General features: G+C 33.7%; 8 protein-coding genes across 10 annotated transcripts; 3 read left to right on the top strand and 5 right to left on the bottom strand.

Moving 5' to 3' along the window:
- Positions 1-36,930: 36,930 nt before the first annotated feature.
- LOC112127474 lies at positions 36,931-38,010 on the bottom strand. Its single transcript, XM_024228531.1, has one exon. It carries the CDS (start codon positions 38,008-38,010, stop codon positions 36,931-36,933), a length of 1,080 nt encoding a protein of 359 aa, XP_024084299.1.
- A 37,361-nt stretch (positions 38,011-75,371) lies between these two features.
- LOC106663925 (aldehyde dehydrogenase, dimeric NADP-preferring-like) lies at positions 75,372-81,337 on the bottom strand. Its single transcript, XM_014389175.2, has 11 exons — positions 81,173-81,337; positions 78,875-79,018; positions 78,693-78,788; positions 78,397-78,618; positions 78,167-78,330; positions 77,866-78,096; positions 77,539-77,736; positions 77,363-77,478; positions 76,470-76,605; positions 76,254-76,410; positions 75,372-75,533 (listed from the first exon to the last, which is right to left on the bottom strand). Exons 1-11 carry the CDS (start codon positions 81,188-81,190, stop codon positions 75,507-75,509), a joined length of 1,509 nt encoding a protein of 502 aa, XP_014244661.1. The 5' UTR covers positions 81,191-81,337; the 3' UTR covers positions 75,372-75,506.
- A 3,453-nt stretch (positions 81,338-84,790) lies between these two features.
- LOC106663889 (pyrimidine-nucleoside phosphorylase-like) lies at positions 84,791-88,672 on the bottom strand. Of its 2 annotated transcripts, XM_014389109.2 has the most exons (8): positions 88,496-88,659; positions 86,534-86,614; positions 86,363-86,481; positions 86,084-86,303; positions 85,893-86,011; positions 85,668-85,830; positions 85,379-85,597; positions 84,791-85,323 (listed from the first exon to the last, which is right to left on the bottom strand). In XM_014389109.2, exons 1-8 carry the CDS (start codon positions 88,611-88,613, stop codon positions 85,055-85,057), a joined length of 1,308 nt encoding a protein of 435 aa, XP_014244595.1. In that variant the 5' UTR covers positions 88,614-88,659; the 3' UTR covers positions 84,791-85,054. The 2 variants fall into 2 exon arrangements, with proteins under 2 accessions (XP_014244595.1, XP_024084297.1); XM_024228529.1 differs by lacking the exon at positions 86,534-86,614 and having other exon boundaries at positions 88,496-88,672.
- A 252-nt stretch (positions 88,673-88,924) lies between these two features.
- LOC106663887 (mediator of RNA polymerase II transcription subunit 17) lies at positions 88,925-100,381 on the top strand. Of its 2 annotated transcripts, XM_014389108.2 has the most exons (11): positions 88,925-89,012; positions 90,975-91,170; positions 95,891-96,067; positions 96,128-96,263; positions 96,321-96,681; positions 96,739-96,944; positions 97,010-97,269; positions 97,346-97,522; positions 99,298-99,430; positions 99,502-99,650; positions 99,717-100,381. In XM_014389108.2, the coding sequence occupies exons 2-11, from the start codon at positions 91,082-91,084 to the stop codon at positions 99,925-99,927; spliced, it is 1,899 nt and encodes a 632-aa protein (XP_014244594.1). In that variant the 5' UTR covers positions 88,925-89,012; positions 90,975-91,081; the 3' UTR covers positions 99,928-100,381. The 2 variants fall into 2 exon arrangements, with proteins under 2 accessions (XP_014244594.1, XP_014244593.1); XM_014389107.2 differs by lacking the exon at positions 88,925-89,012 and having other exon boundaries at positions 90,817-91,170.
- A 2,425-nt stretch (positions 100,382-102,806) lies between these two features.
- Positions 102,807-104,956, bottom strand: LOC106663879. Its single transcript, XM_014389091.2, has 2 exons — positions 104,534-104,956; positions 102,807-104,226 (listed from the first exon to the last, which is right to left on the bottom strand). The coding sequence occupies exons 1-2, from the start codon at positions 104,554-104,556 to the stop codon at positions 103,023-103,025; spliced, it is 1,227 nt and encodes a 408-aa protein (XP_014244577.1). The 5' UTR covers positions 104,557-104,956; the 3' UTR covers positions 102,807-103,022.
- Positions 104,957-105,753: 797 nt separating this feature from the next.
- Positions 105,754-117,788, bottom strand: LOC106663880 (dual specificity mitogen-activated protein kinase kinase dSOR1). Its single transcript, XM_014389093.2, has 8 exons — positions 117,227-117,788; positions 110,477-110,708; positions 110,308-110,420; positions 110,137-110,248; positions 109,902-110,078; positions 109,649-109,835; positions 106,513-106,682; positions 105,754-106,442 (listed from the first exon to the last, which is right to left on the bottom strand). Exons 1-8 carry the CDS (start codon positions 117,328-117,330, stop codon positions 106,329-106,331), a joined length of 1,209 nt encoding a protein of 402 aa, XP_014244579.1. The 5' UTR covers positions 117,331-117,788; the 3' UTR covers positions 105,754-106,328.
- A 2,056-nt stretch (positions 117,789-119,844) lies between these two features.
- On the top strand, positions 119,845-121,985 carry LOC106663881 (60S ribosomal protein L17). Its single transcript, XM_014389094.2, has 5 exons — positions 119,845-119,953; positions 121,205-121,287; positions 121,363-121,497; positions 121,557-121,752; positions 121,809-121,985. The coding sequence occupies exons 2-5, from the start codon at positions 121,207-121,209 to the stop codon at positions 121,952-121,954; spliced, it is 558 nt and encodes a 185-aa protein (XP_014244580.1). The 5' UTR covers positions 119,845-119,953; positions 121,205-121,206; the 3' UTR covers positions 121,955-121,985.
- Positions 121,986-127,640: 5,655 nt separating this feature from the next.
- On the top strand, positions 127,641-137,020 carry LOC106663927 (A disintegrin and metalloproteinase with thrombospondin motifs 10). Its single transcript, XM_014389177.2, has 22 exons — positions 127,641-127,832; positions 127,890-128,257; positions 130,604-130,751; positions 130,811-131,106; positions 131,164-131,253; positions 131,337-131,458; positions 131,513-131,647; positions 131,705-131,851; positions 132,042-132,186; positions 132,248-132,340; positions 132,399-132,608; positions 132,670-132,781; positions 134,056-134,180; positions 134,245-134,365; positions 134,431-134,557; positions 134,613-134,733; positions 134,795-134,938; positions 134,996-135,114; positions 135,172-135,277; positions 135,339-135,449; positions 136,186-136,214; positions 136,280-137,020. Exons 1-22 carry the CDS (start codon positions 127,748-127,750, stop codon positions 137,001-137,003), a joined length of 3,678 nt encoding a protein of 1,225 aa, XP_014244663.1. The 5' UTR covers positions 127,641-127,747; the 3' UTR covers positions 137,004-137,020.
- The last annotated feature ends 7,159 nt before the right edge of the window (positions 137,021-144,179 follow it).

The raw sequence follows: 144,179 nt of genomic DNA, 5'->3' as shown, positions 1-144,179 counted from the left end.
TCTCTCTGTATCTATCTATCTATCTCTATTTATGTACCTATCTCTATGTATCCATCTATCTATCTAACTCACTCTTCCTCTAACTCTTTCTTTCTCTGTCTCTCTCGTTATCCCTCTCTTTCTCTGCTTTCCTAACTCCGTCATTAACTATGCATTCATGTATCCACCCCTTTTATTATTGTTTTATCTTTTATATTGCAATCTATTTACCCTTAACCCGATACATACATTATACATACGTGTGTGCTGTATAACAAATTCCAAAATAAATATTGTGTTAATAATTTATATTGCATAACACATCTTTACTATGATATCTATGCACATAAAGGAACAACATAAAAATTAAAAAATTAAGTCCAATTGTTAACAGAAAACAAAATATTATTCGAAAACAGAAGGATCCATCCAAGTGATTGATGCTGGGACCGAGTACAAATTTTTATCACGTACCAAATACACAGACGTAGCGCATAAGGGGACGTTTTTCGTTAAGAGAATCCCAGTGCATACCAATAATTAAATAATTCAAGTTGGAAAGGCTTGCAAACTCATGTTAATTCGGTTGAAAACTGCCTGGCTGGAGTGCCCTTTGCCCACGTACGACAAAATAAAATGGTCGGTTCATTAGCGTCCGATTTCATTAGTAATTAAAAAATTAACGAACCAGCTTTTTCATCATTTTTAAATTTACATACAATTTTTTGTTACATGAACTTTCGAAGATGTATTTGTCAAGGTATTTTTACCTTTAAGATTGAATTAAGTCCAATTGTAGGATTGAGGAAATTATATGATTTAAAGTTCAAGAGGGACTTCGTTGTAAATTAATTCGACAATATATTTAACTATCTCAAATTAATATGTTTGAATTTGTGAACATCAATTAAAGAAATTAAAATTTAGGAATTAATTATTTAGTAAAATTAATATTAAGTAATTAAAACTGTTATAATTACAAACAAATTTTCTTTATCAAAACTTTTTATTCAAAAGACAGTTGATGTCTCCGCAGAAACCGATGATTTCAAACATAATACGCAACTTCTTATCGGAGGTCAACGAAGATACAGGTGGAGCCGCCTAAATAGAAAAGACTTACGGAATATCAAGGAAAACGAGAAAAGCGGCTCTACTGTACTAGAATTAATGAGTCATTCGGTTTAAAGATAACAGCAACCGGCCATGAATGGAACGAGCAATGAAGGAAAATGTTTGCAAAGATGATGAAGCTCATTCGTGTCTAGCCTTCTGAAAAGATATAAAACTCCACTTTAGACTGTTAAGGCCGTTTTAGGGCTCCATTTCAAATTGCTGTGGAAAAGGTGAATCCCTTAATTTTATATTTAATAAATCTTGACCTGTCCTCGTCCATATGAAAACAGCTTGTACTGAAGAGATTTTTCGTACTATTTTAAGATTAGCAAAACCAAGTTAATCACGTGGAGTTTTTCATTTTTTGTAACATTTATATAATTGAATATTAAACTTTTGTAATGGCTTTGTACATTTCATTTTATTTATGATTCAGTATTCTTAATCAAGTTGTTGCCATGGTGGCAATAATTTTTTTTAAATTTGAAGTACATTACAACTACCTTCAAGCAAGTGTTAATAAGCAAGGTAATATATAAAAAAATTAAAGACGAGAGTGGGGAAAACAACCATTGGTACTACTGCAATGTTACTGAAATATTGTCTGTTTAATTGATACTTCTGTCATTCTCACTTTCACTATCATCACTATCACTTCTTGGGAGATCTTGCGGCCATTGTCTTCTGTCATCGAGTCAGCGAGGTTCGAGGGGATTCGTCGGGATGCGAGTTTTTGATGTGATGATTTACGATAGTTTGGAGGTTTTTATGAAATTTACAATAACGGGAACGTATTTCAACTTGAACGAAAGGTATACGTAAGTCTGTATGTGTAGTTAGGTTCCATACATAAAATAGAACATCTATTATTTTTCGTAGTATTGAGGACTGGGCCGTTTGAATACGGAGGATGTTAGAATGTTTAGCTCCCCTTTCAGTTTGTAAGTCCATACCAGCTAACTATGGTGTCGTAAAGCATCCTTTTATTTTTGAAAGGTAAATTAGAACGTTTGTCAATCGTACAAGCTCTATATCGTGTCAAACTTCCTGACGTTTCAGTCGTGTGTGAGGATGTACAATCCGAGGTACCGCACCTTGTCCGCAGTTGGTCGGGGAATATTATTTAAGAAAACCTGGGGGGGGAGGCTTTTTACGGAGAGTGGAGGTAATGTGGGTGGATTTGTCTGTGTTAACATTTATCCTTTTCGTTTTACACCAAGCCTCTACTAGTATGAGGTGTTGGAGGTTTCGAGTGGAAATGACAAGGTCGGAGTTGCTAGAGAGAATTGCTGTATCGTCTGCAAATATGAATGTGGTGGTTTCGGGAAGTAATGGATATCAGTTGTAGACCCTGGTATAGTGTGGGGGCCAGAACGCTAACCCGAGGAACACCAGCATGGATGAGGAAATATACAGAGAAAGAATGACCTTCGATTACTCGGAAGAATCAGGCAGTGAGGTGACTGTGCAGTATGAGATAGGTGGACGGAAGGATGCCCTTGAGCATAACAGCAGGATGCCTACTCGATCAAAAGCTCACCTTACGTCAAGAAGGGCTCAGAACAGTACTGTCCCATCTCAAGGGAGGAGGAATAATGTCTACCACGCTATGGCACTGTTCGACAGTTAAGTATTGTTGCGAAAATAAAATTGATTGTCTGGGATTATGTTTTGATAATTTTGAATCGGAAGAATTCTTTTCAATAAGAGTTTTTCTAAAATTTTACCCAAAGTGGGTAGTAGACATATTGGCCTGTATGAAATATACATTGTGGTATCTTTTTTGGCTTAGGGTAGATTCCAATATACGAGTGCTTCAAATCGTGGCAACAAACAAACCTAAATGTCAAAAAAATGTCTTTTGCTACTAAAAATAGTTATTTTTCAATTGTATCTGTCCTATCAATAATTATCATGGTTGCAGCTTTTCACTAAATAAACACCCGATAGTATATCATTTTGTGTACAACAACTGATGCATTACTGATTTAACAAAAGAAATAGTAATATGATTAAATAAATAAAAAAGTTAGAGTAGTTCATTTTTATCAAACTGAATGAGAAACTTATCAATTATAAAAGAATAAACAAGAATAGCAATAAATAATTGGCAGTTGTTTTAAATTAAACATATTTAAATGATGAGGGTTTAATATTATCTTTTTTGATTTCCTTTCTGAAGAATAAATTCCAGGATGAGAGATAGAGCAGATAATGATTTAGAGAGAATTATAGCGACCTCAGGACCGAAAATAAGGGGTTAACAGAAGAACAGTTACAACAACAAGGTGGAAGGAGGTTAAACGTTTTTCATCAGATTTGACGGTTCCATAAAGTCGTCGTGGGGAGTGCACGAAAGTCGGTAATATGACGACTTAAGGGAAGATTTCCGATCTATTACCCTTGGATAGCTGTAGGCCGGAGGCGGGGACGTTATATTCTCCCCTCTAGGACCCAGGAATTTCAACCATGACAATTCGAGTGATGTCGGAATGGAGGGACTGTTGTTACATCTCACTAAACCTTCCTCGACAATCTCATTCCGACTGGAATTCTCAATTCACTTTTTACAGAATTTGACCGAATTGCAGCCACCCCTCTGTAGTTAAAGCCGTTGTTTACAATTGTTAATTTAAAACCGTAATAACAGTTGGGAGGAGTGTTTTTTAGACGGTATTACATTTTCGCTTTTCAAATAATTTGAATAAAATCACACTGGCTACAAAAATCTACAAACATATCTTTCAAGAACTTGTATAACTCAGCACATCATGTCGGCTGCCAAAAAAATATGATAAACAAAACAAAAAGTATCCATATGCATTGATTAACATCGGTTCATCTTGCGCAATATTATTAACTCCATTATATTTCGCGGTCCGATTGATTAAATAACTGCTTTCAATTAATTAATTTTTATGTAAGTTATTGGTTGAAATGAAAAAGTCAGTGTCACGAGTGGGATTCGAACCCACGATCTTCGGCTAAATACGCCGCTGCTCTACCACTTGAGCTATCGTGACTTCGATCCACTCGGACACCAACTCCCCATCTGAACCTACCAGTCGAATTTTCCCTCCTTTTTGCCATTTTTCAATATTATTAACAATAAAATTTTATATTTTAACGAAACCTTTCATAAACGACTGCATTTGTTTTTTAGTTTGTTTTTCTAAAAGCTGGAAATCTACATCGGTCATCGCCAGCCCTTTCTTTCTTTTTCTTCTTTTCTTATCTTTTTCGCGTTCTAAACCTTCTTATTTATTTTATTTTCCTCCCCAGTTATGCTGTTTTAACATATTTTTATAACACACATGAAAAATGGCAAAAAGGAGGGAAAATTCAAAAGGTGGAGTTGGTGTCCGAGTGGATCGAAGTCACGATAGCTCAAGTGGTAGAGCAGCGGCGTATCTGGCCGAAGATCGTGGGTTCGAATCTCGCTCGTGACACTGGACTTTTTTTATCTCAACTAAAAACCTTAATTAATTGTAATATATTAATTGGTCAAGCGGACCACGAAATTAGTGAATTTAATATTTTTATAACGGTAACCAACTCTCTCTTTTATTTATCCTTCTGCTAGACTCCCTGGATCTCAAGGCCTCATCAACAAAATAACACAATAACACAAAAATGATTTCTAGTGTGTGTTGTCTAGTTTATGCACTCTACCCCGGAATACTCAATAATCTTCGGGGTAATTGGCGATATGCCCTCCATTCAAGCTAATAAATTACATTCACACACTGGACTTCGCTCACCCTACACCGAGATTACTCGATATTCCTCCTTTATTCATACTAACAAATTACATTCACACTACCCTAGATTATTCGATATCCTCTGGGTAGTTGAGGATAAACCCTGCTACTTACACAATTACATAAACTTTAAAAAATTATTACAATTAACGTTTATTTAGAAATCGTGAGATGCGGTCTGGTGTGATGTAGGTTTCAGAAAAACATTTTCTTTATCGTGCCAACGTTTCGATCTTTATTGAGATCATCTTCAGGGCCTGGGATTTACAAACATTGTTTACATATAACAATTACATTTGGGATGTGGAAAAGTGAATTTATACAATGCAAAATATATTTTTTGTATATTCAATCAAATTACTTTAACAATTACAAAACTACAAGTTTATTAACAATTACAAAAACTAAATTACATACACATATACCACATATTCCTTGAGGATGCTACCATGCTCATTAAACCATGGATGACTCTACCAAACAAATTAAATGCATTCCTATTCATAAACAGCACTGATGAGTTTTTTTTAAACTAACTGTGAGTTACTAGCACGAAAATGTTTTAATATTTCAAAAAACTTTTTTCTGGCCCGAGGATAGACACCATCAAACCAAGGTATTTTTATTGTTTTTAATAAAATTAGAATGAAATGGAAATAGGGCTGGCAATTTTAGGCTCTTTTAAATAGATTGAGAAGGGGTTTAATTTTACCGCTACAAGGTTCTGTTTAATTGGAAACAGTTTTAATTTGGGTGAAAAGGTTAATTTGATTGGAAGTGCTATACATAAGACAAACTTTTTTTCCCTCCCTATGCTTTGAATAGCATCAATATTGGCACACAAATACAGGCCTCTGTGAAAGTTCATCAAATAAATTACGTACAATCCAATATTTTTTAACGTATAATTAATTTTGTCTTTAAAGACGATAATATATTTTTTTCTAAAGCATCTAATTATTTTATACAATTTATATTATGAAAGAATCCTTAAAAACGAAATTCGCTGGTTATTTATTTTGGCAGATCTGAATAATCACGGACAACATTTAACTTTAAATCATGACGTTGGATTAGTGTAGTGCTAAGGAAGAGAGACAGGGAAATGAGAACAGCCCCGACAAGTGCACTACAAACTCTGATAAAACCTACCTCGACTGGAAACATTTATTCAAGGAGAGGCTAGGAAAAGCTCATTTAGGCTCCAAAACCAATCAAATTGGATCGGAACTAAACAACTCGGGCACACAGCCATAAGTAAGAAAATCACACACCCATTCTTACAAATGGAGACGGACTATTTGATCCGGGAAACATTCTTTACACATCCTAAAAAGTCTCACAGGACTTTAAAGGAGAGGAAGAACGCAGGTGAGCATCAGATACAATGATTATAGCATACAGATGGGGCGAAAACAAACGGAGGATCGGACATTTTCTGTACAAGCCCAAAACACGAGCAATCAAACTCATTAGGGAAGTACACTTCGGTCTTTCAAGCAGAAATACATGCCATCAACGCTTGTGTCCTGGAAAATCTTAAAAGTGGTTACACTGAGAAAAAAATCCTGATAAGATCTGATAGCCAAGCAGCCATTAACGCGTAAGCATGTAAAAAAATCGCATCAAAATTAGTCAGTGAATACATCCAAAACCTAGGGAGATACAACAACCTGATGATATCCTGGGTGCCATGGCACAGAGGAATTTTGGTTAACGAGAAAGCAGACACACTGGCCAGAGGAGGATCTGCAAGGACACATAGCTCAGAAACTAAACTTTGGATAGCAAACACAAATATAGAATCGTCCATCGCAGAATGGATCCAAACAAAACAAAAAGAGAAGTGGATAATCCGTAGCGGCGCAAGACACAATAAACTTATGACGAAATAACCTTCACCAAGACTGGCAAACTCACTACTGCAATGAAAGGGCTATACTCAGAGGAATGATAGGACTACTAACCTATCATTTGCATCTGAGAAAACATGTACACAACATTGGTATATACAACGATGATCCCAACTGCATATTATACAATGAGGAGCAGAAAACCCGTATCACCTTCGAATGCGAAGCAACTGCTCAATGCAGATTTATTTATTTATTTACGGGCAATAGCCTATATTATTACGATACGTACATGAAATACAAAGAATATTTAAAACATGAAAAACATTAAAATATTAAACATTGACAATAATAAAATAATGCCCTACAGTATAATTTTGATACCAATGTTTGAATAAAAAAACAATATTTGAGATTTTTGGCCGTATTATATCGTGCATGAAAAAAATACAAGAAAATTTACTTTTAATAACCTCTCCCCTTCTGAAGAATAGTTTCAAAGGAAGAAAAATAAAGATCATTAAGTAAAAGTATGCAAAGTAGTTTAACTTTAATTTAAGGCATTAAAAAAATTGCGGTTTTGCCAGGTCGATGTATATAAAAGAAGTTTTGGTAAAAGCTCTTTCAAACCAAATTTCCAGAGGCACCAAATGATTCGAATACAGGGAATCACCAACATCAAAAGTTCTTTGATCTAAACCATCCAATCCTATCTTTTTTGTGTGTGTGTAATTTTTATATTTAGGCCTAGTAGTGTTTGTAAGTTAAACAACATGCAAAATGGCTAATATTAGGCTATGGTTCATCAAACTAACAAAACAAGCTAACCATAATTATGCAGTGTGCAGTTGGCAAATGTATTCACTGCAATGGCAATGACTACTATTCAACCTAACATACGAAAAAAATCTAGAAAATAAAATTGTAGCAGTGTCAGTCAATGATCTGACACCTCCAAAAAGAAGGATTGAGTATATGCATTGAACTAGGCACTTAGGAAGGTACAATCAGCCAGAAGGCCTGGAGAGCACAAACCCCGCTTCCTAGCATCTTCATTACCATACCATACTAGAAAAGAAACTAAAGAAGAGAGAGAAAAAGAAGGAAATAGAAAGTGAGAGAAAGAGAATGTTAAACGTTTCGCTGCAGTGTGAAGTTGTAGCGCGGACGCGGTGGCGTTACTCTGGTTTTAAATTATTTAAGGAGTCACTGAAGCTAAACTTCAAATATTTACAAAAGCGGCAACATGTGAATGAGATCTTGTTCATTCTAAACACGTACGTAGTCCTCCGAGAGGCTTAAACTCACAAGTAGTTCTTAATTCAAGTGTAGGAACAATGCTTTAAATTTGAAAAGTTTTATTTAATGTTAAAGTCCAATCTTTTGTTTAGCCGATATCATTAAATCAGTTTTAACATAGATTTGCCATTTCCTTGCATACAATTTTGTCTTTCTTTGAAATTTTTACAAATCTCATTTATAGAATATTTTAATATAATATGTAATTTATGCTTAAATTTTAATTAGACAGTGACTAAATTAGATTGATCAAATCTACATTACTATATTGTACATAAAAGGTGAAATTTCGCTACTTTTTTTTTTTTTTGTAATAAAAAGTTTACTTCAGCCGAGAAATTTAACAGCCAATACCCATAAAAGTTTTATAAATGTTTTTACTATTATTAATTAAATTTTTCCAGGATTGTGATGTTTGTTTATGCATAAGTAGATAAAACAAAAAACTTTAATTTGTAGGGAAAAATGTTGGCATGCTTTTATTACTTCGTAGGGTTCTACATTTCGTCTCATTCTGTAGGAATGGCCGAAATATAAAAGTGCCATGTCCAGCCAGTTAAGCTTGGGTGGTAGCACGTCCTTGCAACAAATTTTGCCCCGTCAAATCAAGCATAAAAAGGAATTATTGGTCAATTTATACTGTGATAAGCTGCTTTTCTTGAAGTTTTGAACTGTTCCGATCTAACGAAGCAGAATGAAAATGACTCACCAGAAATTAAAAACAATTCAATTTGCAAGAAAACCGCTAAGATACTTTCATTAATATATCAATGAAAAATCTTACATATGGTAACTAGATCGATCTGGTGATATTAACTTAGTGGCAAGAGAGGATGTAGTTCATTTTCTGGCTATGTATGATTTCAGTTTAACTATTTTTTTCAATATTTTAAATAAATAAATGCAATATTGTAAAGTAATCGTCTTTTTTCATAATAATACTTCGATTTCTTTAGTTTTATTTTGTATTATTTTTATTAATTATTATGATTTGTAGATTTATTTACCAACTTATGCAGATAATGTCCTCCTGCTTGTTATCAGGGATGTGGCCAAATAAAATATTTTCAATTTTACATCTTCGCCTAGCTTTCGGAACTTTATTGTACCTTTTTCAGGCTTGTACAAGAGGATATGTTATATAATTTAATTTTGCCAAATTGAACATCAAATATAAATAAGAACATGAAACACATTTTTGCACTTGATTATTTTTTGTCAAAAGTATGTAAACTCAAATTCTTTTATTTTCATGTTAACACTGCAAAAAAAATCACTTTTTCTTCACATTTTCAACTATGAAATGACTAGACTAGTTTTATATAATATCACAGACAGTAAAAATAAAAATACACTTAAAAACAACAATGACTAGAATGAGGGATCCAGAAAATGGCGAGTCTCAATAGCTCAAGTGGTAGAACAGCGGCGTATCAAGCCGAAGGTCGTGGGTTCGAATCCCGCTCGTGACACTGACTTTTTTATCTCAACTTAAAACCTTAATTAATTGTATGATATTATTTGGTCAAGCGGACCACGAAAAATAGTGAACTTAATGAATTAAAACGAAGTATACTTCACTAAAGCTCTCCGTGGCCATTTCAATTGTCGCTGAGAATCAAATAGATTACACGACATTTGAAAAATGGCAAAAAGGAGGGAAAATTCAAAAGGTGTGATTGAGATGGGAAGTTGGTGCCTGAGGGGATCGAAGTCACGATAGCTCAAGTGATAGAGCAGCGGCGTATCAAGCCGAAGGTCGTGAGTTCGAATCCCGCTCGTGACACTGACTTTTTTATCTCAACTTAAAACCTTAATTAATTGTATGATATTATTTGGTCAAGCGGACCACGAAAAATAGTGAACTTAATGAATTAAAACGAAGTATACTTCACTAAAGCTCTCCGTGGCCATTTCAATTGTCGCCGAGAATCAAATAGATTACACGACATTTGAAAAATGGCAAAAAGGAGGGAAAATTCAAAAGGTGTGATTGAGATGGGAAGTTGGTGCCTGACTTCCCATCTCAACCCCCACCTTTTGAATTTTCCTTCCTTTTTGCCATTTTTCAAATGTGTAATCTATTTGATTCTCGGCGACAAATTACACCGAGTATCCGAGTGGATCGAAGTCACGATAGCTCAAGTGGTAGAGCAGCGGCGTATTTAGCCGAAGGTCGTGGGTTCGAATTCCGCTCGTGACACTGACTTTTTTATCTCAACTTAAAACCTTAATTAATTGTATAAATTACAATCCAAATAGATAGTGAATACATAAGAATATAAATACAATAAAATAAATAATCCTATTTATTATATACATTTTACTAAAAACAATTAAGTTTTCATGTATAGTCATCATTTAAAAGTTTTCAGTGTTAACAAGAAAATAAACGAATTTGAGTTTACATACTTCTGACAAAACATCAGTAAGTACAGTAGTGTGACATGTTCTTATATATATTTGATGTTAAATTGACCAAAATTAAAATGTATAGCATATCCTTTTGTAGAAGTTCCGAAAGGGAAGATTTAAAATTAAAAATATTTTTTGACCACATCCCTGATAACAACCAAGAGGTCATTAATTATTATCATTATATAAAAATTATGTATCACTCTCTGGCTGGCGGATATCCAAGCCGTATTTTTTAAAGCGAATTTTAGTTTTAACTGTTTTTATTACGATTCCATTAAAAAAAAATAGTTTTTATATTATTTTAATTTTATTTTAGTACCTGATCACGTCCTTTGTTTTTTTAAACTACCACTTTTTTGAAATATATATTTATAGAAATCACCCTTTTATTACAAACTACAAGCTATTTTTTTTATTAATATTCAAATATATGCATTATGTAATGTGATACGATATTTATCATTTGCTGCATCAAATATCCCATGGGGAGCTCGCAACCATTGTTGATGTCCCAGCTTTCTTAATAGTTATTTATGAACTATTCATAAAGAGGTCATCTCCAATTCAATCGCCTTACTGGGTTGTAGTGATGAATGTTGGGCATGAATCAGGTTAATGTGTTTGGATGTGAGGATAGTTTTTCATTGAATGTGGAAAATTTTGGTGGGGATTTATTAACAAATGGTATTTTGAGGTCGTTGTGGAAGTTGATATTGAAGACAGTAGAAAGCATGGTTCTAAGGATTTTGGATTGGAAGGATTGAATCGGTTCTACTATGGTAGGTTTAGCGATGCCCCACAGTTCTAGTCCGTATATCAAAATCGGTTTCAGTAATGTTTTGTAGAGTGTTAGTTTGTTTTTTGTCGACACATTAGATTTCTGCTAGTAAAATAAATCAGTAGCCATAGATATTGCAAAATAAATTTATGTAGTACCAAGATGTAATACCTTCTTATGAGCCGTCAAAAATTATTTATTCCACGTAGGAAATTTCACAACAAAGCATATTTTCCAAGAGAACTCAGTGTGACATTAAGGATGAGTTGGTTGAGGACTAACACATCATGGTAAGTCGACATTTTAATAATGGCACAAAGTTATTGCGGTCTTAAACTTTATGGTGAATAACACATGAGCTGCTTTTCCATTATTTAACTTTTCATGCCCTTATTATCAAAAGTGTAAACGCAAATCTCTACCTTATGTTAGGGATTTATCTCTAAGAAATTGTGTGTTGTTTTGTTTCTTTTTTTACATTACCTCTCATTTTTCATAAAAGTTTACTTTTGATTGTTTTTAACTAATTTGATTAAAAATGTGTTGTGTGATTCGTTTGATTAGTTTTCTGAATTTGAGAATTTATTGGGTATGTGGTCCTTGAATTAATACACTGCATTATACATTTGCCAAGCTTTCGGCTATTTGGCTTTCCTCAGTGCACTACAACGTAAAAATGAAAATTTTGCAACTTCCTACAACAATTGATGTGATTTTATAACATATAGATAATATTTACATTAAACATAGTTATCAATAAAAATAACAATGTAAGATACATTGACAATCAAAGATTTAATTTTTTAAACACTTCTCTACACCTTTTAAATGTGAATAGCCAGGTTATGTTCGTATTTTTTATCTATCAAGATTACTACCAACCTAAACCCCAAACAGCAAAAGAATCTCAAATTAAATCAACTCTACTTAATATGATACAAATGTGTTTACATCTATACAATGTAATAATAATAAAGTGGGAAATTTATGAGCCGACAACAGCTGAGGTCATCGCCGGCCCTCTGCATGTTTTCCTTCTTTTTCTCTTCTTTCGCGCGTATTTTGTTTTAACTGCAGCCATTTGAGTGTCTCGATCTGGTTACTGACTCTCTGATTTCAAATATATACTACGTTGATATCCTACAATCCTAGTCTTTCGTTTGTACCTCAGGTTGTCAAATACAGAATAGAAACAAAACATATAATACGTATATATATGTACATCACCATAAACATAGAAGTCTGGTCACATTCACTCCCCCAGAGTACTCGATATTTTTCGGGGCGGGGTTAAAGCAACCCCTTCCTTTCACGCTAATAAATTACATTCATTCCAGTAAATTAACGCAAACGCAACACTCGATAGGAACATAGAAGTCTGGTCACATTCACTCCTCCAGAGTACTCGATATTACTCGGGGCGGGGTTAAAGCAACCCCTTCCTTTCACGCTAATAAATTACATTCATTCCAGTAAATTAACGCAAACGCAACACACGATAGAAACATAGAAGTCTGGTCACATTCACTCCTCCAGAGTACTCGATATTACTCGGGGCGGGGTTGAACCCTCTCCACTCTCGCTAATAACTTACTTTTACCCTCTAGACGTCACATACTCCCCCAGAGTACTTGATATTCCTCGGGGCGGGGTTAAATCACCCCTTCCTTTCATGCTAATAAATTACATTCTTTTCGATAAATTAACATAAAGTTAAACATAGACACAACACAAACACATAAAACTATATACATTTAAAAATCCCTATAGCCCTGAGGTAGCACAACAGCGATCTGTGCCCGCTGCGGTGCCCCAAGACTACGGACAGTTCCGATGATATGCCAAAATATTGTCTGTATACATCAAGCCTTCGACAATTGAAAAGGTGCTCGACTGTTATTCAATATTTGCGTAACGGGCACCTCGCGGTCCCTTTCCGGCCAGAAGGTGCCCGTGCGTTATTCTTGTATGACCTATGCATAGTCTTGTCAATATGGCCTTTTCCCGTTTCGAACCGTTCTCCCTGGACCAGAGACCGACTTCTTTCTTAACCTGGCACGGTTTAACAGGGTTATTTCTATTTCTGCGAGCCCAGCGGTATTCCTACAATGTGATAAATATAGTCACTTATTTCGTGGTCCGCTTGACCAATTAATATATTACAATATATTACAAACAATTTTATCTCAACTAAAAACCTTAATTAATTGTAATAATAAATAATAATTAAATTCACTAATTTCGTGGTCCGCTTGACCAATTAATATATTACAATTAATTAAGGTTTTTAGTTGAGATAAAAAAGTCAATGGCACTAGCGGGATTCGAACCCACTATCTTCAGCTAGATACGCCGCTGCTCTACCACTTGAGATATCGTGACCTCGATCCACTCGGACACTAACTTCCCATCTCAACCCCACCTTTTGAATTTTNCGCTGCTCTACCACTTGATCGTCACTTCGATCCACTCGATCACTAACTCCCATCTCAACCCCCACCTTTTGAATTTTCCTTCCTTTTTGCCATTTTTCAAATGAGTACTCTATTTGATTCTCGGCGACAAATTACACCGAGTTTCCGAGTGGATCTAAGTCACGATAGCTCAAGTGGTAGAGCAGCGGCGCATCAAGCCGAAGATCGTGGGTTCGAATCCCGCTCGTGCCATTGACTTTTTTATCTCAACTAAAAACCTTAATTAATTAAATAATAATAATAAATAAATACAAACAAATTAACAATAACCTAAGTAAATAATTTATATACACAATTTTTTTAACAATATATAAAATAGCGATTGAATATGTAATATTTTAACAACCACAAAAGGCTTTAATTATTATAATACTTTACTGTAAATTGTACTTAGTTTATTTCAATCAGTCTTTAAATTGCAATTCTTTTGCATAAACTTAGACTCTTTCACAATCTTCGACCAATTATGCTTCCATATTAAAATCAAAACTATGTTTCATCTCACACGCATGTTTTAATAAACTTGTACTTGTTCTATGGTTGTTACAATCAATCATTATATTTCATACAATATACGATGTTTATATCTTTTGTTATTTATGTTTTAATTTAGTAAAAACCCTTTTTTCTATTTTGTCCTTAAGTTTAAAAACTATTTTTACATTGTTAATTTTACTTTCTTACTTTTACACCAGAGTTACACATGTCGAAAGAGAGACGAAACGTTCCCCAAGGTTTAAAAAAACAGAGGCGTTATTTCTAATTGCCGCCGTTAGAAGTTATAAAGACAAATTGCCAATTTTGCATTACCACATCCTATCTTTTAACTTTTTCATTAATAGTGTTTAAGACGAACCGAGGGATGAAATAGGGAATGTTGGTCTGGGCAGAGGGGCAGGTCACTACATGGGAGTCCAATCAAGATGTATTGCTTCTAAATTAACTCCCCTTTCCACGAGTAGTTTGAAATTGCTACCCGTAAAACCTATCCTGTATATTTTCTCAAGTGTGGAAATGCGTCTCCTTTTGCTTGTTACGTTTTATCACCAATATATAAAATTAGTTTTATTTAATTATTACATATATGAAAAATCAGTTTCTAAGCAGAATACTAGAAACGCTTAGACGAACGGCAGATAATTTTTAAGCACTAACAAAAGTGTAACTATAGTCTTTATCCTTCAATTAAACCCATCTTATTTTGTATATTACCAACTCCATGGTTCATATCTTCTCTATTGATAGGTTGAAAAATTCCAAGTTCTCCGTGGTTGAAAAGCTTTATTCAATTTAGTAAATTGCATGGATATTTCGGGCTCCTGGCCCATCATCAGTAACTAAACATAGAGAAATCTCATGGTAATTGAAACATATATTTTATTTTAGTCCCTTATTGGTATACCACATGGAAATAAGATTCTTTATGTGTGTGTGTGTGTGTGTATATATATATATACAGGGTGAATTGCTACTCGTGCTACAAACTTCTCCAGTAGATTCTTCACCCTAAAATGAACAAAAAAGTTCATATTGTCCATGGTCCGATTCTCAACCATNACCCCCTTTATTTGTTGAGGGGAATGTCGTCAAAATTGTTTTAAAACTGTAATAGAAGCATATATTTTATTTTAGTCACCTCATTGGTATACCAAATAGTAATGAGATTATATATATACATATACCTTCAGTCGCTATCCGCCCTTCTCCGAGTAGAATAAATACTAATTACCTAAAATAGGTGGAACCCACTAGGGTTCAATTACAGTTTTAAAACCATGTTGACTACATTCCCCTCAACATATAAAGGGGTGGAAAAATAATATATATGTATCATTGGCATAGTCCGGGTGTAAATACTTTAGTTTAAAAAAATTGGAAATTATTGATGGGTGTGTCTTCAGATTGGGATTTATACCATGAGATTTCTCTATGTTTAGTTGCTGATGATAAGCCCGAAACGCAATGTAATTCACTAAATTGAATAAAGTTTTTTAGCCACGGAGAACTTGAAATTTTTCAACTTATCAATAACTTATCGATAAAAAGTTTTTAAAAAATACGACAAATATCTATAATATTTATTAAAAAAATTCATTTTCGTGTTTCTTAAATAGTAACCACACTTCCGGCCAGATAAGTTGACACTTTTACCAATCATTATTTGGAGATCTGCGGTCTGGTGTGACAGGTTTTAGAAAAAAATTTTCTTTATCATGCCAACGTTTCGATCATTACTGAGATCATCTTCAGGGCCTGGGATCTAAAACAAACATTGTTTAAATTTTACGAATACATGTAGGATGTGAAACAAAAATTATACAATGCTAGAAAATTTTAAATTAAAAAATAAATAAATAAATAAAAAATAAAACCTTACGACCTCCAAATAATCAATGGCTCAGGGACACGAAACACCACACATTTTATCAATAGATTTAAAACAAGGCAGAAATATAATTGTCAAAAAAATAAATGTAATATTTCTTAAAACTTTACAAAAAACAAAAATCTAGTATATAATAAAAAAACTTTTAACAAAATTTCGTATGATTTAAAAATTAAATACGCTTTATCATGCTTTATGATTCAGTAAGGGAATTGTAGAGTATTCATACAAATAAACTTTTAAAAAATATATTGAATCACAAGTGGTTTATTGACTAGAATCAGGAGAAGAAACTGTATTGACAATATTAATTATCTGAACAATCTAATAACGAAACGTTAAAGAACTATTATAAGCTATTAAATAAAGAAATATATTCATTAATTTAAATTTAACAACTAATTATTTGTAGATCGTGAGGTGCGGTCTGGTGTGACGTAAGTTTTAGAAAAATATTTTCTTTATCGTGCCAATGTTTCGATCTTCATTGAGATCATCTTCATGTCCTGGGCTTTACGAACATAGGTCAAATTTAACAAATACGTATAGGATGTGAAAAAAATGAATTTATACAATGCTAGAAAATTTAAAAAAAATTAATTTATACAATGCTAGAAAATTTTAGATTTAAAAAATGGAATGAATTTAATATTCTGTATTTGCAATATTTTCTAGCATTGTATAAATTCATTTTTTTCTAAAGTTTTCCAGCAGTTTATAAATCCCAGGCCCTGAAGATGATCTCAATAAAGGTCGAAACGTTGGCATGACAAAGAAAACGTTTTTCTAAATCCTACGTCACACCAGACCGTACCTCACTATCTCCTAATAATCATTAACTAACGGCCACTAAACACCACACATTTAACAGCTAAATCTAATGTTTGTAATTATTGTGGGGACAATCACAAAAGGAGTGAAAAAAATAAATGAGGTTAACAATCCAATCCGGTAAACATATAACGAGATGTTATTATTACTTACATAAAAAAGAAAATTTTACAAAATATTAGTGCACAATTCTCTACAACTCAATACTAGGTGTTGCTGAATACAATAAAAAGGAGTAACTAAGAAGTAATTTGTAGTTGCGAGTTTCGACTTTTCCGATCGATTGGTCTGTCTATTCTCGCTGTTTTCGCCTGTCAGACGCGTTTCCCTTTTCTTTAGTGGTAGGTCTATAATATTTACAAAGTTAGACAGAATTTAATTTTACGTTTATAACAATTCTAATTGCAATAATGGTCCTCTGCGTGAAATTATTTGAATTGCGACTTTAAACAAGCACGAATCACGGTACAAATAATAAATTGTGATAACAGTAAAGCACATTGTTAAATAAAATATATAAGTAAACAAACAAACGAGTCAAACAAGGATTAACGTTTGTACAAGGATTTAATAATGATTTCGTGCACAAGGACTTTTGTAAGAACGAGAATTCTATTCAAATTAAGCTCAATTTGTTGAAGCAGTTAAACTGCCTAAAGCCTCATTATTTTCAAATTACGCTCGGGATTTCAAGTCATTTAGACAACGTTAATATATTGTTATAATTTTCTATTAAATTTTGAACAATTTATATTATAATATGAGAAAACGAATAAATATTTTTGCAAAACCTATCATTCAATTTTATGTGAAATGTATTTTATAATTATCTAGTATATAATTATAACAAAAAATAACTATATAATTAATATGTTTATAATTTTATTGTTCATTGACATTTTATTATACAATGTGTGTTTTGCGAGGTTTATTTAACCTGGAAAGAAAAACCTCTTTTTTTTTATTTACCCAAAAGTTTTGTTTACAGTAATATGAAGGCGGACAAATATGAAGGGTTAGGTAACAAAATAACCACGGGTTGTCATGGAAAAAATACGACTTTTTTTCATCTCAGCAATAAGAAAAATTCTTTTATAAAAAATTAAGCATTTTGTAATAAATAATAAACTATATTTAAAAATGAATGAGGATGTTGTAATTTATTCTTATGCGATTAATTTTTATCAAATTGACCGATATATACGTATTAGTCGGATAAAATAAAATAGAAAATACATCCAAAAACAAAAAATTGTTAATCCTCATTTTTAATAACGGATTTATTTAAGAATAATAAACATGAAGATTAGTCATTTTAAAAACAAACACCTTTTCTCGTTTTTTCTCCACTTTAATCCATTTGTATTCCCTTTAACCATGTAAATACATCATCTTGAATCAGAAGTTCGCAGTTATTATGAGAATGAGTCATCGAAGTCACCGGTAAGTGGATATCGCAAGGCAATTGACTATTCTCAGAGGTCTCGCGGGCATTAGCCCGATTTCGAGAAGCTGGAAGTGCCAATAAGAAGCCTGGCAGTTGATCTCAGCGCATTATGACTCTGGGAGGACAGAAGTAATATTGCTGCAAAACTGAACCCTTCCATTACGCCCGCCAGATCCTACATGCAGTACAAGGCATTTTGGCAAGGAGTTTCTGTCTATATAGTGATAGCAGAAGAAACTGGAGCTCACAGACTGAAACGCGACTCTTCAGTAAACATAACAGCATTCCAATTGTTATCTCTTCTAGGCGGTCTTTACACCATATTTTCCTAAGTTGTTGGTGGCGTTTCAGTCTGTGACTTCTAGTTTCTTCTGCTATCACTATATAGACAGAAACCCCTTGCCAAAACGTCTTGTAATTCATTTAGTATCTGGAAAGAGTTCCCCGTCTTGCAATAATGACGATATTTCTGTCCTCCATTAGCGTCGTAATGCGCTGAGGCCCACAACCAAGCCACCTTTGGGCACTTCCAGTGTTCAGGAATCGGGCCAAAGCCCGGGAAATCACACGCTTGAGAAACGCTAACTGCATCTGCGATATCCACTCGCCGTTTGTCGTGATGACTCTCATGACTCATTCGCACAATAATGTTGCGAACGTCTGTTTCAAGATGATGTCTTTCCATGGTTAAAGAGAATACAACTGGATTAAAATGGAGAAAAGATGAGAAAAGGTGTTTGTTTATAAAATTGGTAATCTTCATGTGTACTATTCTTAAGTAAATGCATTATTAAAACTGAGGATTAACAATTTTTTTTTTGTTTATTTTCCATTTTGCTTTATCAACTAATAAGAATATATGCATTAATTTAATTAAAATTAATTCAATTAATTAAGGTTTTTTTGTTGAGATAAAAAAGTCAGTGTCACGAACGGGATTCGAACCCACGACCTTCGGCTAGATACGCCGCTACTCCACCACTTGAGCTATCGTGACCTCGATCCACTCGGACGCTAACTTCCCATCTCAACCCCACCTTTTGAATTTTCCCATTTTTCAAATATCGTGTAATCTATTTGCTTCTCGGCGACAAACGAAATGGCCACGGAGAGCTTTAGTGAAGTGTACTTCATTTTAACTTTTTAAATTCACTAGTTTTCGTGGTCCGCTTGACCAATTAATATATTTCAATTAATTAAGGTTTTTAGTTGAGATGAAAAAAAGTTAATGGCACCAGAGGAATTCGAACCCACGACCTTCGGCTAGATACGCCGCTACTCCACCACTTGAGCTATCGTGACCTCAGGTGGTAGAGCAGCGGCGTATCTAGCCGAAGGTCGTGGGTTCGAATCCCTCTCGTGCCATTAACTTTTTTTCATCTCAACTAAAAACCTTAATTAATTGTAAAGTATTAATTGGTCAAGCGGACCACGAAATTAGTGAATTTAACAAATCTTGTGGGGTTGAGATGGGAAGTTGGTGTCCGAGTGGATCGAAGTCATGATAGCTCAAGTGGTAGAGCAGCGGCGTATCTAGCCGAAGATCTTGAGATCGAATCCCGCTCGTGACACTGACTTTTTTATCTCAACTAAAAACCTTAATTAATTGAAAAAGATTAATTGGTCAAGCGGACCACGAAAACTAGTGAATTAAAATTAATAGAATGAGAATTAATTACAAATATCCCTATTCATTTTGTCGCAATTTATATACATGTATTTTTATCGTTACATTAATTATAACATATCTGTTTTAATGTCAACCAAATTAAACGAGATCAAAATTTTGAGAGTGTTAATAAAAATGATTCACTCATGATGGTTTAAAAGAAAATTCATCAAACACACCGGAAAATCGTTTAATGACAAACTAACATTTAACTATCTATTTACTACCTGATGTTGCTTTTAATACGTTATTAATATCAATATAATATTATTATTTTTATACAGCAAGCACAAAGATTTTCTGGTGTTTCAATCATAATTAAAATGAATTCCAGATCTCGTTTAATTCAATTTACGTTAAAATAAGTTTATTATAATTAATATAACGATAAAAATACATATAGTTTGAAATATACAGTGAAATGCTAGTGACAGGTTTTGTTGTTTTTGAGTGTAAAAACTGTTCTTCATAAAAACATTGCAGAATTTTTCATACACCTCTGAAATTAAATAATCCACCTTCAATATAAAAACATTGCTTTTCGTTTTGTATTTACATAATACTGTGCAAAATACGTAGGTGGTCTACAAAAACGAACTCCCAAAACATGGGTCGTTTTACCAGAAAGCCCAAAATCAACCAGAATACATAAAAATCCTATATAAAATCGTCAATCGCAACACAAATTTTGTAAAACAAATACTCTTGTTTTGTTGCGCTTTTCTGCCAGGTGAAATGCAGGAGAGACAATAAATTAGACCAAATTTTCAGTGACCCATCCGGTGAGAGATGTAGTGCGCGGAGGGAGAAGAAGGGACTCGCGAACACATCCCATTTCCCATACAATTCCTTCTATAAATTGAATTGCCGCACCGCATAACCGGCAGTGAATCCATTTGGGCCGATTATATTCCGACATGGATTCCCGTTTAAATTACGCCCCTGGCCTAGGATTGTTTAGACGCTAACGGTTATAAATTTGCATAACTATAAAAATGCTTTATCCCTGTAAATAGTTTACTTTCTGAATGAAATTTATCAATTAAGTTCGGCTTATATTATTGTTACAAACCTTAACTGGTATATTGTGGCAAAGTTTGTCTTCTTTTGCGTGAACAACTTTTATGAACAGTTTAAGCAAAAACTGATTGATTGAATTGCAAAAAGTGATTAAAATACACACGCTTTGAGCCCAAAACCGGCTTATGTGCCCGGCGTGTGGAAAAAGGTTTCTCGATGTGTTCCAACTAATTGAAGGGTGCTTTTCCTTGGCTCTGTATAGAAATCGCGTAGGAAAGCCACCCTATATGAGAATTGTTCTTGGAGCACGGCAGTGAGAATGTGGTATTCCCCAGTTGCGATTCTTGGAGAAAACAGGGTGGTTTTATTGTATACAGTACTGATATTGTTGTGTACCCTACTGTGTTTTGATAGTAAATGTATTTATTAGAGTGAATGTCTAGAATGAGTTGGTCGATGGCGGAATATGGAGGATCCCCCATCAACCCCATTAGGTTAGTTATATACCGAGTGAAAAGGTTGATGGAGGACTATCCAGAACACTACCATCCTAACTGGGTAAATGATATGTAAATAAAAAAGAACTCCGAAACCAATCAAATTGGATAAGAACTAAACAATTCAGGCATACAACCATAATTAACAAAATCAAACACACATTATTAGAAATGGGGACTGATAATATGATCCCGGAAACATTCTTCACAACTTCCTATAAAGTCTCAACGGACTACAAAGAAGAGAAAGAACGCAGGAGAGCATCATATACAATGATATAGTAAACAGATGGCTCCAAAACAAACGAACGAACCGGATCAGGCGTTTTCTGAACAAGCCCAAAACACAAGCAATCAAACTCATTAGGGAAGTACACCTCGGTCTTTCAAGCAGAAATACATGCCATCAACGCTTGTGCCCTGGAAAATTTTAAAAGAGGTTTCACCGGCAAAAACAGCTCATAAGCATTAGCATGTAAAAGAATCACATCAAAATTAGTCAGTGAATGTATCCAAAATCTCCAAAACCTGGGGAAACACAACAACCTGATGATATCTTGGGAGCGAGGGCATAGGGGAATTTTGGGTAAAGACAAAGCAGACAGTCTGGCCAGAAGAGGAGAGGAGGATCTGCAAGACCATGCGTAGACCCTGAACCTACATTTGGGATAACAAAAACAAATATAGGATCCTATATTGCAGAACGGATCCAAACAAAACAAAAGGAGAAGTGGATAAACTCTAGCAGTACTAGACATAGTAAACTAATGGTGAAACAACCCTCACCAAGACTGGCAAAAGCATTGCTGCAATTGGAGAGGGCCAAACTCAGAGGAGTGGTAGGACTCCTAATCGGTCACTGGCATCTGAGAAAACATCTACATAACATGGGTATATACAACGATGATCCCATTTGCAGATTATGTAATGAGAAGGAGGAAACAGCCGCTCATATCATCTTCGAATGCGAAGCAACAGCACGATGGAGATTTAACCTAACGGAAAAAACTTAGGGAATCAAATTGCAGCAGCGACAGTCAGTGACCTGATACTTCTAAGGAGAAGGATTGAGTCTACTGCACTGTACTAAGGAACTAAGAAGGTACAATAAGCCAGAAGGCTGCAGTGCCTGGAGACGCAAACCCCTCTTCCTAGTATCATTTTTTACCATATCATACTGAGTAAATAGTATGTAAAAAAAAGAATTTATTGTATTTAAGAGTGTGTGTGTGAGTGAGTTGGAATTTAGAGAATTTAGGAACCGATTCAAAGAGAAAAATTGTTTATATTCTGTTTGTAGCATAGTAATCATTAGGTAATGCGTATTGACTCATTGTTCGCAAAATAATTTTTAAATGTATTTATTATATTTGTAATATTTGTTAATGTAAAGTATTTTCAAGCAAAAGAGTCTAGAAACTAGACGGAGATTATCACTTTTTTATGAGCTTACTGCCATATCTCCATGAAACTAAAATTTTGTGATTTTTAATGGATGTAAATGATAAAGAATAGAATACTTTATTACCTATCAATTTCTCTTTAAATTTTATTTTACCTATTTTCAGTAATTTTTGGATTTAAAAAAATTAGATCGAGCACTTTTGCTATTAACGTTATCGTATTGTAATAGTCTGCTAGTCTTGAAGTAAAACTTTCTCTAGAAAACTGCAGTTTTTTTGGTTTTTGATCGAAGTAGAATCGTTTTTTTAATGTAAATAAATGTGTTTCGGTTCATTCCGAAATTTCAAAAGTGGTGGTCCTCATCATTTAATGTGCAAATTCACCAAACTCTTTTTTTTCGTAAATACTATTTACCCACAATGTCCGTTTTCTCTGTCGTTGGGTGTCTTTGGAACGAAGGTGATTCTAAAGCAACCAGTCCAAATTTGTAATAACTGCAATAAATAGATAGAAATAGATAAAAAGATAGATAGATAGATAGAGATAGATATAGGGAAAGAGAGAAAGAGAGGGAGAAAAGCAGTGAATGAATAAAATAGATAGCAAAAGAGAAAAACCAACCAAAGAGAAAGAATGAAAAAAAATCATAATAGTATATTGAATGAGAAAAGAGAAAATGAGAGGTAGAAGGAATAGAGAAATACATTTTAAAAAATATAGAAAAGTGTGCTTAAGTGAGAGGCACAGATAAAACCTGGAAACAGACTACGTAAAACTTAAAAAAAAGAATAAAAAGAGAAATCGAATGAAGCAGCATATTGATGGTGAAAGATATTTTGAAAGTGTGAGCGAGATCAGCTGATTGACAGAATTAAAGGAAAGGTAGAGATTGAGACATCCAGACGGAGGGAGATTGAGAGGGAAACAACGTACGAGTAAGATATAAACAGCTAGACAGGGAAAGTGAGCGGGAAACCGACAGATAAATAGGGAGAGAAAAAAACAGTCAGACAGAAATATATAGATCATATTTTTATAAATTTCCAATTTAGTTCAAAATGAACAATGATAAAAACTGTCTGACCTGTTACACCAAAAAAATTATTTATTATTATTTTTAAAAACACGAGAACTTATTTACCAACTGCGTAAAGAAGCTTGTGATGATATTCCCAGCAAATACGCTGCGAGACGGTGAAATTCGTCTAAGCTACCCTTAGCTACAGACTTCATTGTGTTTTCCACACATTGAGACTTACACAGCGTGCAAAGCCCTTATTTTCCAAGTCAATGTGTCAAGCTGCGTTACAAGACCTATCAACATAATTTTACGAACCAACGAAAGTCTGCGTGAGTCAGTTCTGCCTAGTTATCCTTCTGGAAATTGCATGATGCGAACACTTGCCTATTCCACTTGTTCAACGTATAATAATTAAACCGAGTCATGCACATTTTAACTGTTTAAACTCCATTTGGGACTTCGAGCGTATTATGATAAAACTGTAAACTCCCAGAGTATTAGGTATTTTCCCAGGAGAATGTAAAATAATATGCATTCTTTACCAACGTTTGATGTTGCAAAAGCCGATATGGATTTCATAGCAAGAAAGTTTTACTCCCAAAATATAACCATATATAAACATGAGTTGTTTAAGAAGAAACTTTTACACGTTTCATTTTTTGTCTTTAACTTTCACCAAAATAGTGTCTTTTTTTATTTTTTTTTCTTCAATAGTGTTATAGACGTTATGTGTGAATTGGTAATACATTGACGTTGGAAGTAGATACAGAAGGCAGAGAACAGACAGGCACACTGGAAAATATTAAATAATCAAACAGACAAGAGTGTGAGAGATAAACATATGCAGATATAAGCGAAAGAATCAAACAGACTGCCTGAGAAGGAGATAAATAGAGAGAGACAAACGACCAAGAATATCAAAACAGCCCAATGCACAAGAGAGAGGGGGGAGGGAGGAAGAGAGAAAGAAAGAGAGGGGTAAAAAAATCGAAACGGACGAGATAGTGCCAAAGACGTGCAGAGAAAAACGAAATAACCAAACCGAATGTTTGAGAATGAGAGAGAGAAAGAGAGAAACATTCAGACGGACAGAAAAACCAAAAAATCCAAACGGTCGGAAGATATGCAGAGAAACATGGAACAACCAAGCCGACTGCTTAAGAATGAAAAAGAGAGAGAGAGAGAGAGAGAAACATACAGACAGAAAGAAAAAACAATGAATTCAAACAAACGAGAGAAATACAGAGGCATGTAGAGAAAAGTGAAACAACCAAACCGATTACTTGAGAAGGAGAGAGAGAGAGAGAGTGACAGGCAGACGGACATTCCACCAACAAACAATAAAAAACCGAAAATTTAAATAGAGAAACACCAATACAGATTGTTAGAGTTAATAGAGTAAGAGTTAATAAATAACAAATAAATAAAGAAAAGAGAAACTTCTAAACCAATAACTTGACAAGAGGAAAAGGCATCGATTTTTCTAAAACCTATTTCTTCTATCTTCATAATTTTAAATTATTCGCAAATGATTTTTATCAACAATTTAATAAAATTGAATTGATAGCTATAAGTAATTAAGAAGCTACAGTCTAAAATGTATTCTCCAGTTCAAACAAAAACCTGTCAAATAATACAGAGTATGTATAGTATAACCTTTTAATCATCTCAAAGATTAAGAAACGTAATTCTAATTATTTCAATTAATTAAGGTTTTTAGTTGAGATAAAAAACTCAGTGTCACGAGCGGGATTCGAACCCACGACCTTCGGCTAGATACGCCGCTACTCTACCACTTGAGCAATCGTGACTTCGATCCACTCGGATACTCGGTGTAATTTGTCGGCGAGAATCAAATAGATTACACATTTGAAACCTGGCAAAAGGAAGGAAAATTCAAAAGGTGGGGGTTGAGATAGGAAGTTGGAGTCCAAGGGGATCGAAGTGACGATAGCTCAAGTGGTAGAGTAGCGGCGTATCTAGCCGAAGGTCGTGGGTTCGAATCCCGCTCGTGCCATTGACATTTTATCTCAACTAAAAATCTTAATTAATTGAAAGATATTAATTGGTCAAGCGGACCACGAAAATTAGTGAATTCTAATTATGCGACAATTATAGTCATAAGACAGAGGAAAGGTCAGATAATTTCAAGGGATGTGGTGGGAATCGAACCCAAGTCCAGCGGATCGACGAACCAGGGGAGCATGACGGACGGCCTTTCTTCACCATCTCTGTTCTGTTAAACAGACACCACTCTCTGTTAAAATTTGGTTATTATTGGCTTGAGAAAGACGAAGAAAAATAAGTTGTTACCGATTTTATCTCAAAACATTTTAAAAAGTGAAAGCAAACAAATTATAATTTACCAGGTATTATTTCAAATCGAATTTAAAATTACTTAATTATATAGCATAATTTTTATAAACTTACATAGAAAAAATGTTCCTTGCATAAATAGAAATACTTTGGCGATAAAACGCTGTGCCCTTAAACAATGTGAAGGAGTTGAGATTTATATATAAGGAAAAGTCTCAAGAGAAATATCAGAACAGGAACGTCACTGGTGACAAATAATGTAAATTAAATTTATCCCAGTGTCCCTTAACAAAACTGTCGAGAGTATTCCGATAAAATAACTGTCTCGAAGATTTGCACCAGATTCAAACCGAATAACTAAAGACAAAGCATTATCAAAATCGGTTCGATACATTGCGTAGACCCTTATGCGTGGATTGTTCAATAAACTTAAATTGTAACAGTGTAAACGACCTGTATTTAAAAAAAAGTAAAGCCTCTTTTATGTTTAAAAATTGTACTATTTTAAAAATCAATTGAACAATATAATTAGCAATAAACGGCAAATATCAAGGTCAAAGAATAAGAGCAGTACATAAGAGGAAAGAAACACTGATAAGTCTTTGTCAATTTCATTATGTAAACATGCAAAAGTAATGTTCGGGCGTAACATCAATTCACATTTTAAAACCGGTTATATTAAGTTAAGCTTATTCTTTGTCAATATAATTTCTTGTGATGCGGTGGGCCAAATAATCCGCACTTTGTACACCAGGAGGGCCGGTCTTCTCTGAAGTATTACCAATTCAAAGCAGATAACCCAATAACAGTTTTTCTCATTTCAAACGAGTGAAGAAATTGTGAAATAATGAAGTAAAGATATAACTCATATTTTCTTATAAACTTTTTGATCGATATCGAGAAATCGACTACTTTTAAAACGCACCCTTAGAAGACATTTCGATTGTTTTTGTAGTCCAAACTAACTTTCTTCTGTTCAAATAGGAAAAACATCTTGAAAAAAATTCGAATTAACTACTACTTAAATTAAGAAATAATGAAGTGTTTTAGAAAAAGACCTTGTTCATTTTTTTGCCGACGTTTCGACCTTTATTCGAATCATCTTAAGGGCATAATGTGTGGTGGTATTCTTGTGGTAATATTGTTTTGGTGTAAAATGTTGTGAATGAAGAGATATGAAATATGAAATTGTTAATAAATAATGAAGTAAGGATATAACTCCTATAAACTTTTTGATCGATATCGAGAAATCGACTACTTTTAAAAAGCACCCCTACACATTTGGATTTTTTTTTTTTTTAATCTAAACAAACTTTCGTCTGTTCAAATAGAGAAAAAGACGTGAAAAAATCGAATTATCTACTACTTAAATTAAGAAATAATGAAGTGTTTTCGAAAAACACCTTGTTCATTCTTTTGCCGACGTTTCGACCTTTATTCGGATCATCTTCAGAGCATAAGGTGTGGTGCTATTCTTGTGATAATATTGCTTTGGTGTAAAATGTTGTAAATGACAAAATATGAAATTGTTAAAAAATAATGAATAATCAACCATTGTTTAGGTTTAGCGAACATAATAAATTACGGAAATGTAGAAAAACAACGGTATAAATTCGACCTTTTTCGTTTTAAGCATATTTGATTTTTCCTTATAATCTGTGTTCAATTATTTGCACATGTTAAATAAAGAATGATATCTTGCCTGTGTTTACACATATCCTGATTTATTATAAAACACTTGTAATATCCAAATCTCCCAAAGCTGTTAAACATTTTAGAGAAAAGTTTTTATTTTTTTCCTTTAAATAAAGCTTTTAGGTTCAAATTGTTTTTGTACATTCATATGACAATCACGCGCCGTGTCCGGCCAATATGTTGAGCGAGATGGGCTCAGCAGGGTAACAATTTTCGCCGTCACTACCACATGTGACATGACAAAAAGCGGATCTATTTCGATTTTTCAAGCGAATTTGATTTATTTCACTACTTTTTTTTATCTATATAGATATATACAGATTTAATCGGTCGTGTGTTAAAGCCATTTGGCTTACTCCATAATCAATAAAGAAATGTCTGTTATTTTATTTTTCTTGGCTTGTTTTAGAAAAATATTTGCATAAAAACTTCGACTTGAGCCTTGAAATTACATCCATGCACCGGATATTATTCTCACTGTCCCTGAAGGGTCTATACTACATTCGCACTACTAAATTACAATTGCTTGGTACATTGATAAAATAAAACCAATTTCAAATTAGCCCTTTTCATTGAAGACAATAAATACTGGCATACAACCGATATCTCTTCCATTCGTGCCATTCTTGATATTCTTTAGGTATCAAGGAGACTGCCCGGGACTGAGGAATTCGATTAGCTGCTCTTTCCCAATGCCAAACATACGTCATGTGGAATTTCAGAGTCTTTCTTTGCATACTCAATTCTTTCCGTTTCGTTATGTGCTTTACAGTGAAAATTTACTAACTCTACTGGCACCTAGGGGGTTTAACCCGGGTGATTCTGGTGTGACTTAGTAAGTTTGACCTTGCTGGACCAAGCGTCTGCAGTCCAGAAATCGGTAACTCTTTTTACTTTAAATCATTGTCGGTCAAGCGTGTTCCATTATTTTTTAATACATTGGCAGCTGTTCTTTTTATATCCGCTGGACGTATATAGTGAATGGTTTTTACTGCCTATTCTGCTTCTTTGCTTCTGCTTTATGCGCCAGGGAACACACACCAAGAAGACCTGTTCCTACTTACATCTATCCCCCCAGTTGGTCATTATGTTTCTAATTAATGTTTCATTACATGGCTTTTTTCTGAGCTCTTTGACACATCAAAGTAGATTGGTCTGGCTCCACCGACGTCCTAAAATAATGTTTTTTAAATTAAAATATGCAAAACTAAACTAATCTTGTATTAATCTAAGTAAACTATGAAAAACCTGAAACATTATTTGTACAAATGTGTTGTGATTAGTGCCCGTTAATTGATATTTATTAAGAAATCGTGAGATGCGGTCTGGTGTGATGTAGGTTTCAGAAAAACATTTTCTTTAACATGCCAACGTTTCGATCTTTATTGAGATCATCTTCAGAGCTCAAAGTGTTTGTCTTCTGTATAATTGTGTCATTTTTGCGTGTCGTGTCGAGAGTGCCCATTTTGGATGCTCGTGGTGATTTCTATGTTTAAAATGTTTCGTTTGAAATTTATTGTTACTTTATGTATGTCGTTAATTCTGGTGTTTGTCTGTGTTAGTGTGGCATTTGTAAAGTTAAAATTGTTTTTGATGTGAGTAGGAAATACCCTGTGTTGTCTGCATTTCAGCGAAAAGTTCTCTGATTGAGAGCCGATGCGAGTTTCTTCTCATTGGGCACTCTCGACACGACACGCAAGAATGACACAATTACACAGAAGACAAACACTTTGAGCCCTGAAGATGATCTCAATAAAGATCGAAACGTTGACACGATAAAGAAAATGTTTTTCTGAAACCTACATCACACCAGACTGCATCTCACGATTTCTAAATAATTATTTGTACACTAAATTGAAAAAAATATTAACTTCATTTCTGTTAAAAGTTAAAAAACTATATTAGAGCAAATTCCCTAAACTTGAGAAATTCTCAAAATAAAAATTTAATTCACGCAATCAAGCTCAAAATTTTAAAAATAGGCAGTTTTACAGAGAAGGCAAATAACTCAAGCATATAAAATGGGTATTTTTCCACAGGTGTCCGGTCTTAAGTGATTGCGAATCAGCCCGTCTCAAGCTGCATGCTTCATCTACAAGTGAACTCACCAAATCTAAAAGTTCGAGAAACGGTGCTATTTTTATTATTGGAATTTTTTAGCGGTTTAACAGTTTCGATTTTACGTACAGGCTATGATTTCTCATATTCATACATTTTGTTTTACTACAACTACGTACTTTATTAAATTTTGCTGGCAAAAGATAAAAAATTACAGAAAAGTCAAATTTGAATTTTGTACAACAGTGTTACCATTAAAGCTCGTATTTTAGCCTTAAGCGCTGTATTTGATGTAAAGTTTCCTTTAGCCAAATGGGCACATCAGTAGTTAGTGAAATGGAGTTGGGAACAGGCCGGTTTTGAAAGGGCAAACCCAGAACGGATTGCTCCGAGGCATTAGAGGGGGTGGTTTGGGATAACGGGATTACGATAGATTAGCCTCTGCCAATTCTGCCTTCAGAACGAATCAAAATCTTTAGACCGTAGCTTTCAAAAATAATTATCAAGCCTGTCAACAAAACATAATAGGCTATCGATGTCTGTCGATTTGTGTCATTTTGAAATGGTATTCACATCGGTTACGTTTGTATTTTTTTTATTTGCTTAGATATCTCGTTTTGCGTATCTTTTGTGTACATTGAGTGTATTTATTAGCGTAAATGTAGTGTAAGAGCTTAGATGGTGGAATATTGAGTATTCCATTATCCTCAATTCGATTAGTTAGCTATAGACCGCAAAGCTAATAAAGTGAATGATATGTAAATAAGAAAAAATAAATTTACGAGTGAAAGAGTGTTTTGTTCTGTTGAGAGCTGAAATAACCTAGCTGTTGACACTCCTTGATTTCGGTGGTGGAACGGATAATTCCGATGTCTCACCCCGGTCTGCCAAAACCCGATGTTGATCATAATCGAATTTATTCTAAAATGCATAAAAGCAGATATTGTTGGCAAGGTGGGAGAATCGTAGGTTCGATTTTGTACACGTCTGAACACAACGGTGCAGATTTAAGCTTATGTAATTCGACAATCGGTAAAATAATAATATTTTTCAGATATTGTACGTACAACTGTAATAAGAAATAATCACAAATTGATTATGATTAACGTGATATCTTGTTGATATAACTTGTGTGTCGATATTTTATCTATAAGTCTCGTAGATTTTAATTTTAACTACGTTTTTCTTCTATTTTCCGTTATTCGTCGATATTTCAAATTAAATACATTATAGTTATTTAGAAATCGTGAGATGCGGTCTGGTGTGATGTAGGTTTCAGAAAAACATTTTCTTTATCGTGCCAACGTTTCGATCTTTAAATTCACTAATTTAGTGGCNTATAAGATGTGTGTGTATGTGAATAAGGGGAGAACAAAGATAATTTGTCAGAATGATAGTTGCTTTAGATAAGAACAAGTTGACGGATCTAAACTACTTTGAACTTCCAAGTAACTAATTGCCCTGCTAAAGCATCAGATAAGATACAATCTCTTGAAAATGGGACAAGTAAATTCAAATATTCGTTGGAAATAAGCTTCGCATTTTTGTTCTAACATTAAAAACAATTAATGCGGTGACAATGAAACAGAATTTATGATTAAATGGAATACAGAAGTACTTATATGAAGAATTTTAATATTACAAACCGACCCAGTATCGACCAAAAGACCCCCATGACGGCAACCCCAATTAAACCTAGAAAAGATTCCAGTTTGGACAAGTTCAATTTACACAAGAAAATATCAGTAATTACTGCACAAATTACTAGAAATGATAATCGATCGTGGTCCCAAGGCTATTTGCTAACATGTTATTTCCTTGTTTCATATTTATTTTCAAATAATTCTAGTGTAGAAAAATCATTGTTGTAGAAGCTTACTATATTAAGTTTGTTTTTAAGCGGATATAATTTATATTAGATTTAGGAAAAAAGATGTTTTGAGTTAATATCAAGGATTGATAAAGTGAAATAGATTGTTCAATTAATTATAACCGTCGGTACGAGGGAGGCCAATACTTGATAAAGACCCCACTATTTCATCCGAGTTAACAATGAATAATTTAAAAGATTCAAGAGTGTGTATCTTTAAGCTGAAAATTCACTTGCCGGGCGGCTTTTCCTCCTTTCTCCGATTACTGCTTGTTTCCTTCTGATAACTCGCTGCCGTTATTACTAACAGAATACTAATGACAGCAATTACTATAAATTACACTTCTCCGAGTCGAATAGCTAGAGAGCATAATAAAACATTGAGTTCGGAAACAACAACAACCAGGATAGACCGCGACAGATAACAGGTTTATGAGTACGCTCGCCAAGCCACAAACCGGTGGAACAAGGCTTTAGGGTCTCGGGACGGTCAACCAACAGGCCGGTAATCCGTAGCACTGTTGCCTCCACTAAAGATACTCGTGCCACTAGCTTTTTCATTTCAACCAAAACCTTACATAAAAAGATTAATTAATTGAAAGAAGTAATGTGGTCAATAGACCACTAAATATAACAGATTTAATAAGTTTAACTTCACTATCAGCTCCCCGTGGCCACTTCAAATGTCGCCGAGATTCGAATCTTGATTACACGACATTTGAAAAATGGCAAAAAGGAGGGAAAATTCGAAAGGTTGTAGGTTGGAATGGGAAGTTGGTTTCCCAATGGATTGAACTCACGATAGCTCAAGTGGTAGAGCAGCGGCGAATCAAGCCGAAGGTTGTGGGTTCGAATCACGCTCGTGACACTGACGTTTTTATCTCAACCATGACCTTACATAAAAAGGATAATTAATTGAAACAAAAACTTGGTGAGTTGACCACTAAAATTTCTTAAATTCTTTCTCTTTACAAACGTTCGTTTCCTCGGCGAAATTGCTCTCACAGGAGTTATTCTACAATATCTTAAAGAGGAAAGCAGTAGCACAATTTTCTTTTCCCAATAAACGCAAAAGATCGCGATCTTATTGAGTGGATTGGTAAATTCAAATGAAATCTTTTATAGCACCAAACGCAGCTTTTCAAACTTCAGCAGATATGCGATAGCTACAGCCCCATAGGGATCCGATTCCGCTAGAAAAGGTGATAACAGTAATAATTGTCATTATTGCCGATGTAACGGAGCTGATGAACCATATGGATGGAACTTTGTTAACGATTGGAATAAATAAAAAAAGATTTAATTTTCACCTTTTTCTATATCTAACTAATCGAAATATTCTGAAGAGGACGTGAGTAGCTTTTTTACTGTAAGGTAAAAAATCAACAAACCACACCTTTTTCTATATCTAACTAATCGAAATATTCTGAAGAGGACGTGAGTAGCTTTTTTACTGTAAGGTAAAAAATCAACAAACCACAACAAGAATGAAACAGAAAAAAAGAACTAAAACTGGGAGAAACTATCCCCTGCTTAAGGCGTCAAAGACCAACCATTCCGCAACATCGTTAAGTTGTGCTGGTTGCCTAACCTTATTTAAAAGGTATAGTTTTAAATCCATTTAATTTCGTGGTCCGATTGACTAAATAACTTCTTTCAATTAATTAATCTTTAAAGTATTGGTTGAAATGAAAAAGCTGAAGTTGGTGACCGAGTGAATCGAAGTCACAATAGCTCAAGTGGTAGAGCAGCGGCGTATTTAGCCGAAGGTCGTGGGTTCGAATCCCGCTCGTGGCGCTAACTTTTTCATTTCAAACAAAACCTTACATTAAAGATTAATTAATTGAAAGAAGTTATTTGGCCAATCGACCACTAAATATAATTTAATAAGTAAAACGAAGTATAACTTCACTAACAGCTCCCCATGGCCACTTCAAATGTCGCCGAGAATCGAACCCTGATTACAAGATATTTGAAAAATGGCAAAAAGGAGTGAACATTCGAAAGGTTGTAGGTTGGGATGGGGAGGTAGTGTTTGAGTAGATCCGAGTACAGACAGAAGAAACACAGTGCAGATACTGCCAGGAAGAAGAGGAGACTGCACAACACATTTTATGTTTCTATGAAGGTAGGTGCAGGTTCTTGCAGCTAGGACCAGAAAAACCAAAAGCAAGATCCTACATCAAGGAACCACTGGCAAAGCTGTGGAGGCTGGTTAATAGCCTGAAGCTGGACAGTGAGTTATAACTAGCAGAGGAGCACACTAGATTTACTTAGGTCGAGGTGCAGTAGGCCTTGTGGCCGCCTCTCATATCTCTATCCCCTATCCATAATAGCTCAAGTGGTGGAGCAGCGGCGTATTTAGCGGAAGGTCGTGGGTCCGAATCCCGCTCGTGGCGCTAACTTTTTCATTTCAATCAAAACCTTACATAAAAAGATTAATTAATTTAAAGAAGTAATTTGGTCAATATAACACTAAATATAATGGATTTAATAACTAAAGATACTATTAAAGTGTGTACCTTCACATCAGCGGAACCGACTCAGTAGTTTTTGCGATTATATAATGAAGCGAAATTATGTTTCTATTAAGTGTTAGCGCCTCCGAACCGTAACTCAAAAGTCCACTAAATTCTCTTCGATCGAGACTTCAGGTGGCCCTAAACCGATGTAGATCATCATGGATGATATAGCATGGCACACTGAGGACTAGGACTATGTAACGGACATCGTTGGCCAAAGCAACTGCCCGGGCGAAATCTTCTAGACGTAAAACCATGCTTTTAAGAAGGATAGAATAGATTAATTTTCTACTCAAATTACTCAAATTGTTATCAAAGATAATAATTTTTAAAATATTAATTCACTCGACAAATTGGCTCTGGAAAGGATGAAATTGAACTGGTTTTATTTATTTTTAATTTCAATTAATTATTCTTTTTATCTAAGGTCTTGGTCGAGATCAAAAAGTTAGCGTCACGAGTGCAATTTATTTTTAATATAAAGAGTGTAAAAAGATTAGTAACATTTTATTAAAGGTAAATACAAGCGTCTTTTTTCTTTTTAGTGTATAATTAGAAGGTTGTAAAAACGAAGTTATATACAACAAATTTCTCATAAGATAATTTCAAAAGTTGAATTTTACCTGAAATCAAATAAAACAAAATAAGATATCAGTGAGAAATGAAGTTTTTCCGGAGAGACAAATTGTTCAACTTAAATCAAATATTGACTCGTTAGAGATATTTTAAGAAGAGAACAAACTGAATCTCTTGCTCGATGTATTTCATTACTGTTTTTTCCCAATGAAAGATTTGTTGTTCTTGTTTTAGAAATTAAGTCCACAAGAGCTCAATGCTGGGTTGTTAAAATCATTAAAAGAGCTTTTCTCCTTCACTCTCATCTTTCGCCTCTAAATCTGGAAATTTAATAATAATACGTATTGATCGTAGCAAACGAGATGCATTCCAATAAGGCACACTTTTCATGTCGGGAGGCGAGTTAGTAACTCCTTCAATCTGATGATGAGCGTTTAATGCTCGAAATCCAGATAGTTGTAAACTCAGTGAGTAGGACCATCATTTACAAAAGTCATTTATTCCCTTCATCGGCCTATTTTGAGCAGATAACAAGAAAATGATAAAGGTCCTCAATTTCATTTTACTAGGATTCGGGACATTGTTCTTTAACGGTTAAACTAAAATTTCAATTTTAATTCGTCAATCTTTATTTTGTTGATCCATCTGTTTTTCATATGTATCGAAGTTTAAAATTTTCATTGGGTATGGCCAATTTTGTAGTATTTACTTTCCTAGTATTTTTATTATAAATAATTGCATTCAAATTTATTAGAAATTATTATGTTTTTTACTGATGGAAAATTTAATTAAAGGATTTTGAAAATAACAAAATAAAAGTTTTAATTCCATAATTTTGTTTATTGGGCACAATAATTTTATTAAACAATTATTACCGTGCACAATGTCCTCTGTTAGCTAAAACCCCTGTGCACGGTCGTCACTAATTTCATTAGGAATTTCACTCCATAGATGTTGCAACGCTTTTTTTTTTTTTTTTTTTTTTTTGGAACATTCAGCAAGCGTACGGACCTATGAAGTATCAAATTCCATTTTTTAGCATGACTAGAAATTCATAAAGCAATAAATAAATAACAAGTAACGAGAGCAATTAACGAGAGCAATAAAGATTGATCGACACAATAAGTACTAAGAATAAAAAATTTCGGTGCGAAAACAACAACAGCAAAGGATAACAACAACATGAATAAATAAAGGTGCAGACATAACAAATTACATTTTGACAAAACTAACAATTTGAAGACATAAACTAATAAATTAATAACAAGTAACAGATGCAATGATTAACTATCAACTAACTACAATAAATACTGCAGAATAAATACAGATCAAACGCTCGGGAAGCTAATAGCCGTCCTACGAGAAGGGGGTCTCTGCCGGCCGCAGAAAGCCATCCCCGGGGAGGCTCTCGTCCACGGTTTTACACAATTTAAAAGGCTACTGTTCGTCATAAAACGGGTGTTTCAGGAGGATGTGGATAAAAACCATTTACAAAATATGACGCATTGTCCTATGGAAAAGTCCACATCCCGGGGACTAAATGCCCAGCGCGTTTAGAGAGCCCGACCCGAAGACAGCCCCGCCTCCGGGCTGAAACCCAAGGGGATTGAACCGACCTCTACCTTAACGATTTCACGTTTACACGTTGATGCCACTATTTTGTAAGAAGGAATATATGACCTGGTATACGTCCACTCTGTTAAGAGCAAGTAGGCTCTCCCAGCTGATGGTTTGTTGATTTCTTTTATGTTGTACAGATTTTCAAGGAAGTATGTTCTGGTAGACTCGTATTCTGGACACTCTAAAATCAAATGCTTGATAGTTTCTGGTTGATCACAGGTGGGACAGTTTGGGGACGCTCTACGATTTATTTTGTGCAAATAAGCCCCGCAAATGTAGTGGTTGGTGCGTATCCGAGTCATTGAAGGATAAAATTTTTTTCATCCGAATTTGGATGTTGCAAACCATGGGATGGAGCGCAATTCTGGGTGTAGCGATTTGTAAAAGTTTCCCGCTGTTCCGCTGTTGTACCAGTTGCGCCACTCCACTAGCCGTTTGTTTAAAGTACGTTTCGCATCTGTCTTTGGCAGTTTTATGTCCTGGTATTGTCCGGCTGTTGTCGCTCGTTTGGCTAACTGATCTACTTTGTCATTACCCTTTATGCCACAGTGTCCGCGACACCAACAGAAAGCTGTTTGTATGTGGCGATGCCGTAAGGTACAAACGATATTGACAATGCGTGTCACTAGATAGTCGCACTTTGAGTTGGGGTGGAAACGTTCTAATTGCTTGATGGAGCTCATGCTGTCTGATACAACAGCGAAGCGTGTGCCCTTAAGTGTCGCAATGTACTCCAGAGCGCAGACAAGAGCGTACATTTCGGCAGTGAAAATGGATGCCTGACTGGGAAGGGAAAACATTTTTTCCACCTTGGCTGAGGGGTCGTATATAGCGCAGCCTACTTGTCCTTCTAGTAATGATCCATCGGTGAATATTAATTGGGAGCCTGGTACCGCCGTAGTAATATCTGCCATGAAAAGTTCGTTCACTATTTGTGGGGGATACTCGGAGTAGTCCCTTAAATAAATAGTTGTTAGTGAAGTGGTGGCCCTGGGGTAGTCTAGTTTTAACGTAGGGGAAATGTTACTTTTGTGAACTGAGTGTATGTCTGGGGTCACAGCCAGGAAAGCGCTTACAATAGGGGGAGAATTATTCTTTAACCAGTGCTTCTCAGTCAGAAATGCCTCTGTTAGAGCTGCGATTTTTGCCAATAGAAAACTACCTGAGTGGTGTAGGTTGATTATTTTGTTCACAGCTAGCTTGGAGAGTCTCACGGGGAGGGGGGGCTCGCAAACTTCCGCTGATAGTGCAGTTATTGGGGTACTGGGTAAGGCGCCAATTATGCGTCGCAGACACTTGTTGCTAAATGTCACTAACTTTTTAAGTTCCGTCCTTGAGGCTTGTCCATAGAGTATAAGACCGAAATCAAGCAGAGACCTTATAATAGACTTGTAAAACATAAGACCAATGTGGGGGTCTACGCCCCACTTTCCCCCTGGGGTTCTCGATAGATCCTTTGGCTCCTCTTATCACTATAGACAGAAACTCCTTGCCAAAACGTGTTGTACTTCATTTAGAAAGGGTTCCCGTCTTACAGCAGTAACAATATTTTTGTTCTCCCTTAACGTCGTAATGCGCTGAGGTCCACTACCAAGCCACCTATTGGCACTTCCCGTTTCTCGGAATCGGGCCAAAGCCCGGGAGACCACGCTCTGAGGTCCGCCAACTGCCTCTGCGATATCCACTCAATGACTCCTTTTCACAATAACATAGCGAACTTCTGGTTCAAGATAACGTCTTTCCATGGTTCAAGAGAATACAACTGTATTACAATGGAGAAAAGACGAGAAAAAGTGTTTGTTTATAGAATGACTAATCTTCATGTTTACTATTCTTTAGTAAATCCTTATTAAAACATGAGGATTAACTTTTTTTCTATTTTGTTTTATCCATCTAACAAGAAAATATCGAGTAATTTAATTAAAATTAATAACATAAGAATAAATTACCTATTCATTTTTGAGCAGTTCGTATACGATATTTTATATGTATTATGGTTAAGTCAATGCAGATAGAAAATTATAATCATTACAAAATTCCTTACAGAAACGGAAAAGCGCATAGTAACATTTTGATTTATAATAAAAAGTAATTAACTGTAACAATTTTGTATGGTAGGCAACAATTGCTTGTTTTTGGTTGGATTAGTAAAGAAATTATTTTTAGTCCTTTTAGTTATATGAGCAAGGTTAAAATTATCAATGCAAAGGAGCAGATCAGCCAGGCTGAGTTATAAATATAAGTGTCAGTCATCTGCATACAGATGGAATAAAAGAGACGTAAAAGTAAAATAGGTACCAATAATGTAGATGAAAAATAAAAGAGCGCCTAATATGTATAATTGTGGATTAAAATATTTGGAGTTGAAAATGACTCTTTTTTTATCTATGATTTGATAGTTTTAATGATTTTTTAAATTAAATTTATTTATTAAAACTGGTCTTATTAGACCAACCATTAATTTTACAATAATATTATAGAATAAATAAATGTTTGCATTCTTATAAACTCATTGGTACAATAAGATTTACATTTCACTATTCACTATTCACTTTTAACGACACAAGTTCATATGGCTTTGTTCTTTTTAATCTTCCGACCATGTTTCGGTTATGTAAGAGTTTGGTCGCTTCCACATTCTCGTGCTGGCTGAGGCGAGCCTGGTTTGTGGCGGCAAATCTTTGTATTTCCGTCGTGACTTCAGTGATCTTAAGATCCCTATGTAAGTCCTTATTCCTTATGTACCAAGGTGCATTGACCATGTTACGTAAGATTTTATTTTGGAGTGTTTGTATGATTTTGATATTGCTGTGTTTGGTACAACCCCATAGTTGAATACCATATGTCCACATAGGCTTTATGACTTGTTTATATAATAATATTTTATTTTGTATAGCAAGATTGGAGCCACGTCCTATCAACCAGTATAGTTGTCTATACCTTAAACCTATTTCTGTCCTTTTTTTCTTCACGTGTTCTTTCCATCTCAGCTTGGCATCTAAGGTCATTCCCAGATATTTAGCTGTATTGCTGTATGGTATAGTAGTTCCATCGATTATGAGCGACGGAACATGGTCCACCTTTTTGTTTGTAAAGATTATATGAACTGATTTATGTTGATTTAGCTTGATTTTCCATTTTTTTGTCCATTCGTTTATCTTATTACATGCATTTTGGAGGATTTTGGTTGAGTGGGTGATAGTCGGTCCTAGTGATATCACCGCTGTGTCATCTGCAAACGTTGCAATTTTTACTCCATCTATTTTCGGAAAATCACTGGTGTATAACAAGTAAAGCAGTGGACCTAATATGCTACCTTGTGGCACTCCTGCATTTATTGTTTTTAATTTTGAATATTGATCTTCTTGTTTGACTCTAAACAGTCTGTCAGTTAGGTAGGAACTGATAATATCGACATACTGCTTTGGTAGCATACCTTTTAGTTTATTGATGAGTCCTTCGTGCCAGACCTTGTCAAAAGCTTGTGAGACATCAAGGAAGATAGCAGAACAAATTTGTTTTTCTTCGAGAGATTTTTCTATTACTTCCGTTACTCGGTGAATTTGGTCTATTGTTGAGTGTCTTGCTCGGAATCCAAATTGGTGGTCAGGAATGATTTTCTTTTTTTCAACGATGTGTTTTATTCGTTTTAATAATAACTTTTCGAAGAGTTTAGACACTGTTGGTAGTAGCGATATTGGTCTATATGATTTGACCTTGTTCGCCGGTTTTCCTGTTTTTTTTATCATAATGACTTCTGCGGATTTACAGATGCTGGGAACATATTTCAGTCTGAATGATTTGATAGTTTTAATGATAATACATTTCTTTTTCTTATACTTTTTGTGTATCGTTAAGTCTTATGTTTTTGTTTATTGATTATTGCACCTTCTGACTTAATAAGGATAAAACTGTACGTTTTACCATAAATACGGAACCATTCTCACAGTACACAGTAATTTAATTTGTAATAGTTTATTTACGAAACTGAAACGTATAAATTATGCAATGCAATAGAAAAATGTTTAACGGCTGATCAATAATTTAAGAGTAATAGCTGTGAAATTTCTCCATGCAGTCTAAGGGGTTATGAACGTGTAATCTGGTCGTTACTGATTTTCAACACTAAAAACTCATGATTCACAAAGTCATAACAGCTCAGAGACATGATTTGAAACATTTAAAACACTATACAATTTTAAAAAAACTAACAATTACAATGACCTAACGGTTATCAACTAGCCAATGGGAAGACCAATCGGTAACGTCAAAATAACAATACTAACTGGTTAGTTCTTTCCCTACTACAGGATAAAAGCGCTTAATAGGTACAATTAAATACAAGATAATTGAATATGTTAGCATTTTCTGAAGTTCTATTGTTCTGGAGTTTTGTTAAAATCTTGAAGGTGCCTTGAAGAGAACATTAAAATTGACAAAAAAAATTATACTGCGTCCTTAAAGAGGAACTAAAGGAAGAAATCATTTCCGCTATGAAAAGAAATTCTATTGTTGGCAATAATGGAAAGAGGACAATCCAGTCGGGGGCACTATGGTCCGACAAATGGTTCTTAATAATGCCACATCGAATACCAAGAAATACTAGAGTTGATTATAAGAAAAACCGGAGTATAGGAGAAAAACTCGCTTTAGAACAGGTTGTCCTTTTGCTTTATACATATTGACCCTTACGTTTTTTGAAGGAAGGCCCCTTTCATTTAAGAGATATTCTCTTGAGGCATCGCCAGCGCACGGTAGCACCAATGAGATGGAGCAGAAAAGTCCAACACAATATAAAAATTGTAATTCGTAGTAATAACACTAAGCCTTTCATGCCATCAAACTTAACTTCTTACAATCACATCATTTGTGACTTGACGATAAAGAATATTAAAATGAGCCAAGCTCCCTTGAACGACTAACAAGGAAAACTGTCATGCGACATCAAAGAACGCCACAGGACATCCTACACAGGATAAATATTTGTGAAAATGACAGTTGTGTGAGTGGGCAGTTTAATAATAACATATAATTGAACCCATAAAAGCTGCTTTTTTCCGTCTGCCAATTCTTCAAAGACGACTTCTGACATTCAAAAAGCGAACGCAGTTTTTGTAAAAAAGATTGTTCGTTAAAAACATAATTAAATTTGTAAGTGTCGAAAATTTCAGGAGGTATTTCTACTCACCATATGCAACAAAAACCTTTCTATAAACCCCTTTCCAAATCTCAACGATAAAGAAGGAATTTCAGGGTTTTTTCCAACTTAGGTCCACTAAATTGCTTAAAAATTTCAAAATTACTGACTGAATTACTAATTAATTACGGACTAATTTATGAAAATATTCTGCACGAACAATTCGGAAAAAAGTTGAAATTTGGAATTTTTTGAAAATGTTGGGTTGGTAACTGTTTATAACTACAACTGGAGCTTTGCAAATTTCCTCAAACAATTTCCATTCAATTAGCTTTCAGCGGTATACCCACCTTTTTGGATTGCACTACTGGAAGGCCCAAAAATGTTGCATTTTGTTGAAGAAAACTGGTGTCGATGAAGGGGGGTGCACGCTCAATTTTTCCAGAAAATCCGTCTAGATCTTGGGTTTCGTGTCAGTTCTTAATTGTTCAATTCAATCAGTTTGCTTTATGTTAACCTCCAGGAGATTGTGGTTAGTAACAGTTACCAATCCAACATTTTTAGAAAATTCTAAACTTCAATATTTTTGTTTTTTCTGAATTTTTCGTCAATTCTGCAGTGTATATAGGTGTTCTTACAGCAAATTGTACGTTCTTTCAGATGGCACAAACCAGATTTTTTTACAGTCAGTAATTCTGAAGTTTATCCACCGAAAAAACTACTGTAGCTTTGCCTTCAATACGCTCCTACATCCATAGTTAAGAGTATATATTTCGCGTCAACTAGCCCCTGAAAAATCCCAGAGAAGAAAATTTTATAGTTGTAGAATTTTGAACCAGAAAAGTTTGGATAGATACGAACATGCTTACCATCAATTGCTGAATACAATTCAGGCATGGATGGACAAATTCAGGCCAAATACTAAATATTAATAAAAATATTAATAAATATTCGTCGACAGAATCGGGCATCTGAAATTCGGCCGTCACCGGCAGACCAAAAGTCGGCTCTGGTATAAACCTTCCCTAACGGTCCAGTGTACAATTTTTTTGTTTATAAACCACGGCACCCCGGGGCTGATTTGATTTCTGTAGTCATGAACTTCCTTTAAAAAATATATATTATAAAATAAAGCAATTCGGGCTTACAAAATATTTCAGTACAACTCGGGCAAACAGAACGTCCAGTAAAACCAGTCAACATATTTTTACTTCATTAAAAATTATTAAACCACCATTATTAAACCCAGACCGAGTCAAATTCTAAGAGGAATTTTTCAACTTTGGAAGAACTTAACTTGACCTGTATCTCCGAAAACGTATCAAATTCAACTTAATTTAAAGATATTTAGAAAAATCAATTGAATTTTTTTACACTGAATTAAATTAATTTTCTACTTTTTTGTGCCAATTCGTAAGGAAATATTTTCTGAACGTAAATTACAAATCTTACAGCTTCCAAACACCGGAGCGGCCGAACATTTCCAGTCCAAGCGTAAGTTTACCGCAGTTTATCAGGCCTCGTTTTGGGTATCCGCCCTGTTCACCTTCTACGATCGGTTGACACCCAATCGATTGGCCAGTTTTTCTTAGGAAAAGGCCAATATGTGAAGAGCTATAAAAGACCGCAGCCAAAAAGATTTTGCTAAAAAATGGCTCGACGTTGCAAAAGAGGTCAACGTCCCTTTCAACTTTTAATTTTGTTTTCCATACGCTGGACAAAATATACTGCCAAACTGCTTCTTTTTATCTAACTTTTACTTTAATTATAGAACAGAAGCAAAATTTTAAAAATTTAAACAATCTTACAATAAATTGTGAAATTTCCTCTTGTGGTCTGCATGGAGATACACCTGTAGTTTGATAGTCAACTATCATCTTGGTTTTCCTGTGAGCAAAACTCAGCAAGGAGTTTTGGCAGACCAAAGTGATAGGTAACTATCAAACTATAAATCTTATATCAGTTAAATATTGGTTATTGAAAATATCCCAGGTTTTCTTTTTGGAATCCAACGTCGAAGAAAAAAAGGTAAAAATATTTATTTTAGAAAGAAACAAAATTGATATTCGTTTTTCACACACCAAAACAACGCTGAATAATAATTTCTGGAAATATAAAAGCAACATTTTTGACTTTCAAATGCTTCCAAACTTTTCCATGAATCACAAAAATAATGATAACTTTGAAGCCATTACCCGAATCTACAGAACCCTTTACAAAGGTTTAAAAGCTAGTAACCGTAAAGACACCAACTTGGTCTCCGTATATAAATTAAAAGCGAAGTTTAGAAAAACAAATTGATGAATTTTTGTTCTTGAAATCCCTATTTGTCTCATTTATAATAACGTGCATGTATTTGATAAAGGTTGACAGTAAAAATTTCGGTTTTTCAATACTTGAAATTTGGTCGAGATTTTATGAAATCCCGAGAAGTTAGTTTTTGGAAAGCATGTTAAAGAAAATTAAGAAAGAAAATCATTTGATATTCAAAATTCCCGCTATATTTTCTTTCCACTCCCAAATGTTTACGATATTTTTTTTTTTTTTTGAAAATTACAAAACTAGCACCAAAATTAAAACGACTCAACCAATCCACAAGAAACTTTACGGGGGTTTAGGAAATGTATGATTCTACACGACGTAATGGACCATTTGGCTCATGTAAATAAATTAGAATCTGAGCTTTTAAAAAATATTCAAAGAATTGGTGTTAATTTTATACATATTTTATTATAGTGGCATACAAAATAAAAGTTTGAAAATATACCCTAGAATATGTAAACGCTTTTAAACGGCTGAAATAACGTTGAATTTGGAAAAAATTCAAAGTTGTTATGAACTTTTATGGGGAGCACCGAACATAGGAAAAAAAGTGCCCCCTGCTATTCCAGCCCGAAGTTTTGTTTGTTATAAAAATTGTGAAATTATTCAACAGCTATAAAGGGTGCAGAAAACGAATTCGAACCGTTTTGTAAAAGTAAAACAAAATACGTTTCAACCTTTTTTCCCTACTTTACAGGGAACATATTGTCATTTGTGTACTAATATCTATTCTGATTTATTACGATCCTACATATTATTACGGATTGTAAATTTAGAAAATCTATTAATATAACATTACCTGGAAATACATGTACAACAATGACAGAAAGCTACATTTAAAAAACTAACTTTCAATAGTTTTGGTTCCACAACCATGTCTTCTCTTGTCATTAAATTTCATAACTGTGTGCCAAGAGAGCTGTTCATCCTGATGATTAATTTCCATTAATTAATCTTTAAGTAAGGTATTGGTTGAAATAAAAACGTCAGTGTCACGAGCGGGATTCGAACCCACGCCGCTTCACTATCACTTGAGATAGCTAAAGCGGTAGAGTAGCGGCGTATCTAGCAGAAGATCGTGGGTTCGAATCCCGCTCGTGACACTGACGTTTTTTCTCAACAAAAAACATTAATTAATGGAAAGATATTAATTGGTGAAGCTGACTAGTGAATATGTTTGCAATAATATACCAACAAAAATATATATTGCAAATATTTTTTAACATCCGATTCTAACAAGAAATCATCTTAACACATTTATACAATAATTTGTAGTTTGAAATAGCATTACATAGTAATTAATAATTACTAAAGTCGTCATAAATTCACTAGTTTTCGTGGTCCGCTTGACCAATTAATATCTTTCAATTAATTAAGGTTTTTAGTTGAGATAAAAAAGTCAGTGTCACGAGCGGGATTCGAACCCACGACCTTCGGCTAGATACGCCGCTACTCTACCACTTGAGTTATCGGGACCTCGATCCACTCGGACGCTAACTTTCCATCTCAACCCGACCTTTTGAATCTTCTCTCCTTTTTGCCATTTTGCAAATGTCGTGTAATCTGTTTGATTCTCGGCGACAAATAAAAAATGAATTCTGAAAAGAATTTATTTCGTCAATCGGACATCGAAACATAATCGATCTAATGATTAATTTTCTATTTTCTTTTTTTATTTTAATTTAATTTTCTGTGTAAAATGTATTTGAATGACGACTGGACAATATCTTGAGTTTGACATTTAATCTTTCAAAATTTCTTGCAGTTCTTTAAAATTGTTGGATAATTTTTTGTTTCAAGAAGCATTATAATTTTATCTTAATCTGTTTTTCAGTTCACTATTATATTAGAATTTACTCTGTATTAAAATTTAACTTATCATTATTATAATTTTTATATAATAATGATATATATATAATTATAAGTCACAAGAATGTACAACCATATGCTAATATTATGACAAGTCAACCAACAAATTAACTATAATTTATTATGTAAAAATATTCCTTGAAATAAATAATTTCTATCATAAGTTTCTCTCAACAAGCAAAAGCTGTTAAGTTTAAGAAAAACACAGCAATATTTTTAAGCAAGGTGAATGTGGCGACAGCTAGCTGGCGCCGGCAGTCTGCCAGCCCACTTAGGACGATGGAAAACAACCGTCGCAGTTTGTAGTCATCAGCGGAAAAACAAACAACACAAAAAACACGAGGAGAAAATTAAATCACTTCTGAGACATAAAATATTTCTAATGTGCTGTAACTTTACAAATCGCAATTCTGCATTAGTTATTGAATCATCCAAAACACAATTTTCACATTTACGTCAGTAACATGGAAAATAAACTTGTACAACACTAGTGTTTTAAATATTTTTTCTTTTCCTTTTTGGTAGTTGACTTTTTATATTTTTTGGGTTTCTTTTCAGAAACTAGATAACCATCAAACTCATTTTCTTTTTATTTAAATCAATTTCGGATGCATCAGCCTCCCCTCATCAGTCTACATAATTATAACACGATGTGAACATTTTATATAACATTAATTTTATTAAAAACTTACAAATTATTATAATGAGAAAAAAACGAGATACGTACCTCGTTTTCTTTCTGGGAACGCATAACCTCTTCTGCAGTCTTTATCTATTTATACTATTATCTCTCACTGTTATACTTATTGTACTGCCATTGAAGTACTGTTAATATACATGTTCTTTTTTACAGCAATTTTTTTACATTTTTTTATTTACATATTTTTACATTTATTGTTATCTAAAACTCTTTCATTATTTGTTATTTCTTATATATATATATATATATATATATATATATATATATAATCATATTCAAGAAATTCGTAAGATAACATTGATTTAATTTACATTTTTTCCACTTTTGCACATAGTTCAAATATTTCTATATTGTATACAAATTTTACTTTTGTCTTCTTGTAAATTTATAATATCACCTTCCATATTTATGTAAATATTTTCCAACTCTACTATCTTTTTTTTTCTTTTTCTAGGATTTTAACATCATAATTGATATTATGTCCAGTTTTTTATTTTTTGACTCAACCCAATTTTTTTGCTTTTCCTTTTTTTTATATCTATTTTGTGTTGGTTCTTTTGCAGGAGCATTGTAACGATCCCAAATCGATATCAATAAAAAGAAAATGAATTTGATGGTTGTCTAGTTCCTGAAAAGAAACTCAAGGACCAGTTTTTTTATTTTAAAAGCCTTTTACATCAATTATTTTTTAATAACATGATCAGCTCTCTTTGGTGATGATACGGCATTCATGAGTATGTTTTATTGGGTAGATGTCATTAGTATGGGGTTATAATTGTCTGTAGAAAAGTGGTTTTAATGTTTTTACCATATGTACGCATTATGTGTTCCTCAAGGAAGCATTCTTGGCCTATTTCTTTTTTCATTATACACTGCAAATAATCTTACGAATATTAACATTTCAACATATACAATCGCTGATGATACACAGATACTTACACGCAATTTAGATTCCTCCGTAAACACTCAACACAAATAAAAACACCTGAATGACTTGAAAGTACGATTTACAATGATGAAAATAAATCTGCCTAAAAGCGTTCGGATAAATGTTACCTTGTAATTTCTGCCCCCCCCCCGGAGAGAATAAATGGAACCCCATTGCCTACTAAAGTACTTCCGACCTTGTGCCTTTTGTCCACTTTTCATGGATAAACGACTGATTTGGAATCCTTACACAAGACCGGAAAAACAAGAAACGAACTGACGTTATGAATTATTAAAAAGACTACTTCACTCACGATCAACGTTTTCAATCTATTCACTCAAAAAATTTTCCGTCAAACCATAAATGTTTCCCGAGACCTTCTCAGTGAAAAGTAATAACGAGGTTTCAGTGTGAAGAAGTGTTTACAATGAGTAACTTGTCCTATAAGCATCTAAAACGACAAATCAGCATATATAGAAAAGGTTTACTAAATATAATATTTATGATTGTAATTAACAAATAAAATTCGGAGAATAATAAATATGTAAGAAATGAGTTTGTAATAATATCTCCCAAATTCTAAAAATACTACTCTAGTGTGACGCTTTTATTTTTAAACATACAAAAGAGATTGAATTAATATATTTGCACACAATGAAAAACAATACCATCTAAGTTCTTAATTGCGCTGTTGAAAAGAATTTGTTGAATAATCAGGGTTTGCATAAAGTTTTTCACTTTTGGAAAGCATTTTTAGCTATGCTGTATTTCGGTTAGCTTGCTCAGTGTTTAAGCTTCTTACCTCAGAAATCTCCGTCTTACTGCTCTAATCCCCGCCAGTTGCCCGGGCGTGAGTGCTCTTTATAAACCTACATCTATTCGCATCTCAAATCTCAGATATGCCGATGAAAAAAAATATATATATATTATCCCAACTCGATTTCAATCCGTCAAAACCAAATGATTTATTTTTGAAACCGCTACGTGTCGGTGTATTTTTACCTTATAAACAAATATGGATAAGCGATTCGGAGGAACAGGGTGTACCCTGTATTTGTCATGAAATTATATTAAGAAAACATTGCCACTTGTTAACAGTAATATGAGACTATTTCAATAAATGTAAACATTTTGTAGAAATAACTCTTCAATAAAACAAAACTATTCCTTAAACACGGTTAGGGGGGGGCGTCGGTGGCCGGACGGTTTAGGCGTTGACACGGCGTCATCACTGTAAGGTAAAGGTCCCGGGTTCGAATCCAGCGGCCCTGCATTCGAACCCGACATACTTACAAATGGGCTGTTGTTCAAAAAACACCGGCACCCCGAGGGTTGATATAACCAGTCGATCGCGAGTGCTTTTTGAGTAGATCTCGAGAAGAAAAAAATTTTTAATAAGTAGGTAGGTAACTAAACTACAAAAATGTATTACGTAATAAAATAACACTGGCAAACAAAAGGTGGCTTTATCAAAGGAACGCGCGGCACTTGTCAAAGAAAAGCCGCGTTGTTTCTAGACTAGTAGACAGTACAACGAAAAATGGCTGACTGATTTGGCATTTTTGACTGACATCACAATGCACTTAAACACCGTTAACTTGGAGCTTCAAGGTAAAGGAAAAACTATTATTGAGATGATTAGCGCAGTAAACGCATTCAAAAGTAAATTGCAACTTATGATAGATCAACTGAAAAGAAAGGATCTGAAACATTTTCCGTCTTTGAAAGCAAGGATTCCTCAGTTGAATTATGATACGTATGAGGCTGAATTATCAAATATTTTGGGACAATTCGAAATGCATTTTTATGATTGCAGTAAATTGGAAAATATAGCATCATTTATGAGTTATCCTTTTTCATGTAAAAACATTGAGGAATTAGCTACTGAAATAGCAAGTCAGTTTAATATGAACTCATGTTCTGTTGAAAATGAGTTGGTGCAGATTATATCAGATATACATCTCAAAGCTACAGCATCTGATACAAATTTCTGGTGTTTTATATCTGAAGATAAATATCCGAATGTAAGGCAAATCGCCCTTCAACTGACGGCATTTTTTGGGTCAACTTACTTGTGCGAGTCTGCATTTTCAGAAATGAAGATAATTAAGTCAAAATATCGCAATCGACTAACTGACGATCATATGTCATCATGCTTGCGATTAGCACTCAGTGGTTACGTACCATCTTATGAAAAGTATGCTGAGGACATGCAGTGCCACGCTTCAACATCCAAAGCCACTCCTTAGTTAAGTTTAACACCATATGTAACTCTTTTGTTTTGTAACAACCAATAAACTCGCAATTTTGAATAACTATGAGTTTTTTCATTGATATTGTAGAGAAGAACCTAACTAAACCTAACCCAAACCTTGACTAAAATAATGTACCTATATTGTGCAGAAAGCTAATATCTATATATGCTACGGTACACCCTACCTAGGTAGGTAGGGTGTATCGTGTATGTACGACAACCCTGCATCACACACACTTGCAGCCTCTCAGAGTCGATCGTAAGTAGTCTAAAAATATTGAGGTAGATCGCCAGCAGTTCAAGTTTGAGCACCCCTGACCTATGCTGTTGTGAACCCTGGAAAAAAAAGGTTAGGCAACCAGCACAACTTTACGACATTGCGGAACTGTTGGTCCTCGACGCCTTAAGAGATGGATAGTTTCTCCCAGTTTTTGTTCTTTTTTCTGTTTCATTCTTGTTGTGGTTTGCTGATTTTTTTTAACTTACAGTAAAAAAAATGCTTCACGTCCTCTTCAAAATATTTCTATTAGTTGGATATAGAAAAATGTGAAAGTGTGAGGAAGACCAAAAGATGAAAATTAAATCTCTTTTTATTTATTCCAGTCGTTGACATAGTTCCATCCATATGGCCCATCAGCTCCGTTACATCGGCAATAATGACAATTATTATTGTTATCGCTTTTCTAGCGGAATCGGATCCCTATGGGGCTGTAGCTATCGCATATACGCTGAAGTTTGAAAAGCTGCGTTTGGTGCTATAAAAGCGCTCATTTGAATTCATACCAATTCGCTCAATAAGATCGCGATCTTGTGCATGTATTGGGAAAAGAAAATTGTGCTACCGCTTTCCTCTTCAAGATATTGCAGAATAAGCCCTGTGAGACCAGTTTCACCGAGAAAACCAACTTTTTTTTAAAGAGAAAGAATTCTAAAGATTTTCTTTAAATGGTAACTTGTAAAATAAGTCCGTAACGTTTTTAAATAATTGAATTTTTATTCCTCTTGTATTTTGAAATAAAGTTTATTAAGAAATTGTTTATACAATCTGAAATTGAATTAGTTATTGTGTATTTACTTGTCAGTTTGGTTCGAGATCGCGTATGCTATAAGAATAAAATTGACCTGAATAACATGTGAGGAGAAATCACCCAGTGGCCGGCTATAGAATAAAATAAATAATGAACAATTTTCAGTTTTCTTCATCACTAGGGCATCACGTGGCCATCGACTGGATAAGATTATCTGGGATAGTAGTGGAACTAAACTGCCGGGTGTGAAAATGGATTGATGGAATTTTTTCTAATAGATTTTCGCTACTTCTGAACAAAGAAAATATTAAGGTTTCGATATAGGGTGAGGTTGGATATATAATCAGGAGGGTTTTCAATTTTTTTTAGGACTTTTGATTCAAATCTTTGAATACGTTGGGAGTCAATGCTTGGTTGATCACCAGACTTCGATAACAACTCCATATGTTTGAGAACCAAGGTATATATTAATTTATTACAATTAATTAAGGTTTTTAGTTGAGATAAAAAAGTCAATGGCACGAGCGGGATTCGAACCCTCGATCTTCGGCTTGATGCGTTTTTATCTCAACTAAAAACCTTAATTAATTGTAATATATCGGTCAAGCGGACCACGAAATTAGTGAATTTAATAAGTGTATATTAATCTTGTAATTAAGTGGAAGTAAGTATCGTATGTTGAGTAGATTGTAACGCCTGTTTAGTTCGTTTCGTTTCAATTTTTTGTGCAGATTCCAAGTAAGTCGTTTTTCCAGGTGAAGTCCCAAGTAATGTACGTGTTCGACGGTCGTAATGAAATCCCTTTAACGTAAACAGGTGGAAGTGTTATACTCCTGTGCATTTCAATTCTCCACTTTTCTAGGTGTGTTTGTTTCTATGTCAGCAGTGTACATCGTGTGAAACAGAGCTACAAGAATATAATCGATATTTAATGAGGGTTTTTATTACATATTCAAACAGATATGATCGAACAGCTTTATAATGCGATCGTTTTGGGATCAGGGGTATTTATTTTATTTTATTTTATTTTTTATTTTTTTTTAATTTTTATTTTTTTTTAGGAGGGTTCGCAACAGCAGAGGTCATATAAATCCTCAGGGTGCCGGTGTTTTGGAAAAAAAGACCATTTGTAAGTATGTCGGGTTCGAATGCAGGGCCGCAGGATTCGAACCCGGGACCTTTACCTTACAGTGATGAGCGCCGTGTCAACGCCTAAACCGTTGCGGTCACCGAAGCCCCATCAGGGGTATTGTTCAAGTCATTGAGTTTTGCACCACTTTTAAGTTCCGACATTTATTATGACTTTTCCAAATCTGTACATTTACAATACATAATTTATAATAATTATAAATTATGTATTGTAAATGTACAGATTTGGAAAAGTCATAATAAATGTCGGAGCTTAACAGTGGTGCAAAACTCAATTATTGAACTTAAAATAGTTTACATTATACATTTTTCTTCATTTCTAAGATGCTCAGTCAAAAATTAAATTTGTACATGTTCCATTGTCAAAATTTTTGTTATAAAAGCTCATTTTTTTATTACCAAAAAGGAAAAACTGTAGCTCAAACTAATAGGAAAATTAGTGATGTGTATAGTGGTGATGTTTTAAAAAACAGCAATATCGGAAGTAGTTTGCTCAGTTCAGAAAGAGAAATTTTGATTTGGAAGACGTAAAGTGCTCTGGTCGTACTTCAACGTTGAAGATGAACAAATTCAAGATTTTGTCGTAACTAGCCCTCACTCAACGGTACGAGACATTAATGAGACATTTAACTTATCACATACAAGCGTTTCAACGAATCTGAAAGAAGCTGGATCTTTGAGGGCGTGGGTTCGAATCCCACTTCTGACACCAAAATTTTCATTGGTATGATAACCTACGTCATGATTATGGGGTGGAGACTGGGGTAGAAGTAGACTTACACGGACAGAGGAAAAATGAACTTCTGTATTAAAAAATTAATAGCTACAGGAGTGGATGCCGCCACAGACTCCTCAAATATTACAATCAGTCCTATTATATACCCTGGTGGGAGGTCTAGGAGGGATTTAACAATGGTGGGAGTGAAAGGTGTTGGTAAAGTCTTATCTTGGAAAGTCGGTACAAGGGGGAAAGTTTTTAAAATAAAATATTTAGGAATAATTGGAATAAGGGATATTACATGTTCGTTGGAGTGTTGGTATACTGGTACCAATACCATATATTGGTTCAGCACATGTTGACTGAAATGGATAAATTTTATCACATCGTCATATGCAATTCTTTCCTAAAACGAAATGGTTAACAACCCGTTTTCGTTTAAAAGCGTATTTTTTACATTTTTAGAAAAGAAAATCATGGTCAAAACGCCGCGACACACCGTTCTTCACAACTCCAAATGTCGATTATATCCCTAGAAGGCAATGTTGCATTTGGTGAGCTAGGAAAGTGTTGCTTTATTATGATTTCTTCCTGCGAACCAAACCGTTAATTCAACTTATACAATTGGACGGATTAAAGTCATTAATTGACAAAAAACGACCGATATTGGCTTATATCGAGGAGATTGTTTTCTACCAGGATAAGGATCTCATCCCCACGTTTCTTTGCAGACGAGTCAAAAATTGTTGGAGCTTTGTTAGGATGTGCTACCCCACCCGCCGTATTCTCTTGACATTCCCCCCTTCAGATTTTCACTTATTCCGGGCTCTGCAAAATTATTAATGGGAAAAACTTAGTTCGCTTGAGATCTATAGAAAACCATCGAAGAGTTCATCATTCAAAACCCTAAGTTCTGGGATGACGGAATTACAAAATACATGAAAAATTATATATATTATTTAATGTTGATTAACTGTATTGACAAGAACTTGAAATTTTATCATCAAAAAACGTCATGAGCTTATGTAATAACCCGATAAAATGAGCAGTAGAGATATTTTATTAATGATATTGTTTGTATGTGAGTAATACCCTGGAAGATTTTATTGTAGGAAGGTCAAACATCCTTGATTTTTCAGTTTCCATTTTCGTTCATCCCTTGCATAAAGTCAAGCTGGATTGTTAGTTAACAATCGATTTTCTTGCAGACGATCCAGTTCGTCAAGCAATATCATTTTAATAGACCCATAATCTATGTTATACGACCAATGATTTATTTTAGATCGTTTGTGTTTATTCAACAGAGGTCATTATATTTTTTTTTAGAAACTGGTCCATATCTTCTTTCTATAATTCACATGAATTTTGACACAGCTTCTATTTCAGAAAACATCAGATTATTACATCAATAAGCCTTTATTAATCTAGGCGATCTTTCTTATTCATCAATCTATACTATTATTATTAAATCCATTATAGTTCGCGGTCCGATTGACCAATTAACATTTTTTCAATTATTGAATATTTATGAAAGGTATTGGTTGAGATAAAAAAGTCAGCGTCACGAGCGGGATTCGAACCCACGACCTTCGGCTAAATACGCCGCTATTCTACCACTTGAGCTATCGTGACTTTATCTCAACAAATACCTTTCATAAATATTAATTAATTGAAAAATGTTAATTGGTCGATCGGACCACAAGCTGTAATGGATTTAATAATTAAACTGAAGTATATCTTCACGAAAGCTCTCCGTGGCCATTTCATTTGTCGCCGAGAATCGAATGGGTTACACGATATTTGAAAAATGGCAAAAAGGAGGAAAAATTCGAGAGATGAGGTTGAGATGGGAAGTTAGCATCCGAGCGGATCGAAGTCATGTTAGCTCAAGTGGTACAGCAGCGGCGTATGTAGCCTCAGGTCGTGGGTTCGAATCCCGCGCGTGACGCTGACTTTTTTATCTCAACCAATACCTTTCATAAATATTCAATAATTGAAAAAACTATTATTATTTTTTTTTAAATACTTTATGATTGCGATTGTTTCTTTCTATAATAATGATCTGATTGATGTAGAGAAAAAATAAAGTTATATAAACATGATTTTATTATGAACTAAGTGGCCATAATATTTTTTAATTGTTCATCAACATTAATAATACTTATTAAATCCATCCAAATTACTTGTTTCAGTTAATTAACATTAAGCCGAAGGTCGTTGGTTCGAATCCCACTCGTGACACTAACTTTTTCATTTCAACCAAAACCTTATATAAAAGTGTTAATTAATTGCAATTAATAATACTAATTTCATCATCCAATTTGTTTTATTTTGTTAAAATAAATATGACAGCTCTTAAATACCGTAGATAATTAGTCGGAGAATTTAATTATTGATATATGTACATAATATAATAACGTTGTAGTAAGTTGATTATATGTAAATAGATTAGCAATTAATTATCTATTAATTTGTTTTGTGTTTATTTGATTATTAGTAATTAGTTTATAGAATAAGAAAAACGTATTTGAGCTGAATTGTTTTGTCCATTGAATTTCTGATTGTTTAACTTATATAAGAAAAAAGTTTAACTATTTAAATATAAATACATATTATTTTATGTGAGTCAAGAAATGAAATTTTTATATTTTTACTTAATTTTTGAACGATCAAGGGAAATTTATATTTTAACCGTGATCAATTGTGATGTCCAAGCTTAAGTGTATCATGTTGCTGTCATAACTATGTATAAAATACGTATTGCTTTAAAAATTAAATTATTACGGCTTTTATAGTTTTTATGTTTAAATTAAAAAAATGTTCCTTTACAAAAGGGCGGAAAAAAATTGTGATGAAGGAAACTCATTTACAAAACTGTGCGAAAGGACATTTAAAAAAGCCCACTGCTCTCCAAAGTACGTCTTAATGAAAACATTTTAATTAAAGAACTTTCTATGGTCTCTTTGAAAGAAGCGTTAAATCCAATTATTTAAACCTTAAATTAATGTCGGAGCCAGGAAACTATTGAAGCCACCTTAATAGCCCTATTTTTTGGCCACATTAATTAATACTACGAAATATCATTTAAACATTTCTATGTAAACTACAAAGTAAATTTTATTTGGAAAATTCTACGAGAAAATAAAATCCTTCCATAAAACAGGTTTCGTGTAGATTGTTGACTGGCCAGATATATCAAAATCAAAAGCAAACATTATCAAACTATTGATGCCATAAAACTGTCAAGATGTGTATAACTCAATTGTTAGTGTTGTTTATCAGAAAGATTGATGATATTTTATTATTAAAGGATCATCTACATTACTATTTAAATGGTTTGCAGTCAACTGACTGAGAAAGTTGCTATTCTTGGAATAAAATTTATTTATTTATACTTATCGTATTGAGTATTAAAGGATTAACGTAATCCATTATGGAATGGAAAAATGTACTATCAGATTGAAATCAACATTTTCAATTGTACGTTTTCCAATTTAAGAACAGAATTGATTCAAATATGCGATTCTCCTGTTGTAGAAGTTTGGTCTGATGTAATTTGCATACTTGACAAACGCTCTCCGAAACGGGTACCGAAGTTAATTGACAATAAAGGTCGACAACGTTTAACAATGTTCCGTAAAACATTTCGGTGATAACCGTTCCATACAGTTTCCAATATAGTCGTTATAATTTCCAAAATAATTGAGAAACAATTCAAAATGTTGCGCTAACGTAAAAAATTAAAAATACAGCCAATTGTTTTATATTAAAACATTTTGTTTGATTTTTTCGACTTCTGACTCCAGAGGCCCCGGCAAAAAGTCTAGACGTGGACAAATAAAATTTAAGTGGTAGAAGAAAAAATTCAATATGAGGTCAAGAGGGCGAAGACACTCGGCTCGGCACTTCTGTTAAAGAGTTCTTTCGACTAAAAATCCTAAGAATGTGTCGCTTTAGTGTGAAATAAAATGAAAGAAAGCTTTCTGAAGATCAATGAATTTCCTCTCTTTTTGGTTTTTTCCCCATCTGGCCTCTTCCCAATACGACCTTAACACCAAATCAATTCTGACGATAAGATTGAAAACCTTTCTGCAGTGTAAACAATGTTCTAGACGGGCTTAAATTATTCTCCTACTCTAAGTTCTCTGGCGAGGAAACAATTAATACTTATTCACTTCTGAAACTTTATCGGACAAAAACAATCCAAGGACTGTAAGTAATAATTTTTGTAAATTGTCCCAGTGGCAATAGCCATGCGTTCATGGTCGGCCATCACTTAAATTTTATTACTGATTTACTTAAGTTCAAATTTGCACACACACATTCACGCATAAACAGAATTGAGCTTACTTCTCGCAGTCAACCAGCAATTCCCGCATTGGTAATTTACAATAAATTCCTCGAGTATCACCTACCCCGGGTGTCAGTCCGAGACCTCGGTCATATCCGTCCTGCCGCCAGATAGACTCCAGGAGCTATCCTAGATCAATTCAGCCCCATCGCAATCAATTTCTAGAATCAAACTCACTCACACTCTCACTCAGTCTTAAATACATATTTATAACTAATCTAATTGAGGGTCGATCATATTCTCATATTCTGCCATCAGCCCTCACACACTATACATTCACGCCAATAAATACATTCATTCAGAAACACACTAGGGGACAAAAAACGATATATCAGTTCTAAATACTATAATAAAAAATATGTTTACCAACAATTGGAACAAGGGAACCAAATATTCACTGCCGTTCTCATATCAAGGAAAGTTCTCATATCGGCTGGCATCCTACACGCTCTCTATATAGAGCCAAGGAATGGCACCTTTCAATTATTTGAGACAGTTTCGCTACTTTGGCCCAAAAGTAAGCGTCCGTGTGTCAACCTCGCATGGCCTATTCTTAAGCGAGTGAGGATCCTCCGTGGACGACCTATCGTCTTGATACGTGAGAACTTCTCTGCCAAAGCTGTCACTTTCTTTTTTTATGGCATGTTTTGATTCAGAGGGCCAGTGGTTAAGTCCGGGGGTTTGGACGTTCCTTAAGTTGGCTCCAGACATGCGGAATTCGCCTAATCCCGACTTGTGGGGATGGATTCCCGGTTATTCGCGGCATAAGCATAATCGATGCTCGGATTTCTCGTCCTTTTCAAAGTGCACGAATATTCGTTAAGTAACCGAATTTCAAGCATCCACACATTCGGGAATCAACTGTAACTGAACTTACCTTTAACCAAATGCTGTTATCAAAATCAAAGGTAATTTTAACAATTGATTATTCTTTTTATATAAAGTCTTTGTTGAAATGAAAAAGATAGTGTCACGAGCGGGATTCGTGTGCCGAATTTTTGGATACGACTGCCGAAGTCGTGGGTTCGAATCCCGCTGGTGACACTTTTTCATCTCAACCAAGACATTACATAAAAAGAAAAATTAATTGAAATAAGTAATTTGGTCAATTAGGCCACTAAACATAATGGAAGTAATTTTAACTTCTTTTTAATGCTATTTAATTTTTAACTAATAAACTATTCCTATCTAGTATAGATGTATTCATTTACAAAATAATAACATAGCATTGTTTTTGATTAGGAATGGATTGGTCCAACACACAGTTTTCGAGTTCCTCGATGTTTTCGAAACAGAGCCAATAATTTGGAATGCTTCTTTTACGAATCATAAAAATCTGAACGAGGTTTTCGAAACGCAATGAAAGTAGGATGGGGTATCAGTACTTTTTGACTTATTAAAAAAAAAGGATTCACTAATGGCATCCTTGAAAATTCCTGCCTTGAAAATCAAGAAGAGAGTCAAAGCGGGGCAGATGTCGATGGTTTAGTGATACCATTCACCATCTCCTTTTCTTACGCTTTTTTTCAATCAGTTTATGACACTGCACAAAAAAGTAGCCGAGCTGCTGCAGTAAAAATTTCACTGTTGTCCTTGTTGATAAGTTGAGGACTCGCACGGCGCTTGGTAAATACGTATTCGCTGTTTCCGAGGCTATACAAACCCCGCATGTGTATACATAGGCGAATGTATAGACGAGACTTGGCAAACATTCGGCGGCAATCGGCATTCGGCGAATACCGATGTCTAGAGCCACCTTTAAATTTTACTAGTTATATATTTTCAAAAACTTCAAAAAAAAAGTTGAATTATAAATTTTATGTTTAGATTACATCGCTTTATGGTTCAATGGAAATTCTATATAGTGGCTTACTTAATTAAATAAGTTGTTTTTTTTTTCTTTTTATTTGTAGGTAACAATAATATAATGACCCCTTCAAATTTTCCCGTATTCCCGGCTCTTAGAAGCTCTATTAATAAGAAAACTGTCCTTCACTTGAGAAAAGTGTAGTTCACTGCGGAAACACAGAGAACGTCTAAGAAAATGGAAACAAAATTACAAAGAAGATCGATGAGGTATGCATTAAAGTACAGCGTGCTATTTCCTTGTCAAAATTACAATTTTAAATTGTGATGCTGTTATACTCCGTGAGGCGTTCATAACCATTAGCCTGAGAAAAGTAGTAAAATAGTACTGAACCGTCGCCAAAGTCAAACAAGTGTTTTCTTTTTTTACTTAGTGTATTTTTTTAAATTCATATTTTACACTAATTCTTGTAGTAAATTGTTATAGGCGTTTGGAACAACGAAGTAAAAATTCCAAGAATGCCATAGTCTTTAAGGAAAATTCTTCCGTAACTATCATCAATCTAGGGCTTTCTATGACGACCGAAATATTAAATTATTCATTTAATACTGAAATGGAAGTAAAGTATATCTTGTTACACAAGAAGGCTTTACGCCCTAAAGTCCACGATACTTAACTAAGAGTTTAATTTATCGTTGTTTTACTTGTTTGAATTATTCATTATTACTGAAACTAGGACATGCGATGAGAGTTCGTGTTATGGGAGTCTTTGGAAAATAAATAACTAGCCTTGTCCCACCTCGCTAATACCAAACAAATAATAAACTTCTATCGTTCTAGCCGACTTCAAGGCCTAAAATTTCAAAGATAACTCGTTTATTAACATCAAGGTTTATTTCGAGTAACGATATTAAAAATAAATGTTGCAAATAACCTAAACTATTTCTATCTCAATTAAAAATAATGTATGCCTACGTTTATTCCTTGTATGCAAAAAATACTTCTACTTATTGTATATAATTCAGTTTTCGTTGTGAAGAGAACAGGATTTTAATTATAAACAAATTTAGTTATCTAAAAAGTTGGTTTTGTTTTTTGAACCTGAAAAGATATTAAATTGTCTGTTTTTTGTTATTTAGTAGTTATTTTTTCATATATCCACTTTGACCCATCCCAACACATAAAAAAGCGACATGGAATTTATATTTTTTTTGTGATAAATTACATAGATTAAATCTGAAATTATATTTGCTATAATAGACTCTTATTAGAAAGATTCACCCATGCGTTTATTTAATTCGTACAATACACTAATGGCCATCGGGAAAAAGTCAAAGCTGAAAGAATCGACCTTCTGTCGAACCTTCTGTCGGAAAACAAAAGTCCTTTTAGGTTGATGACATTGCGCAAGCTGAACGTATATCTCTAGCTTGTATATCTTTATTATTTGAGGTTTGTAATGAGGGACTGGAGGTCGTAAGTGGGATGAATAATGGCCATCCACTAAGCCTAATCCTCCAACCCCTCTTTTTTTTATATCTCACGAAATGAATATCTCAGTTTTATAAATGAGATTATTTCATGGGGCCACCTTCCAGCCTCCATCTCAACAATTACTTCACCCAAACGTCTGTAATATATCCGTTAGTTGACTTCTTCTATTTTTTTTCTTTTTTAATTAAAACTTGATTTGGAGTAATGGAGAAAAGCTTTTAAGACCAGGGGGTTCAGAAAAAAAGAAAAAGCTTCTTCCAATTAAAAATTAAAATAGTTCGGACTTACTTGGCGTACTTATATTATATTTGAATGCTCTCTCTTTAACAAAATATATATAAATATATTTAAAAAATCATTCATATAACAATATAATTGCAAAGGGTGAAGTTTTGAAATTCAATCTTCGCCTAAAATCAACGCAACAACATAGCTCAGATTAGTTTGTAACTACTACAATTTTCATTTAAGCAAAATAATTGGATGTCAAATATGAACGTTTTCACTGGGGTTATTTAAAAAATAAAGTCACTGAAAATTTTACGACGATAACAAATGATAGATGGAAACTGGCTCTTAACTATTATTATGATTTATTTATTTAACATATTTTATTGGTTATGGCATATACATTATGGCAATAAAGTGTTTACCAAAAAGGCATGGAGTGAATCCTTCTGCAGAGCTGATTCATTTTTCAAATTCCTTACAAATTAATACAGATTTATATCCTTTTTCAGAATCCTTACAAACTGATTATACATGTGTGTTAACATTATATATGTGGATTCTATATACATACATGAAGGAAAAGACTCTATATAATAACAATTTTAACAATTATTTAAATCCTAGCCTCCCAGAAGATTACAGGCCTATTTCTCTAAAATCATGTCTCAGCAAGACATTGGAAGCCATAATTAACAAAAGGCGACCTAAAAAACCTTTTTTATTGAGAAAAAAGGTCTGTACAGTACATACCAGGCTGGATTTAGAAAGCACTTTTGCTCTGAAGATCATGTAGCGCTCCTTCAAAGTGCTATTCAGAACACTTTCTTGGAGAGAGAGCATGCTTTAGCTGTCTTCTTCGACCTGGAAAAAGCATACGATACGACCTGGAGATTTCGTATTCTTAAGAAAGTCTATGATTGGGGTTTAAGAGGGAACACAGCTAAATTTTTAAAAAGCATCCTCGAAATGAGGAGATTCCGGGTGAGATTAGGTGCCGCCTTATCTAGTACGTTCATTCAAGAAAACGGGATTACTCAGGGTTCGGTTCTGAGTGTCACTTTATTTGCCATTGCGGTAAACGGTCTTGCTGATAATATAGATGATCGTATAGTCAGGCCTTTATATGTCGATGATTTTTGCTTTTACTTGTCTGGGAAAAATCTCCAAAACTTAGGAAGGACTTTACAAAACGCCATTGACACATTGTCACGAAAAGCAGATGATGTAGGTTTCAAATTCTCTTTGTCCAAAACGGTATTTGTACACTTTTGTAGACTGAGAAAACATCATGAAACACCTCGGCTTTTCCTTTCTGGCGTTGAAATAAAGGAAGTCGACGTTGTCAAATATTTGGGAGTTTCTTTCGACAAAGCCCTTCGATGGAAACCTCAAATAGCCCAATTGTCTAATTCAGGAAGGAAAATACTAGGCCTGATGAGATTCCTTGCTAATTACAATTGGGGGGCGAATAGAGACATTCTTTTAAGAATATTCAGCATGTACTTAGGAGCAAAGTTTCGATATGGAGCAGCAGGTTACTTTTCAGCGCGAATATCAACTTTAAAACCTCTAGATAGAATTTATTATCAAGGTATCAGGATTGCAACAGGGGCGTTTAGAACAAGCCCTTTATATAGTCTCTGCAATGATGCCGGTGTCCTTCCTCCGGAATTTTTCAGGGAGGAGGCAATTCTTAGGTTTGTTACTAGACTTTGGTCTATTATTCAATAATTAAATTCTGAAATTAGGGTTTTCCTACATTGTAAAGCATGCATCATATAATTGAAAAGGAACATTTTCTGCAATTTTCTTTTTTTGATTGCTATCTGTCTCTTATCATTTGCTCTACCAAAATTTCATTCTTTTACTGAGCTTGCGTAGTATAAATTAAATTCGTTAAACATTGCATTTAAATTTTCTTTTTCTTCTTCTACAACAAAAGTTTCAAATATAATATCGAAATTTCGTAAAAAATTTGGGACAAGGGTTTTTTTTCTTGGCCACAAAAAGCAAACCCACAACATTCTTACACTCACACCTCACCCTAAATATTTTACAATCCTATTAAACTTACATGAAAAACAAATTAACACATGGACCAACCATTAAAGGTGGGGAAAAGTTTATACAAATAGTCCAAATACAGAGTCAGAATGTTCGTAAATAACCAAACAAGAGGTTCATCATTATTTATTATTGGTTGTTAAACTTGGTTATCCATTAGGATTTTCAATCTGGTAACATCGATTTCCATGGTACCTAAATTAATTGAACTTTTACTGTTCGAAAATATTTTCATTTATCCCCTGTAAACTCGTCTTTTTTTAATAAATCCGATGTTTGTGATTTAAACAGAAATTAATTTTCGATGTAAAACCAGTGATGAAAGTTTTCATTTCATCTTTTTCATACAACTGAGTGTATTGGATAAATCTGGAAATAAAACTCTATTTGGCATAGAGTTCAATTTTTAACTTTTTTAAATTGATTAATTAACGGCTACCATCACTGGATGGTAATTGTTCAAGCTTTCACGCTACCGTTAATAATTTTATATGTAAATACTATCCGTTTTACTTGTTGCGTCGAAGAATGCAGTTGCAAAATTAAATAAAAAGTTTTAAAAAAAAAAAAATTGAAGAAATAAAACGTGTAATTGTTGCGATGCTTCAATGTAGAAGTTATGCTAAAACAACATGTTTAATACGACAAACATTTACTTTTCTACGTTGAATATTTGTTGCGAAAATCAGAGTTACAATAATAATTTGACGCCCTATGTAGGTTATTAAATATTAAGTAAGTACGGTTATTTTTTTTCTTTTACTTTTTATTTCAACTTTTTTTCTATTTTTTGTGAACATGGTTTTTATATACCAATCCTTAAATCATTTTTGTAAATTCTTTGTTACATATATATTATCAAAATCAAAATAACATTTATCACTACTTTCAATTAATTAAGGTTTTTAGTTGAGATAAAAAAGTCAGCGTCACGAGCGGGATTCGAACCCACGATCTTCGGCTAGATACGCTGCTGCTCTACCACTTGAGCTATCGTGACTTCGATCCCCTCGGACTCCAACTTCCCATCTCAACCCCACCTTTTGAATTTTCCCTCCTGGTTGCCATTTTTCAAATGTCGTGTAATCTATTTGATCTATTTATCAATCTATGATTTCAACTAAAAACCTTAATTAATTGAAAGATATTCATTCGTGAAGCAGACCACGAAAACTAGTGAATTTAATAAGTTAAAATGAAGTATACCTTCACTAAAGCTCTCCGTGGCCATTTCATTTGTCGCCGAGATTCAAATAGATTACCGTCATTTGAAAAATGGAAAAAAGGAGGGAAAATTCAAAAGGTGGGGTTGAGTTGAGAAGTTGGTGTCCAAGTGGATCGAGGTCACGATAGCTCAAGTGGTAGAGTAGCGGCGTATCTAGCCGAAGGTCGTGGGTTCGAATCCCGCTCGTGACACTGATTTTTTTATCTCAACTAAAATCCTTAATTAATTTAAAGATATTAATTGATCAAGCGGACCACGAAAACTAGTGAATTTATCACTACTTTAGTAATTACTCAGAATGATATGTCAAACTACAAATTATTGTATAAATGTGTAAAACCATTTTTGAAGAAAAATGTCATATATCAAGACGCACCATTATTTCTTGTTAGAATCGGATGTTAAAAAATGTATATTCAATTCGTGCACGGGCATTATCTTGTACAGTAATGTTTTCTGGTTCCCTCTCATGGCCCAAAAAGAAGTATTCACTGAGGAAATATGTATGTTGAAATTGTTTCAATGTATAAGATAATATATCACCAGCGAATTGTGAGGAAAATGTCCCTATGGACAAAGTTTGCCGATGCAATTACGAAATGAAAAATGGAATTTTCAAATAAAAACTTTCATCCAGAATTGGCGACAATTTATGTAAAAGGCAATATAAAACATTCTAATTAAACAACCGTTTGATTTTCCGATTTGTTTTTGTCCGTCCTATCGGTACTCGAATGCCTAAAGGTGTCAGCTCTCTAAAGTTATTTCACGTAAATGGCTGAAATGTATGCAAATGAGTCAGTGACAAATGAACGTTCCAGAACAGAGATTTTTTATCTCCGTGCGGAGTCCAATGGGAAACTGAAACCGCCCTTACACTCTAATTCAATAGAAAGTGACGGCCCACAGAAGTGGGGATATTGCCTGTTTTTATAAATCATCCCTGGAATCCTTTCCGCCTATTAATGGCCCCCTCGCCTTAATTTTTACAGTTTTTTAATTGATGATGCATTCTTAAGATAAGATTTTTTTCAACCGTAAATGCTAAAGAAAAACTTTAATTTTGTTTTGACGATATTTCAACATTTTTTGTTACGGTCAAAATATATAATAATAAACGTGGAGTACGGCGCTTTGCTATGTAAGACCTGCACGACGGATACGTCATGTGGGTTTTAATCTATTCAAGCGCCTTGATAAGAATTACTTCAGATTTTCTTCCTTCCAGGAGCAAAACTCGAACTATATATACATGTATTTTTATCGTTATATTAATTACAACATATTTATTTTAATGTGAACCAAATTAAACGAGATCAGAAGTTTATGAGTCTTAATAAAAAATTATTCACTCATGATGGTTTAAAAGAAAATTCATCAAACACACCGGAAAATCGTTTAATGATATACTAACATTTAACTATTTATTACCTGTTGTTGCTTTTAATACATTATTAATATCAATATATTTTATTATTTTTATACAGCAAGCACAAAATGATTTTCCGGTGTTTTGGTGAATATTCGTGCAAACAATTATAATTAAATTACACTTATGAATTCCTGATCTCATTTAATTTGATTTACATTAAAATAGGTATATTGTAATTAATATAACGATAAAAATACATAACTTGAAATATAGAATGAAATGCGAGCGATAGGTTTTGTTGTTTTTGTGAATAAAAACTGTTCTTCATGAAAACATTGCAGAATTTTTATTACACCACTACAATTAAATAATCCACCTTCAATATAAAAACATTGCTCTTCGTTTTGTATTTGCATACTATTGTGCAAAATAAGTAGGTTGTCTACAAAAACGAATTTCCAAAACATGGGTTGTTTTACCAGAAAGCCCAAAATCAACCAGAATATATAATATATAAAATCGTCAATCGCAACACAAATTTTGTAAAACAAATACTCTTGTTTTGTTGCGCTTTTCTGCCAGGTGAAGGAAGGCCCCTCTAAACCTGTTCTTAAAATTTGTTTTCTGTTTAAACAGGGTGTCCTTTTTAGATGGCCTGGCTAATTTCTCATGAAGCAATGGCGCTATAAAAAAAAACGTGTTTAATATTTTTTAGCCTAGTTTCACATTTTTACCTTTCTTTGCAGAAAAATTATACAGGGTATATCAGGCCAAGTTCAACTTCAAAATTTCAAACACATCCCTATACATCCTGGCAGATCATTTTAAAGATGTTTTACGCTGAAAACAATGGTGCAATTGAATTTTAATGTGATCAAAAAATGACAATGTTATGGGAAAAAACAGTCATTTGGTTTGCATTTATTAATCACAATTCATGTTCAAACTGCCTGTCTTGGATAAAATGCAAAGATTTGCTCTTTTTAACCACTCTTCACTGGTGCGCAGAGTGATAGAGTCGAGGGAAATGGATTGACAAGCTTATCCTTTGCCGCAGTTCTTCAACTGAGGTTGCTGGGTTATTATGATTGGTGTAGACATGGTTTTTTAATAGGCATCAAAGAAAATAGTCAAGTGGAGTTAAATTGAGTGTCTGAGGAAGCAGGGCCAATTGGTCGTATCCACTTATCCCGGAAGTAACGATTCAAATAACGTCTCACCTGCAAAGAATGTGCGCAGGGCATTCATCAAGCTGGAAAATCATTTTTTGTTGTTGATTTAGAGGAACGTCTTCTGATAGTGTTGGTAAAACCTCCCTCAAAAAATTGAGGAACTGAGCACCATTTAAATTATTTTCGTAGAAATAAGACCCAATTAATTTATTTTCGAGAGGTCCACACCAAACGTTGATACTGTGAACCACCTGATGATGACAAGAGTACGAAATTCTCGGATTTTCCTCTGCCTATGTTCGAAAATTCCAACGGTTTAGTATGCCATTAGGGGTGACTATGAAAGAACGTTTTCTACAGCTTCCCAAATCGACATTTGTGCAAGGAACGTTAGACGCCAGTCATAATCAGAGTCCCGAGGTCCCTGGACAAGATGAGAGCGATACGGCTTAAAATTTTAAGTCCGGAGTACTACTTCTTTCATTTTGTGAAAAACCTAAAAATCTTTCTAACATTTCGGAGAGAGGATTTTGGATATTCGCAAACATAAAGTAAAATATTCAGCTCCAGAAATTACTCTGCCTGTTTCTTTTTGCCATAACTTTGTCATTTTTTGGCCAATTTAAAATCTGATTGCACCATTGTTTTCAACGTAAAAAATCCTTTTAAATGATTTGTCAGGATTTATAGGGTCGTATCTGAAATTTTGAAGTTGAACTGGGCCTAAGGTGTCTATAATTTTTCTTCAAAACAAGGTAAAAATTTTAAACTAGAATAAAAAATATTAAACTTTTTTTAGTAGCATCATTCCTTCAAGGGAAATTCAGCCAGGCCATCTAAAAAAGACATCTTGTAATAATAATAGAGTCTAGTATTAATTCCTCAGTTCCAAGAATCTATAGGCAAAAACGCTCGGACACTGTCTAATAGTTCGGAAACAATTGTTCGACCTACTAACACCAACAAATGTTTAATTAAAATCGGCGATTCCACGCATATCCCCTAGTTAGCAGCAGGTAGGGATGAGTGAACTTGGAGTACAAGTCGGAGTGCAAGGTTGTTCAAAAAGGAGTTTCTCATATACCAAGTGGCATCTGCGACTAATCTCATCATTCAATTTATGCTGTCTACAAGTTTTAACTTGAAACTTCTTTATATCTTTAAATACAACAGTTTAGATATTGGTTCAGAAGAGGGTGCAACTACTTAGTTTGGTTTCTTACTAGTTGCACAGTTAGGTCTACCCATTGGTTAAGGTGCATGCTGAGGTTGTTTTTTTTTGTTTTTTGTTTTTTAAATATCTGCCTCAAGACCATATATGAAAAATAAAAATAAAAAATTAAAAAAAAAACGTTATGAATTCTAGTGATGTAGTAATTGAAAGCTTGATAATGCCTTTCTTTGATCTGAGATCATTTGTTATCAGTATTTGATTTAGCCAGAAGTTTTTTTTTCTCTCTCGAGAACCCCAATTCTTTTAAAATCGTAAATCTTATTAGATATAAACAAAATATTTGATGATGTATAAAAATGTGAAACATAAAACAAAGTACAATATTTTTATTTATAAATTCATATTAAAGAATTTATGACGTGCTTTTTAATTAGCACAGAAAGATATTTGCACAGCCCTTTCCTGAAAACAGAGGTTGTAAAAAAAGAAATAAAAACTTTCTAAATATATAAAATGCGAACAAAAGTGTAAGGCAAGTAGGTGTGTGGTAGTAATTTGTCGAAAGGTAAACTGAGTTTGTGGGCGAGAGAATAAAGTTAATCCTCTTATTTGGGACAGGTCCAATATTGAGGCAAGACTTTTCTCTAATGCCCGGTTCACCTTATCTTGTTAATAATAGTGACAGCAGCCGGAACAAGCAAACCCTTTCCAGACCAAAAGCATATTCTGTCATACCTGTAAGCCTTTAAGCCTTTGTTTGACTTTAGGATTAAAAGCATGTAACGGTAGACTTCTGCCTTTAGGAATTCCATTTCAGCAAAGAAACAGTACATAAAACCTAAAAAGTAAATTTTCTAAAGAAATAATAATCACCTACAAACGAACTTACAACTATAAATTGTCTAATTATGAATTCATCCTGAATACTAAATTAAATTTATAAAAATTTTTGTTGGTTTAATTTTTTTATACCTTAAATATGGAGAGTGAGCTTGGTTATGCAAACATTTTTTTAAGCATGTAGCATAATTTATATCACCACTGACTCAAATTAGACCTGAGTTCTTTCAAAAGTTCTCTGTTTTAAATATTCCAATTATATAGCCAATTTGTTTTTTGTTTTTTTCTTTCTAGGAGCTGTTGTATTTGCTAGAATCATTCCTACAGACATTAGCAACAGAGTTGAAAGATTGACTTGAAAATGACTCCCAATGGTGAATCTATGGATCATCACATCTTATCTGAAAATTTCTTGGAATGCATCTACATCTGCGATTTCCTCTAAAATGCAATTTAAACAACTTAATTATAAATAGACCGATAACATGGGATGAAAAACTTTATAATAACGTTCAGAGAGGAAAATCCTGGTGAAAATGCAGTGACACACCGTTATTAACTCATAAAGCAAAATTACGTCTGAAGAAAGTAGTGATTTTGGTGGACTTGGAAGGATAGGATTTATTATTAGCACCTACATCTTCAATCCCATCCAAAATTAATTATTTTTAAAAAGGCTGATAAACGTTGGTCCTTTAGAATAACGATAAGATACAAAAATCCTGGTGAAAACAAAGCAACCCACCATTCATAACTGCAAAAGTCAAATTACATCACAAGAAAGTAATGTATGCATTATTCTTCATAAGCTTCTTCCACCTAGCCAAAAACATTAATTCTAATCTATACTGCACACAATTGGACCGATGAAGTCAACTATTGACCACAAACGGCCAGCATTGGCTAATTGACAGGAAATTGTTTTCCACCAGATTTCTTTTCTATGTGGTTTTGCAGGAAGCAAAAATCGTTCGTGCCTGGCTGGAATGTAAAACCTCTGGAAAACTTTTGGAAAAACTTTACTCCATTGAGGAGTGCAGAAAACACATCGAAGAGTTTATTTCTCAAAAACTTGAGATGTTCTGGGTGGAGGTAATTATAAAATTACAAGGAAGATGTAAAGAGGAAGTGGAACCAAATGGTTCATATATTGTTGATTTACAAGTTCCTGAAATTTTTATTGAATTACCATCCCTACGGATTTGTTTTATGACCCGATACATCACAGCTGCCAGGATGTATTATAAATGTAGTTAACCTCAAATATGATGATTTTTTACGTTCAAATGTATCCAACCTCTACTGCCCGTTTGTGATGCTGATTTTTTTTTCCTCCAATCAAATCCCAAGCCTTTAACACTGTTCTAAATCTTTAGCCTTATCCTTCACAATTGCAGGGCCAATACTGTGGTATTTGCTTCCTTTGGAAGTACTTTCTGCTTCCATGCTTGTTTTATGTCCATGGTGTCTGAGTTTTTAAAAACGGCATGAATCATCTCATTTTCTTCCCTCTTCCTTTTCTTTTTCTTGTCTCCTTTCACCTTTTTTCTCTTTCCTCTTTTCTTTTAATGTGGTTTCATCATTCGATTATAAATAATTAACATTTTATTATGTTTTATTATTATTATTTTATTGGAGAGAAGGCATTGACCACTTGAAGTTTAATTTTTATATATGATCAGTATTATGATCAAGAGGTAGAACAAAAACAAAATTCCAACTATGCCAAGCTTTCAACCTGGGCTTCAAGGTCATCATCAGGTCCTACATTTTCCAACAAATTAACAGTTATTTTATTTAAAAAAAAACCATCAATTACCAATTTTTGGCACAAATGTTTGTTTTTATAAAATAACTATTAGGGGAAATACTTTCTGTTTCCATGCTGGCTTGTTTTATGTCCATTGTGCCAGAGTTTTAAAAACGGCATGAATCATCTCCTTTTCTTCCCTCTTCCTTTTCTTTTCCTGTCTCCTTTCACCTTTTTTCTCTTTCCTCTTTTCTTTTAATGTGGTTTCATCATTTGATTATAAATAATTAACATTTTACTATGTTTTATTAATATTATTGTTACTATTATTATTTTATTGTAGAGAAGGTATTGACCACTTGAAGTTTAATTTGATGTATGATCAGTATTACGGTCAAGGGGTAGAATAAAAACAAAATTCCAATTATGCCAAGCTTTCGACCCAGGCTTCAAGGTCATCATCAGGGCCTATGTTTTCCAACAAATTAACAATTAATTAACGGTTATTTTGTAAAAACAGACAATTACCAATTTTTGACACAAATGTTTGTTTTTATAAAATAACTGTTAATTAATTGTTGTTAATTCGTTGGAAAATATAGGCCCTGATGATGACCTTGAAGCCCAGGTTGAAAGCTTGGTAAAGTTGGAATTATGTACTTGTACTGATCGTACATCAAATTATTATATTACTATGTTTAGAAAACTAAATTTATTTCTAATTCTAATCTAATGGAGCTTTTTTTTTTTTTTTCATTGCCGATTTGTAAACTGTGAGTGAACTGTGTATTATGTTCGAATGTTGCCAGCATTTCGTTAATAATTTCAATGTCAAAAAAGTTAATAAACAACTAAAGGTTGTACTTTTTTTCTATTTTATTTCACCAAAAAAGTAAATTTTAAACATAACACAATACCTATCAATTCAAAATTGAATTGGTGACACAATTTAAAAATTTCACTCAGCTAATAACACTTGTTTTGAAGCCCCTGTTGAATTAATGCTATTGTCATTGCTTCCATTCACATACAAAGCTGGAGAACTTTACTGCCGAGCTAAGCTAATTAGATAATACCATACTTTAATGTCGCCCTTTGATATGGACATGGTCATTCCGCCTGAAGTGAATCGCGAATTTCATTTCAGCATACTTTGTAAATCTACATCACCTTCTCAACACCCCCCTGGGGGGAAAAAATGCTCCCTATAGATTAAACGGAAAATATTTAAACAATTCACTCTTTACTTGCTAAGAGAAATTATTTTTAAAATACTATATTGGGGAGAAGTTTCTCAATCACTTAACTTATAAATTTCGACTTCACTCATTTCATAATTTATTTGCATTAAAGGTTCTCAACATAAAAAATCATTTTTATGCTAATCCGATTGCAATCTGGATAAAGCAAAAAAAAGTATAATGCTGACAAGTTTAAATTATTTATTTTATTTGCTCAAGCATGAATATTCCTTAATAAAAATATTTAATTTAAGCAATATAGATTTTAATTTTTTTCGTAGCGCTTTTTATGACTGAATAGTTAATATTACATTAGCCTGGATAAACCTTGTACACAATAAACATCTATTGCATCACAAAGACCAATTATTTCCTCCTTGATCAATGCGCTTCATAATTAATTTTAAATGCTCTGTAGTAGCACAATTAATTACAATGCTTACTCTTAATGCTGAATAATTTATCATGCCTCTAATTAACTCACTTTACAAATAGCCGCAGAAAAGTTATTTGTTTTATTAATTGAAAAAAAAGTTTATTGAGAAACAAGAGCAGTAACAAAAACGGTTAATAAACGGTTATTTACGTTATTGTATTTGAAGATTGAAAGTTAAAAGGATGCTTCTTTTCATAATATATCTTCAAGTACGAAATAGTTTACTTTAAAGAAAGTTCCACTGTACATAAATTTCCATGGAAAAGGTAAACTATATTAATGTGAAAATCAATCAAACTATTTTTATGACATAAAAGTGAAAAATGATTAAACTATTTTATGACATGAATGTCTAATGTGAAATCAATAAAAGACTAAATTCAAGGCCTGAATCAAGTATTTATTTCCTGTTTGAATTTTCTTCAAGTATATGTGAAGCAAACATTGTAAAGTCTTCTCACATCCGGTTCAATGTAAAGTCCTCCATATGATAAGAATTAACAGAATTTTTTTTTTGCTTTAGTTAACCATCAACAGATTTTTGAGAAAGTCTAAGAAAACTTATTTTTAATTTCACAAAAAGGAATGTATTCTGGCTACTCATATCTCAATATGTGCTTAATTCACCGATTTTTAAATGCTTGAAATATTGACCTGCTGTGCATAAAGGTGTTGATATATTTTGTAATTTGGCCAAGGGATTTTGCTGCAAATGTTTCGATTTTTGCAGAAATGAGTGTAACACATACTATTTTGTGCAATTCCTGGATTTTCACATAACGAGGAGTAGGTCGCTAATCGCAAAAATTAATTTTGCATAACCTGAAAGTTTTTTTTTTGTTTTATTGGCTTTATGATCTTGCATATTAGCCATAGTACGAATTCTTGCGTGTTCAAATTGGGGGTTATCGGGAAAAAAGGGCCAGAGGCGACGGTGGGAATCGAACCGACGACCGCGGCGTGAGAGTCTCTCATGCTAACCACTCGGCTACCGCGGTCCCCAACCTGAAAGTTGTTGGTATTTGTTTTGCCAGTGTAACATCATGGTTTACAAGATATAGCAGCATAGGCTTTACCACATTCATATAAAAAATATTTTCTCAAAAGTAAAAATATTTACTCTTGAGCTGTAAGTTATCCTTTATTATAAGTTAAGACCTTAGTTACAAGTTATCGTTACCCTCCTCTTGTAGAACTCTTATTACTTCTTAAATTATTAATCAACTGAAAATTAAATAAACTAATGATGTAATAATTAATTTTAAATTACATAGTCATAGTACCTGGATTAATTAGAAAACTAGCTGAAATCATTATAATTTTCATTTATTTTTTTCATGCATGAGGTTGCCCTAATCTTTGCTGCCTTTTGTATTATTAATAGTTCACAAACATACACATCTACATAGTTTTGAAACTTATAATTTCATACTGAATTTCCAAGCTGTGACGGAATGAGATCTAAAACCTGTCCATTAGGTCACAAGTCACACAAAAAGGAGCAAAAATTTCATATTGCCCTACAGTGTATTTTTTCCATAAATAAAAGTCCAGAAAGTGTCGAAACTTATGACTTCAGCTACTTTATAATTGTGCTGGTATATTTCAGTTTAAGTTCTTACTTCTTACTCTAATTTAAATTTATGCACGCCTTTTGATATTTTGTTATCTCTAGTGGTTGGTTTAAGTAATACCCGATATGTCTTAAATATGTCACGATTCATTTATAATTCGTCAATATCAATGATTTTGGTTTGTCTATCCTCACTGGTTTAGTCTGCATATTTTGCCCATGTGGGGCAATGTTAGGAAATGAAATGACAGAACACGTCTGTCAGACCGAACCAGAAACCACTCATTAATCTCACAATCTAATTTTAATTGTGAGATTTCTCTGTCTGATCTGTGGGGTGAACCTGCAATTTGATTATTACAGATTATCCTGATCTGCCTATCATCGCTGTGTTGGTGTATCAGATGTCTCGCATTTCGAGTGCTGTCTGGGTGATTCACTGAAGATGGCAAAATGTCAAAACGTGTGAAAAACCAATACAGAGAGCAGGCAGATAAGAATGAACAATAACCAAATTACAGGTCTGCCAGATTGTCCTTAATACTAACATCCAAACTATTATATATCAGACGTAAATAACAACAGTAATAATGTATAAAAAAAATTATGATTTTGTACTAAGGAAAAGTAAAAGGCAGTTGGTATTATTACCAGCTATTCCTTTGAAGGAGGGGGGGGCAATTATCTACTATGGTTATTTTTAAATTACATAGTTGGCCTTGCAATTTACTACGATTATTTAGCATGTTTCTTAATTTGGTCAGACCTCTTGCGTCATACCACTTAAAATGGCTTCTTTTAAAATAGGTTTCTTCCTTAACCAAATCCATTGGGAAATAATTCTACATTCAGAAATAATGTTTAACGGTACAATAGATCAGAAATATTAATAAACAAATAAATAAACAAAATGCATTACTATCATGAAGATTTTCATGCCTCGGCTATGTATAGAAAGCATGTAAGCACAACAAATTTTCTGGGTATTGTTCCAATTTTTAGAATGGTCTTCTGATGCATCCGTGTTTGTGGTTGACTCCTTGTTTTTTATTTTTTAAATAAATAAAAATATGTATGTGAATGAAAATACTTATTAGTTTAATGTTCAGTTTGAGTGCTGATGCAAAATGTCTAATCCTTCAACAGATTAATAATCTGCAAATATGTAGTAGTAGTATGTACAATAGTACTTAGTTACTGTAGAACCAGTACCCTACTTGTATGAATGGCATGCACATGTAATAAATAATAAAAAATTTAAAATAAAAAAATGTATTTAACAATATAAGGGTGAAAGTATGTTTAGGTTAAAACTTGCATGCATTGGAGGCTGAAATAACATAGATGCTAACTAGTGGTCAGAGCATACAAGACATAGTCTAACCCTTTACTAAAATACCAAAGATGATCATGGTGAGCTATGAAAATTCTAATTCCAGTGACTAATAAAATAACATTCGCTTAAACTGTGCATAATTTTTGATTCATCAACAAAATATTTAATACAATCCTGTCATATAAGCAAGACTGAAAAATTCTAATTGTTGGAATAGTATTTTCTTGTAATTTGGTCGTTATCATCCATGTTGGCATTTCGCCATCTTCATTGTTTAGTTTTATTATTTTCTTTATAAGATAATTAGCACAAAGTAAAATCAAATCAAAATCTCCCATATTTTATATAATCAAACACCACAACCAAAACAGAATATCTATCAACAAATTAAAATAAATAAACATTAACAAAAAATAACATGCACAAAACATGTATTATATTTCAAAACAGATCAATAATAACAAAAATAAACCATTGATCAATTTCAAAAACCAAAAATATAATAATATTATAAATAACTATGGTCAGACTATAAAAACAACACAAACACATACAAAACTAAAACTATCTTGGAACAAATTAAACACAAATAAAAAATTAGTAATAATATTTAAATATATAAGCCAAGCCACTTTTTACCATACTTATTAACAGAATAAAATTTTATTTATAGGTAACGATTAATAAGTAATATTGGTCATTCGTAGATTCTCTTTAAAGCACGTTTAAAACTTCTCATTTTCAGCTCTTGCCTGAAACAATTTTATAACAATTAAATTAACAATAATACTTGAGTTTTAAGTTTTAAGATATTCCCAAATTAAATTCTAACTATTCCATTCATTATTTAAATTGTCAATTTATTTAATGATTTAAGATTTGTTAATTAAAGACTCAGCAAAGTTCAAAATTAGTAACTAAATTAATGAATAAAATAAACAAACTGGCAAAAATCCAGCAAAGAGGGAAGGTGTCCAAAATTTAAAGGCAACAAATGGTTAAACTTTTAAAAAAATATATATTTGAACAATTTTGTTTAATTTAAATAAACCAATTTCATTTTTTTTAACAGCATATCACATTTCATTTTGGAATTTAAAAATATAAACTTAATAAACTTAACTAAATTTTCTAAAAACTATATGTTTAATACTGTAAAAATTGCCAATGCATTATGAAAAAACATACTGAAAGGATACGTACAGTAATAATTAAAAAATAATATTGAAACAAGTGCTTCACAATGTTAATTATTTGAATCACTAACTGACAAGAAAAGAGAGAATGTTATTTTAAATAATTAATTATCAAAAAGTCTCTCTTCTGTACACATTGGCAGCATTACAAAAATAAATAAAATACATGAATATATCCAGCTGTATAAAAACTGTATGTATATAAAACATACATAATTATTTTAATATCAACTACATGTCATTACTGTAAATTTATTGTAATTTTTTTACAGTCACCTTTAATAATAAACCAGCTGCTAGACCCAGCATTATACCAGTGGTAAATAAAAAGCCTCCCTTCAAGTGCTTCAAGAGAAAGCCTATACCAAAGTCCTGGCACATGAGCAACTGCATCAAAGACAGTTTCTTTGCGCTGTAAGGCGGATAGCGGCCACTAAAACAGCCGATGATTAAAATTGTAATTATTGGCTAATCGCTAATAACAAGATTTACCTTCCAAGCTTGTCAATGAAAACATTGAAACCTTTCGATAGACAGCTTTTGTGGTGAGAGAATGTGTCGAACGAATGTTTGCCGTGAATTTTTCCGATCCCACTATCACCAACACCACCGAATGGAAGAGCAGAAACTAAAATCATATTTAATTTTTTTTACATGAATTATAATATGGCATAACAGTAATTAATGAATGATCGATTAGTTATATTTTTATAACTTATATTTTTAACAACACACATTACACGTTTTCTTTCTTAATTTTGACACGTACACAATATACACATCAACCAATAATGAAGATAAAGCGTATACAAGAGGATTTTGGTCCTAACATTTGCATGTTTCATTTATACATTTAGAAATTTACACTCTCAATACATATGCTTTTAGCACTAAACTTGTATGGTAATGCATACATTAGCCTAATGGCCCTAGGAGGTAGCCTTGAGGTGGGTTCCAGAACGTATATAAGGAAATTAGCCAAAGGAGTAGCCCTCTTGAGACCAGAATAACCACTATGGGAGTTTAGTTAATTGTAGTAGGTTAGTTGTTGTTGGTATAATTAACTGAAATTAAAAACAAAAATGTACTGAGTTTATTTTTAGAACTCCGCATGAAATCTTGCTGAGATGCTACTTGATGAGACAAATGTGATGTCGAAAATGTTCCTAATGAATTGTTTTAAAAAAGACTGGTAGTTAAAAAAATTCAACAAGCCTACTTACTGCCTCAAATATTCTAACTTAGTATTCTGTAGTCGAGAAACTTCATTCTTGATTATACAGCAGGAAAAAATGCAAATAAAATAATCCAATTAACTAACACCATAATATCAAGATTGTTTTATAGAAAATTAAAACTATAGACTTTTTATTATTAAAACCTACCTCCAAATTGTATCAATGTATCATTCACAACAACAGAACCTGTAATTGTATTATTCAATAATAAATCCTGAACAGTTTTGTCTGTTGTAAAAATATAACTGCTCAATGCTCTGGGCCTATAAAAAAAATAAATAAACAGATAAAAAAAAATTGTAATCATAATAAAAACAACTCACATCTTATTGATAATTTCAATGGCTTCGTAAACGTTTTGAACCCTTACGATGGGTAAAATGGGTCCAAATATTTCTTCTTGCATGGCAGGATCAGTAAGTTTAACATCGGTTAAAATAGTAGGAGCAATATACCTATCTGATGATAACCATTTACCTCCCACAGCGACTTTTTGTGAATCAATAAGCCTTATTAGCCTACTAAATATCATAAACTATTATTAGTATAAGTTTTTAATTAATAAAATAAAATACAATAATGCGTAAAATATAATAGTGTGTAAAATAAATAAAATAAAATATAGTAATGAATAAAAATGTCAAACTCACTTGAAATGTTTGTCATTTATGATCCTACCATAATCATTAGATTCGATAATATCTGTTCCATACCATTCTTTCAAAAGCTCTTTCGCTTTACTTACAAAAAGTTCTTCGACCTTTTTTGTACAAAGTATATAATCAGGTGCTATACAAGTCTGTCCAGCATTCACAAACTTTCCCCACAAAATTCTTTTTACAGCTCTATCCATGTTAACTGTGTCATCTAAATAGAGCGGGCTAAAAATTATATGTACATTATTAACACAGTTGAAAAAACAATATTCATTTCTTTCTTAAAAAAAGATACCTTTTTCCACCTAATTCTAAGGTGACAGGTGTCAAATTTTTCTGAGCAGCTGCATAAATTAATTTTCCAATTTGAGTTGAACCAGTGAACATGATATGATCGAACTTCTCCTCTAAAAGCTCAGACATTTCTTCAGGCCCACCAGTAAATACAGGATAACACTCCTACAAATACAAATTTCTCATTACTAATCTAATATCTTCTATAAAGCATAAGCATAAGACAGATACTGTATCGAGATATTTCGGGACCAGCTCAGCGATGACTTCTGCGCAATGAATAGCTATTTCTGATGGTTTAATGACCACACAATTTCCTGCTGCTATAGCCCCAATTAAAGGTGTCAGAGTAATATTTAATGGATAATTCCATGTTCCAATTACTAACACCACCCCTAGAGGGTCTTTGTATATCTGAACCCCATCAAATAAAGTCAACAAGTTCTTTTCAACCTGGAAAATTTTAAAATTACAAAAAAAATCTGAAAATTTTATTAACAAATAATTCTATCTGGTGAAAATAATACAGATTCAGGTTTCATCCAGGATTTGAGATTATTCAAAACAAAATGAAGCTCTGTTTTGATAAGATCAATTTCTGTCATAAATGACTCCATTGTGCTCTAATAAACAAAAAAATGTATTTTATTAGACTGATTTTGTTCAAATAATTTGGCTATTTCATGTTAAATATTATTTGTTTGAATACTTTTCTCAAGTCTTTGTAGAGAGCATTTAAAAGACTTCCTTCATTTTCTTGAATCAGAAGTAACAATTGTTCCAACTGACGTTTCCGAAAATCATACGGCCTGGTCTTACCAGTATTAAAGGCCTCCCTTGTTTTTAGCATCATCTGTAAATCGCATTCAATTTTCAATGACAAGATGCATGATATATTTATACATATATTCTTAAATAAGTCCGTAGTATTTTTGAAAGTAAATTCAATGAAAATTTCAGGTAAATATAAACAAATTTAATCAAAAATATATTTTGTTCTATCTGCTGCTTAATTGCTTCAATTGTGTGCTCAGAATTAAAAGTTTGGTTGGGGAGAAGAATATTAAAGCACCTCCTTCCAATCCCAGCAACATTCTCTTCTTGAAGATCAGTCCTTAAATAGTTAACGATTGCTACAATTTTCCCAAGATTTTCCTCTCTGAATATCATTTTAAATGACCTACTTTTTATCACTAGTTATCAATCTTTTAAAAAAGGTTCATTTACATTGAGTTTTAGGAGGAAATTGCAGATGGAGATGCAGTCCGATAAATTCTCCTGTCAACGTATGAGGAATTGGTATATTGCCAACGCCAGTCGTTTTTGGTCAATTGCTGACTTTGATCGATCCAATCATGCGCAGAATAGAATTGAATTAAAGATTGGTTGGTAGGATGAAGTTGATAATATCCATCCCCTTCCAATCCCACCAAATGCACATTACCTTGGAGATGTAATCCAGCATTTGGTAGCTGTGTTTTCATGAGGATTTTCCTCTCTGAACATTATTGTAAAGAACAGTCTTTTTTTTTTTTTTTTTTTTTTTAAATCACAGAAAGACAGATAAAAATAAAAAAAAGGACAAACCCACTTTTTATCTCTAGTTATCAGGTTTTTAAAAATGGGTCGTTTACATTGCATTTTGGGGTCGCATAAGGAGTTGTGAGCCAATAAATTATTCTCAGACAACCGAGCCAAACCCGTATATTGCTATGACAAACATATCTAGCTGTTCTCAGATATCGTGAAACGCTGATTTTTTAAGTGTCCCTGTGATGTCTTAAGTCATTGAGTTATTTTTTGACAAAAGCTTGAATTTGGTCATTATCAATGGTTAAAGTATGACCAGACTGGTTTGGCATCTTTCAAATCAAAATTTCAGCTTCTGAACCAAACAAACCACTGATGGTGCTTTCCCTTAAAGCGTAATCATATTACACATCACAAAATTTTCTTAGCAGCCTGATCTGTAGTTTTCCTTTATGATAAATTAAAAAAAAAATTAAATGTTACACTAAATTTTCTTTACATTTTAAATGAAGAGAGCATTTTGTTAAAATACCAGATCTCAAACAAAACTGACGGATAAAACACCTAAACTAATCCCTTTTCAGAGTATTAACAATAATGACTAAATAACTATTGCTTCTAAACACTTAAGAGATAAAATCAAATGATTGAAAAAGGCTACGAACTTATTTTACAACCCAAACAATTATAAGTCGGAGTGTAATTGTTAATTTTGTACACTATGAATAAAAACAGTAAATAATGGCTGGAAAAATTTTTAAAGTGTCTTTTCATTCTGTAACTATGTTTACAACTAACATGTTAACTATGTTGGCAATGCATCAGACCAGCGGCTCCCAAACTTTTTATATTTCCGAAAATTTTTGCAGCACTCTTATAGCATAACCGCAGAACAGAGTTTGGGAATCACTGCATTGACGATGAATTTTATATTTTAATCGATAAATTGCAATACTGAGCCTCACAGAAATTGTTTATATAATTAATTTAAATATAGACATTTAAATAGTTTTTAATATATTTGTTTTTCACATTTAAAACGCCGAGAACCCTGCCTTTCGGGAAAACGTCCATATAAACAAATTAGGCTAGTTGGCCTTAAGGCATATTTTTTATTTTTCCTCATAGTTTAAGGTAAAAAGGTAAAAAAATAATGAAGACTGCTGGCTGATCTAATGCATGAAGTACAAAATTGCGTTTTATGTAACACAGATTTTTTTTAGGAGTTTCCTGTTTTCTCCCAAAATACTTTTTTTTTTTAATTTAATAATAAAATAAAAACTGACGTCCGGTCTATTTGATTCACTGATGTGAATGGTTAAAAATGAGGATTTATATAATAAACAATGGGAAACAATGGGGTATTTAATTTTAATTGCTGGTAATTTGAAGAAGAAAACTTTCTATAAAAACTGTATTGATAATACTGATCGAATTATATTTTTAACCTAGAACAAACTAAAGTACAAAAACTTACAGATTTGATGTTTGTCATGATTATTAAATATTGTCCACTTTGAAAATAAACAAGTACTGTTCGTATCTGTATACCGCCCTCTTATGAAGTGCGACTGTATACTGTAAGTGTATAGCTACAACTGACAACTGCAATGACTGGCCAACTGGTGTGTTTGGTTGATAGTGGAGCCAAGTAGAAACAGTGCTCTCCACCAATCCAACCCAACCTCGTGGAAATGTAACATAATCACTGAAGAAGTGGCAATTTAAATAATGTAATGCTTGAAACCTTGAATTTTAAAAAATGTATCGGATGCGAGGTAAGAGCAGGTGCATATACTATATAAAAAAGTTAGTTTTATCGATTTAAAAATGTGTATTTAAAGTAAAAATTCTGGAGGGAGTCAGTGCCTGTTCACCTTTTTCACCAACTGTGGCTATGATTAAAAAAAATGAAATCTCTACTTGATCAAATTACCTACACTGTAAAAAAGAAAAATCCAAAGAAAATAATATAATACAAATAATGCACAAAGGAATAAAAAAGAAGGACAACAAAACAAAAAGAAAAGTATTTATTTTAAAGATACAAATAGGGCTTTAAGTCATGTGGACATGTTAATATACAAAAACTACAAACTTTTGTAAATATTTAATATACCTATAAACCAAATATTCACTGCTTGGGAAAATGACATTATACAGTTTTCATTATGCCTTTTATTTATTTATTTATTTTTAACTTTAAAACTCCCAACTTTAGCCATTTCCTCGTTTCCTGTTATATTACATTGAAACATGATAATTTTTAGAATACATAAAATTCACTGTATTATAATATTACTTTTCTTTCCAAATATTAAATTATCTAGTTTAATTTTCCCAGAGATAACAGCATTTTGTCTATAAATACAGGTTTTTCAAATTGAATTCACCCGCTTTTTATATTAAACTCGGCCTTTTCCAAACTACATTCACCTTTTTCCTAATGAAATTAGCTTTTTGTAAATTAAATTCGCCTTTTTGCAAATCAAATTAGCCCCATTTTTCAAAATTAAATTTACCATCTTGCAAATTAAATTCCCTCTTTTACCAATTAAATTCATCCTTTTTTGATTTATTAAATTCACTCTTTCATTAAATTATCTAATTTAATTTTCCCAGACATAAAAGCTTGTCTATAAATACAGGCTTTTCAAATTGAATTCAACCTTTTTTTATATTAAACTCGGCCTTTTCCAAACTACATTCATCTTTGTCCTAATTAAAATCACTTTTTGTAAATTAAATTCGCCCCTTTTTTCAAAATTAAATTTGCCCTTTTTTAAAGTAAATTTACCAGCTTGCAAATTAAATTCCCTCTATTACCAATTAAATTCATCTTTTTTTTAAGTTACTAAATTCACTCTTTTATTAAATTATCTAATTTAATTTCCTCAGACATAAAAGCTTGTCTATAAATTCAGGATTTTCAAATTGAATTCAACCTTTTTTTATATTAAACTCGGCCTTTTCCAAACTTCATTCCCCTTTTTCCTAATGAAATTAGCTTTTTGTAAATTAAATTCACCCCTTTTTTTCAAAATTCTATTCGCCATTTTTTACCATCTTTCAAATCAAATTCACCCAATTCAATTCAAAAATTAAAATTTTTTAATTTACTAAATTCACTCTATTAAATTATCTAATTTAATTTCCCCAGACATAAAAGCTTGTCTATAAATACAGGATTTTCAAATTGAATTCAACCTTTTTTTATATTAAACTCGGCCTTTCCAAACTACATTCACCTTTTTCCTAATTAAAATCCCTTTTTGTAAATTAAATTCGCCTTTTTTTTTTTTAAATTAAATTCGCCCTTTTTTAAATTAAATTTACCAACTTGCAAATTAAATTCCCTCTATTACCAATTAAATTCATCTTTTTTTTAATTTACTAAATTCACTCTTTTATTAAATTATCTAATTTAATTTCCGCAGACATAAATACAGGATCCGCTTGTCTATAAATACAGGATTTTCAAATTGAATTCAACCTTTTTTTTATATTAAGCTCGGCCTTTTCCAAACTTCATTCACCTTTTTTGTAATTAAAATTACTTTTTGTAAATTAAATTCGACCCTTTTTTTTAATTAAATTTGCCCTTTTTTAAATTAAATTTACCATCTTGCAAATTAAATTCACTCTTTTTTAATTTACTAAATTCACTCTTTTATTAAATTATCTAGTTTAATTTTCCCAGACATAACAACATTTTGTCTGTAAATACAGGTTTTTCAAATTGAATTCACCCGTTTTTATACTAAACTCGGCCTTTTCCAAACTACATTCCCCTTTTTCCTAATGAAATTAGCTTTTTGTAAATTAAATTCGCGCCTTTTTCAAAATTCTCTTCGCCATTTTTTACCATTTTGCAAATTAAATTCCCTCTTTTGCTAATTAAATTAATTCTGTTTATTTTACTATATTCACTCTTTTATTAAATTATCTACTTTAATCTTCCCAGACATAAAAGCATTTTGTCTATAAATACAGGTTTTTCAAATTGTATTCACCCTTTTTTTTATATTAAATTTAAATATTTTTTTATTAAACCTTTTTTCCACTTAAGCTATATTTACAATGATATGTTTTCTGCATATTAAATTTCTTACAAACAAGTTTTGGGAAAAAAGAAAAAATTCTTCTCTTAATTATTGCATAAACAAAAATATTGAAAGTAAAACTATTGTTAACTACTCCATAAAGCCTATTTTCTCATTTTTATTAATGTATAAAGAGTGTATTTTTTAAGTAATAATTCCCAGTTCACTTTTATTTTAGTCAATTCACTTATTAAGGAAGGTTTAGACTCTGTCCAGAATTGTACAAAATATTCACAGACGGCTCAATTTTTAGAAATGAAACTGGGTATATTATATGACCCACAACTTTCTCAACTACACTGATGGACAAATTTACCGCACCATCAATTTATTTAGTTTAAAATTAAATCCATGACAATTTTTTTAATAACTAAACCTATTTTTGGTATGCAAAATATGAATAAATTTTAAAAATAAATAAATTTTTTAATAAATTTTTAAAATAAATAACTTAATTAATTGTAATGTATTAATTGGTCAAGCGGACCACGAAATTAGTGAAAATAATATGAATAAACCTAAATACATTAAAGTTTAGTTTCTTAAGTTAACCATTTTCTCTGTACCTCCATTGGCATTCTCCTCTGCCTCCAGCGGCAGTTTGTGGGTCTGATGCTATGGGCGATGTCGTGCCACTGATCATTGGTGGGATGTGGGAGGAGCCCACACATGCACATCTACTTTGAGATCAGTAAAAAATTGTCTATAATAAAAGTATGTAGTATAACATCGAAAGCAGCCTCATGACACCGGACCTGGTATGGTGTTAGGAGAATACAAAAAAGCAGTGGACTAATAGCAAAAGTGTACTACGTTTGGTCAAGGAAATAGGACATTTTTTAAACCAATTGTAATTTAGAAATCCAAATATGTATATTAAAGCATTTATCTTATTATCTATTTATCTTATTTATTTATTTATGTGGTACATAAACAATTCAAAATATAAATTAGAAATCCAAATATGTATATTAAAGCATTTATTGGTTAAATGATAAAATAATGTTGATTGCATAATATAAAACAATATAATATAACAGTGTTAATTTAATTTAGACATTGCTAACAAACATCTTTGTAGCTAAATTAGATTTATTTATTTGTTTATTTATTTATATGGTACATAAACAATTCAAAATGTTAAGGTTGAAAGAAACCAGGTAATCTGTAGTAATTTAGTTTAAAAGATGGAACCATCGAATACCTGATTTCTCTCCACCTTAATATTCTATCTCGCTGTAGACTCAACTATGAATTTAAAATATTTTCAGTATTCTGTTTTGTCGTTGGTATATTTTGTCTGAGACGAGAAGAGCAGATTCGATCATTTTTTTCAGTTCATCTGTTATAGGTTTGTTGTGATGTATTGCAATCCAGTTTTCTGATTTTTGAACTGGAAACCCTACATGTTTCAGTATTTCTGCACCAACTGCAAAATCCAAAGGGTCGGTTGGCTTCATCCTACCAGATCCCAGTTTCCAACAGACAGTAGCGATCAACTTTGCATTGATGCTTTTCACCCAGCCTGAATTTTAATTTCAGATCAACAGTCTTAAACTAAACATTAAATAATAAATTACCTGTCTCTGGAGCCTTGAAGTAAGTCTTATGGTTGGCCGTTGGTATCACCTTGCAAGCATCGCCATAGCAAATTTCATCTGCGACCCTTTTATTGACACCTTGTAGAATCATCATTTGGTTAAACTTTTTCAAAGCCTCACCATTTGTAAGCACTTCGTGAATTTTTTCTTTCCCTTCTTTGACAGAACACATACCACATAATTCGAGCAATTCACCTCCTACCACATATAAAAATTATTTATTTGCAATCCTTGTAAATATTACACTTTATTTTAATTGTAATGATACCTAAGCATTCTACCATTTGTGACAAATCTTCTGAACCTTTCCCTTTCAAGCATTCTACACTTTCAATCACTTCTAAACTATTTCCGACATTAAAGCCAATCGGATTAGACATTTCGGTCACAGCACATTTCATTGAAAGGCCTAATTCATTTGCAACTTTTTTCTAATACAGATATAATTATTAATAATTAAAGTTACACTAAAGACAAATTTATGAGAACAAACCATTTCAACAGCAGCCTTTTCTGCTTCCTCGACAGTCTTGAACATTGCCGTTTCGCCTACTTTACAATCAATTATCAAATATTTAGTTCCCTCAGCCAATTTTTTAGATAAAATAGAACCTAAAGCAGAAATGTTTAAACTAATACAAACTACATTATATAATTTAATGCATTATTTTTTATTTATCGTACCAATTACTAAGCCAAGACACTGAACTGTAGCAGTTACATCTCTTATTCTGTAAGTGACTTTATCACCAGGGCAGATATTTTGTGTAGTAGAAGACATAAAACAGCCACATTCACTAATGCTCCGTTTCATTTCTTCTTCTGTCAATTCAACATTATATCCAGGAATACTTTCAAGTTTATCTAATGTCCCACCAGTGAGTTCAAGCCCTCTTCCAGTCATCTTAGGAAAAAGTTTCAAAAATTAAAAGCATCATCAGTCGTCCTGATTGATAAACTTACCATAGGAACTTTGAGACCAAGAGCTGATAAAGCAGGGGCTAGGGGTAATGAAATTTTGTCCCCAACTCCTCCGGTGCTGTGTTTGTCCACGGTTAACCCATCCCATTTCATTACATGGCCTAGTGTTGAGTAATAAATAAAAGAAACAAAGACTGGAATTTGCACTGTTACCTGAATTCATCATAGCCTTTGTCAAATAAATTGTTTCCTTTTCTGACAACCCTCTAATGAACATAGCCATGAGCATTGCACCTTAATATCAAAAAATAATTATGTTTTTTAGTCCATGGATTGCATGGACTTTTTTTTATTGCTTTACATACAAAATTTATACATTTATCAGTATGAACAATGCGGTAAAGATCTGCCAGGAATGGGAGAGTAACCGACCATTGCTGGACTCGCAGTAGTTAAGAAAGTTGTTAGTTTATTGGTTTAGGGTTGAGTTAGGTTACAATATTTTTAGGTAGAAAATTGTTAGGGAGTATAATGCTAAGAGAGTCAAAGCTTCAAATTCTACCCCCTCTTCTCTCTCAATTTCTGCTGGTGTACCTCAAGGCTCCATTCTTGGACGTTTTCTCTTTTCCATGTTTATAAATGATCTTCCGTTAGTTCTTAATTTCTCCCAATTTCATCTTTATACAGATGACACTCAGTTTTACATTCAATGTCCTACAAGCAACATCTATGAACCTTTCTCTCTGCTCAACTGTGACTTTATTCTCTGAATCAGTGGTGAAGAAATAACGGCATTCTTGTAAATCCTTACAAATCCCAGTCCTTATTATTGTCCAATAAACCCATTAACACAGAATGCCCATCTCCCCCTCATATCAATAGCTCTTCTATTAATTTTTGGCTTAAAGTTAAAAATCTATGCATTATTTTTTTAACTCCAAGCTTACTAGACCAATAAAAAGGTCTACTCAACCCTCCATTATCTTCAAAGCCTTAGCTTTTTCACTCTACAGAAAACTAGAGTTCTCCTTATTAAAGTGTTATTTGTTCATTTTCTTTTCTCAATCTGCTGATTGCCTTCAAATTCTTATAATTCCTGTTTGAGATAATATTATGATCTTAAATCAATAGTTCATATTTCTTCCTATATCAACGTCTTGAGCAACCTTAACATTCCGAGCACTAATCACATCCCAAGCCTTCAACACTACTCTATATCTTTATCCTTATCCTTTAGAATTGCAGGGACAATACTGTGGGATTTGCTTCCTCGGGAAATACTTTCTGTTTCCATGCTGGCTTGTTTTATGTCCATCGTGCCAGAGTTTTAAAAACGGCATGAATCATCTCCTTTTCTTCCCTCTTCCTTTTCTTTTTCCTGTCTCCTTTCACCTTTTTTCTCTTTCCTCTTTTCTTTTAATGTGGTTTCATCATTCGATTATAAATAATTAACATTTTATTATGTTTTATTATTATTATTTTATTGGAGAGAAGGCATTGACCACTTGAAGTTTAATTTTTATATATGATCAGTATTATGATCAAGAGGTAGAACAAAAACAAAATTCCAACTATGCCAAGCTTTCAACCTGGGCTTCAAGGTCATCATCAGGTCCTACATTTTCCAACAAATTAACAGTTATTTTATTTTAAAAAAACCATCAATTACCAATTTTTGGCACAAATGTTTGTTTTTATAAAATAACTATTAATTAATTGTTGTTAATTCGTTGGAAAATAGAGGCCTTGATGATGACCTTGAAGCCCGGGTTGAAAGCTTGGCATAGTCGAATTTTCTTTTTATTCTACCCTTTGACCATAATACTGATCATACATCAAATTATTATTTTACTATGTTTCTAACTTTTTTTATCGCGCTGTAATATATTAAAAAGAATTTTTTTCTGTAGCATTTTTGGGTACAAATATATTTACACCATTTATAATAATTTATTATTATAATTTTCATAATGAGAGAGAATATGCGTCATCTCTTATAGCTTCATTCATCAATAAATTATTAAATTGGGTTGCTGATGTTATGCTTTAACACCCATGGATGCATTTTTTTTTACCTAGGTGATCGAAAATTATATTATACATCATACGGTAGATTTAAAAAAAAAATTATATTCGAGTAATTTGAACATTTTTATATGAGTACGAGTCTATTACCTATTTGACAATCGTCGATTATTCGGTTGGATGCTGAATTTATATAATAAACGATGTCATCGTTGTTCAATTCGAGCCCATCCCTCTTTTTCTTCAAGATTTCCACAATTTTACTCATCGTTATGGCCCCTCTTCTCTATGACCAGTTGGAGTTTGACACCACCAGGCCCAAATTGTTATCTGCTGGGCCAGTGTATAGTGGGGGGCTTGTATACTTTGTATTTTGTACTTTGTAGTGGCCTGTACTGTATCCCACATGGTGCAACACACGGCAACACCGGCTTTTAGATAAGTGTGCACACGCTACCAAAACGTGTCAAGGCGTCGGGTAGCATCAGGTATCGTCGTATCGGATAGTGTGTTCCAGGAATCCCGGCTATAGGGGTGCCGAGAGGTCACACTATGCAATATGCATATCAAGAGGCCCACATCAACACGTCAAAGTGCGCAGTAGATGGGTTACTGGGCCGACATTGTTCGTTGTTTGTGTTTCCGACCAGGTTTCTGTCAATAACATGTAAATAGCAATACATATAATAGTTAGCAACTGGCCATGCTGCCAGTATGATGCTGGGGCCAAAGGTCTGTCCAACTGTTGGGCTAGTCCTAGTGTGGCATAGTGACCAATGCGTTAGTTTGTCATGGCCCATAGTGAAGAGGGGGCCAAACGTGTGTGAATGCCACTGTATTAGTACATTTTACAGTGATCAAACAAGTGCTACAATATGTACAGCAGAAGACAAAAGTTCCGATGTTCTTAAATGTTCGAAATTGTTATGAAAAAATGTACAATTACAAGCTGGTACAATTAACAAACTTAATCAATAATTGTTTTAAATATACGTAAATGTAAAAAATAATGAGCCTTTTTTTCCAACTTAACTATGATCCAAAACGTGTGTCGACATGTATTTTATAATGAAACAATATTCTCAATAAAATGCATAAAATACTTGCAGAATTGTTTGTTGGCTAGTCATTTAAAAACACGTGATTTGTTTTCTATTGTTGGGTTAGCATATTACAAATTTGGCACCTTATATGTTCATTTTTATGTATTTTCTATATACATATCAAGGAGCAGCTCTAGATTTGATTTATTCATGATTGTTCGGTTAGTTTCTGCTATTTACACTCTATGTCCTCTGGGGACGTCTTAAAACATTTAGTTGTTGAGACTGGGTGTCCTTTTTTGTGTTTGTCTTTTTTCTCATCTGTGAAAAAATAAAAAAATAGAGAGGGAGTAAAGACTTTTATTGACTTTATTTGTGCCATTAAGAAGAATTTATTTATTTGTTGTTTGCCTATGGTTATGTGATAAAGAGAGATTGAGTAAGAGAGGGAGCAAGAGCGAGCGAGTGCAGGAGAGAGAAGGGGGCAGAAAGAAAGAAGGCAAGATGAAAGCATGAGAATAAAGCAAGGAGGACAGGGAGAGACACAAGTCAGACAGGTAGAGAAAGAGACATAGACGGACCGACAGGCAAAGAGAAATGGGAGATAGAAGACACAGCAATGAGAAAAACAATAGAGCGAGAGAGAGTGTTAGTAGATGAGAGAAAGGCATAGAAATGAGAAGACATATTTAGTTTAAGGAGAGAAAAGAGAGTGGATGAAGACGTTTTATTTATAGTCGCATAATTTGATTTAATTTGACCACTCTTACATCCAACAAGTTTTACAATCTCTCTCTTTAGAATTTATTGGGTGGATGAGAGATAGAGAGAAAAGAGAGAGAGAGAGAAAAAAAGTTCAGCCATTTTCTGTCTAGTAATTTTTCTCTTCTTTAGGTCTGCGGAGTGTTTGCTATCATGATATTGTATATTGTACAATGGGATTTAACATATATTTTCAAGTCTTTTGAATAGTTTTCTCGTGTTGAGTTGTATTAATTTTTAAGAATTTATTTATCTGCTTATTTATTTGATTATTTTAATCCTTCATCTATCGCCATTTTCGTTCGTCTGGCGTTATTTCACCTTAGCAGTCAATGTTTTAATTTTTTCTTTACCTTAGGGAAAATGTTTAGCTCAAAAACTAAAAAATTACTCAAAACATTTCTATTTCCTTCTATGAATTCAACCTCCAAGCCAATTTACAATTTGTTATTTTTAAATCGTCAGTAAACTTGTATTTGTAAATGAATAAATTCAGCGGGACTCTTGCCAATGTACCAAGATCAACTAGTTTCTCCCCTTGATTTTCCCTCATTCAGTAAAACAAAACTACATATAAAATCCTATTCTTATTTATAACTTGGGGCTTGGGTGAAAAATAAATATTGTTGGAGCATTTAGTTTTGTTTAAAATAGTAGGGTTTTTTTTAAATTAACAAGTTTGGGTATCGTTTATCGGTACCGAATCCCGATACGGGGGAGTTTCTGTTTTCATTACTTTCCCTACAGAGGGAACTTGTCTACATAGTACGTCTACATCTACTGTAAACTGTTTTTACCTGAGCTTGGCACTTTTCACTTGGCAGGCTTCTTCTGTTGGTGTTTTCTGCCTTAGAGGTTTCCGTCTTGTTCTCGCTGTTTATTCCTACGGCCGAGTACAGACGAAGGAACGCCGTTTTACGACAACGCGAAAATGTCCTATTCTGTGAATATATCAATCGAAGCTCCTGTCGAAAATCAAATCCAGGAAATATCCTACGATGGCCAGGAAATTTACCAGACGTAAGTTGTTTTATTTATACCAAACCAAGCTTATACCATACCATATACCATCACTAAGTTTGTGCTTGTTAACACTATACTACAGTGTAGTAAGTTTAAAATAATTTGAACTGGGCAAACTCTTATGCTAAAATTGTGATATCCTTCATAAAATTAAGTACTTTAAAAATAAAACCATTTGAAATATGTCACTTCTATGAGATGCCTTTAGAACGTACTTACCCATTCTATTTATTTCTATCCCTCTTGCTTCCTACTTTTTTGTTCCTTAACATCACTAACTTTCAACTTTAAGTTCCCACAATTGAAGCCAGTTCAATGGTTTGTGACAGTTTCAGATAGTTAATTAATAAATATCATAATCAATAACTTAAAACCAAAATTAAACTAAGTAAATAAACTTAATATTACTAATAATGATAAAGAGCTAGATTAAGCAGAGTGAGATCAAACCGCAGGAATCTTGCCAATAAAATAACATTTTCACAAGTCTTTAGGGATTGTTTTAACCTTTTTACGCGTAAAATTCTCCAACACTCCGAAAAAGCCATTATATTCATTACATATCAATTCAATTCATTATTTTTGAATGATTAGTGTCAAGGAGTGTAATCCACGTCGCAAATGATTAGGAACCGCCCGAACCCATTCACACGAAGTCAGCTCTGTCCAGGCGGGTGGCCGACAGGCACAAGTGCCACTTACGTTCATGTCCCCACGTGCTGGCTTAAAAGACAACTCGGCATTCGTCTCACACTAGCCGCCAAGTTTAATGAACTGAGTTCACCGTAGAAAGCATTGCAATTCCAGGTTTCAATGTGGAACAATTCATTGAAAAAATGGTTATTAGTACCACAATATGAGGAATGAAGTAGCGACAAATTTAAAAGGAGTGAAGCTTGGAGGGAAGTCGTGCGGTAGTAGTAAGAAAGCACCCGTTTCCTAATTTTGTAGCAACAGATTTTTTTTTTTTTTAAATTAAATTTATTTATTAAAACTGGTGTTATTATACCAACCATTAATTTTACAATAATATTATAGAATAAATAAATGTTTACATTCTTATAAACCCATTGGTACAATTCACTATTCACTTTTAACTACACAAGTTCTTATGGCTTTGTTCTTTTTAATCTTCTGACCATGTTTCGGTTTTGTAAGAGTTTGGTCGCTTCCACATTCTCGTGCTGGCTGAGGCGAGGTTTGGCGGCAAATCTTTGTATTTCCGCCGTGACTTCAGGGATCTTAAGAACCCTATGTAAGTCCTTATTCCTTATGTACCAAGGTGCATTGACCACGTAAGATTTTATTTTGGAGTGTTTGTATGATTTTGATATTGCTGTGTTTGGTACAACTTATATAATAATATTTTATTTTGTATTGAAAGATTGGAGCCATGTCCTATCAACCAGTATAGTTGTCTGTACCTTAAACCTATTTCTGTCCTTTTTTTCTTCACGTGTTCTTTCCATCTCAGCTTGGCATCTAAGGTCATTCCCAGATATTTAGCTGTATTGCTGTATGGTATAGTAGTTCCATCGATTGTGAGCGACGGAACATGGCCCACCTTTTTGTTTGTAAAGATTAGATGAACTGATTTATGTTGATTTAGCTTGATTTTCCATTTTTTTGTCCATTCGTTTATATTATTACATGCATTTTGGAGGATTTTGGTTGAGTGGGTCCTAGTGATATCACCGCTGTGTCATCTACAAACGTCCAATTTTTACTCCATCTATTTTCGGAAAATCACTGGTGTATAACAAGTAGAGCAGTGGACCTAATATGCTACCTTGTGGCACTCCTGCATTTATTGTTTTTAATTTTGAATATTGATCTTCTTGCTTGACTCTAAACAGTCTGTCAGTTAGGTAGGAACTGATAATATCGACATACTGCTTTGGTAGCATACCTTTTAGTTTATTGATGAGTCCTTCGTGCCAGACCTTGTCAAAAGCTTGTGAGACATCAAGGAAGATAGCAGAACAAATTTGTTTTTCTTCGAGAGATTTTTCTATTACGTCCGTTACTCGATGAATTTGGTCTATTGTTGAGTGTCTTGTTCGGAATCCAAATTGGTGGTCAGGAATGATTTTCTTTTTTTCAATGATGTGTTTTATTCGTTTTAATAATAACTTTTCGAAGAGTTTAGACACTGTTGGTAGTAGCGATATTGGTCTATATGATTTGACCTCGTTCACCGGTTTTCCTATTTTTTTTTTTATCATAATGACTTCTGCGAATTTCCAGATACTGGGAACATATTTCAGTCTGATTGCAGCATTAAATAGGTATGTTAGTTTACTATACCCTTTTTTGGCAATTGTTTTAGTATTTCACCAGTGATAAGGTCATATCCGGGAGTCTTTTTAGCAGGTAAATTTTTAATTTCTCGTGTTGTAGCAACAGATGAACCCTAAAACACTTGTTTGGATCGGTTTTTTTTTTCTTCCCTTGCAAAAGAGCAAGCACAAGAAATGCTCTAGCTTTCTCGTGTAAGATCATACCTCATGGTTTGAAACCAGAAAAAAAAAAAAATCACACAGTAAACAACTTGAGTTAACCAAGCCGCCTCATCTGAAAGGAGCCTTCTAATCTTAAATTCTCAAAAATATAATTTCTGACCATCAGTTGACTGCCATTCAACCATCCAACCATGTTATTGCATTGTATACATTATCGTCTCTTGGTCCCTTGAGTTGGGCAGTACTGTTTTGGGTCCTTTCTTGATGGCCCAAAAGTCAAGCTTTTGATCCAGTTGTGAGGTTTTCTCCTGTGGTCTGTGGGATGATAAGCCTATCGTTTGATCGATGCCTATTATTCTGATTTGCCTATCCTCACTGATTTTCATAGGTTCATAGGTTGTTTCATATGCGTTTCGGCATTTCGCCATCTTCATTGTTTGGGTGATATTTTTTCTCGCAAACACTGAAGTCGGAGAAATGCCAAAACATCAAAAATCAGATTATAGGTGGACTAGAGGGATTAGTGGCCAGTTTCCTCCACCTTCTAATCTATACTTCACAGTTACCTCTCTGATGGGGTTTTCCAAATTATTAAAGGCGATTTCCTTTCTGTTTTTCCTATCGATGCTGTGTTCCTCAGGGTAGTGTTCTGTCCCCACACTTAACCAGGTATACACAGCTGGCAAATCATTATCGACCTTTGCAGACAATGATCCTTGTAAAAAACTGTGTGTGATTCTGTAATTTCTACCTGAATCAAAACCTCATACTGCTAGAGTCTTGGCGTGAAAAGAAAAGGATAAAATTTAACACTGACAAATCCACTCGCATTACCATTACCCTCTGTAAAAAGATCGCTTCCCAAGTTGATATAAATATTTCCTTCCCAACTGCTGGGCAACGTGAACTCTACACCAACAAACATTTGACATAAAATCTCCGCATATGATTGAAACGTCAAGAAGTTATCACACAATGCAGAGCTCTCACACGACTTCTTGCTAAACGCTCTAACATATACAAAAAAAAAAGGCTCATGTAACACCTTAGTGAAGCCAATATTGACTTAAGGATTGGAAGAGTGAGGTTCAGTCAAACATTCCAGTATACTTTGTGTTCAAACTGCTTAATCCATAATCCTCAGAAAACTCCTTGATACGCCATCCTGTGTCTAATGGAACTTCCCACACAGACCTAAATATTCATATTGCCCAAAATGTATGTTGATGTTCATAAAACTCTCCCAATCAACATATCCTCAAAAATAAATATTCTGACTTAAACTCTTTAAAATAAAAGGTGCAGAGTTAAGCCGAGATTGACTTACAGACTGAAAATGTGGGTTCTATCCACTGCAACCAATCCGTAATTTTATAAAATTCATGCTCAATTTTTTGTCCAGTGAAACTATCCGTACAGACTTAATCAGCTCGTGTTAACACAAATTTAATAAAGCCGTCCCAACCTCCATAAATCCTCAACTCTAAAAATTTGCATCCTGCACAATTCTCTCAAACCCTCTACTTGTGATCTATTCACTGAAAGTCACAGAGAAAGTGACATTAGTCTGAATTAAATACACTTTAAATACTCATTGGAGTACTGGTAGTTTCTCCACTCTTGTATTAATTGTATACAGGTAGTGCATATTTCGAAGCAGCGTAGAAAAAATAATGCTCCGCCTGTTTAAATGAAGTGTCAGTTCCTAATGTCCTCCACTCTGGAGAATGTTGCATGGGTAAAGCAATATTACTGTGTAATATGGTCATTTTGGGCCTGCCTACCTAACTTGATTGTTCTGTCAGACGCATTTTGGAATGTCCCATCTTCTGTTTTCAAGTGTTTGTGTGAAAATGATGGGTAACTAATAAAAATTACATGTCACCCCAACCACACAAAAAAAATCACATAATATTAAGATGGTTTTTAGTTTTTTGCGATGTGGCAGAAAAACCTAAACACGACTGCCCCGAGTGGCCAGGAAGAGCCGTTAGGCTGTTATGCGACTGATTAACATTTTGAATCAGGTGGGAATGTAAAATTTGTTCATCACTACCAGAAATGAGTGAGCGAAATTGTTACCTACATATAATTTAATTAATATAATAAATTAAAAAAAAAAAAAAAAAAATTTCTACCTATTCAAGCTTTTTTTATATAATCCTGGTCTTGTTCACATTGGTCCTTAAAACATTAAAATTTCGACAGGAAAAACTGTTTGATGTGCTTTTTTAAATTTTATTTTCCTATTTCAGGCCCCTCACTATGTCAGAAAGCCTTGCTAAACTGGCTCAGAAAATTGATTTTAGCAAAGCTGGCTGTGAGGATCTAAAGAAGGAGGAATCTGAAACGAATGAAGACGATGTTGCAGCTAAAGAAGCTGCTTTCCAGTCGTCTATCTGGCCATGGGATTCTGTACGCAACAAATTACGGTAAATCTATTTGTTACTATTTAAATGAAACAGTCATAATTGTTCTTAAATTAATTCTAGAAATGCCTATACTGAAGTTTGTGTACTTGCCGATGTTATGGCAATCGCCAAGGAAAAGAGGTATATGGTGCTTGATCCGATTCCACAAGAGTTACACGAATCCAAGCCTATGACTCAAGTGTATGCTAGAAAGAAGGTAAAATGGATTTAATTATTTTGTGTTTGGCAGAGACATTTTTTAAACTGGTTGTAGGCGCTAGCAGGCGCAGCGTCTGTGTTGCTGACAGGAGCAGAAAGGCTAAGGGCTTGTCAGACGGAGGCAGCAAGAAACCGCGCGACCTCAGATTTCCACATCGAACTTTTGAGATTAAGACAGAATTGGAGGTTGAAGAAGGTTTCAAATACTATCATTGGTGATCTCTCATACAGAACAGCAGGATCTAAATTTGCTCAAACAGGAATGTTCGAAGTAACAAAAGCAGAAGAAGAAAGTGAAAAGGTTCAGAGCCCACCACCTTCACCTGGTGCTAACCCAAAACCAACTTCTGCTCTCCGTGTAACCGTTCCCAGCGAATTACAAGGAGTTGCTTATATTGAAGTAGTCTGTCGAAAAGGTAATTTTAAATTATTTATTAGCCTTTTCATAACATAAATTGAATTTTTTTTTAAAGACCAAGAAGATCTTTGTTCATCGATGATCAACCTTTTGGGATCTGGACCTTCCCCAACCAACTCAGATGTACACTGGCAGCAAAAACTCGAAGCTGCCCAAAATGTTCTTTTCTGTAAAGAGTTGTTTAACCAGCTGGCGAAAGAAGCCGTTCAGCTACATGCACCTATACCACACATGGTCGTTGGAAATCAAATAATGGCCAGTGTACGTAAAATACGTAAAATTTACCTGATTTCTAAACTGTTTCTATAATTTAAGTTGCGTTTCAGACATTCCCCGGTATACAACTTATCATCGGTATATGTCACACAACTGGAACGAATGCTGGAGACAAAAAGTCAGTGCAGAAAGGAGAACATGACCATGTTCTGGAACATTCACTCCATCAATTGCTGCGTGAAGTTCACCATAAAAACAGGCATCATCCCTTCCCGCATCCTTCTTCGGCACCATTAGGCCCTAGCAAAAGACGAGCTCTGGCAGGTCCGACTGCTGCTGATAGGCATTACTTAATTGAAATGACTCAAAGGTATTGCAGTTTAAATAAATTTTCAAGCAAATTTTTTCTCAACTGCCCTCTTTCTTAATTATTGGAATTTTTTCAGCCAAACACTACTTGAACAAATAATTCAACAATCCCAGCATTTCTTTTTGAGAATGAGAACTGAGTACGTTCTTGACACGATTATTAAAGAAGTAAAAGACCCTTTGATTATTACACACTGGAATGCGCTAAATTCTCCAACTCTTTCTTGTGTTAAAATTAATATAATAACTAATGGGTAAGTTCAACATTGTATTTTTATCAAATAATTATTGACTAATCTTCTTACACTACTCTAACCAATTTGATAAGATAAATTCTGCTTTTAAAGTTAAATGTGTGGTGTTTAGTGAAAGTTACTTAATGATTATTTGGAGGTCGTGAGGTGTGGTCTTGTGTGACGTTTTTAGAAAAACATGTTCTCTATTGTGCAAACATTTCAAATTGGGATCATCTTCAGGGCGTGGGATTTATAAACATTGTCTAAATTTTACAAATACGTGTAGGATGTGGAAAAAAACAATTTATTCAATGCTAGAAAATTTTAGATTAAAAAAATGAATTTATACAATGCTAGAAAATTTTAGATTAAAAAAATGAATTATTACAATGCTGGAAAATTTTAGATTAAATTAATTTATACAACGCTAGAAAATTTTAGATAAAAAAAATTAATTTATACAATGCTAGAAAATTTTAGATTTTAAAAATGAATTGATACAATGCTAGAAAATTTTAGATTAATTTATACAATGCTAGAAAATTTTAGATTAAAAAAAATGAATTTATACAATGCTAGAAAATTTTAGATTTTAAAAATGAATTGATACAATGCTAGAAAATGTTAGATTCAATTTTAAAATTTTCTAGCATTGTATAAATTCTTTTTTTCACATCCTACATGTATTTGTAAAATTTAAACAATGTTTATAAATCCCAGGTCCTGAAGATGATCTCAATAAATATCGAAATGTTGGCACGATAAAGAAAATGTTTTTCTAAAACCTACGTCACACCAGACCACATCTCACAATCTCCAAATAATCGTTAAAGTTAATAGAAGTCCACCTCTTTACGACCTAACACACTGTGGCCAATATTGGTTTATTGTGCAGTCTCCATTTTTTTCTAGAGCTCTTTATTAAGGCTAACCTATTCACTATGAAAGCTAAAATCAATTGGTTTTAATCCAAGATGAGAACCTGTAATACTCTTGATTCTGTTGATTAAAAATGCTGTAACTTTTGAACAATGAATATTTTGAAATAATCCACAGGAACCTAGCTAAAAAGCCTGCAATACTCCAAAGAAATACTCCTTACAACCAAAATGCTTTTATAATGTAAAAGAGCATGGATATTTGATACCATACTTTAGGTTGGAACAGAAAACATGAATCCATGTTTGTCATGATCAACGCATAAAACTTTCTATCAGATTTCAAAGCTTTGCCAAGGACTACTGCGTGTCACCTTGGGCTTTTGCTCTCTCAAGAGTAGGAATGTCATATGGCAAAGGCTGTCGCACCAACAGAGGACATGTTTTGCTGTCTCTTCTTCTTCCTGGTAATAATCTGTATAGGCTTGTTTCTGCCATTCTGCACTATCTGCAGTGTCCAATCAGCAGTTCAACTATTCTAGGTTTAGTTGTTTTGCCATGAGTTGCTGCTATGTTCCTTTTATGGGCTTTTTCTCATGCCTCTGTCCTGTATACAATTTTATTGAACTCAAGACTTATTCTTAATCCATTGTCTAATGGATGTACATTTTTGGCAATTTTGTATTGGTGTGATGGCTGAATGTGCCTTCATCAATTTATCAGTCTTGTGTGCCCTGGTATCCAAACAAAAGTGATTTTGTTCTCCCTAATTTCCGACATTGCAAATTAGAGGTTTTCCTTAAAAATTGAACATGCCTAACTGTTGGTCCTTCCACAATGAATGTCATAGAAAACAATAAAGTAAGTTAAAAAAAAAAAAAAATCATTTATAATTTTTCTATTACTTTTAAATAGATATGACACAATCTGTAGAACATCTCTTGTTATACAAGTAAATGAAAAATCTCTCAAGTGTGTATGCAGGGATGGCAGGGTTATTCACATGTCCTATGAAACCCAGGAGCTTCGAGATTTAATCTACTGTCAAGTAAGTTTACGCAATGATCATTCGACAATTTATGCAATCGTCATTTTCTTTAATCATAATTTTTCTTTTAGATATATCAACACCAAATATCAGCAGTCCAAGCTCTAGCAAAATGTATGGGTTGGCAGTACCTTGCTAACAGTTCGCACCTTGGAATAGGATCTGTGGAACCACTTGGTAACGCTAGCAGTTGCATCCTGGCCTCACCGATGGGTGACAGGTAATACAAAGTTTAATGTTAAAATAAACCACTGAAAATAAATTTATTATTATTTTTTTTTTTAAGGCTTATTGCCGTTCGTTGTGAGCCTCAAGGAGGTGTGCAAATCGCTATTGCTCATTCGCCCAAGAAAGACTTCTTCAGTGGGCAGCTTGTAAAAGAAAGGAAATGGGAAAACTTAGGTGGTGGTTTTAAGGAAGTACGCTGGGACAAAATGGAGGGGAGGAACTTTTTAAATAAAATGGAACTTCTAATGGCTAGTCTTACAAGTTCTTAATCGAGCAGTTTGTAAATATTTGTATTTAAATTTGTTGCAATATTGTAAATTTAATTTGTTTCATAGGATATCTCTTTTTCTTTGTAAATTTTTTTTTTGTGTAAATATTGTTGTGGTTTCTCTTTAAAAACTATCGATGTAATAATTTGTTAAATTTCTATTTTTCATTATAGCCCTGGAACGTTCATGAGCAATTCAATCAATTCATTTTAAACCTCTTGTCGGGTTGTTATTTTTAGACGGCTATTAATTACATTTACTATATAATTTGAAATCATGTCTGTGATTAATGAAATTGAAACGAATTCAAATTAGCATTAGTTTATAAAATTGTCCCATCTGCCAAGTTCCAGTCGATAACATTTATATAATAAAACGCAACTATTGTAAATAACCAATTATCTGAAGATAAAAATAATTTTTATACTTGTGTTATTAAAAAATTGAGTTCTTATTTGGAATTATTTTTCTTAATATTCAATCCTATAATCATTAAAAAATAATTATTATGTTTACTGGATTGGTTAGTAGATCTTACATAGAAATATTCTTTTTATTTCAGTTCTAATGACTTCTTCTTCTTAAGGTGATATTGAAGAACATCCAAACCATTCTCGCAGGTTCTTCAACCAGGATGTTTGTCTTCTTCCTCTTGAGCCTTTTCCTTGCATAATCAGTCATAGAATTTTGTACATTTCTCCTCTCATTACATAGCATTTTCCTTCTCGATGGACAAGACAGGTTCGCTATGAAATAAAAATATACCAGAAAGAAAATCACAATTAAATTTTGGTTTGCCCATTTGCATCGCATAATGTTTTCACATACATCATGGAATTACTAAATAACTTATTCAATTCACAAGTTTTCGTGGTCCAATTGACCAATTAATATCTTTCAATTAATTAAGGTTTTTCGTTGAGATAAAAAAGTCAGTGTCACAAGTGGGATTCGAACCCACGACCTTCGGCTTGATACACCGCTACTCTACCACTTGAGCTATCATGACTTTGATCCCCTTGGGCACTAACTTCCCATCTCAACTACACCTTTTTGAAAAAAATGGCAAAAAGGAGGGAAAATTCAAAAGGTGGGGTTGAGATGGGAAGTTAGTATCCGAGTGGATCGAAGTCACGAGAGCTCAAGTGGGAGAGTAGTGGCCGAAGGTTGTGGGTTTGAATCCCACTCATGACATTGACTTTTTTTGTCAACTAAAATCTTTAATTAATTGACAGTTACTAAATAACATTTATTGTTGGTGGTGGAACATTCCCTCTCTGAAGATGGCACTGAAGGCGAAATGCGGTGATAAATGTACCAAATAAATAATTATTCAGAAATCGTGAGATGCGGTCGATATACAAACATTGTTTACATTTAACAAATACATTTATGATGTGGAAAAGTGAATATATAAAAAATATATTTTGCATTGTATAAATTCACTTTTCCACATCCTATATGTATTTGTTAAATGTAAACAATGTTTGTAAATCCCAGGCCCTGAAGAAGATCTCAATAAAGATCGAAATGTTGGCACGATAAAGAAAATGTTTTTCTGAAACCTACATCACAACAGACTGCATCTCACGATTTCTGAATAATTATCGATTAACAGTCACTAATCACCACACATTTCTATGCACCAAATAAGTCGTCAATCAATTCAACATGATTTGAATAACCAAATTGACCCTGTGTAAATTAAAGGGAAAATTTTATGACGATCTGTTGAATCAGACGCAAATTGCCCTAAACATTGCAGTAAGCTGTGAGAAAAATCAGTTTAAAATAGCTTTACGTGAAGAAGGAAGCTAAACCTAAATGCGCCACCCACTTTTTTTTACCAAAGAAACTATTTGTCAGACGGGTTTCAGCATTTTGCAATATTCATTGTGCCTATGTGAAGATTGCAACATGCTGAATTGCATCTGACAGACCAACTTAGTGAGGAAAGGCTGTCCAAAATGATCGGTAACGACCAAATTTCAGATTCATCACCCCCCCCCCACAGATAACAAAGAGAAACTCACAATTTACTCCCTAACTACTAAGTTAATTTAATCATTAATCATTTAAATTTTATAGATGCATTGTTTATAATAAAGATGTGTCATCATTTGCTCATAAATAATTTTTTAAGTATATTTAGTTACAATTTTTTTTTTTTGCGTTATGATCTGTGCATATTAGCCATAGCGACAATTCTTATATGTGTGTTCAAATTGGGGGGGTTATCGTGAAAAAAGGGCCAGGGGCGACGGTGGGAATCGAACCCACGACCGCGGCGTGAGAGTCTCTCATGCTAACCACTCGGCTACCGCGGTCCCACATATATTAATTAATTTCACTAATTTCGTGGTCTGTTTGACCAATAAATATATACAATTAATTAAGGTTTTTAGTTGAGATAAAAAAGTCAATGGCAATCTCGAATTTTCCCTCCTTTTTGCCATTTTTCAAAAGGTGCGGTTGAGATGGGAAGTTAGTGTCCAAGTGGATCGAGCTCACGGTAGCTCAAGTGGTAAAGTAGCGGCGTATCTAGCCGAAGGTCGTGGGTTCGAATCCCGCTCGTGACTCTGACTTTTTTATCTCAACTAAAAACCTTAATTGTAATATTAATTAATAAACATTCTATGACAATTTAATTCTCATTATGTGGCAACCAGAAGATAATTTGAAAAGTTTTGTACTGAGTGACAATTTTTCCAGTACTGAGTTTAATCAACAAACAATCCCAGGTAAGATCAGCGAGGACTGGACAGCAACATATGTATTAATTTTTAACTTTGTAAATTTAAGTCTGTTACCATATGTTTCCAACTGTAAATTCAAAAGCTGTTTTTTTAATATGTACAGATAAATTTCATTAGTATTATTGTTAATTTTTTGAAAATGAATTAAATTTGAAGAAATTGGAAACAATGTTTATTTTGACTTATTTTTAACAATTAGGCCCAAGTTACGGCAGAAATACAGTTATTTGCAAAACTATGAATAATGATGGATCTTAGGGATTATCTCAAGAAACCAAAATTGTATTTTCATAAGGATTATTTGAAGATAAAGTATGCAGAAATCTTGGACAAAATACTTCAAGTGTTTCTCTTGGTTGTAGTGTGATCTGTGAGTGGATTCCTAAAAACTGAAGACACTTTTCCATGTGTGTTACTCGAGATATTTGAGGTTGAAGATTTGTCATGAATTCCAGCATTTTGTTCTATTTTACTCGATGTAAATGAGCTGTTGTTGAACGAGCTTGATAAAACTGTCGGTCTAGACAATAGTCGTTTTGGAGGTGTATCTGTACCCTTAACTTTTAGACTATTTTCTATATATTTGTTTTTTTCTTCATTGATAGTACTAAGTCTGAAAGTTGGTGGTGAAGAAGTTTGTGAAGGATCTTCAGTGTTGTCTCTTCCTTGAGGATGGGCTATTATTCTATTAACTGAAGTATTTGAAAGAAAAGGTGACGGTGATTTTAATTCCCTAAGCCCTTTTGGAGTGGAGGGTATGTCTGTTTCATTTTCGAATGACCTTTGGAGAACTTTTTTACGCCTTACATGCCTTCCTCCCTGGAAAATCAATCCTTCTTCAAGAGAATGTGAAGAAACATTTCTAGAAGGTGGTAAGCTCGTCGAATTAAAATCTTTCAAATACAAATTGGGTCTAATCCAAACATTGGATGATGTTTCCACCTGGGGCACTATGTTACTAGGCCTGTTTGGCATATTTTCATCAGCAGGCGGTAAATTAGCGAACGTTTTTCCTTCCAACAGTACCCAGTCGTCTTGAGAAGTATTTGAAGGAGCATCACTTCTACTTGATACATAAATCTTAGCCGGTTGAAGCTCCTTGGTAATAGGCGGTCCCTTCAACATTTCTGGTTTGTCCAGTTGCGAAAGAGCATTAAGTGCTGCATAAGACTTTTTATTGAAATCCTTTTTGGGCACCTTTTTTTCCTGTTTAACTGAATTCTTAAAGGGAGAGACAGAAAAGGATCTTAAGCTGTTTGAACCAGTCGCTGCTGGAACGCTATTCTCGTCAACTTCTGTTGAATGTTCTTTGCTCATTTCTTTTCTCATTTCTTTCACTGCTAATAATTCATTTTGCATTTTTATTTCAAAAGAACTGGGCCGTAAATATTCTTTGGGCCCGTAAGGACTGACTTTTGGTGAACGTACACTACCACATCCATACCCAGAAACCCTGGATCCTGATGATTCTTTTGAAGAAGGTCGGGCGAGATATGGGGTTGCAGAATGTTGCCTCTTGCCATCTTCTGGACGAACTGGTGATCTATAGAGCCCGGGAAAACAACTTTTACACATGTAAAACAGTTTTTAATACAGTTATACAAAATGTTTTGAACTGTACAAAACAAAAATATATCTAATTAAAATAAAAACATATGTTTCATTAAAATATAAATTACATTTAAATAAAAATAAAAATGTATATATTCAACCAGATCGTGTAGATCTTAGACTGTGGGATGATTCATTTTTAAGCAAATCTAGTTCTTTGATAATAAAGGTTGATTTTTTGAAGTGGTTTCTTTTTTCTGAATTTTATCGCCAAGACGACACACAGCATGAGGACTTACACTGAAACTTGATTCGTCTTCATCTTGGATTCTGTTGCATCTAAAAGGACCACATTGTGTACGAGGAAAACAACATTTACACATAATTATGGCTTCAAATGCAAAATAACAACTGATATAAGAACATATGGATTTGTTTTGGAAATCAGCTTGGCTATGGATGGTCAATATAATTAATATATAGCCATCAACATTAGACTGAAGAATGATGGCCGAGTGGTTAGGGCGTTGGACTTGTATTTGGGTTTGAATCCTGGCCTGGAAAATAATTTGGAAAAGGTATAATGCATACACCCAACGGGTAAACGTTAAAGTATCCTGTATGGTAAGAATTACATTAAAAGATAGATCAAGGATGAGGCCAATTAAACAAAAAAAAAGTTTTGGCATTTCTGTCTAATCAGCCTCATCTCTGTTATTGTCTTTTAATATAAATGCATACATTTTTTTACTCACGTTGAATTTAAAATTCATAAATAATATATTTTTTGTATATTTAAAACTTTTTGTGATACATCAGTAATCAAATATTTTACAACAATAAAACAACAAAAAAAGCATTTTATGGTCAATTTGTATATAACACAACTAAAAAAACAATGTCATATTTGACACAATTTATAATAACACACTTATTAAATTACTAATATTAACATTGTCTATTAATAAGCATATTGATAAAGAAAGTTTTCTATATTTCAAGTAACACCTTTAAAAACGTAGTTTTGTTTATTTATATGATACATATAGAATAAGAAAATTGATTTTTTTTTCTGCTGTAAAATTTGTTTTTCTTAAGTAAATAAGATATCAAGCCAAATTTGGCTTTGTAAATAAAAAAAAGGTGATTTAAAATTTTTTGTCATTAATATACACACGCATTAAACCGATAATGAATCACAACTTTATAATTAATTTTTTCTTAAAGCATTTACACATAGTATTAATTGTACAGAGAAAACATTTTTTTCCTCTACGAAAGAAAATTGATATATCAGATTCAAAATGAATTAATGTTTTAAACTCTGATTAAAATATTATTGATGAATAACTGTAAAAACAAATCGATATAAAGTCCATTTTTTTACATATTATTTCAAAAATATAAACATTTTACAGTATGTACACAAGTAAAATTTAAAAAATGCGCATAAATACATCATATACATTACAGAAATTTATTAATATTGAACAACATTGATAGTGAATTGCATTTCCTATTCTCAATTACATTTCCTAGTTCTTAAAAAGACTATCTTCAACCATTTTCCTAAATCGTACGAGAAGTTTTGATTTTTTTTTTTTTAATCCTTCAGACTGAATATTTTTGATCACCTTTTTGTTTATAAAAGAGAGCTGAACTCTGATTTATTTCGTTTCAGGACTGGCAGTACTTGAAATATTTCCTTTCATAAACTTTGGCATCCTATTTAACTTTCTATGTAATATTCATTTAAGGAGTTTAGGAACTTCAACTCTTCTTAATATTACACACAGAAATCGATCGTGGTTTAAGAGTTTCTCCATTCTCGCAAAAGGTATTCACTCCAAAACCATTGAAATTGTTATTATATAAACATCATATAAGTACTAGATCATTTATATTGAAGGAGTACTTGTAATTCGTAACACTGCTTTCTTTGTATTTTTAAATTAAATCATAAATTTAAATAGACAATTGGTAAAATAGCTTTGATGTAAATGGAATGTAAAAAAAATTCTGGTGCTTAGGTTACTGTTTGAGTATGCGATATATCAGCAAGTCTGTTCCAGCCCTGAAGCTTGAATTTCAAAGTTATGCGGGCGGTATTATTCGAGTTGGAGTCGTTGGTGTGAGGCCCATTGTCTTACACACCCAACCTGCAATATCGACATCCTCACTTTCTGATTTCCGTACCCAGTCATGATTCTAAAAAAAAATATATATGCATATAATGTGCGTTAGGCAAAGATGTATTCAAAAGAGAAAAATATCTTACCATTAATGTCTTCAAGTCGGCTCTTTCAGCAGGGTTTTTTTTAAGACACCTGTCGACAAAATCTGTAAAACTATCAGAGAATATACCAGGAGGTAGTTTGGGAGGTGGCTCATTGACGATGTAGTCAAGAAGTTCAAATATCGCCATCGGCCTCGGCCCACTTCCATTACCTGTTGACAAAAATTCAGAGTAAGAAAATCAGGTGGGGCCAGTGTTGGGCAAAAATTAGTCATGTCTAATGATTAACGATTGATCACTCAGATCGTTAGTCGTGATTGGTAGTAAGTGACTAATTTAGTCATTAGTCGCCATATGTGATTGATGGCTAAATTAGTCATGACTAGTAATTAAATACGAGGCATGACTAATTTAGTCACAATATAGTTAGTCATGACTAAATTTTGATAAATCATGTTCAAATGGGTGCTCAAAAAATGAAAAATACACAACTTCATCACTTTTAAAAAATTTTCTAACAGAAATTTATTTCACCAAAATGAAAATCCTTCAACATCTTATTTAACAAAAATCAATCTTCCAATTATAAGTAAAACACCGTCGTTATAAAAAGCCAAATGAAAATGATAATGATAATAATAATAATAAAATAAAATAAAAAAATCCTGGAACAAAATCCTGAAAGGATAATCTGGCCAAACCATTACCAACGTTTTTTCTCTTCGTCGGCTCTTTTCACCTCAAAGAAGCTGACTCCTTATACAAAAATGTCTTTCTATACCGACTTCCTTCCCCACCCCTTCAAAATTCAACATATATAAACACAAAACAGCAATATCTCACTGGCACTCTCAACATAACATGCAAGGATGGCACAATTACGCAGAAAACAAACATTTTGAGTGAGTAGAAATTCTTTGATTGAATATAAAAAATATGTATTTTTTTTGCATTGAATAAATTCACTTTTTTTCACATCCAACAAGTATTTATTAAATGTAAACAATGTTTGTAAATCCCAGGCCCTGAAGATGATCTCAATAAAGATCGAAACGTTGGCACGATAAAGAAAATGTTTTTCTCACACCTACATCACACCAGACCGCATCTCACCATTTCCGAATAATCACTAAATGGTACATGATATTTATTTAGACTAATGTACTAAAGATTAACAATCATTGTTATTTTCATTACATATAAATCTTCACATTCAGAGAATGGGATGATCTTGTCAGCGGAATGTCTGCCCAGCTATTTTCCAGTCCCAAACCCCTGAGCGATGTGAATTTGTTTAAACATATATTATTTTGTTGCTCAAGCCCCGATCCTTACACTATGCTGAGGACAGCAGTGGTAGAGGGGCTCATGCTGACGACATTGTTCACTGTGCAATACACTCCCTAAAGAGTCTCGCTCACTCGGCAATGGACATTGGGACCCAAAACTTCCTCTTGCTAACAATATGCACAATTAATTAATGTATTTAGTTGAGATAAAAAAGTCAGTGTCACGAGCGGGATAAATACACATAATAGATTACACGGCATTTGAAAAATGGCAAAAAGGAGGGAAAATTCAAAAGGTGGGGTTGAGATGGAAGTTGGTGTCCGAGTGGATCGAAGTCACGATAGCTCAAGTGGTAGAGTAACAGCGTATCTAGCCGAAGGTCGTGGGTTCGAATCCCGCTCGTGACACTGACTTTTTTTATCTCAACTGAAAACCTTAATTAATTGAAAAATATTAATTGGTCAAGCGGACCACGAAAACTAGTGAATTTGATATGCACAATTTATATTTTTGTCTGGCTTAGTTCAGGCTGAGGCTGCCTTATTAAATTTTTAGGATTTTGTACATGCTTATGTGTACAAAATATGTTTTTACATAGAAATATTGTCAAAAATATGTTTATTATTTCTTAAATTGATCGATACTACAGCTATACACAAAGACTGAAATCACCGCGCTACCACATTTATGTCATGAGTTACACAAAATGGAAAGGAGCCAGAGCACCAGTTTTGGCCGATAAGGGCTGTGCACCCTCACCACCAACCCTCGAGGTGGAGCAGTGTTGGGCAAAAATTAGTCATGTCTAATGATTAATGATTGAACACTCAGACCGTTAATCATGATTGGTATAAGTGACTAATTTAGTCATTAGTCATGTGATTGATGGCTAAATTAGTCATGACTAGTAAATAAATTCGAGGCATGACTAATTTAGTCACAATGTAGTTAGTCATGACTAAATTTCTATAAATCATGTTCAAAAAATGAAAAATACACAACTTCGTCACTTTAAAAAAAATTTCTAATAGAAATTTATTTCATCAAAACAAACATCTTTCAACAACTTATTTAACAAAAATCAATCTTCTAATTATAAGTAAAACTACGTCGTTATGAAAAGCCAAAAAATAATGATAATAATAATATAATAAAATAATCCTAGAACAAGCTATGCTTTGAAAAGTAAATATGTTTACATAACCGATCAATGGAAAAAATATTTCTATGAATTAAAATTTATTCTGCTTGAAAGGAGAGATTTCTACATTATCTGGAAAATATACCGTCTAAGGGTCTTGTAATTGTAATTATAACAAAATAGATATGTAGAATAATTATTTAATTTTGGTTTTCGTTTATGATAACACTTTTTGAAAGTTGGCCTTGAGCACGACTCTCATCTCAAAATTTTTATCCGGAGTCTGTTGGATTTTAGTAAGTTGGTCATTATAGCCAGAGTTGGGCAAAATCTAACTAATTCAATCATGATTAAGAATTTTGACTGAAGTTTAATCATGATTGAATTAATCATGAGTAAATTAATCATTGTATGATTTAGTCATACCTCATGACTGAATTAATCATGACTAAATCATATAATGATTAATTTACACATGACTAATTCAATCATGATTAAACTTCAATCAAAATTCTTAATCATGATTGAATTAGTTAGCAAACTCAAGGTCATATCTACAAGTTGACCATACAAGCTATAAATGACATCGCACTTACATCTCTGAGACTAATATTTAGGGAGTTATTAAGGCAAGGTGATATAGAGCTTTTAGTTACAGTACAACTTTCTGTTCTGGTACCATATGTTTCAGAGTGATTTTAAAGACATTTCATGCAAAATTTAGTTCTAAGTAAAAAGGGTACTTACCATGAGCTGGGGATGCTTGGTTATGAAGTTCTTTCTCTTCGTCTTGAGATGGCCCAAATATAGCTCCTAATGTATTAGCGTCAGGTGGGGGGATTGGGTACATTCCTATCGCCATTTCTACCAAGGAAAGACCAAGAGACCAAATATCACTTTGAACAGAATAGTGGGTCCCTTGAAGCCTTTCAGGCTAAATTGAAAGGAAAACAAACATGAAACATAACTAAAAAGATAATTTATCAATTCAATAACTAACCGACATATAAGACCTAGTGCCGACAAATGAATTGGCCATAGAATCTATTAATTGTCCGGATACACCGAAATCACATATTTTTATTTCTCCACGGCTGTTCACAAGTATGTTACTTGGCTTCACATCACGATGCATGATAGCGTGTTTATCACGAAGATAATTCAATCCTTTTAAAACCTGTTACATTGATTTAATTAAATTAACTCAGAAAGTTAAATAAGAAAAAAATACTCACAGCAGAAGTAATGGTCCCTAAAATTGATTCAGGGATTCGACTAGCTTTTTTTAATATTAAGTCCAAAGAGCCTCCATCCATGTATTCCATGCATATACTAATTTCTCCATCACTGGAATAGCAGTCAACTCATAATATTCAACGGATTGTCAACAACAATTGAACTATTACCTGTAAAATGCTCCATAAAAACCTACAATATGAGCAAAGTTGCATTCGTGCAAGACTTTAAGCTCTCGGATTATTTGTTTTTTAATAGCAGGCTTCACTTCTAGATGAATTAACTGTCAATAAAAGATCAATTAATATAAGTATTACTAATTGATAAAGAAATGCTTACTTTTCTAGCCATTATAAGGCCGCTGGATTTGTGTTTGACTTTCATCACAACACCTCCATTTCCGGCTCCGAGTTCTCCCAACTTTTCAAAATCATCATCACTCAGTTCACCAATTTTTTCCTTTTGGCACAAGAAGAATTCCATTCGTTTCCTCTGAGTATCGTCCATGTCCAGTTCTTCTAACCGCTCTTGAAGAACTTCCATACTAGTTTTCCCCACCAAGGTGCTTCGCCTAGATTTGATAAAAAATTAATTCTGATTTAAACTAAACAAAAAATATTCCATCAATTAACATTTTTTAAATATGTGAAAAATATAACTGCAATACTAAGCTGATTTTTTTGAGTGTTAAAATTGTGGTATATTTGGAAAAGACACGTTCTCACAATTGAACATTTCTTGATCTACTTTATTACAACAAAATCTGTCATGAGAACCCTTGGTTCAATAGAGCTGATCCACTAAAAAGACTAAAAGAACTGGTCAAATTTTTGTCATTCAAGTCATGAGACATTCCTTTTGAAACAAACTAACTTGAAACGTGCAAACATTTCAGTTGACAGTGTGTATTGTTCAACTTTTACACTGCGCTATTTTTTTTTTTTTTAATCTTTCTTATAAATTGTTTTTAAAATGAAGTGAGCTTCAAGAAGACTTGAAGTGTGATGCTAAAAATGATTAGAATTTTATTATGAGCATTATTCCAGATTTATTATTGTAAAATTAAGTCGTTTGCCTTTTATCTTGAATTACCAGGCCCACAAGTTTTCGACATTTATGATAATCTTTTTCAATTAATTAATCTGTATTTAAGATATTGGTTGAGATAAAAAATATGATAACGGACAGCTGTAATGATATAATGAAATGGAAATTTTACAAGATCCTAAAGGTTTGTTAAGGACTCCTGTGTGCACCCAGGATAGGAATCTCAGCCTGCATAAGTCTTGGCACAAACAGAGGACATGTACTGCTGATTCTTCTTCTTCCAGCTACATATGCCGCCAGTCTGCAGCGCCCAATCAGCAGTACTAGATTTAGTAATTCTATGATGGCCCTTCGATGAACTTTTTCACATGCCTCTGTCCTCGACTACATTCTCGTCGTAAACCAAGGATTTACTTTTACTTCATCATTTGAAAGATTCGCATTTTTGGCAGTTTGTATGTCACAAAAGGGTTCAGGGCCAATAGCTTTCCTTATCGAACTTTCCTTGGCCAATTTATCAAGTTTATTTTTGCCCCTCTGCTCTATGTACCCTGTACCCAGACAAGGATAATTTTGTTGTTATCCCAAACACACAAAATCACAGGGCCCTGATGCAATCTGAAACGGCAATGGATTTACTACCGATGAGGTAGTTTGCTCTCAGTACTGCCTGGCTATCTGAGTAGATTTTTTTTTGTTTGTTAAATATAGATATTTTTAGCCTTTTAATCTCCTTGTTTAATAGCCACAGTCTCTACTTGAAAGACCCAAGGCTTATACGAATTCAAGTCCTTGATATATTTCCATAAATACCAGCTCTTGGCCCATACTTGGTTTTAGAGCCATCTATCTTTACAAGCTGGGAATGTAATGTGTTACATATGTATTTTGGGTAGAAAACTTCTTGTGCCTAGAAAGATATCCTGGATCACCTCTCACAGGTGGATGAAAAATACTGAAAAAGGACGTAACAATGATATTAAAAAGATTCGCCGATGAGAAAATTAACAAACATCAAACAATTTTAAGCTGTACCAGAGGATGGTCACCAAAAGTGCAAACTTGATAAACCATGCAGGAGTGGACCTCAGCATAAGAAAGTGGATCTTTTGCTTAAGGGCAGAAATTTTAAACCATAATGACAAACCCTACAAAAAAGATAGAGACGGAGTCAAAGTGCTCAATATGTAACATTGTCAGGGAGGTCCCACTTTCTGCGTATGCTCCATACTTAATGAATTGAGAAACGCAGCACTGGAGAAAACACAATTGAAACATGAAGTGGTGTTCAGCTTGCTGTGTTGAACAAATGGAGGATGGAAAAAAACTGTCTGACTTCTGCAAAACAGCCTGGAGATACTGTCAGTTTTCTGATGCAAAATTCAATTTCTCATTCACTGTTTTGATCCAAGATTATTTTTAATTTCACTAATTGCATGGTCTGCTTGACCAATTAATATATTATAATTAATTAAGATTTTTAGTTGAGATAAAAAAGTCAATGGCTCGAGCGGGATTCGAACCCACGATCTTCAGCTTGATACGCCACTGCTCTACCACTTGAGCTATCGTGACCTCGATCCTCTCAGACACCAACTTCCCATCTCAACCGCACCTTTTGAATTTTCCCACCTTTTTACCATTTTTCAAATGTGTAATCGGATTGGATACTCGACGACAAATGAAATGGCCACGGAGAGCTTTAGTGAATACTTCATTTTTAAATCATTAAATTCACTAATTTTGTCGTCCGCTTGACCAATTAATATATTATAATTAAGGTTTTTAGTTGAGATAAAAAAGTCAATGGCACGGGTGGCAAATGGCAAAAAGGTGTCCGAGTGGATCGAGATCACGATAGCTCAAGTGGTAGAGCAGCGTCGTATCAAGCCGAAGATTGTGGGTTCGAATCCCGCTCGTGCCATTGACTTTTTTATCTCAACTAAAAACCTTAATTAATTACAGTATTTTTAATTTATTTCATACATTCAAGGAATTCATTTTATTTTAAATTAAATATTTTGTTTTTCTATTTGATATCTTTTGCAGTTCTAACTATATTCATGTTTTTTTGCACTTTTCTTTTTTTTCCCCTCAATTTAATTTTACATTTAATATCTTTTCAAAATAGATTTGAGCTTCCAGCAGACAGCCATTGCCATTCTGTAACATTTATTTTACTCATACACAAAAAAAGGAAAAAATTATACATTATTGTTCAACAAATTTTTTTCTTCTTCTATACCACATATAATCGGCAATAACTGAGATCCTTTTCTCCCAGACTGCTCTATGGCAGAGGTTGTGGGCCTCCAAGAAGAATACAAGGTAAACTGATAACACTTGATCATTCTTCTGGGAAAATACAAATGCATTTTGGCTTACGTCATCTTCAGTGAAGAACTAACAAATGTTTGAATAACATCTAAACCCATGAAAGAATCATGGTCTTAGCATTACTGTCGAGCATCAGGTGCATGACTATCAAACTTGACAATAATATCAATTTATGGGCCAGAGTCTGCAAGATATACTTTCAGTGTCTTCCCTGCAAATGTTGAAATAATTTCATAATAGTCCCAGACGTTATATTTTCCAACTTACCAACCTAGATTGGTACCTCAGTTTTTAAGCAAAAAATAAATCAATAAAACATAAAAAATACAAGTGTTCCAAAACAGAACTAATAAAAATCATACCGCCCCTTAGCTGAGACTTAGGAAGGAAAGAAATTTGCTTGGATACTTGGTTAAAATTTGTATAATTTAATGGCCTAATAAAAAAGATCCCAAACATCCAGAGCAGAAAAATAAAATAAAATGCAAGTCTACAAACTTTCATTATTTTACTAAGTTGTCTGCAAGTAACTCAGTTCAGTTCAATCGTCCACAAGTTGAACTTGTGTTCACATAATTATAACGCAAATATCATCCAAAATAAACGAACTGCTGAGACTTAGAACCAAACTGTACAAACAGATGGCAAGACAAGCTATGTGATGATCGTTCTAAGATAGGAACATGTATTGTGGAAGAGAGGAAGAGAGGGGACGATCATCACAAATACATTTGAGGAGGAGATAAGGGTTAATCCTGAAAGGTGTGTACTGGCAGAAGAATATATTAAATTTTCATTTTTCAAGAGAAATTTAAGGTATATATATATATATTTCTGATTTTATTTGGTTAATTTTGAGTTTTATTTATTTAATTTCTGAATATTGCCTTGTTGAATGGTTATTGTACAAGAAAATGAAAGCTTCTCGTGCATTACTACTAGCAGTACTTCAGTTTGGACCATACAAGAAGATCCTTTTTTTAAATATATTCTTTTGCCATATATATAATGTATATATTATTTTGTATTACACAAGATCCAGCCCCACAGCTAATTGGTCCAAATTATACAAAATTAATTATAAAATTCTAAAGCTGAGAAAATACCCACTACCAAGAAGTGTAAAATTGCGGTTTAATAAATTCTTGGGGTGTCTTGGGTTGAAGATTTTTTCACAGAGTGAAAATTTGTATGACTGTGTCCAAAAGAGACAGTTTCCATTGCAAAGGGAAAGAAGTGCCTGATGGATGCTGTTCAACCAGTTGGTTAAAATTACACAAAAATAATACATTTATCTGAATAATAAGAAAATTAAAAAAAAAATCTTGAAAATGTTCATTGCAATATTTGAATATGTGTTAGGCAAGTAGAACATTTGTAAGCAGTTTGGATATCCATTAAAGGACAGATAAAGATAACCAGTCACTAAAATACATTATTTTGAAAGAAACCAGGTATTTCGTTGAGGTTGAATTTGATGCGGTAATATTTCGGTTCGAGATATAACAACCACCAATCAATTCGGTTCATGTCAATGTTATACATAAAACTTTTTTGAAAGAAAATTTTGAATGTTTTTTGTGAAGGGTGGTCACAACACGATCCTCTCTTGAAGGTTGCATCCTTAGCCAGTGGATGTTCCTTGATTGCTGGTTTTACATCTCGAAATTCTACGCTTGGAATGCTGAAGAATGGCTTTATAGTTTGAACGCAATCTCTAAATAAATTCAACCACCACAAAATACATTATTTCTTTCAACCTAAATATCACTAGAAAAGCATTTTCTATCTCACCATGGGCTTAATATTATGAACATTAAAATAAACTGCTCAAAAATGAATAGGTATATTTATAATTTATTCTTGTTCTATTCATTTTAATTAATTTAACCGATATATTCTTGTCAGTTGGATAAAACCAAATAGAAAATACAAACCAAAAACAAAGAAATGTTAATCCTCATTTTTAAACATGAAGATTAGTCATTGTGTAAACAAACAACTTTTTTCTTCTTTAATCTCTCCATTTTAATCCAGTTGTATTCTCTTTAACCTTGGAAAGACATCTTAAACCAGAATTTTGGAATATTATTGTGAGAATTAGTCATCGAGGTCACCGGCAAGTGGATTGCATTCTTGGCAGTTGGCGTTTCTCAAGCGTGTGAACTCCCAGGCTTTAGCCTGATTCCAAGAGAATGGAAGTGCCAACAGGAGGCCTGGTGGTGGATCTCAGCTCATTACAATGCTAAAGGATGACAGAAATATTGTCATTACTGCAACCCTTTCCACAATGCCTGCCAGTTCCTAAATGAAGTACAATAGAATGCTAATGGAGGACAGAAATATTGTCATTGCTGCAAGACGGAACCTTTCCCATAGTGCCAGATCCTAAATGCCAAATCCAAATCAAGGTGTTTTCAACACAAATGATTCGTAATCGTTTGTGGGAGGTTGGCCTCCATTGTATGCCCCTTTGAGACGACCTGCAGCAACAGTCTGCCACCAGCAACTCAAGAGAATATGGTGCAGTGAACGCCTAGAAGAGACCACCATGCTTTTATGTTTACTGATGGCTTGTGTTTCTGTCTGCATAGTGATAGCAGGCGCTGAAGAGTACTGAGAACAGGGGATGCATACAATGCCCTAGTCCGTGATCCTTTCGGTGCAGTTTGGAGGAGGCGATATAATGGTCTGGACTGGGATTTACACTGGAGGACGAAATGGGCACCATATTGTTGAAGGCAACCTCACCATAGTCCATTATAACCAAGAAATTATCGAGGAATAATCAAATCAGGTATCTCATTGGAAGGAATTTTGATTTCTAGATGACAATGCCAGACCTCATATAGGCAGTGTTTCAACAATGTTTAGAAAACCTGATAATTTCCCATCTGCCCCTTCCCTCATGTCTCCAGTCCTCAATCCAATTGAGCTTATTTGGGATGCATTGCAGATTAGGTTTTTCAATCATCACTCGCACCCACTTGACCTACAACAACTGAGTGCAGCGTTGCAACATCTATGGAGTGAAATTCTTTATGAAATTAGTGACTACCTAACAGGTGCAGAGTTTTTAGCCAACAGAGGACATTATACATGGTATGTTATATTTAATGACCATTAATTAATGACTATTTGGAGATTTTGAGATGCGGCCTGGTGTGACGTATGTTTAGAAAAACATTTTCTTTATCGTGCTAACGTTTCGATCTTTATTGAGATAATTTTCAGGGCTCACAGTGTTTGTTTTCTGTGTAGATGTGTCATTACTGTGTGTTTTGTTCAGAGTGTATGTACGACATACAGTAATGTCACATCTACACAGAAAACAAACACTGTGAGCCCTGAAAATGATCTCAATAAAGATTGAAACGGTACGATAAAGAACATGTTTTTCTAAACCTACGTCACACCAGGCCGCATCTCACTATCTCCAAATAATCATCATACATGGTATTAATTTTTTAAAAAACATTTTGTGTCCAATAAACAAAATTATAGAACCTTTTATGTTGTTATTGTTCAAAATCCCTTAATTAAAGTTTTCTAGTATTTTATATTATTTTTTTCGGTAAAAAACAATAATTTATAGTAAAAATAAAATAAAATGCTAGGGAAAGGTAAATATTTCAAAATTGGCAATATCCCTATTAATTTTTGAGCAGTTTAGTTATACTCCTTCATAAATATGACAGTACTCACTCTGAAGCCTCGGATTTTGGTGTCAAGACTGGCATAGACGGCGAGAGTGGTGCAGCTTCTATGCTTCCAGGTGGCAAAGTCAAGTTCAGTTTGTTTTTTGACATAATTAATTTAAAATAGGGAGTGGACGGACCACCGTGGGAGAAGAAAAACAATAGGTTCGAAAGAGAGAGGAATGGACAGGAACTCGATGCTGTAGACTGTATTAGATTTTCACAAGTATTTAACTCGCCTGTAAAACATAAAGCTCAGATTCCATAATCGTCGACTTTCCTCTTTTTAAAACACGGATCGACAAAAGAACTCAATAGTTGATCAACACAGGAACAAAATATTCAATCGGCCGATACCATAACGAATTTTTTTAATTGGAAACAGAAAAGCTTGCCGGCATTTAATGCATTCAATACGAAATAGAATCAATTCGGGATTATTCGAAATTTATATTTATATTGATATCTCCGGTACCGACTTTAAATTGACCAGAACTTCGTTTCCACTCTACACATAACTCACAGTCACAAGTGTTTACAGCTGATTTACGTTAATGCTTTGTAGTTTGTAGTACTTGCGATAGTCTTGAGACCTGCGTTCTGCGATAATCGATGCATTTAAAAGATCGATTCGTCAAAATAGCTGCCAAAAGATTACCACACTGCAATCAGCCCAAACGGGGATCAACTACGAGTTTTTTCAAAATTTTCTTTACAATTGGCATCTTTGACTCTTTAATAATTAATAATTGTAATAAATGGCTAATAATCGCAATTTAAATAAGAAAGATAGCTTCCTCCAAAAAAGAGGATAAAAAAAAAGTTATTGTGTTTTCGTTTCTTATTATTGTTAAATAGCATTAGTTTATTTATCATATTTGAATGGAAGAATAAAAGGATAACGATGAGCCTATGCTAGTCTGACTTCACTATTATTATTTATTTAGAAATCGTGAGATGCGGTCTGGTGTGATGTAGGTTTCAGAAACATTTTCTTTATCGTGCCAACGTTTCGATCTTTATTGAGATCATCTTCAGTGCTCAAAGTGTTCTGTGTAATTGTGCCATTCTTGCGTGTCGCGTCGAGAGTGCCCGTGAAACGTTGGCACGATAAAGAAAATGTTTCTGAAACCTACATCACACCAGACCGCATCTCACGATTTCTAAATAAATATCGATTAACAGTCATTAATCACCACACATTATTATTATTGGCCATACAAGCCTATGGCAAAAAGTTTAAATTATGGAACAAAAATTCAAAATCCTAATTAAAGAACAGGAATAAATTTTATAATTTAAAATGGGGTTTTTTGCATACATTCGTCCTTCCAAATTAAGAATTTGAAAAGGATAAATTAAAGCTTTGGATGGCAATAGGACCGATTTTTTTATGAGTGGGTGTTTGGGGTCTGACCTTTATAGCTAACCTAAGATAGAAAGTTTAAATGCAAGGGCGTGAAAAGCCATTAAAACGCCCTTAAAATTAATAATAATACGTGGTTGACACACGAGCCTTATAGAGAAAGGTTGCTCGATGTGTCCCACATAATTGAGGCGTGTCATGCCTTGGCTCCATACAGAGAGCGTGTAGGCATGCCGCCGGATTTAAGAATGGTTCTTGGACACGGTAACGAGGTTCAGGTCCCCTGTTTCCCCCCTGTTTTCCCGGAATTGGGAATTTTTATTGTATACAGCCGTCAATATATGTGTGAGTGTATTTATTAGAGTGAATGGGGAGGGGCTGATGGTGGAATAGCATCTGTGTACTTGACTTTGGTCGATGGCGGAATATTTATAAAAGTACTCCATCGACTCCAGTTAGATTAGTTTGTTATTGTATGCTAGTTGATGGAGGAATATTGAGTACTCTATCCACCAAATGAATGCAATGTGTATAGGTGTGAATGTATTTATTTGTGTGAATGCGTATTGAATGTACGTTGCAATATTTCGCAAGCTCTCGGGGCCAAAATGACCAGGATGTTATCGTTGAATTCGGTTACCATCTCTAGGATATTCCTTCATAAACTTCGGATTACCCATTGCTAGTTTTTTTTTTTCGGAGGTTCGCAACAGCAGAGGTTCATATCAACCCTCGTGGTGCCAGTGTTTTTGAAAAAAAAAAAGCCCATTTGTAAGTATGTCGGGTTCGAATGCAGGGCCGCTGGATTCGAACCCGGAACAGTGATGAGCGCCGTGTCCCCATTGCTAGTTATCCAAGTTATTATGAAACTATTTATTTTAATATGAACAAGAATATTGTTCAATAAATGGTGTTATAAAAGTTATAATAAAAATAAAAAAAATTAAAGGGGGAGCAAATTCCACAGTCTTGACCCTGCAATTCTGCTGGAGGATTATAGAAAGAAAAAGACATTTCTGAAGATGAAAGGAGAGGAAATCCGAAAATGAAGGATTCTAATAAATTTGTCGTTTAATAATAATTTCATCATTCCGAATTGTGAACCTTATCACTCGTGTTTATGATTTAGGAATTTGTATTGTTTGTTTAAATAAATAAAAAAATTTAGTTTGGTGAATTTTGCATTTTGAAATGAACATAAGTTAGTGCTTCGCAGTACTAGCCGCGTGGTGCACTGCTTCATCTTCTGTTTCCCGTTTTCTCATCGGCACAACCAGAAAGCAGTAGCTGAAGCCTCCTTTGGACGTCAGCCGACTCGTGGAAATACTGTTTTCGTTCTAGATTATCCGAAGTCATCGGGAAAATTCAGTAAGTTTTTCCTCAAATCTACTATTTGCAGATTATTTTTAACACTTCTGGCTTGGGTAAATTTGTTTTTATCCCGTGGAAACTGAAAATTGTCAGTTTTCCCTTTTATTTCGTTTACGTAGACTTCTAGGTTATAGTCGCACCGATCTGTCGTTCGTTAGATCGGGAAATTGCTACATTAAATTAAACCGTAATAAGTATTAACTTTACAGTCTTATTTAACGTTAGGACAGCCACAAACTTAATTTTATAAAATTTTACTGTAACCATCTAATTTCTATACGGCATGCAAATTTTATCCTAGCACCTCATTCAAACATTGATGATGTGCTGAACCAGAATAGACTGAAAACATATTTTCTCTGTCAGTAAAACTTTATACAAACATATTTACAGTAATACCTCTAAGGTATTAGAAAAGTACAGCAAACATGTTATTTATGTTTATGCTACTTAACATGTTCAATGACAGCTCTGTTTAGTTGGGAATAATTTTTGTCGCCTTTTCTTAAAATTGATTTTTTTTACAGCAATGGCTAGGTATTCCCACGAACCTGATAATGCTTTTGGGGTCGCGGTAGCCGAGTGGTTAAGGTGTCAGATCTCAGCTAGTAAATCCTGCGGTTGTGGGTTCAATCCCCGCTGGACTTTTTTTCTGACGCCTAAGGGGATCGGTGGCTGCAATTGAAATAAATTGACACGGCACTCATCAACGGAAGGTCGGGCGGGATCAGATCTTAGAGACTTTGAATTTGGTCCCTACCCCATTCAAAAATGAGTTTCTTCGATTGTAGAACACTGGCACACCGGGGGCTCAATTCACACGCGTGTTGCGAGCTCTCCCAAAAAATGGCGCCAGGTATAAAGTACTGCAAGCTGTACTGCTGCAGTTCTCAGGGGGACCTCATCCTCCAGTTCCTGGTATCCATTGTAAAAAAAGTATTAATTTTACAGACATATTTAATGTTACAAAAGCCACAAACTTAGTTTTACTTTAACCATTCTGTATGGTATGCAAATTTTATCTTAACACCGCATTCAACCATTCATGATGTGCTGAAGCAAAATAGACGAAAACATGTTTTTTCTGTCAGTAAAACTATACAAACATTTACATGATTACCTCTATAGGTATTAGAAAAGTACAACAAACATGTTCTGTATGTTTATGCTACTCATGTTCAATGACAGCTCTGTTTAGTTGTGAATAATTTTTATGTCGCCTTTTCTTAAAATTGAATTTTTTTACAGCGATGGCTAGGTATTCCCACGAACCTGATAATGCTGTGAAATCCTGCAAAGCCCGGGGTTCAAACCTCAGGGTACATTTCAAGGTATGTTGTTTATTTGTTAATTTTTTTTTTTAAAGAATGCTTTTTAAAGAATGCTTTATTAATACTACATTTCAGAATACAAGGGAAGCAGCCAAGGCTGTTAGGGCCATGCCTTTGAGGCGGGCTGTTCGTTTTCTTAAAAACGTTATGGAAAAGAAGGAATGTGTTCCTTTTAGGAGGTTCAACGGCGGTGTGGGACGTTGTGCTCAGGTAAACCCTCATTTTTTTTATATTTTTATATATAAAGCTACAACCCACATGGTTTACAGGCCAAGCAATGGGGAGTCACTCAGGGCAGATGGCCAAAGAAATCTGCCGAATTTCTCCTCCAACTCTTGAAAAACGCTGAATCTAATGCCGATTACAAGAACTTGGACCCAGACCGTCTTGTGATTGAGCACATTCAGGTCAACAGGGCACCACGCCTTCGCAGAAGGACCTACAGAGCCCACGGAAGAATCAACCGTAAGGAAATATTTGATTTTTTTTAAAGCTTTGTTTAAAATGTTTTTTTTTTCCAGCTTACATGAGCTCTCCGTGCCACATTGAAGTGGTCCTTACAGAGAAGGAACAGGTTGTACCTAAGGCCACTGAGGAAGAGCCCACTAAGAAGAAGGTTTCTAAGAAGAAGTTGGCCAGACAAAAAGAAAAGATGATGAGGGAATAGGCTTAATATAAATAAAAGCGTTTTACATTTTCTGATAGTTTTAATTATTTAAACCTTACAGTTATAAATTTAAATGGAAACATTTATTTAAAAAAAAAAAAAAAGAAAAAAAAAAGGCATCGTCAAAAGCCCTTTGAACAGCAGTATCTAAACTTTTTTTGGGTGTTTTGATTATGAGGTTATATCATTCCTGGTGTTCTGGAGTTACTAAAAAGAAGCCCTTTTGTACATATGTTATTGTACATATATTTGAACTCAGGTCCATTATAGTGAAGAATCTGTAAGTGCTCTTCCATTGCAGCCACTTGACCCCCTCCCCTCTATATATTCATACTTACTGTGTTTCTCAACAACCTGATGATATCTTGGGTGCTAGGGCACAGGGGAATTTTGGGTAACGACAAAGCAGACAGTCTGGTCAAAGGAGGATCTGCATGGCCATACATAGGCCCTGAATCTATACTTGGGATAACAAAAACAAATATAGAATCCTCCATCTCAGAATGGATCCAAACAAAACAAAAGAAGTGGATAAACTCTACCAGTGCTAGACATAGTAAACTTATGATGAAACAACCCTTACCAAGACTGGCATCCCTAACCTCAGAGGAGTGGTAGGACTACTAACCGGTTACTGGAATCTGAAAAAACATCTATATAGCTTGGTATATACAACGATGATCCCATTTGCAGATTATATGATGAGGAAGAAGAAATAGCCACTCATATCATCTTCGAATGCGAAGCAACAGCTCAATGGAGATTTAACCTAACGTAGGGAAAAAACTTAGGGAATCAAATTGCAGCAGCGACAGTCAATGACCTGATACTTCGAAGGAGAAGGATTGAGTCTATTGCACTGAACTAAGGAACTAGGAAGGTACAATAAGCCAGAAGGCTGCAGCGCCTGGGGAGCACAAATCCCGCTTCCTAGTATCCTTTTTTACCATAACCATACCATACCGTGTTTCTTCTTACTCCAAAGAGCGCCTCTCAAAATTCCTTTTGGCAAATCTCTTGACATACAGGTAATAATTGCCATTTTATACACTGTCTTTTAAGGCAGTTACTTTCTCTTCAAATTCTATAGATTGGATCATTCATACTTCAAAATACAGATGACCGTCTTACTATGCATGGCTACATGGATGTTTACTTACATGCAATTCTATTAACAAAGTGGTCGAGAGGGAGAATCAATGGGATCAAACTTACGGTTGGCCAAATGTTTGTAATTTATGATATTTCCTCTTGTGGTTTACAAGGTGATCGGTAACGATTAAATTACAAATGTAAGCTTACTGGAAATCAACTTTGTCAATAATTGAATGATTCAAACATTCTCATCTACAAATAGACATTCATTGCACTGTGCTTTAATTGGGGGAAAACATTTGCACAGCTCTTGCCTCATTTGATTCACTAGTTGGCAGGCTTGAAAAAATTATTTTGCCTTCGGACATGAATTCAACAAGATCCTTCACCTGAAGTTACGTACACATCATTGTCAACAAGGTCTTAAAGTCCATATCTTCAAAGACCATTCCTGTTTTATCTGGGCCTCCAACAGATCCTAGATAGTAAACTTAAACTAAAACAACTCTCACCTAGACTGGCAAACTCACTGCTGCAGTAGGAGAAGGCCAGTCTCAGGAGTAATAGGACAATTAACCGGTTGGCGTTCACTTGCACCTGAGAAAATATCTACATAACATTGGGCAAATATAACAATCTCATTTGCAGATTATGTAATTAGGAGGAAGAAACAGCCACCCATGCTCAATGGAGACATAACCTAGCCTACGAAAAAAAAAGACCTAATACTTTTGAGAAGAAGGATTGTGTTGATTGCACTGAACTACAGAACTAGGAAGGTATAAGCCAGAAGGGTGCAGGCCTGGGGAGCTCAAACCCCGCTTCCTAGTATCTCTCATTTGTCATGGCTCTGGTTATTTCCTGAAGGAGTATAGCAGTCTACAGAGGGCTTAATATTCCAATTAAAGGGACGGCGGTGCCCCCTACACTCAGTTTTATTGCTTGGCAAACACTCTTCATGAGAGGAGGAACATTTTCAGGCTGGGTTGAAAATGTTGAAAGTAGACTGCTGGAGGATTTTTTCATTTTATTAATTCCTGTCAAACAATAAAGCTAAACGTGCTAAACTTTTTGGGTGTCAAAAGATCACGTACCTTACTTTTCTCTAGTACTTTTTTGTTTGTTTGTGGTGCTATAGATCTGATTATGATTTTGGGAGATTTAATCAAATTGTTGATTTTAGGATGGCTATAAGGTCTCAAACACCTTTAATATTGGGTTGTCCGGAAAATAATGCAGGATTTTGGTATTAAACAAAAAAAAAGAAACTAGTTACTTTAAAGCAATGTTCTTTAATCAAAATAATTTCCCATACTCTCAATACATTTCTCCCAACGTGTTGGTAACTTATTAATTCCGTCTGAGTAGAATTCAGAATTTTTAGAATTGATAAAGTCAATAAATGCATTTTCCAGTTCCGTTTGATTTTTGAATATTATGTGTTGTAAGTAGTGGTCCAGGTGTCTAAAAAAATGGTAGTCAGTAGGCGAGAGGTCCGGAGAGTAGGGTGGGTGAGGCAAAGTTTCATAGCCAAGCTCCAATAATTTTTGTGACGTTACACGTGACACATGTGGTCGAGCGTTGTCATGCAACAAAATGGGCCCTTTCCGATTGACCAAAGAGGGCTTCATTACTGCCAATTTCTGATGCATGGTATTAATTTGGTTACAGTATGATTCAGCATTGATGGTTTCGCCAGGATTTAAGAAGCTGTAGTGTATTAAACCAAATGAAGCCCACCATACCGTAACCATTACCTTTTTTTGATGAGTTGGGGGCTTTGGAAAATGTATTGGAGCTTCTCCTTTGTCGAGCCACTGTCCAGAACGTCTAGTGTTATCGTAGAGAATCCACTTTTCGTCACATGTAACAATTCTGGCCAGAAATGGGTCATTTTTGTTTCGACAAAGAAGTGATGCACAAACATCAAAGCGCTGATTTTTTTGGCGATCGTTTAATGAGTGTGGAACCCAATTTTCGAGTTTTTTCACTTTTCCAATCGCCTTGAGGTGGTCAGCGACGGTCGTTTTACTGACTTTGAGTTGCTCTGCAAGTTCTCGAACAGTTGTTTTGGGGTTTTCTTCCACCACTGATCGCAGAACATCATCATTAAGAGAGGAAGGCCTTCCACGACCTTCTTCATCTTCAAGGCTGAAATCTCCCTCCCGAAATTTTTTAAACCACCTTTGCACAGTGCACTCATTAACACAACCCTCGCCCCAGACTTGGTTAATGTTTCTAGCCGTTTGGGCTCCGCTTCGGCCGAGTTTAAACTCGTAAAAGAAAATCGTACGAAATTCTCGCTTTGACATTATAAGGATGACTGAATTATTTCCAAGTAGCGGAATGCTACAGAGGTAAACAAACAATATCATTTGGAAGAGGATTAATAAGTGTTGACATTCATACAAATGAGTAATCCTGTAAACGTAAACAGAATATTTTATATAGATTTTTTTTAATGAAAACTTAAAATCCTGCATTATTTTCCGGACAACCCAATACTATAACATATACTTATTAATTTAGGCTCAAAAAAAACCATGTCCTTCATAAGGAGTGGATTTATGGTATTATATTACCCATGTATCAAATATATATATATTTTTTTATTAAACCAATACCACCACTTAGCGTGGCAGGTGAGGAGAGGCCCGAGCCAAAGCACGCGTCCCATGTTACATGTCTACCTTTGAATTACACCTCAATGCAACTTTCTCTTATGAAATAATAAATTAGATGGTATATGTCTCATCTCCCAGATGTAATTAAAGTTTCCAATGAAAAAGGTCTGGCTACTCCAACCAAGGATTCGATGCCACTGATGAGATTCTGTCTCATATCCTCGTATTCTGGGCATTCCATAATTATATGGTTCATGTCCTCTGTACAATCACAGGAAGCATAATTGGCAGATTCTCTCAAGCCAATCTTATATTTATGAGCACCCCATAAGCCACGGTTGCTTCTGATCCGTGTGATTACTGTATAGAAGTCACGAGTTGCCCTGCATCCTTGAAACTACGGAATCTTGGGTACCACGGGGAACCTGAACCAATACAGTGATCCACCTGCGGAGCCATTATGAAATTCCTGCCACTCAGATAGCCAACTTGCATTGAGTAAACGTCTACAATCGCTTTTTGTATATTTATATTCGCAGAATTCCCCTGCATCGATAGCCTGTTTTGCCTTCACATCTATCAGCTCATTCCCACGGATCCCTGAATGCCCTCTAATCCAGCATAGAGTTATATTTTTTCCGCTGTTGACCAGTTCCCTATACACTTGCAAAATATATACTGTTACATGGTCCAGTTTCAATTTGGTATTTATTTTCTCTGTGTGGGAGACAATACTTTTTGAATCAGTCATGATAGCAATTTTCTTAACATCTTATTTTCTTTACATACTCTAATGCCTTTAGAATAGCCATGGATTCGGCAGAGAAGATGGAGCTATTTGCAGGGAGAGAAAATGTTTTATTCTTCCTCCGTACTGAGTTGTAAAGAGCAAACCCAGCCATACCTTCCTCCAGAGAACCATCCGTGAAAATTATATAATAGTCAGCAAGGTGTTCCCTGGCATCCGGCTGGAACATTTGGTTTGAAATCCATGGAGGAACCCTGAATAGTCCCGCAGGTATATACACCGAGGTGTTATGATTGCGGAAGGGGCACCAAAACTGTAGATTGGGTCTAGATTGCTTTGAAACGCTGAATAGATGAGAGGAAAAACTTAACAAAAGCATCGACAATCGGTGGTGACCTTTTATACCTCCAGAACTTGCTTGTTAGATCCTGCGATGCTACGGCAGCTATTTTGGACACAATGGGGCTATCATTTTGGTACAAGTTGATGATTTTGTTGATAGCTAGCTTTTTAATCCTGGAATTAAATGGTGGCTCGGCTGCCTCCGCACAGATGACTATTATGGGAGTGCCTTGTAGGCACCCTAAATTTCGGCGGAGACATTTATTTATAAATAATTGTACCTTTTTCAGGTGAGAGTCTGCCGACTGGCCTCATAAGGAGTTGTCAACTTTATTAAGTTAAGAATTGAACTTAAAATTATAATGTGAATTCCTTGCTTCTCTTTTTGTTGGATATTTTTCACCTGGATTATAAAAACTTCGTAAGCTTTGCCATTTTCGTTTGGAAGTTGGAAAAGATATTAGAATGTGTATTTAGTTTTTTAATTAAAGAATACAGTGGTCAGTTTTTTGGTCATTTCTAATTTGATATTGCGACCATTCATTGTTTATTTTTCTTCAAACTGGCCGATGAAATTTTGTACTATAAAAGCAAAATTATACTGGTTCAAAGCGCTGTAAAAATGGGTGTGAATAAAAAAAAAAATTTTTTTTGCAGACGTTTTATTCTGAGGATTGAACTAAAAACCAATCATTGAAACAGGTTTTAGTCATTTACAGTTAAAAATTATAAAAGAGTTTATACTGGATGTATGATTATAAAAGAATTAGTTTTATAAGCTTTTATTAATGCAGTAATATAAATAAATAGAGTTTGGTTTGCTACTGTTATATACTATAGGTAGACTAATGTATTCAAATTATTTTTTTTTTTTAAAGCATAATGATTTTTGTTTCTATTACAAAAATAAATAAATAAAACAGGTGTAGTTTGTGAATGTTTACATTTCTTCTTTATAATTGATGTTTTAGTTAACTGATTGTTATGGTATTTTCTCCTTTTTTCCTTTTGTTATACATCCTGCCAAGGACAATTTTGAATGTGGCCCAAGCAACACCTACTGAAAGTGGTATGGTGTTTTTTTTCTCATAGTTATATTAATTTTTTAAATTATGCGCAATTACAGGACAGTTTACCCTGAACATCAGTGACTTTAGAATCGTTTTGCCCAGGAAAGTTTCTGAAGAGGGTAAATTCCTATCGCACTACTTGCCCCATTTTTATAACGTGCCAGCACGGTCAAAACGGGATACGAGTCATCTGAAGAGTGTACACTACATTCTTCCACTGGATGAAATGGAGTACCATATCGAGTTATGGCCAACAAGGGAGATCTTTGCGCCTGGCTTGATTGTAGAACACCACAAGAGCGATGTTAAGCGCAATACTAGTGACATCAGCTTTAGTAAATTGCGGTCTGCTCTGTGTTACTATAACGGTGTCATCAGAGAGTTGCCATCATCCAGAGTTGCGCTTTCCACATGTGATGGATTGGTAATATTTCTTTATATTTAATCTTGTTAACTAACCGATAATTTTGAGTTTACTTTTAAAACCAAAAATGAATTATTTATGAAACACAAGGCGTTTTGTTCAAATTCAATAAATCTACAAAACAAAAACTGACAATTTTTACAATATTAGATTTCATCTATCATATGTTAAAAGTAAATATTATCTCAATGAATTGAATTGAAGGAATAAATTTAAAATTATTGCCCACATGAAAAATATTTTTTAAGTATAAAATTTGGCTCAATTTGATTAAAAAAATGACCAAAAAAACTAATAAATGTATGCTTTAATTGAGCAAATAAATAATTCTTAGCATATTGAATGAGGTAGCTTAAAAAGCTGTCAATCCTCGGTGGTGGCAAATTGTTTTTGTATTTTTTTCATAAATAACTTTAATTTTAATTATAAAACACAGTTTTTTTTTCATTTCAACTTTTGTCTAAATGAGCATTTCTGGGTGGGTCTCATTTGGCTCAAATGACAACTAAGTTTTCAATTTTCATAAAACTCATTTTGTTTTTTTTGTTTAGTTGTTATTTCTCTTTTTTTATTTATTATAATGCAATAATTATGAAATTGGTTGTTTTGTCATTATTTGAATTAGTAAGGTTGAAATTTCATTGAAAAAATAAAAATAGTAATTTATAATAAATATATTTGAAATTGGATTTGCATTTATATAGGCTCAAATACACACATGTACATAAGGGTGCCCCAGTTCCTTCTGACGAAACTCAGGGAATCGATTCTACTCTTCTTTTGGAGCAAAAAATGCTCAGGAGAAAATTTTCGGAATGTTCTCTATTTTGAAGATATTCGTCAATTTAGGTTTTTTTCAACTTTTCACTACCTTACCACATAAAAACGCTTACAACTTCCAAAATGTTGAGACTACAATAAATCCAATTACACCATTTGAAAGATGCTTGCCGTAAGATACTTCTATTTGCAATAATCTGAATGACATAAAATGTTAGCCAATATCAGTTGGAACATGTCAAAATTACAAAATTGAAAATTTTGGTCATGATTGCACGTTCTATTGAGGTTACAAAAAATACCTACAAATTGTCAAATTTCACAAAAACTTCTTCATCTAATATGCTTTACGTTGATATAACCAGGTTTTTAAATAACGTTCTAATAGAGTTGAAAAATCAATTTAATTGATTTGAAAAATTGAGTTGAAAAATCAAATCAGAATTAGTGGGATTCAAACCCAAGAACTTCGGCTTAATTATTAGGGTCAATTATGGCCACTAAAACAAATATGGACTAATTTAATAATTAAAAAAAGTAATTGCTTCACTGATAGCTCCCCATGGCCCTTTCATAAGTCACTGAGAATCAAATCCTGATTTCACGACATTTGAAAAATGGCAAAAAGAGGGACAATTTGTGCGGTTTTAGGTTGAGATGGGAAGTTGGTGTCCAAGGGGACCGAAGATACGATAGCTCAAGTGGTTAGAGCAGCGGTGTATTTAGCCGAAGGTCGTGGGTTTGAATTCCACTCGAGACACTAATTTTTCATCCCAACCAAAAATCTTAGATGAAAGAATAATTATTTGGAATAATTAATATGACCAATTATGGCCACTAAATAAATATGGATTAATTATATTTATTTATTTATTTTTTTTGGATACCAGGGACTGGAAGAGTTCCCTCTGAGCACTGCAGCTGAGCTGTACAGCTTATTGTACTTTATCCCTGGCTCCATATTTTGGGGAATGGCTCGCAACAAAATGTGAATTTGAGCCCCCATTGTACCGGTGTTCTTCCATCGAAGAAACTCATTTTTGAAGGGGGTAGGGACCAAATTCAGGGTCGCTGAGATCCGATCCTGCCCCTTCCATTGATGAGTGCTGAGTTAATTTCTTTCAATTGCAGCCACCGGTCCTCTTAGGTGTCAGAAAAAGTCCAGAGGCGACGATGGGGATCGAACCCACGACCGCGGGATCAACTAGCCGAGAGTCTGACACCTTAACCACTCGTCTACCACAGCCCCAATTATATTCATAGTTAAGTAATTAATTGTAAATTTCATTCTGATCTGAAATCCAAAGCCACAGTAGTTAGCAGAACAGGATGATAGCACTAGCAACACTGCAGACTTCACTACCATCTTTCACATTAATTTACACGATTATAAAAATAAAGGGTTTCACTACATTATCGTGATATTTTTATTTAAAATTTTCAGACACTTTGTTCCAACGAAACTTCAATTATTTTAAATATTGGTTTTTTAAAATATTTTTGTTTTTATAAATCAATGTTTAATAAAATATCAAATGACATTAAGTATATTTATGTTCATGCTAGGCTGGCTTCATTAAAATTGGAAAAGAATATTTTTTAATTGAGCCTAAGGAAGGAGGTAACATTCCGTCTGAAGATGAGAGGCAGGAACATGTTTTTTATCGAAATACTAGATCCAATGACCCATTTTTTTCAAATTGTGGAACTTCAGGTAACCATTGAGTGAATATGCGGATGTAGAATATGGAATTAAATTGAGATTGAACTCAGGAAGCAGCAAACAAGCGTGGGCTGAGCGTATGCAATGGGAATTTATACACGGAAGAACAATTGAAAAAACAATGAAAAACAATTTCAACGAAAACAAATCTCACACTTTGTATAAAAAAGATGACAAGTTTACTTCTGAAAATGAAAACTGGTCGAACATATGTCCTCAAGACAATTTACATTGTCCTGCAGACAAGGATCTTTTCATTGAATTGATGGTGGCGGTGGATTTTAGCGTGGACAGGCCGACGAGAGTTTTTGATATGGAGGAATATCTTTTGACTGTCATAAACATGGTAAATGTTTTTAAATTTTAATTTTGTGAAGGCGATCCAGTTTAAATTTTCCCTCAGGTTGCTACAAATTTTCATGATGGAAGCATTGGTCGACCCATTCACATAAAACTTGTCCGAATTATTTATCTGTCATATCCATATGAAGAGGTGAGAATATAATCCTTTAAATATTTTGAAAATTAGTTTTATAACAAATGAAAAGTCATACAATTTTTTTTTTTAATCGTTAGCTTGATGTACAGAAAAATTCACCAGAAAATCTCTTGAAAAAATTCTGTGACTGGCAAATGAATTTTAATCCAAAATTAGAAGAACATCCCAATCATCACGATTTTGCTGTTTTCATAACACAGTATGTTTGTAAATACGATTTTGAACCATTAAAACAATTTTTTAAAAATTTAAGGTTCCAACCCTGTGAAGGTAATATCTTAGGGATCACCAACATTGCAAGCATTTGTCGACCAGATAAAGCTTGTGCTGTTGTAAGTGACGTAGGATTACTTTTAGGCAACATCATTACTCATCAAATTGGCCATAGGTAAACTCAACCATTAACTCAAATTATAACTTAAATTCACATCTGGTAATTGATTAGTCTAGGGGCAGAACATGATGAAGACTCTTCAGATACATGTGCCTCAGAAGAACCTGATGGAACAAAATATCATATGGGTCCTGTGATCAGCACTTCTACCACTGAATGGTCATCGTGCAGCAGGCAACACATAACTCAATTCCTTATGTAAGAAAAAGTACCAACTTAAGAGGTCACGATAGCTCGGGTGGTAGAGCAGCGGCGTATCTAGCCGAAGGTTGTGGGTTCGAATCCCTGTCGTGCCATTAACTTTTTTTCATCTCAACTAAAAACCTTAATTAATTGTAAAGTACCAACTTAAGTTTAACAAGTTTTTAATTTTATTACAACTTACTAGGAACCATGCAAGTTGGTGCTTACAAGATTTTCCAACTGGCCATGACTTTTCAGAACCAACTCTCTTAGCTGGGCAGGTTTATTCTGCTAGTCAGCAGTGCAGCATTAACTTCAACATGAAAACCGTCGCATGTCTCGTTGGTGATGTTGGTATTTTCGGTTTTGTTTTAAAAATTACAAACTGAGAATTATTGTGGATTTTTACAGTTCTGCAAAAAACTCTTCTGCCAAATTTCGAATAATCAGTGTGCAAGTACTGACGATCCTCCATCAATGGGGACACCTTGTGGGCCAAACATGGTATTAAAACTTGACTTTTGGTTCAACCTGCGTAATTAATCTGTGCAATTGTTTTCAGTGGTGTTTCAATGGTAACTGTGTTCAGCGTGGGTCTAGGCCAGGAGCCGTCAATGGAGAATGGGGCTCATGGTCACCATGGTCGCCATGCACCAGGTCTTGTGGAGGTGGAGTGCAATCTACTCACAGGTCTTGCAATAATCCTCCACCCTCTAAAGGAGGCAACTATTGCCCTGGAAAGTGGATCAGACACAGAATGTGTTCCATTAATGTAACCAGATTTATTGAAATTAATAAACACATCCTTGCCATTAATAATTAATTATTTATAGAGGTGTGAAGGTTTTAGTCAAAGATTTGCACAGATTCAATGCAGAATGACTAACGACAGACTTTATAAAGGACACTACTACAGCTGGGATTACTACAGAACTATATTTGAACGTATGAACTAAAACATTTTAAAATTTAGTATTGAGCTGTATATAAAAATAAAGACAAATTTGAAAGAAGAAAAAAAAAACACTCAGTTTTTTTGTCAATCTTTAAAAGAATATTTTCTTCCTTCATAACGCCCGTGAAACTATTTTTAACAATTTATACAAATATAAACATTTACTGACAATTTTTAAAATTGTGGCTTTAATCAAAATAATTTATGAGTTTATCTTAGTAAAATGGACAAGATCTACTACCAATGGACATGTATTTCTTAAAAGCTTGATGAAAAAACTGAGTGTTTATTGCATCTTTTAAATTTACCTTATCCCTGATTTATACACGTGTACAGAATTGAGACTATCACTTCTTGCAATCACTGGAAATTCCAGCTTTGTAGCTTACAGTGAGTTACCGGCGGGCTTTGAGAATCACCATTCCGGGTGTTGGCATTCCGGTGACAGACCACAGTCTTAACCGTCCAGCCACCAAGGTTCCGAGCCAACTAGGTCATTTCAGCTCCCTATGCAGTCAGTTCCTAAATCCAGACCCAATCACACACTCTCTCACCCTTAAATACATTTTTTCTTATTTATTACCTACCCATCCATAACGGTATGTTATACCAGGTTATATAACCATTTACCTTATATTCTTACCATTCACTCATTTCGGGTGAGTTTATTTGATATTCCTCCATCACCCTCTACACAAGTTATAAAACTAACCGAATTGAAGGTTGATAGAGTACTCAATATTCTGCCACACAAAACATTCACGCCAATAAATACATTCACTCTCAATACACTCTAGTGACACAAAACTATCAATAATATGTACAATACCATCATATTTTCTCCAAGAATCAGAATATAGATTATATTTTATACGATACTATACTTGCTGCCATGCTTAAGCACAATTCCCATTCTTCCTACATGCTCTCTATATGGAGCCAAGGAATTGCCCCCTCCAATTAGGTTGCTCACATCAAGCAACTTTTCTCTATTGAGGGTGAGGATGACTGTTCTTCTACGAGTCGGTCAGAGCTTCTCTGCCAATCTGGCCACTGCTACCTTCTTCTTTTAATAATTTATTTATAGCATTTTTAGGGGACCCAGAAAACAACCACCATTTTACCAAGATGCTCCAATTCATGGTATCTCTCCAACAGAGGACCTTTTATCCCAGATTTTTTTATATACACTTATAATATTAAGGCTGATATCAATCACATCAAGATAATGTAGTATTGAGAAGAGTAAATATTTAATTTTTAGAAGCAACTTGTGCACTGATTTGCATCAACGAGTATAAAGAAATTGCAGTGAGATCATCAATTGTAATGGATGGAACGCCGTGTAAAGCTGGCACGAGAGATGTGTGTATTCGAGGAGCGTGTGAGGTAAAATATAGAAATTCTAGTTTTTTTTTGTTTTTTTTTGGTGATGTAATTTTTTTTAAAATAGAAAGTAGGATGTGATTGGGTGATCAATTCAAAAAGCAAGGAAGATGCATGTGGGATTTGCCATGGAAATGGGACTGAATGTAAAATTGTACAAGGATTATTTTCTGGAAGCAACATAACTGGTTAAATCAATTAAATCCTATATACAATATGTTGGATTATTTCATTATTATTTTTTTTTTTTTAGGTCTGCAGCCATTTTTAAAACTTCCTTCTGGTGCAAGTATGATATTTATCCGGGAGCTGAACCATTCACCTTGCTATTTGGTAGTTTCTAATTCAATAACGTCTACATATTATTTAAACGCTTTAGGGTAATTAAATCTTAAAAATATTAAGAGGAAAGATATTTATGTAATAATTTTCTAGGAGTAACGATCATATGCCAGGAAAATTTTTACTGGGAACTACTACTGGAGTGTACGAAGTTAAATCAGACATGGAGAGAATTTTCATAAGAGATCGGCTTAATGAACATATCACATTTAGTGTAATGAACGAACTAGTTACTGAAAACTTTATTATTTCTATTAAAAGGTATATTGTTTTAGGTGAAGTGTTCTTGCTCAAAATTTATATCAGCTCCAATTCAATATCAGTACGCAATGCCTGAGGTAACTCCTAGAATACCAACCTACAACTGGCACTACATTTCATGGCAAGAGTGCTCGCATCCTTGTGGAGGTGGAACACAGGTTAATTTTTTTTTTAAATAAAAAAAAATGGCTTTTGTTAAACAAATGCTACTGCAGAAAGCAATACCGGTTTGTATCGAGGAAATCGCTGGGGAGGTTGAAGACAAATACTGTAATGAGAAGAATCGTCCTGAGGAAAAAGTAAGAACGTGCAACAAATATCCGTGTGTCACAAGGTTAGATCTTAAGATTAGTTATTATAATTCAGTAGATAAGAAACAAATTAATTTCAGATGGTGGATGGGACCATGGTCTAAGTGCAACTATACAGGAGAAGGGTCCTCAACTAGATTGGTATTATGCGCACGTTCACCAAAAAACTCAGATAATTATTTAAAAGTAAGCATAGTTTGAATATGTATTATAATAAAGAAACTTTTTAAAATAAGAAATATTTTAGATCGTCAGAGAAAATGAATGCTCCAAACAAAAACCCAGAACTGAAAAGTCATGTAATGAAGAAAAGGAGATTGAATATTGGTTGAATAGACAACAAAAAACTTCTTTAAATGTAAGAGAATATATGATACCTAGAATTAAGACATGTGAGGTTGATGAGATGATAATCTATTGCTTCTGATTACTGATTTGATATAAGATGAACTCTGTGACCAATCATTTCTATCTATCATTTCTCGCAGCCTGATGGCAATTCCAGCTTTTCCCGAATTTACATTAAATTACTAGCAGTCCTCGAGAAACCCCACCTCGGGTTTTGGCAGTTTTGGAATCAGACCTCAGTCTGTCCAGCCACTGAAGTTGAACTCCAGAGGCAATCAATACTTAGATCATTTTAGCACACAACGCAAGCAGTACCTAAATCTGCACTCTCAACACGACATACAGGAATGACACATCTTCACAGAACACAAACACTTTGAGCCCTGAAGATGATCTCAATAAAGATCGAAACGTTGGCACAATAAAGAAAATGTTTTTCTAAAACCTATTTCACATCAGACTGCATCTCACGATCTCCAAATAATCATTGGCTAACTGTCATAAAACACTGCTATTAATAGTAAAATCCTGCCAGTCATTTTTCCTTTGTAAATTTATTTACAATATTAAATATAGCCACTGTAGTGTTACTAATTTCATAAAATAAAATTAACCTTATTCATTGACACAAAACAAAATATTCATATAATTATGTAGAGTAATTTATTTCTGTGCCTAAATCAATATTATGATGTATGATGTACATATTCACCAATATTACAATTTAAAAATAATTTATTTTTTAGATCTTGCAGAAAACTAAGAACTTCAAAAAGTAATGTAATTTATCATATTATTTCCTTGATACTGTTATATACTTAAAATGATGCCTCTTTTCAGAAATAAAACAAGGCGAGCAAGTTGTCAAGCGTCAATTGAAGGCGCACAGCATGACTTAAGCAATGATTACTTATATGATTTAAATCCATATGTGAAATCAAATGTGAAGAAACTAAATCACATATCAAATATACAATACAAAAAAGAAAACATAGATTTGCAACCGAAAATAGGCAGTAAAACCAAAACCAGTCATGCTGAAACAATAGAATATGGCAATGCACAAAATTACTCAAATACGTGGGACAGTGCAGTACTTAGAGAAGTTATCAATTTAATATCTAACAATTCATTATTCAACGAAATGGTAAAACCAGCAAAGAAAACAGAAAACCAAACTGTAATGCCAAAACAACCAAGGGAGAAATCAAAAGGTGAAGAAAATTGTATAAAAGAAGACATCAAAAGCTCTACAACGCCGAAATACACAAAAGAGGTAGTGACGTGCACCACGATACAAAATTTACCAAAGCCTGTTGATTTCACTAGTAAAATAGAAAGAGGTAATTCGTCCTCGTACAAACTATTACTAGCACCAAAGCAGACAACAAAAAAACCATTCATCCAGACTGACATTGAATATGAATACTTTGGAGATTCAGATTTGCTGACAATGGCTAAAGAAGAAATTCGCAAAATCGTTGGCGAAGAGGTGCAAGAAGAATTGCAGAAAGCTAGAAATGAAGCAACAGAACCACCATTGATTGAAAGTGATGAGAAATAAATGTGGATTAATATAGATTTGTTGTATGTATTAGGATCAATACTGAGGTCTTTTTAATTGTAAAATCAAATTATTACAGTGAAGTCGTACTAGACCAAACACCACTAATCCAAATGTCTGTCTAATCTGAACATTTTTTATATATGAGATTTCCTCCTGTGGAATGTTAGATGATTTTTGTCCTGTTTTTGATTGTTACCTACCATCTTGGACGCCTATCCTTGCTGATTTTATTGATATTTCGTATTTTTATTGGTTTTTAAAAGTATATATTTTGTGATATAATAAGTGTATATTTTGGCTTGGTCTACTACAAACTCTAGTGCCAATTTTTTGCTGCACTTTCATTTTAAAAATTGCACCTAGAACCTGTAGTTGTCCACACCAAACATTTTGGGCTGCATTTTTCCATAATCATAAAATTCATGATTATTGTAATAAATGTGATTCATGTGTATATCACCAGCTCCAGTGGGTTTGCCAGCTATTCTAATGCTTTTGCATTATTAGAATAAACCGAATTTTCAGTCTAGTATATTTCATCTTGCTATCAAGCTTACTACTATCTATGTAGACTTTATCAGGAACATTAATTTTAGTAATAATAATAAAAATTAAGGCACTTTATTTGTTATAATCCAATTATGTTCAATTAAATTACAGCTACTAAATAAGGTCTTTTATGGTATGGAAAATTCTGCCTGCTGGAGGTGATTAAAAACATAAATAGGGTTACAAAAGTGCTCAATAATACAAAATTTAAATAAAAAAAAGACTCCCAAAGAACTTAAATTAAAGAAAAATAAAAAAAAGAGAAAAAACCATAGCCTAAAAATGTGAATAAATAAACTAAGAACAATAATAAATAAAAAATTGAAATTAAATTGTACTAACATTAACATTTCATTGACCTAAAAATATCTGTACTGCCATGCATATCTACAAAATCCTACAAGTGAAGTTGGCTCATAGTTTAACTTGTTGATTAATTGGTCTTGGGAAAAGGAACTGCAGCTAAGTGGAGCATGTGGATTTCATGTAAGATTGTACATTGTGCAATGAAATGGAACGTATCCTCTCTGATCTTAGAGTTACATAAAGTCCCCAATGCAGAGGGCCCCTCCCCCAGGGGGTGTAATTCAGCCAAAGCAGTTGACACCTATTTGTGTACTGATTTGACTCAGACAGGAGGTCACAATGATCAAGATCAATTATAACAAAAAGCTAGTGGATGCCAGAGCCTCCAGATACCTCAGGATGAAAAGAACTCATTGTTGTAAGGAGAGACATTGATGTTTTAAACATATAAGTTTACAATGTCATAATATTTAAAGTAAAAAGAGTGTTTACATGTAGGAGTCCAAAAGTCCAAAACTAAAAACTGTGGTATACATTTAATGTAACCTTTTGTATATCAACATATAAAATTCGACTTGTAGACACCGCAGTCATGGGTTTGGTTCCAACCATCACCTTGGGCTTTTTTTTCATGCTACCCTTCCCCCAACTGCATATACAGGATGAAACAAATGCTGTACTCTGGCTAATATGCAAATTCATAAAGTTAAAAAATTAAATTCTTTTATTAATTCATATATGTTTAGGTGTAACTTTTTTATCTCAACCAAAACCTTAGATAAAATGAATAATTAATTGACATTAAATAGTTTTAAGCGATGAATAAACCTTAGCTAAAAGCAATGGATATCAAGAAATATTTATCGATAGGTTGCTAATAAAAAGAATAACAAAATTAACTTTTAAAGAAACAACAATTGAACTCAGCCACCCCAACAAAATGAAACAGGTTTTTGTTGTATGCCATACATGGGGTAACTATCAGAAAAATTAGGTAAAATTTTGTGCAACGTGTCCTACGAGCCTAATTGCTTTTCCTATCGATTCAGCAGGTCGATTTACATCGAAAAAGACAAAATTTTTCGATTTTTTTGGTTTATTGCATTTTTCTCAAAAACAACGTGTCCTACGAGCCTAATTCCTTTTCCAATCGACTCAGCAGGTCGATTTACATAAAAAAGGCAATAACTTTTTTCGATTTTTTTTGGTTTTTTGTATTATTCTCGAAAACAACATGTCCTACGAGCCTAATTCCGTTTCTAATCGACTCAACAGGTTCGATTTACATAAAAAAGAATAATTTTTTCGATTTTTATTTTTCTTCCATTATTCTCGAAAACAACATGTCCTACGAGCCTANAAAAAAAAAAAAAAAAAAAAAAAAAAAAAAAAAAAAAAAAAAAAAAAAAAAAAAAAAATTTTCGATTTTATGTTTTTTGCATTATTCCCGAAAACAACGTGTCCTTCGAGACTAATTCCTTTTCCATTTGAACCAGCAGGTCGATTTACATCAAAAAGGCAATACATTTTTTTTTCGATTTTTTTGGGTTCTTTACGTTTTATTGAAAACAACGTGTCCTACGCGCCTAATTCCTTTTCCAATCGACTCAGCAAGTCCTGTTTGACTTGTGCCAATATGTTTACTACACGAAATTTTTTGAAATAAAAATTTTCTGGACTACACAATGTTAAAAACCATTAATTTCTTCATCATTGTTTATCTGTTTGAGAATCGCTGTTTTCCCATGATATTTTCAATTTATTTATTGTGATACCTCTTTCATTCATTTGTGTTTTTTTCTAAAGGCAATTCCCGTTAAAAACAATACAAGTACTTGCAAGAAGGTTCAGGTTAGTGTTCATTTGTATGATTTCATCTCTTCACATTATCCCTATTTGCTTTGATTCTTTGAAATACCTGGCGCTAAAAGGAAGGTCAATTACATAATATTGTGAGTCAAGTTTTCGGCTGATTTTTTTATTGTTTTTATAGTGGCTGTTTTTCCCCCTCAGTGGATGTAGCAAGGATTCGAATGGGTGTATTTGACCAGCAGGTCAACAGATGGCGATCGCTGTCTACTTCAAAATATTTCTTACACATTTTCAATTATATTTGTTTTGTGCATTTACTTCGACACATTTACACATTGCCAATATGTTTACGAGACGAAGTTTTTTCAAATAAAAATTTTCTGTACTACAAAACGTACCAAACCATTAATTTCTTCATCATTGTTTATCTGTTTGAGAATCGCTGTTTTTCCCATGATATTTTCAATTTATTTATTGTGATACTTCTTTCATTTATTTGTAAGTTATATTTTTTCTAATGGCAATTCCCGTTAAAAACAATACAAAGAAGGTTCAGGTTAGTGTTCATTTGTGTAAGATTTTATCTCCTCACATTATTGCCATTTCCTTCTATTCTTTGAAAAACCTGGTGATAAAAGGAAGGAAAATTATATAATATTAAGAATCAAGTTTTCGGCTGAAGTTTTTTATAGTAGATGATTAGGACGAGCAGGGGTGTTTTTGAGCAGTACGACAACAGATGGCGGTTGTTGTCTGTCTACTAAAAAATATTTCCGAAAGAAGTGTATATTTTAATTATAATTATTAGATTTGCATTAGCAAAAGGACACCTTGAAAAATAAATATATGGATGTTTCTCCTTTCAAATCTGTTAATATCAAATTCTTAAATAGTTAGAATTTAGCGCCAAACGGTTTATAATTTTGAGAGACGCCGACTTTCCACGTGATTTTTATTTCGTTTAGTATGATACATTTAAATTTATTTATAAGCTAACATTTCTTTCTAATTACAACTGATATTACTGTTGAAAAAATAGAATATCCTGTAGTGATTGATCTTTGACATTCAAAAAGGTATATGATTATATATTATGTTGTATAGATTATATGTAAGTATATTCTATACGGGGTTCATAAATTATCCAGTCTTGTATTTGCTCCTTCAAAAACTGAATTCAATTCTTCATACAACATTTTCTTCCAAAATGAACTAATTTAATTGGTTGTGTTGTTTTAACATATGCAGGCAATAAGTCCTTAGGATATTTTCTGTCAGTTGTTTTAGACGATGTAAGTGAAACATGTGACATGGAGTGAACTTCGTTTTACGTAAACTACAAAAAAGAAAAATAAATTCTTCTAGTGCTGCGTTTAAAATAAACGGGTCACCATTTCATAAATAAAAGAAAATCGATTTAGTATGCACATAATATAAAATTAATTATAGGATCGATTTTGATCTATTAGCGTTGATCTGAACTGATCCTGTAATATTGGACAATTATGTTGTCGAATGGGCCCGTGTCTTGAGCTTCGCACCTGCCATGAGCTTGATTTATTGATGTCACAAGAGCTGGTGAGAACCGAAACTGTTTACTCCTGTTTATAAATAAATCCCGACATTGGAAGAAAACAGGCTAATTATAAATTTTACATAATACTTTCTGTGATCTTGATTGATTGACGAGAAAAACGAGAAGAAATCTCATTAGCATAATGCATAATATGTTTGAAGTGTACGGTTATTGACTGTTGCATTAATTTTCGATGAGAGCAATATTTTTTTATATTTAAAATGGACTAGGCATAATATTTCGATTTAGTAAAATAAAATACGGACGGGTATTCTAAATTACAGGAAATCAATTGGTTTTAAATTTTTTAAATTTATTTTTGAAAAATTGACTGAAAAAATAACTCCATATATATTGATTAAACACTGAGGAAAGATTAGTTAAGGTGTTTTTTCGTCAGTTTCGTTTCAAATTACCTACTTTCACAAGATGTTTTACAAATTTAAAATGGAGAAAATATCATACACAGAGCTTTTCTACTTGGTTCTTCCTGGAACTAGCTTGTTTGATATGTTGGCTATATTAGATTTTACAACCCTTCTATTTCTGATTCTATGTATCGTATACTCCAAGATTCCAAATATATTCATTTCAGCATTCTGTTCAGAACTTTAAAAAGCTAAAAAGGACCCATGGTCGTTGCTTTCTTTGCCAATAATTACCACCTATGTTTTGTTTTAATATGTATACTTTGGTTACGACATTATAATAAATATAGTAAATTTGTCGCTTGGAATCCGTTAGTGGAATTTAGTTAAAGAACTAAAATAATCAGAAATAATCAAAATTTTGTTTTTTGTTAAGGAATAATTGTTACAGGAAGGCCACAAACGTGGGATCACCGATTTCAATTCAATATTTTTTTGTGATAAATGATAATATTGTAGTTAGAAAAATATTAGACACCTGACCGACCTTTCTTGCCAAACGGAAAGAGGAAAGAAAATAATATTTTTCTATTTTACCTTTATATAAAATAATTTTCTTCCTTTTTGGTGCATTTCCTTGTACATTATACTTAACAATCGATTCTTTTATTTACACGCGATAAGAGAGAAATAATAATGTATTAAGTTCGATCAAATATATAAAATGAAAGCATAAATAAAAATGCAGAAAACCATTTTTTTATCGTTCCAACGTTTCGATCTTCGATGGAAAAAAGTGAATTTATACAATGCTAAATATATTTTTTTATCTTCAATCAAAGTTTTTCCACATCCTACAGTATTTGTTAAATTTAAACAATGTATGTAAATCCCAGGCTCTGAAGATGATCTCAATAAAGATCGAAACGTTGGCACGATAAAGAAAATGTTTTTCTGAAACCTACATCACACCAGACCGCATCTCACGATTTCTGAATAATTATCGATTAACGGTCACTAACCACCACATTTTAAACATTTTTGTTTTTCGAAATAGCAAGGTCTACAAATTACAATTACTCTTTTGTTTCAAGCTGCTTTCAAAACTTAATTAAAAGACACTGAAAAGTTATTTTACTGGCTCCACCTATGTTTTGTAACAAGTTTCAGTCATACACATTTCGGCTTTGCGCCATCTTCATAGTATGAACAGTTTAAAATTTGTCCATCCATTCGCAGCCCAACATCAAAAGTGCTTATTTATTTTTCTACAATTTGTGGGTTGTGATCGAGAAATAGGCGTATCTTGTAAGAAAGAAGAGTTGTCAGCTAATTTCCCCACAGTTGAATTTTTGTTCATATTCAATAGCTAAAAGTACCCGAGAGACGGCAAATTTGAGTAACAAAAGGCCCGTGCCGTTAGCCAGATGGGCCACAAGAGGTGTATGAAATTTGAAAAATGAAGAAAGAAAAGCTAACGATTATTTAATAAAAGTCCCATTGTGCTATGTCAGGTCGTGCTAGCACACAAATCGTCAATTCACGGGCCTCGTTGAGTTCGTTTAACCCGGTAATGGCGTCTTATTAAATCCATGTTGAGTCCCGAGAATTAACAGGAGTCTGGACGCTGATGAGTGGCCTTGATTGCTCCCGGTCTCCTCTCGAGAGCACGCTATGGAAATTACGATTTACACGATATCACCTCTCCACACGCTAATGTTTTCGGTGTGATAACACCTTGTTGTGGATTAGGCCTGCACAACTTAAGGGATATTCACTGCGTTTGTCTTCTTTCTACCCTTAACGATCTTCTGGAACCCTTCTTCCCTGGTTAATTAAACTTAATTGGCTAGCAGACTCGAGGGAAGTTCGTTTAGTCTGCTTTCCTATTTACGAAGCTGTTAACTTACCTTGAATTGCTCGCTTCCACAACAAACTGCTTGAGCTTTAGTTAATTTTACCAATTTCCTTTAAAACTAATGATCATTAAGCGAAGTAATGGTGAGAAAAAGTAAGATTGGTAAGATTGTCTGAATTCTTTGACTCCCTGCATGAATATATTACTATTTGACAAAAATAAATAAATAAATATATATATATGTAATATTGGACAATTATGTTGTCGAATGGGCCCGTGTCTTGAGCTTCGCACCTGCCATGAGCTTGATTTATTGATGTCACAAGAGCTGGTGAGAACCGAAACTGTTTACTCCTGTTTATAAATAAATCCCGACATTGGAAGAAAACAGGCTAATTATAAATTTTACATAATACTTTCTGTGATCTTGATTGATTGACGAGAAAAACGAGAAGAAATCTCATTAGCATAATGCATAATATGTTTGAAGTGTACGGTTATTGACTGTTGCATTAATTTTCGATGAGAGCAATATTTTTTTATATTTAAAATGGACTAGGCATAATATTTCGATTTAGTAAAATAAAATACGGACGGGTATTCTAAATTACAGGAAATCAATTGGTTTTAAATTTTTTAAATTTATTTTTGAAAAATTGACTGAAAAAATAACTCCATATATATTGATTAAACACTGAGGAAAG

Source organism: Cimex lectularius, unplaced genomic scaffold (assembly GCF_000648675.2).
Source record: "Cimex lectularius strain Harlan isolate CLEC.00 unplaced genomic scaffold, Clec_2.1 scaffold260, whole genome shotgun sequence".
In the NCBI taxonomy this organism is placed as follows: domain Eukaryota; kingdom Metazoa; phylum Arthropoda; class Insecta; order Hemiptera; family Cimicidae; genus Cimex; species Cimex lectularius.
The sequence above is the reverse complement of the archived record's forward strand: the minus strand, read 5'-3'. Positions and strand labels throughout refer to the sequence as shown.

What these genes read in the sequence shown, in the direction of transcription:
- LOC106663927 (XM_014389177.2), top strand. Translation starts at nt 127,748, where the DNA reads ATGGTATTTTCTCCTTTTTTCCTTTTGTTATACATCCTGCCAAGGACA. An exon ending in TTTCCACATGTGATGGATTG is followed by an intron (nt 128,258 to 130,603) that starts GTAATATTTCTT and finishes TGTTCATGCTAG; the next exon opens with GCTGGCTTCATTAAAATTGG. An exon ending in ACTCAGATAATTATTTAAAA is followed by an intron (nt 135,278 to 135,338) that starts GTAAGCATAGTT and finishes GAAATATTTTAG; the next exon opens with ATCGTCAGAGAAAATGAATG.
- LOC106663889 (XM_014389109.2), bottom strand. Translation starts at nt 88,613, where the DNA reads ATGAGTAAAATTGTGGAAATCTTGAAGAAAAAGAGGGATGGGCTCGAA. An exon ending in TTGGTCTCAAAGTTCCTATG is followed by an intron (nt 86,304 to 86,362) that starts GTAAGTTTATCA and finishes CTTTTTCCTAAG; the next exon opens with ATGACTGGAAGAGGGCTTGA. An exon ending in ACAAATGGTAGAATGCTTAG is followed by an intron (nt 85,598 to 85,667) that starts GTATCATTACAA and finishes TATATGTGGTAG; the next exon opens with GAGGTGAATTGCTCGAATTA.
- LOC106663879 (XM_014389091.2), bottom strand. Translation starts at nt 104,556, where the DNA reads ATGAAGACGAATCAAGTTTCAGT. An exon ending in AAGACGAATCAAGTTTCAGT is followed by an intron (nt 104,227 to 104,533) that starts GTAAGTCCTCAT and finishes CGGGCTCTATAG; the next exon opens with ATCACCAGTTCGTCCAGAAG.
- LOC106663887 (XM_014389108.2), top strand. Translation starts at nt 91,082, where the DNA reads ATGTCCTATTCTGTGAATATATCAATCGAAGCTCCTGTCGAAAATCAA. An exon ending in GGCCAGGAAATTTACCAGAC is followed by an intron (nt 91,171 to 95,890) that starts GTAAGTTGTTTT and finishes TTCCTATTTCAG; the next exon opens with GCCCCTCACTATGTCAGAAA. An exon ending in GAAATCAAATAATGGCCAGT is followed by an intron (nt 96,945 to 97,009) that starts GTACGTAAAATA and finishes GTTGCGTTTCAG; the next exon opens with ACATTCCCCGGTATACAACT.
- LOC112127474 (XM_024228531.1), bottom strand. Translation starts at nt 38,010, where the DNA reads ATGTTTTACAAGTCTATTATAAGGTCTCTGCTTGATTTCGGTCTTATA.
- LOC106663880 (XM_014389093.2), bottom strand. Translation starts at nt 117,330, where the DNA reads ATGTCAAAAAACAAACTGAACTTGACTTTGCCACCTGGAAGCATAGAA. An exon ending in TAGGGACCATTACTTCTGCT is followed by an intron (nt 110,079 to 110,136) that starts GTGAGTATTTTT and finishes TCAATGTAACAG; the next exon opens with GTTTTAAAAGGATTGAATTA. An exon ending in CCGACTTGAAGACATTAATG is followed by an intron (nt 106,443 to 106,512) that starts GTAAGATATTTT and finishes ATTTTTTTTTAG; the next exon opens with AATCATGACTGGGTACGGAA.
- LOC106663925 (XM_014389175.2), bottom strand. An exon ending in TCCCGAAATATCTCGATACA is followed by an intron (nt 78,331 to 78,396) that starts GTATCTGTCTTA and finishes TTGTATTTGTAG; the next exon opens with GAGTGTTATCCTGTATTTAC. An exon ending in ATTGAAATTATCAATAAGAT is followed by an intron (nt 77,479 to 77,538) that starts GTGAGTTGTTTT and finishes TTTTTTTTATAG; the next exon opens with GCCCAGAGCATTGAGCAGTT.
- LOC106663881 (XM_014389094.2), top strand. Translation starts at nt 121,207, where the DNA reads ATGGCTAGGTATTCCCACGAACCTGATAATGCTGTGAAATCCTGCAAA. An exon ending in ACCTCAGGGTACATTTCAAG is followed by an intron (nt 121,288 to 121,362) that starts GTATGTTGTTTA and finishes ACTACATTTCAG; the next exon opens with AATACAAGGGAAGCAGCCAA. An exon ending in AGCCCACGGAAGAATCAACC is followed by an intron (nt 121,753 to 121,808) that starts GTAAGGAAATAT and finishes TTTTTTTTCCAG; the next exon opens with CTTACATGAGCTCTCCGTGC.